This window comes from Cydia strobilella, chromosome 7 (genome assembly GCF_947568885.1).
Source record: "Cydia strobilella chromosome 7, ilCydStro3.1, whole genome shotgun sequence".
NCBI classification, from domain to species: domain Eukaryota; kingdom Metazoa; phylum Arthropoda; class Insecta; order Lepidoptera; family Tortricidae; genus Cydia; species Cydia strobilella.
Genome location: NC_086047.1, coordinates 1,521,466 through 1,652,554, shown reverse-complemented (window position 1 = coordinate 1,652,554; position 131,089 = coordinate 1,521,466). Strand labels below are relative to the sequence as shown.

The 131,089-nt window shown below is 38.0% G+C and overlaps 2 protein-coding genes and 1 long non-coding RNA gene across 3 annotated transcripts; all 3 read right to left on the bottom strand.

Annotated features, from left to right (window-relative positions):
• Window positions 1-10,872: 10,872 nt before the first annotated feature.
• LOC134742914 (neuropeptide FF receptor 1-like) lies at window positions 10,873-37,233 on the bottom strand. Its single transcript, XM_063676123.1, has 5 exons — window positions 37,123-37,233; window positions 36,209-36,306; window positions 15,935-16,103; window positions 14,783-14,904; window positions 10,873-11,178 (listed from the first exon to the last, which is right to left on the bottom strand). The coding sequence occupies exons 1-5, from the start codon at window positions 37,220-37,222 to the stop codon at window positions 11,002-11,004; spliced, it is 666 nt and encodes a 221-aa protein (XP_063532193.1). The 5' UTR covers window positions 37,223-37,233; the 3' UTR covers window positions 10,873-11,001.
• Window positions 37,234-43,818: 6,585 nt separating this feature from the next.
• On the bottom strand, window positions 43,819-44,248 carry LOC134742923 (uncharacterized). Its single transcript, XR_010127978.1, has 2 exons — window positions 44,086-44,248; window positions 43,819-44,019 (listed from the first exon to the last, which is right to left on the bottom strand). It is a non-coding gene; the product is annotated as an uncharacterized LOC134742923 (long non-coding RNA).
• A 126-nt stretch (window positions 44,249-44,374) lies between these two features.
• On the bottom strand, window positions 44,375-93,774 carry LOC134742763 (QRFP-like peptide receptor). Its single transcript, XM_063675950.1, has 4 exons — window positions 93,740-93,774; window positions 55,844-55,986; window positions 44,651-44,877; window positions 44,375-44,392 (listed from the first exon to the last, which is right to left on the bottom strand). The coding sequence occupies exons 1-4, from the start codon at window positions 93,772-93,774 to the stop codon at window positions 44,375-44,377; spliced, it is 423 nt and encodes a 140-aa protein (XP_063532020.1).
• Window positions 93,775-131,089: the final 37,315 nt, after the last annotated feature.

Genomic DNA, 131,089 nt, shown 5'->3' with positions numbered 1-131,089 from the left:
CGGCGGACTGATAATCAGTGGGCCCCTTAAGGGCGATGCTACCGAAAATAATTGCACTTTTTTGAAGTTATTAAGTATATAATTTCGAATTTTACAATAAGTGTTCAGTCACCTGCAATAATACGTTAAAAACGAAAGCCGAAAAATATATGACACGATCTTATTTGTAGCGCGCGATAAGAGCGTCACATATTTTAGCGGCCTTCGTTGTGATTATTGCAGGGGACTGTTGTACAAACAACGCACTGCTCGTTTATAAATATTACGTACAAATAAATCGTGACACCAGGTGTCACGAATTATTATTATTTAAGCTTTATTTATTCCATAATTTTAACAGTTTTATTTATATTATTTGCCATGAATGATATTTTTATATGGACCCCGTTTGGGTAAAAGCCTCCTGCAACCCATGCCATTTTTCTCGGTCTTTGGCTGACTCCATCCAGCTCGCACCTGCGACCTTATGAATATCTTCTGCCCAACGCCTTCGTGGCTTGCCTGGTTTTCTTTTTCCTTGTGTTATAGGCCCTGGCCATGTTGTTGTTTTAAGTGTCCATCTTTTATCATTAAATCTAGCAATGTGACCTGCCCATTTCCATTTGAGTCTCAATGCATGCTGAAGGGAATCTGTGAGTTTGGTTCTCTTTCTTATATCTTCGTTTCTTACTTTGTGTATTTTCCTTAAATGTAATGTGTCACGAGTCACGAATTATTTGTATAAACGAGCAGTGCCCTCTCTAGGAACAGGGAAAATGTTAATAACGGTTAGGAGTGGTACAATAGACGACAATGAGAGGTATTATAGACCTGCGGGCTTAGCACGGTAGCATTTCTATCGCCTGTCACCATGCCTGTCACGTTCTAACAAGTTTGTAAGTGCGAAAGTGACAGGCATAGTGACAGGTGATAAAAATGCTACCGTGCTAAGCCCGCTGTTCATATTTTCCTACGCTTTATATATGACAATATTCTCCAATAATGCAATAATCGACGTCATAAGTACTGACACATTTAAGACATACGTCTTATCCCATTAACCAGGCTCATAAAACATCCCACATTAAATACTGAATAATAATAACCTGTAGTATAAAAGGGCTGTAATTAAATCACTCAACACAGTCTCGAAATACCCTTCCAACGAACATCAACCATGAAGATCCCGGTAGCAATCCGCTTGGTCATCGTATCTATTGTCACTATTGTGGCAGCTGAAGATTCTGCTCAGATATACTGCGGAAGACAACTATCGAGGACCTTAGCGGGGCTTTGTTATGAGAAATACGACAATCAAGAAAAACTATCACCGCACCATGAATTTTATGACTACGGATCACAGTACATTTCACCTTGGCTGGCAGATTCCGCAGCTCAGAGATTGAATGGTGTAAGAAGCAAGAAGTCAGTCGGAATTGTCACGGAGTGCTGCGATAGGCTTACGGTGGAAGAGATGATGACTTACTGCTAGAATTGGCGATGGCTATGGGCAGATGATAGAGAGTTATAAATAGTCTTAACAACTCGTAAAGGAATCGTGAGAGGATTATTGTAGCATACCTGTCCCAATTACCTATAGTGAGCATAATTGATATAGTTCTCGCATGGCAACATAAAGGCCCCCAACCAAATGAACCAATGATCTAGTCAAGTTCGTGGCGAACCGTTGGAAAAAAGCGGTGTTCGACCAGCGGCTGTGAAGATCATCGACCCGGCCTTTATATAACTGTTATTTACTGTTTGCTATAACCTTATGTTATACATGTCATCTGTACACACACACACACACACACACACACACACACACACACACACACACACACACACACACACACACACACACACACACACACACACACACACACACACACACACACACACACACACACACACACACACACACACACACACACACACACACACACACACACACACACACACACACACACACACACACACACACACACACACACACACACACACACACAAACTGTCATTATTGGGTTCAGGCTGTGGTTCAGGTTAGGTGAGCAACACTCTTAACTGTCCATCGGTAAACCTACTGACCTTATTACAAAAGGCCACCGATGGACAGTTACGAGTGTGGGCGGTGGTACTTAATATTAATTAGAACCTTGTAATAAACAAACCTGGTCAAAAACATCATAGAAGGGAAACTTGAAGCAAAGAGGAAGAAGGGAAGACCAAGGAGAGCGTACATGCATCAAATAAAGGAAAAAAAACCGGCCAAGTCCGAGTCGGATTCGCGTTCCAAGGGTTCCGTACATTAGTCCGACTCACGCTTGACTGCACATTTCTAATAGGTTTTCCTATGATTTATAGGTAAAGAACTATTTTGTGTATTTTTTTCAAAATTCTAGACCCAGTATTTTCGGAGATAAAGGAGGGGAATGGTCATTTTTTTGCCTATTTTCTAGAATAACTTCTAAACTGTTTATCCTAAAATTATTTAAAAAAAATATTTGAGATGCTCACAATGAGCTCTTTCATTTGATATGTAACACGATATAGTTAGAAAAACTTCATTTTTTAATTTTCTTATTTACCCCCCAAAAGTGGACCCGATGTTTAAAATTCATTTGTTTACGTTACATGTCCGTCTTTGGGTCACAAACTTACGCATGTGTACCATATTTCAATTAAATTGGTCCAGTAGTTTCGGAGAAAATAGGCTGTGACAGACGGACAGACAGACACACGAGTGATCCTATAAGAGTTCCGTTTTTTCCTTTTGAGGTACGGAACCCTAAAAAATCAACGTCGTGTCATATCAGGCTATCAAAGAGAAGGCAGAGGACCGCCAAACATGGAAATTGATCCACCGACAAGAGTCTTACTCTTAAATATATGATGATGATTATGAATGTAAAGGGGCCCACTGACTATCAGTCCGCCGGACGAATTCGGCCTGTCAGTTGTTCGGAACTGTCAATTTTTTTTTCTAACTGACAGGCTGATATCGTCCGGCGGACTGATAGTCAGTGGGCCCCTTAAAGGTGATCAAAGACAACTCACCAAAGGAAAACAATATAGTTCTATAAATTTGCACTTTATTCTCTTTTTGAATAATTTCTTTAGGTACATCATCAAAGCGTTTTATGTTATGATTCGATACAACATAATGATTAATAAAATACATCCATTAAAATACTATTGACTAGATGCAATGCGCCTACTTAAGTTTAGTTTTGTATACTTAATACTTTAATCACTATTACGTATATTTTTTTCAAACCCGTCTTAAATGTATTTAAACATTCGTTTTTTACAAATTACTTAAAATGTATAAATAAATAAATAGCTTATTTTCTAGATTTAATTGTAATAATTTTATACACCTATATAGTTTTTTTTATATACCTATCTGAGAATCGATAAAATGTAATCCACTATATAATATTAAATAAAATTTAACATTTCATATAGGTAAGTAGTTAACAAAGTTTTTTTTTAACATAATGATCAAGGTATTTAAACGTAGTATTTAAAAAGGTATGTATGGTTGATGGTTAAGGGGCCCACTGACTATCAGTCCGCCGGACGATATCGGCCTGTCAGTTAGAACAAAAATTTGACAGCTCCGAACAACTGACAGGCCGATATCGTCCGGCGGACTGATAGTCTGTGGGCCCCTTTATGGGGATTGATTAAAAAAAACTAACTTACATTACGCCTAATTTATTTACACACTAACTAGAATGTGATTACGATAGGTTATCATCAAGTTATCTTACAATCGCATTGCAATTGTTTTTTATGTAGTACATAAGTATGTACATAGGTATAGGCAAGTATGTACAAAATGTTATAAAAAACATTATGTACTTACATTCAGAAACATCATAATGAAACATTTATACGAAACAAGCGACACGCCCCGGCTTCGCACGGGTAGTTCAACCAATTTACACACAAACCATCATTATACACAGAAACCTTCCTCAAGAATGAAATTATGAAAAACGGATTATATCGCGTATATTGAATACACAATATACGCGATATAATCCGTTTTCATAGTTTTATTTCAAGACTTCCTCAAGAATATTGTCCTATTGATAGGTGGAAACCTCATGAAAATCCGTATAGTAGTTTTTGAGTTTATTGCGAACATACATACACACAGATAGACGCGGTGGGACTTTGTTTTATAAAGTGTAGTGATTACGATACTATAAAACTCCCGTGAGACTCAAACATATTATATTATTTTAAACCGGGTCACTCACGTATTATTAAGTCGAACACGCCGCGCCCTCGACCAGTGAAGACGTGTCGTGCCTCCGTAAAGACGGTCCTCGTAAATTGGACCGAAACATGTCGAGCTATTCGACTTAATAATACGTGAGTGACCCGGTTTAAAATAATCTAATATTACGATACTAGTGCGAAAAATAGGAAATTCGCAAAGAGTGGCGATAAATTAAAACACAACCGATGAGAATTACCTATTCGCATATGTATCGTACAACGTTTTACAGTAACATAAGTCCCTTTATAGTTATTTGTTATACAAGGGTGCAAAGTTGTATTTTACCCGCGAGTGTAGAATCGAAACACAAGCAAGCGAAAGGATTCTATTGTTGAACCACGAGCGAAGCGTGTGGTTCTAAAATAGAATCCTGAGCGTAGCGAGTGTTTCAACACACGAGAAGTTAAATACATTTGCACCAGTGTGTAACACAAAACTTTTCCCCTCACTATAGCGAGGAAAGTGCAACATCCACAGGCGTTCGATCATCTTCTGCACTGGAATCACTCATTTTTGTACGATAATACGATGTTATAACAAAAAACTCTGGAAGTTGTGTATTTTTACGTGTCGGAGTCGGTAAGAAAATTTTTGTTGACAATGTTGACATTTCTGACGATGCGTTTTGTAATTGCATCGACTCAACTTGTGCATTCAGAATTACATTCAACATCATTTAAAAAAAACAAATGTTTCTTATGGAATTTAAGGTTTATGACTTAGAATCATTAAATAAAGCTAAATTTGGTATTTTTTATTACATTTATGATAATAAATATCGAACGAACCATTATTATGTACCACCAGTACGAACTGTGTCCCGCCGTAAATCACCGCTTGTTCAAGCCTTGCACCTGCTAAACTCGCTCCTCGAATCAGCACCAAACTGTGATGTGTTTGCGAGTGGATGGTTGGACGTGTGTTATGAATGCTTGAGGTTCTGCGAGACAAGGAATGAACGGCCTTCTTCTGTTATATGTTAATTTAGATTTGTGTACTATGTGTATGAAATGTCTATTGGTTTCACAGTGCTTTGGATCACTGTTATGCTGTGAAATGTAATGAATAAAAAAAAAATAAAAAAATTATGAGCGTTTTACGTTTTGTTATCTGTCAAAAACTACTTAAACACGCTCCATCCAAGGTCAATTTACTTTCCCCACTAGTGGATAAAATGCGTTTTTCCCCACTTGTTTTAAAGAATAAAAGACAGCTTTCCGAGCTAGTGAGAGGATTTTTTATTGACATAGTTGCGTAATGTGCTAATTATCGCACTAGTGCGGTAATGTAGCACCATAATATGTAACTGTATAATAAGTATTTGCAAGTTATTAACGAATTTTCAGTAGGTAATTTGAGTTCAGGACTTATTTTGAGCTTATGGAATCGGTTGTAAAACCTATACAGGTACATCTATGTTATAAGTTATAAACCCAGGCCATCAGATTCTAGCGAAAACAATATGTAAATTTCAGCAATACTGGAATATAAATGTAAATCATAGTACGTTTCGTGCCTGCCAAAAAAGGTCGGAGGAGGAGGAGATCCTAAATAAATATGTGCAAAGTTTATTAAAGAACATCTATTTCAAGCTCCGTTGATTCCATACGATAGAACGAATTAATACGTTATGAACGCATCAATCATCTTATGACGTGAAACGGCTCATAATATAATACCTATGTGAAATAAAGCCAAAGAAACGAGATAATGAATTAAAACAATAACATAACAATACTCTTATCACCTCACTAGCTCGGAAAGTCCTTTGTTATTCTTTAAAAACAGATAACAAAACTGCATTTTATCCACAAGAGTGCAAAGAATATTTGAAATCCGAACGTGTTATTAGTTACTTTTCTAAACATGTAAAGGTCAGTCCAGACATGACAATTTTCGCCCATCTGATTGAATTGTTTGATCAAATCAGGTGGTGTGGACGCAAAAATAATTTTAAATTGAATAGTTTTCAATTAAAAACATATAGTGCAAACAATTTTATTACATGATTTTACCTTAAAGCACTTAAAATCTTTTATTTTGAACCATCCATTTTAATTATTCTGAACGCACCACATCACCACAAGTAATAGTTTACACTCAAAACGCATGAAATGGAACGCACCCATTTTTTATTCTTCATGGCGTCGGTGTTTCGTGCAAATTTTACAATTTATACGCAAATTCTCGAGTTTTCTGTGTGAATATGAGTGAGTCAAGTGACGAAGAGGAATTACAATTGACGCCAGCTAAATTTCGGCAAGCCTAAAGGGGCCCACTGACTATCAGTCCGCTGGACGATATCGGCCTGTCAGTTAGACCAAAAATTTGACAGTTCCGAACAACTGACAGGCCGATATCGTCCGGCGGACTGATAGTCAGTGAGCCCCTTTACAAACTTCAGAATTACATTTGTTACCCGAAAAATCGCGAGTAAAATACGTCAAACCATTCGATTTATTCAATGAATGGAGGCATATATAATAAAAAAAGGAGCTAAAACGTTCTCCGAAACGGTGTTATTGTCATATTTCCTCGAACTAGCCAATTCTATTTAAAAAGCCAAGTACTCTTTGGAGTACATAGTACATTTTACATGCTGACATCAACTCTTTAAGAAAAATATTGAAATTTGTGTAAGTACTAGTTAAAATAAAGGTTCATTTTACATATTTTAGTTGTTTTTCTTGTACCTACCTATATAGTATATTCCTCGCTTTAGTGAGGTGAAAAGATTTGTGTTACACACGATTGCAGTTATTTTACGTCTCGTGTGTTGTAACACTCGCTACGCTCAGGATTTTTTTGAACCACTCGCTTCGCTCAGAATTCTATTTTCGAACCTTAGAATCCATTCGCCAGCTCGTAGTTCAACCCTAGAATCCATTCTCTAGCTCGTGTTTCGATTCCACACACGGGTAAAATTACAACTTTGCACCCGTGTAGGTAACAATTTTAAGAGAGAGGCGTAGAGTTGACGCGTGACCAGAGGGCTGGGTCATATCTAGCACAGCGGATCAGCATTGCCATGCAACGTGGCAATGCTGCCAGCCTTCTGGGCACGCTGCCAATAGACAGCGATCTAGGGCAAATTTTATATTTATAGTTTATTTTTAAGTTTAGTTTTTAGTTTTAGTTTTAAACTTAGTTTGTAATTTTTATTTTAAGGCCTTTTATTATTTTTCTTTATATTTCTTCTGTTATACTTAATAAAAAAAGTTTACTATTTTACCGTACTTTAATTGCATAAATGTAACATTTCTATATAAATTAATGTGCAAAACTTCCACTTACGTGACAGCTACTCCATACAATCAACTGTCATTACCACCATTGGACGCGAGAGTTGGTTAATCAATTGTGTTGCTCAGATTTGTAAAAGATTGTAAAAATGTTAAAAGTAATTTGTAATTTCCCAGTTATTTACAAAATGTCTTAATGTCTTTTAAGGCAACGGGTGACCCCCGCGTGGGCAGCTTTCTTGCGCAGAGAATTTGCAATCGCAATCAGTGCGGGAACGCTGCTTGCGTGATTGGGCACCCTACCAAGGGCACAACATTTTGATAGGTATTTTTAATTTTTAGCTTTAGTTATTTTGATTGTAGTTAGGTGTAGTTTTATATTCATGTGTTCCTAGAAGATATTATATTATATTATTATTTTATTATTTCTTTGTATGTTAATAACTAATTGCATTAAAAGTTTAGTAAACAAAAAAAATGTCTTAAGCAACATGACTAGAATGCAAATGATTGAGAAACGATTAATTTGTGCTAAAAGAACTTTTAGGTAATAATTCATTTAAATATTGACTGTAACTTATAAGTACTTACCTAACTTAATTTAAAATACCTACCTACACATGTTTCTTAATACTTACAATAAATTAATTATAGATTATAGATTTACATTTATCTTTGGTGGTCGGTAAAGAAGTTGCGCAGTGATTTTCTAGTAGAAGGTATCTGAGTTTTGGAAATACAACAAGTTTATATAATATAATACATTTTTACATATTAAACATAATACAATTCCGCTTCATGCAGCCAAGTCTTCAACTAGGCCGTACCTGACCATAATAACTTCTTACCAACCACCTCATTTTTGACGGTAGACCTAGCACTAAAAACTTATTCTTTCTAGCTGCTTAGGGCGTCCGCTAGCTGGCGCGGGCAACGTTAACTGTCGCGGATGCGTGCGACTGATTTTACCTACAATGGCACCCGCGTGCGTGCGCCCGCTCCGTGTACCCGCGCTAGCTAGCGGACGCCATTAAAACCTTTTGTCTTGTAGATATTTCTTATTCTAAGTCGCACAAGTTCACTACCCTGTCACATGTAGTGATGTGCCGTTACCGTAAATTACGAGAACAAAGAGAATCGTCGGGTAAATTACGCGGTAACGTTCTCCGTACGGGTAATTATCGAGAAAGTTGTCTAAGTTTTAATTTTTTTTAACTTTTTTTTACAGAATTGTTTTTTATTTAGGTAATACAATCTGTACTGAAATTTGCAAAAAAATCTGTCTACAGGAACTAGTTTATTACCAAAATTACCGTAAATTACCGCCGTAAATTACGGGGAATCTTCCCCGCGAATGTTCTCGGGTAATTTTTCTAAGAGAAATTTTAACTTTAATCAATGATATAATTAGATGTTAGAGATGAAATGCACAATAATATTAAATTATTTTAATAAGTTTCATTCGATGTGCGATTTAAAGTGTTTTTAATGAAAGTAGGTGCTTGCCTAACGAAAAATAAAGTGAGTTCTTTATTATTTAAGCCAGCCTAATTGAATAAAATGCATCTCATAATGAATAAATTTATTATTTATCACTATGAGTGTTTTAAAATAGTACAAAAATAATAATAATAATGTATAATTAAAAAAAAACATCAATATTTCAATAAGTCATATGTATGCAAGCATTGATGTTTAAGGTAAAGTTGGATTTGCAATGGCTTTCTAAGCTATTAATGGCTTACTCGGCCATTAATGGCTTGGCTTAAGTATGTTTTAAGATATTTTATTACTTTACATCTCGTGTTTGTTTTAAGTTAGGCTATTATATTGTAAACAGGTAAGCACTTATCAACTGGGTTCGTAATGTATCATTTACTGCAGGTAAAAAATAACACGTGGAAACTGCATTTTTTGTACAGTTTGGTTACTAACGGATTAAAATGGTTCCTGATGGCCCTCAAGATCCTGCATTCACTGCGCTCGACTTTTCTACTCGTATGTCCTGTTACTCGTCTCGATAGCGCAATGAGCATATGGGAGGATCTTTTAGAGTGGTCCCTATTACTGACTAACTATAAGAAGGCTTAGATGGTCCGGCCACATAATGAAACGAGATGATAGTTTGCCAGTTAAATCCGTCTTAAACATCCCTACAAACACCTCAACATATGGTCTAACCTGGGAGCTCGGCACACTATATGCCTGGAAAAGGTTTACGATGACTTTCCAATGCTCAGAGCAGGCACGGATCGGATTCATAAACAAATTATACCTTCGACAAAATGTACAAAATACAATTATATGAGGACAATCACGGAGGACTTAATACTCGTGAGCTCAGAATCTTCACTGATAGGTCCAAAACAGACAGTAGGTCGGGCTCTGGACCTTCTCAGAATAACTCAGTATTCCAAGCTGAGTGCTTGGGCATAAGCAATGCGGCTGCTACCATCCCTGCATGGAAGGTAGATCCTCCATCCACATACTATCCGACAGAAGAGCACTCTTAATGGCCCTAAGCCATATATTACATTAAAACTCATACATGAATGCCATGAACGACTAATGGAGACCTCTATATGGCATACCTGTATGTCATAATAAGAAGCTCACCCATCAATGGATCGAAGGACACAGTGGATCCTGGGGTACCGACGGTGCGGACGAGCTTTCCAAGCAAGGATCAGGTGCGGAGGCGATTGGCCAGGAATCGATTCTCCCGATGCCTTTTAACAATGTACGCTCACTGCTGCTGGAACGTACAAACCACGACACCTGGCACCAATGGAAGACTTACGAAGTCGCTCTTCCAGGATCCAGCAGGTCGCCCTTCCTCTTGAGGGGTTGGGGTGGCAGTCTGGCAGAGGACTAGCCCCCACCCCCCCGTCACGAAAAATAGGCGTCCGTCGTTGAGTTACGAAAACCTGCCCGTGCTACAATACAATATCCTCACAACATTCCTGGAAAGACGAAGGCCTCCCGACACATGGTCGTTCAATGTCAAGAGGGAGGTGAAAGCACTGAAAGCTCAGAACCTTACCCCTATACCCCAGGATAAAGCGCTTTGGCTCCGCCGTACAAGAAAGCCCAGATAGAGCTGGGACTAAGATAAGGAGAAATAAGACTATAAATTATACCAATCAACCACGTGTCAGATAACATTACTACACTTAATAATAATAACGTTAAAAACATTTAAATATTTTAAAATTACAAAACTTGTAAGTAAAATTCAATCTTAATTTAATATACTTCATGGGTAAGTTACCGTAAATTCTCGGTAATTTACGGTAATTTTCACTAATGAGAATTACGGTAAGTGCGTAATTTCACGGTGGCACATCACTAGTCACATGACACCAAATGAGATTCCACCCTGTGCTACATTTAAGGTGCTATTCCAAAGACAGGCATCATGATCTATTTGGCAGTCAAGGAATCGCACCTTAAATGCCTAAAAATTGACGTTTTTCCTGCGCCTTTTTACAGGAACTGTGGTTTCTCGCCTCTCCACCCGTTGTCCTTTAGCGAGGTCGCGCGGGCAACCTTCCCGTACTGAATGCTCGGGGCGCACGGCTTCTGGTGGTTGCTGCTGCGGAACGTGACGGTAGTGCGAGTGCGCACGCTAGACGTGTTGGACTTTTGCCTTAAGCCCTGCATCTGGAATTATATCCGTGTGATTAGAAGCTGGAGAAGCTGGATTTAGAGAGTTGCGTTGGCTTGTACATATGGAACCACCGCACAGACTATACATACACCGCATTTTGAAGTGTTTACAAATGTCAAGTATTGAAATAATCTATGCTTTAGTGTGTCATGTTTTGAAATAATCTATACGTGAGTGTGTTTGACTGCGATACAGTACTTGACTTTTATTTGAATATTTGTATTCCACACATTAAAACCAACGCAACAGAATAAAGGATTCTTCTAAAGTCAGTGTGGAGAAGACCGCCTATAGTCTAAGCTCTTTCGTCGTACACATAATCTACGTACAGAGGAGGTCGGTAGAGCAGAAGGAGTGAAGCTCTTCCTTTCTGAATGTGTCTGAGCGACGTTTTTTTTAATACTACGTCGGTGGCAAAGCATACGGCCTGCCTGATGTTAAGCAGTCTCCGTAGCTTATGTACGCCTGCAACTCCAGAGGAGTTACATGCGCGTTGCCGACCCTAACACTTTACCAACAACCTTACTCACCGGCAGGAACACAACACTGAGTAGGGTCTCGTGTTATTTGGCTGCGGTTATCTGTAAGGTGGAGGTACTTCCCCAGTCGGGCTCTGCTCTAGATCTGGAATGACATCCGCTGTGCTGTGCCCTACCACACAAAGCGAGATGACATTCACAGTGCCTATACCTCTCTTTTGGACTTAGTTTAAGGACAGTTGAGAGTTTTTGCTCTATGATGGTCTTCCTTGCAAGAAATTGTATATGCTTGTCTTCCCCACAAATCCCACAATAACCTTAAGTATAAGTGATATAAGAAGATAAGTAGATAAAACGATTAGAATGATACTACGAATATTTTGGAAAAAATTAACTATAGATTAATTTAAAACATTTAAGAGAAATAAAAATGTCCACTTCAAATATTGCATTTAAAATGTTTTATAATTGCTTTCAGATACAGTTAATTAATGAAATGGCTACCACTCAAGTAATTATGCAAAGCCCGTAATAGACGGCCCCTTCACAGGAAAGTCGCTAATAACTTGCTACTCAAAAAGAAATTAAACATATTATGTTCCTTTATTAAAGGAACAGAACTTTCTGCAAAACAGCATGTTTGTGTTGTGAACACGGAAATCAGTTCGGTATATATTGGATAAGCCCTGAAATCCCACGTAGGGTTACTTCTATTCTTCTTCTATTACTTCACGTTAATATTTTTTTAATTGGAAAGAAAGATTAAAAAAAAATCAAACAAAAGTTATTTCCAATAATCGAGAACAAAAATAAACATACCGTATTAATCATTGTTTTTGACAATTTGTTCGTAAATGTTCGGCAATGATGACATTTGTCAAGTCAGAATTATGGATGGCAGATATAGAAAGGATGCCAATCTCTTATGGCAGAATTGTTGCAAAAGTGACCGCTTTCAGCTTTAAATAATAGTTCCTAATCTCTCCAGTGGCGCTAGTTAGGCTCTGGGACATGAGTATAAGTATAACATGAACCAACAAATAACCCGACCAAATTACGTAGGTTGTTTTTGGTAGTATTTCGGTGTATGGTGGCGCCGCCTAATTACTGTTTTTGATGGACACTTTTCATACATAGAGATTTGGCTCCTTTATATAGTCTCCATGGTCAGAATCTTACTAGTGTCATAAATAAAAAAATAAAAAAGATAACCGAAAAGGTCGAAGAAGGTTTCATACTATTTATTACCTGGAGCTACTAACACATACAGGCTGCTCCAAAGTAAAAAACCGTAATTTGTTAATTTCTTCATAACCGCTACACCGGTTGTTATGATACTTTGTATACCGGTTCTAAATACCCTAATGCATATATATATATTTCGGCTTTGTCCAATGGCTACACACTGTATAGTCGATGATTGAGAGAGTTTTGTTACAATATTGAAGGTGGAGTGCCAGTTCTAAGGAACAAATAGAAATACTCGTTATTGGAAAGTAAATCATGTTTGTGTTCGCGCCATCCACAAAGATCCTCTGAGATCCGTTAAGTGTTGTTACATTTCTTTTTCTTTTTCGCCGTACAGTAATAATATAAAACGAAAGCAAAACGAGAAAGATTAGCCAGTGTGTAGATTTACGTAATCTTTGAAGATTATCTCTTAAACATATCATTTTCCCGAAACAAAAGCTTCTAAGGTTTAATATTTTCAGCCATTATAACGGAGCTGTAATCAAACTTTAACATTTGACCACGATTAAACTGACGTCATAATATTATACCAATGTATGTAAGGATAATATTAAATCAAATAAATATCAGATTTTGAAATTTTGATTGCCGCTTGTACTGCAAAAGTGAAATCTACAACACCAAATACTAATATTTCAGAAAATATTTCTTTGTCGATGTCAGTGTGACTTGAGTGTATGTCAGTGTAATATATTTTGATTTATGACTGTACATATTTTTCTGAAGACTAGGCTCTAGGGCCAGATTTTGTTCTATTTTTATAATTAGGTAATTTTGGTCACCGTAATCACCTCTGGAGAAGAGTGATTGTACACAACGTTCTTTATAATCACTTGAGAGATTTCATACGCCAAATTGGCCAAATTGGCTAGGTGAAAGATTTTCTAAAGGGGCCCACTGACTATCAGTCCGCCGGACGATATCGGCCTGTCAGTTAGAACAAAAATTTGATAGTTCCGAACAACTGACAGGCCGGCATCGTCCGGCTGACTGATAGTCAGTGGGCCCCTTTAGTTATCTCGGTGATTTTTTTGATACTTATTAATTAAAAATGTATAATTATATATTTTTTAATTACAATTAAATGTAATATAAATCAGTCTGAGTAATTCGTAATTAAAATGATTTTACCAAAAATAATAATGTACCTGATATAATTATTCCTGTGAAATGTGACTATATTTTGTGTAAGTAATGTTCCATTTATAAAATAATAATAAAAAAAGCTAAGGTGACAATCGTTTGCGCTACGATAACGAAACTCTTTGTGTCTCTCTATCACTCTTCCATATTAGTGCGACAGTGATAGTTGCGTTTCGTAGGCTACGGAGCGTAAGCGATTGGCATGTTGGCTACGCACCCAGGAGACGTGAGCAGGATCAACACTGCGCATTCAGTAAATTATAAGCATTTTGTACCAGTAATAGTGTGATTAACGTATTTTTTTTACTAGTGAACAAAATAAGTTTTAATTTATTTACTACATTTACACCATACAATTCGAAAATTTCCAATTAATACTGATAATACTAATCAGAGCTAGATTAGTTTTGAAAAATCGTGTCTCACCCAAGTGTGAGATTTTTTTCTTCATTAATCAACGTGCTGCTGTCATGTCAAAGAGATTTTATCTTTATTAATTAGATGTTATAAGGTGACCGTGATTGTAAATTGTGTAACTTGTACTTATTGAAAAAGTTAAATACAGGAAAAAGGTGTTATTGTTTTATTTTAATACGAAACTAACGATAAATTAACATTTACCAGTAGGGTTGGTCCTGCTCACGTCTCATGAATCATCCTGTATATCGATACTGTACCGACAAGTCAGGCAGGGTAAAACAAAAAAGCCGCGTTGTTAACTTACATGGAAATGAGTACTAGAGTGTATGTTACCCGGGTCGTGGCACAGCAGCTTCCGCAGCGACCGCCGGAAGTTGCGCGTCATCAGGCAGTACACTATGGGGTTGATTGCGGAGTTAGCGTGCCCTGTCGAACACCACAATTTAGAAAAGGGTATTCTACAATTTTTTAAAATAAATAAAATAAAATATAAAATGTTTTATTGCCAATACCAGAGAAAAAAATAATATGAAAAACATTGCACAAGAGACAAAACCAAAAAACAATACACTTAAATTTTACAAAAAAAAACATTATAGAAACATGCACAGAAAGAAAAAAAAAGAAAATTAAAAGAACATTGAACAGTAAACTACATTCTAGGTCTGTTTGTGGTATAATAGGCAATGGGTACCAGTCTCAACTTTTGCTAGATATTTATGTGTATATATACCCAGCGCTGATTTTCAGACGGGCCCCTTTTGGTCGGTCGTTACGTTTTTATTTATGGTATCAGTCGATCAGGTTTGTTTTAGGGATCAAATGTGTGTATGGGACCCATTGTCTTAAAGCAATACGAAAGTCACAAATGATGGTCAACAGAACAAAGTGCCGGAATTCTCCTGCATCGCATTCACGTCTATCAGGAGCTGCAGGATTTTGTAGGGTACCCAGGAGTAAACAAAATAGCCAACATAGCTACTCAATCAGCAGTAGTGTGTACGGCATAAGCAGCGCACCAGTCAACATGCACGGCGTACAAATACGTAGTGAGGGCATTCCACAAAAAGGTCTACTTTAATTTTAATAACAAAACTTCCGTGAGTGTGTTTTCGTGTTCCGTAATATGTTTAATAAGGTCTACTTTGTTGGGGAAGTGACGCGTATGGCAGCTACCTTAATAACCTACAGAAATCTGTATAAAGGCGGGATTCCACCAGTCTGCGGCACAGTGCGGCACAAGCATTTTTGTACTGAATATGCTAGTGCCGCACAGCCCCGCACACTGATGGAATCCCGCCTTTATACACCGATGAAATTAAAGCTAAGTTATCATGTCAAAAATCGGCTTCTTATCTTTAACAGAAGTGTTAAAAATTGCGTCACGTATGACACGTACTTTTCTGGAATGCTGTAGTTGCAGTGGTGAACAAAATAACCAATAGAGCTCACTCACCTAGCAGTAGAGTGTACGGCATCAACAAAGCGCCAGAGTCCACCTGCACAGCATTCACGTCGATCAGGAGTTGCAGGATGTTGTAGGGAAGCCAGCAGAGTGCGAACAGGATGGCAAGCAGCAGCAGTATCCAGGCTACGCGCTTGCGCTCGCGCACAAGTCGGAGGCGCTGGAAATTTATGAATCATTTAAACTGAAATAAATGTCATATATAGACAGATACTTTTCTAGAGCGTTCGCGCACGAGTGTGGAGCGGGCGTCGCATATCTACGAAATCGACTCCACACTCGCGTTCGCGGCTTCGCGCCGTGATTACGTAAGTTAGATACCCGAAAGTATGGGAAAGGAATTGGTAGTTTAACGAGAATCATGTTCTAAGAACACCTATTGGTGTCAATATTGATGTACATACTACATATTTCGTTTTTATTTATTTATTATGAACTATGTTGGTAAAGTATTAACATCAACATATCAACATACATTAACATTTTTTATTGTTTAACAGTACAATTTTTACATAAAAGAAATGTCCGGCGGAACCCAAACTAGGCTGAGCCTGTATCATGGGCCCCTGGAGTGCATAGCAAGATACTTACACTTAACAAAAGAGCATTAAGTATACAATTTATAAACTAATACGATAAATAAACGCGCATACAACGTGTGTGTGTGTGTGAACCTGAGGTGAACCTAAACATCAGGCGGGTTGTACGCTTGCTTGCCATTGCCGAGGTATTAAAATCTAAAAGTAGGTAATATTTATGAGTAAGTAGATACATATTCTAAATAGAACCGGCTGCGGACGCCCACGAGCAATCCTGTGGATGGATATTTAGTCTCCAAAGTGCGATTGCGGGCTTCTGTGCAGGACATCGAGCACATCATTCAGTGCTGTCCACTTAGCTAATACGACGGAAACCCTACAGACTTGTTTACCCTCGACAGGGACGTAAGTGATCCAATGGATATAGAACCTTAAAAATATCTTTTCATCACATTGCTAGGCGATTCGGTTCGTAAATCCTAAATTTCGAATGTAATTTACGTATGAAATAAGGCAAAAGTTTTACTTATTTCCCTTTTTTTTCCTCACAAAATATTGTGTTTGCCACGGGCGATAAGTACAGTTGCCATCAGATATATCGGAGCGGCCGAGGTGTTCACGATATCTGAACACGCGCTCTAACGCCCTGACAATAGAGGCGTGTTCAGATATTGTGAGCGTCTGAGCCGCTCCGATATATCTGATGGCGACTGTACAAGTATTACAAACTCGTGTTAATTATTAAATCATTTTACGGTTTAGACTCACTTGTTTTAGTCACTCGCGCGACATGTTTCGGAGAGCCTAGGTCTCCTTTCTCAAGCACTAATAGTGCGAGCAGCGTACAGTACGCAATACACGGTCGTCGTGAACGCTGCTCGCACTATTAGTGCTTGAGAAAGGAGACCTAGGCTCTCCGAAACATGTCGCGCGAGTGACTAAAACAAGTGAGTCTAAACCGTAAAATGATTTAATGTTAGTATGTCTCACAACAGTTTAAATTCGATCGTGTTAATTAATTTGTATATCTGGGGGCACGGCCGTGCCCCCGCCAAGACGAGACAAAGGGCAAAAGGCAGTGCATATCTTTTCTCGGCACGTTTCGCCGTATTTTCGAACTCTCGTAGCTTCGTCTTGGACAATGCTAGAGAGCTGTAATTTTTTGTATACCATGTACTCAGTAGACTTATCAAAAACACCAAGTTTTATTAAGCTACCTATTATACTTAAAATTTTATAGTACCTTAATTTTCACTGTCCGAAACACATGAAATTCGCGTCATAGAAAATACAGACTACTTCCTGAAGTCTTAGAAGGCTGAAATTTGGCATATAGGGATGGGTCTGTATGCAGACACATATGGTGACCAGAAATCTGTAACTTTCGCCCTGCAACCCCTTCAAATGGGGGTACCTAAAAATACCTCTAATCCTGAAAACATTGGTTCCTGAAGTCCTAGAATCGTGAAATTTTGTGTGGTAGCAGTGATCGGAATGCTAATACAAAAACAACAGTAAAAAAAACAAAAAAGTTTTCGAAGTATCGATTTGAACCATGTTCACGTAAACCAGCCAAATAGCGCCCTCTATATTGGCACTGTTTCTTGTCGTAAACTTTTCAAAACCTTACTTCAAACACAAGCACTGGTGGCCTAGCGGTAAGAGCGTGCGACTTTCAATCCGGAGGTCGCGGGTTCAAACCCCGGCCCGGCTTAATGTTAACAGAAGGCTGGTTGAAAAAAGTGATCGTATCTACATACATGTAAAAGCTTATATAGCTAAGTGCAGTGCCACACTATGACACTACGGATTGGTAATGAACTATTACATATAATGACATAGCTAAACTAAGCTCATAGAGTACTTCTGCAAGTACACTAGAGTTTCGGTAGATGTCACCTTAATTAGTTTAATTTTTATTACATAGAATTGAGAAACTTAATCTATCTAGATTAGGTAAGTATTAGGTATTTGCTTTGGTATTTGTATGGTATTTGTTAAGATAGGTTTTAACAGTAGGTTTTAACAGTCGCTTTTCCGGAAAGGAAAACATCGCGAGGAAACGGGACTAATCCTAATAATTGCAGTCGCTTTCGTAAAAAATTGTGCCTTGAGTTGATATTAGTTGCCAGCTTGCCAAGCCGACCCCAGGCTCCCATGAGCCGTGGCGTGGCTAAAAATGCCGGGATAACGCGAGGAAGATGATGAACTTTAAGCGCAAGGGAGGTTCTGTAAGCTGTACAACCTCGTGAACAAAGCCTAAATAAGTGTAGCCTATTAGAAAAAAAAAAAACAAAGCTGTATTGATACTAAAATTATTTTACCGAACTTGATTAGCAGTTAAATTGTCTGAACGCGAAGGCCGATGGCGAGCACTTCGCAAGTAGGTGTTTGTGGAAGTCGCAAGAACCATGCATGCATACAGTTGTAGGTACTACAGTTTTGTGTTTGAACACTACAGAAGCGCGCTTCTCTTGGTCACTTCTGACCTTAATATCTTCGCGGAGCTCGTCCTTCGGCCAAACCGTTCGCCATGAAGATACTTGGAGACGTTGCGGGTAGCGTGTACCTGTCATACGCTCCGGGCATTCGGCCTTCAGTAGCCAAAATGGCAAAAACGGAATCCTTACACTTAAAAACTCGCATGCATGTAGAGATCTCGAAACACCAGAGTAACGCGACCGTAAGATGTATGCATATTCGGAGAGCTCATTTATATACCGGTTTCGTTACCTCTTGACTAGCGTGTGATAAGTGAGCTATTTTAATATTTTTTAAATAAATTCTGCTCACAAAATTTTCCGAAAATAAGTTGAGTAATACGTACGACTTATACAGAAGAACAGCCGGAGACTAGAAAATATTTTTGCCCAACTGTAACGAATACCTACGCTTAGCTCGCACTTCGCACTCGCTAAATTCAAATTTTAATTTAAAAAATACATGTCTGGGGATCAAACTCGAAACGTCGCACTACAAAGCCGCGGTCTTCCAACAGCACTGCGATAGCACGTACGTACCCACACAAAATTCACTAAAATCGGTTGAGTGAGCTGAATCGGAGACCTTAACTAACGCTTAGGTCATTAAAAACAATTCCGATTATGATAATAATGCTTTAAAACTTCTAGAAACTTACAATTTATAATACATAAAATTCCTGACTTATAATTTATATAGGCTCTACATAGATGGCGCTAGCAATACGTAACTTTTATAAAATCTAATGTTAAAATATTTTTGAATTATGCCTGCTTATATATGATCCTGTATTATCGTAGATTCTATAAACGAATAAGTCATTTCTAGCTGGTATATCAACTCTTACAAAAATGAATGAAATCCCACCAAAAACATTTCATGTAAAGTGTTGCCAAGACTAGGCGCATAAAGCTTTTACACTCAAAAGCTATCAGATCCCGTAGTAGGTACCAAGACTTTTACTCTGTAAGTCCTAACTGTATTAGCTCTAACTGTATAAAGCCAACATCTTGGTCAAACGTACAGTACGGCTTGGCCGTTTCGTTGCTGTCAAATAGACAAATTGGACAATCCCTTAATGACACTCAGAATTTGAAAGACTTGTGTAACTACTTTGTACAACAAGTCCACCGAGTGAGTGTTTATGTGACTGCAACGAAACGGCCAAGCCGTACTGTACGTTTGACCAAGATGTTGGCTTTATACAGTTAGAGCTAATACAGTTAGGACTTACAGAGTAAGTCTTGGTACCTACTACGGGATCTGATAGCTTTTGAGTGTAAAAGCTTTATGCGCCTAGTCTTGGCAACACTTTACATGAAATGTTTTTGGTGGGATTCTTATTTACCGCCCTTAACACACAATGTATTATTATGATTATAATATAACTATGATAGCATACAAATAAATAAAGTAGGTAAATAGGTTACATTTAGTAACCAATTCAATTTTATTGCAATTACGTAATTAGCTCGTAAATATAGCGAAATGGGTTTAATGACGGCGTTAATGCGTAGGTTAAGTGGATTTTGGCATACCAGACATTGCGTTCACTTTTCTAATTAAAATACTTAATTAATAATTAGGGAGAGCAAAGCTCGCTCGGAAAACATATAAAAACTCGAAAATGCGTGTTTTTCAGAAATAAGACGTACGTTTCTAGATTGATTTTCGCCGCCGAAAACCCCCCATATAGCATATTTCATCGAAATCGTTAGAGCCGTTTCCGAGATCCCCGAAATATATGAATATATATTATACAAGAATTGCTCGTTTAAGGGTATAAGATTTGAGGTGAATGTGGATCGTTCAGAGGAAATAAGTATTTTCTTGCAAAGATTTTTATAAAACAGAGTAATAATTTTAAGCTTATGTATACAGGTTGGCTAAAAAATAAGTGCATTCCCGTTGCCAGGGAGGTTTTGGGATTATTATACTGAACCACTTTTACTATGGGACCAAAATGTATGAAACACCCAAATTTTTATCGCGATTTCGGGGTTGGTCTCATAGTAAAAGTTGCTCAGTATAATCCCAAAACCTCCCTGGCAACGTTAATGCATTTATTTTATAGCCACCGTGTATATAAAAAGCTTAAAATTCAAATCCGACTTCAAAGTTTCTCGTATAGACTCATTCTGAGTTTGTCACTTTCTGAGTTCGTCACATTCTGAGTACGTCACTTTCTGAGGACGTTCCTTTCTGAGTTCGTCACTTTCTGAGTACGTCAGTTTTTTAGCATAGTAAGATTTAAGCGTATACCTGCATGAACAATGGGTACCAGCAATCATATTATCTACGTCACCTTAAGACAGTTTCCCACTATGGGAATACACCAAACGTGATTCTTTTGCTGTTTTTTTTCCGTAATGGTACGGAACCCTTGGTGCGCGAGTCCGACTCGCACTTGGCCGGTTTTTTGCTCTATTTCTTTGATGCATTACAGTAAATCCTACTTACTCCTCACTACTCGTAAATCCTTATGATTGTAAAAAGTACCTAATTTTAAGGTTTGTTTTGTCAAGCGTTTGAGCTAAGTCCTTAAGTGCCTCACAAGAAAATTTAAACAACGTTCCTTCATTGTTAATTATATACTTATAATTATACTTATACTTATAAATATGTAGGCTTCAACCTCAAATGTCAGACAGAAAAATTTCACAAGTGACATTTTAAGTCAGGCTGACATATTGGTTATAAGAACCATGGAGACTGTATAAATTAGCCAAATCTCTATGTATGAAAAGCGTCCATCAAAAAACCGTAATTAGGCGGCGCCACCATACACCGAAATACTACCAAACACAACCTACGTAATTTGGTCGGGTTATTTGTTGCCTTATATGGTTCATGTTATACTCATGTCCCAGAGCCTAACTAGCGCCACCGGAGAGATTAGGAACTATTATTTAAAGCTTAACGCGGTCACTTTTACAACAATTCTGCCATAAGAGATTGCGATCCTTTCTATACCATCCATAATAAGAACGTATATTTTGTGAAATTAAAACTGAATACCTACCTACTATCTCTTTACTTCATTCTTCGTTCAAAGAAAATGTCGTTTGTTTGTAGTTTTCTATTCTTGAGAATTTCAGATTGAAAATTAACACAAAAATGTTTAATGCCACTTTGTGAAATTAGTGACCTCTATAATAATTAATACCACTGTTCACATAGGGTTAATAAAAAAAAACGAATTTTACCATTTCATTAAACATATTATAAAAGCAAATGTTTAGTTTGATGTCCAAATTTCATGAAAGATGGCGCTGTTACAAACGCAAACTAGGTAACGCTAGTTCATCCTAGAATATTTATATAAAACTGTCAAATCTGTTCAAATCTGTAAATATAGAGAGTTGTATAAGGGTTTTTTACTTCTCTTTTAATGTATATACAAATAATTAGGATTAATCTGTAAATTTAGTTTAATATTAGTATTAGGGAAGCTAATCATAACAATTACTATTTAGGGTAAAGAGAAATAGGGCCGGGAAATTGTCCGGCCGACTCTAATTCCTATGTTAAAAAAAGAAAAGAGAATAAATGATTGGTAACGTAGCAACTTGTATCTTTGTAAACAGCAAATAATTAAAATGTTAATTGGAAAAGAAACCATTCCTAATATAATTGAAAGCGATATTCTAAGGAATTTTAAACACAGCGGGGTGCAAAACAAAGGAGTATGCCTGAGCGTTTCGTCAAAGGGCTGACTTGTATATCGCGGACTAATTTTACGAATCAAAGGTATCTAAAATTGTAATGGAAAGTAGAACGCACAGTTTTGAAAAAACATCGTTTTATTCCTAATTAATTGTACTTCTTTTTTATATGTGTGAATTTTCGACCAAAAAAAATGCTGTATATGCATTTATCCTATCTATAGTGTTATGCCCTACGTATGTTTATTTATAGCACGATAACCGCGGCCCTAATAGGTCCGCTAAAACTCATTTGGCGTTATTATTTTGTCCAGAAAACTAGTTGTCTCCCAGGAGACATGAAAACCGCGTCGAGATGTTATTTATCTTAGCTCTAACTAGTTGTTACGAATTACGATGCACACGGGGATAACGAGGCAATTCAGATAGACAGGATAAATGATTTTCTGTATAGCTAACTAGTCTGAGATTACCACGCGATGCCTCCGTATAACTCGATACCCGCCGGCTTGCCAATTTGAGGAACTGAATAACTTTATCCTACAGGTACAGTCATGCCCCGTGATTGTTGAGCATTTAGGGTTCTAGCTTTTGGACTTTCCATAGCGTAAGTATTGAACAACCATTTTAGCTAGGACCCTAAATGGTGATGATACCTATTGAAGAAAAACCGGACAAGTGCGAGTCGAACTCGCTAACCGAGGGTTCCGTACTTTTTAGTATTCGTTGTTGTAGCGGCAACAGAAATACATCATCTGTGAAATTTCAACTGTCTAGCTATCACGGTTCAAGAGATACAGCCTGGTGACAGACAGACAGTATATTATGTAACTTTGTACCACCAATGTACACAAGATTTGCGACTTCACTCGTGATTCTAAGTTAGAATCTTGAGCGTAGCGAGGGACTCAAATACACGAGATGTAAAATAACTTTGCTCTCGTGCTGCACACATAATTTTTTACCTCTGTAGTGAGAACATATTAAAGGTTAAAATGTGTTTCGAATTACACAGAATAATACAGAGAAACAAAAAAAATGTAATAAAAGTATGAAGTGGCAGTTCATGGCCTTCACTAAATTAAAAGTCGCACTTTCCTCACTCCAGGGAGTGACGAAAGTAGGCTTGTTCGAGCTGCTGAGGTGAAAAGTAGTTTTTTGCCATTTTTACTAGAGTTTGGCGTGACTTGAATATTTAAACAAATAAATAATTAAAACACAGGGATAATTGTAAAATAAAGAAGCGCTGTATATTTCTTTGGGATACCACGATCGTTTTAAATTTGAAAAATCATACAAATACCATGCACATTTACCTGTATTTAAATGGCAGTATGCAAGTCTCTAAATACAGTGTTATTGTTATGTATATTAAAAATCAACAAAGGGGAATAGCTATGGTAGATATTCATCAAATTATGTAAAAACTAGCTTTTGCCCGCGACTTCGTCTGCGTGGACTTAGTAACATCAGCTAAATTAAGTATAGCGCCTGGAAACTATTCTCATAGCAATCATTCAATTTGAGCATACTATGCACACAAATTAGCAGGCACTTCGTTAATTATCTCAATTCCACCCCGCTTTTTACTTTCTTAAGGGATGATTTTCGGGATAAAAACTATCCTATGTCCTTCTCAGGGACTCAACCTATCTCTATGCCAAATTTCATCTAAATCGATTCAGCGGTTTAAGCGTGAAGAGGGAACACACAGACAGAAAGACAGACAGACAGACAGACAGGCTTTCGCATTTATAATATTAGTATGGATATTTTCCATAATGTAAATATCCAGAGAGAAAAATGGGGACTACGTTTGTGTGGTCGTCTCCTTTCCTCTTAACAAAGTATGGTTTCTTCCTATTCTTGACGAACTTGCAGGTGAATACATATACAGGGTGGAAAAAATTAATGGGCCCTGGAGGGAAAGTGCCACATTCTTTTATTTAAAAAAAGAAACAAAACTGCATTCAAAGATATTTTCTTTTTTTCTGGCCCGGCGGGTTGGTCAACGACACCTTCCATGTTTTATTTTCAGACTTTTTTTTTCTCGATTTTGGCCACCGTAGCCTATGGAGGCTAACAGGCAACGCTAAACGGTTTAGTAGTCTATGGATGTAGCTATATTAAGGGTGAACATGCGCGTTTCTGACTTATGAAGCAATTTTTTTCTACTAATATACAACCTAAAATAACTAAATAATTTGAGCTATCGTTTTGTTTCGTCCTCTTGACCGCGGCGAGCTCTGGTCAATTTCATTATAGTTGACTAAACCGTTTCGAAAATTATTATTAAGGTCGTATCAAAATGAGATAAAAACCATATCAATTTGTTTTGTTATATCAGAGCCTGCAGTTTTGCGTTTATTATACGGTTATCCAAGGTGTTTGTTATACCTACCTAATCGACCCCTACTCAACCCTAGTCAGCCTTCAGTATTGACCCAATAAATCATTGATCCGCGGAGCCTATTACAATACCTATTCCACGTTAAACGAAAAATTTATTAATGCGAATTGAACATAATTGCTTTTTTGTATTCGAATCATTCATTCATTCACTTCATCATTCATTCATTGTCTTCAACTAGAAGTGATTAATTCAATCCAGATTAAATTTTCTAAGAATCTACGTTTGCATATTTTTATTAAATACAAATAATTATTCATTTTAATATTTTAAGGTGCGATGAATCGACATTATTTTAATGTTAGGTAGGCATGCGAAATAAAAATAATTAATTTATATATTTTACTATAACATCATCATCTTCCTGGCGTTGTCCCGGCTTATTACCACGGCTAATGGGAGTTCTAAGGAGCTCTTGTCAACTAATTCCAAGAGTTGGCGTAGGCACTAATTTTTACGAAAGTGATTGCCATCTGAGCAATCTATCTGCCTATTAAATATTTACTGGAATTAACCCGGTTTCCTCACGATGTTCTACACCGAAAAGTACTTGGTAAACATTAAATAATATATCTTAAAAAAAGTGTGTGCGTGTAATCTTTACGCGCGATTGAAGTAAAACTTTATCGCCATGTTGGCACTTAGTCGTCTTATTGTGCGCGTGTCACTACTGAGCGTTAGGGCATAGAGTTACTGATACTAGAGCGTTACTGTCATAGTAAATTTTGTAACCCCAGTAAATTCACTGCCATCTGTCGACACACTTTAAAACTAAAAATGAAGATTTATAAAAATACGATAGAATGTATTTAAATATAGATAAATGATTTTTTTTATTTGCATTAATTATTTTTATGATTTTGACCCATGTTCTTTCACTGATATGCGTTAAAATTGTTAAATAACAAACGAAACCGTCAACGCCATCTATACGACTGTAGGCCAAAACTAGTAGCGCCCTCTGAACGAGAATCAAATTTTCTTGATTTTCGAGGCACGTTTTTTCCTTAGACTGTATCCATCTATTACGGAGTTATATCTATCTTTGGTTAGGGTAAACTCGCATTATTTGGTGACACGCCTAATTCGGTGTTACAAGTTTTGAAGCATGACACCGAGGAAAGCTAGTGAATAAGGGCCTTTTAAATGGACTTCACGGCAAAGCCGCCGAAACCGTGAAGCCTCGAGGTCCCATTTAAAAGGCCCTAATTCACTAGTTTTCCTGGGTGTCATGCTTCAAAACTTGTAACACCGAATAAGGCGTGTCACCAAATAATGCAAGTTTACCCTACTTCCGTCAGAAAAAAATCTTGTGTTCCAATGCTTACGTTTTTGCTTACGAAGCAGATGTCCCGGGTTCGAATCCTAGTAAGGGTATTTATTTGTGTTTATCACAAATATTCGTTCCCGAGCGAGTTACCCTCTGGTCGCACCTAAAGAAGTTTTACTTTAATAATATATCTAAGTTCAGAAAACTCATTGGTACAGTCGCCAACAGCTCAAAAATATCTGTTTATTCAGGTATGTGAACACCTTGGCCACTCCGATATCTTAGGGCGACTGTACAAGCCAGGGTGAAAGTCGCACGCCCTTACCGAGGCTACCAAAGCTTAGAATATAATTATATTTATGTATTCCATACAAATAAATTTGTACTATTTAGGTACTCTTCTTTATAATACATGGAAATTGTAACAAGATACTTTCTGACAATAATATTTTAAACCAACCCTTAGGTTAAAATAAGACTCTTTCGGACTGACAAAGCATTTTTGTCGAGCATCAAAATGTTAGCTTTGACTTTCGTACTTGGCTGACAGCTTAGCTTAGTAGACAACTGATTATAATAAATTTAAATTAACAAACTTTATTTTTAATGTAACAAGCGTCAGGGAAAGAGCGGTGTTAATCCTAACCTAGCAACAAAAAGGATGTTACTCAAAACAGTGTTACTAGTAAAACCAACCCTAACCCGTTTAAAACAAGATTCAAATTGTTTCCAGTCAACAATCTTAGAAACATTTTGTTAGCACATGGTGAAATGGCAAAGTGTAGTAAGAGCACTCATAGGCGAGGTGAATGAGTCTCAGCGGGCGGTCTTAAACCGCAAAAAGCTGCGTAGTTGAGATAGGAGAGTATGTCGCGCGTCGCACTGTATTTACGTGACATTAGTGGGGGTTTTCAGAAAAAATGGTACCATTTGCTTTTTTTCGAAAAACCATCAACTTTTAGGTTAATTTAGACTCAGAATCACGAGTACTATTTAATGAGACAAAGAAAGAGTGTCCCCAGTTTTTCATACAAATTTTGGGTGGCATGTAGTTTTGTAACGGTCCATACAAAATGTATGTGAAAATGCGTTACAAAACTGACATGTTTTTGGGGACAAATTTTTTTCTGTTTAAATCAATAGTCCTCGTTATTCTGAGTAGAAATAACCCAAAATATGATGGATTTTCGAAAAAAAGTAAATGGTACACTTTTAAGTGAAAATGCCCTAGTATATTACTACTTACCTAGCCTAGGGCAGTACCTAAAGTAAGAAATGTTTGACCTCGGCCGACAATTCCATGGCATCTCTGAGAGTTTCTTATTTACTGCCCGAGGAGTGTATACATACTATTTTTAATACAGTTGCTCAAAAAGTGCTACTTTACGTAGCTGTTTAGCGTGCGGAAAGTTGGTTTTCGCGAACTAGTGCTTTTTACTTTTCCAATTTTTTTTAATTTATTCTTGGTCCAATTCATGACTACTCGATGAGTGTTAATATTAGTTTCCTTTAAACGTCGTAATCAACATAAAAAAACCTACTGTTAATGTAAGAATACAAAAAATATACATATTTCATATTTTATTACTTACCTCTTCATCATTATAACACGTCAATTTTTTTTAATATTCAATATTGAAAAACCGGTCTTATTAAGTTGTCTGAATGGAACGGAACGCCTGTCAAAGAAGAGGCGTATTTTCTTTTTGCTTTAAGTTTCCAAAGGCAACATTCGATATTGTTTTTATAAATATACGATACACAAATAATCGTAATTAACGATATTTGGGTAATAGTACAATGTTTTATATTTACAATTGTTTCTGTCTTATAGAACATGCATTTAAAAAAAAAACTTTCATTGAAGTGGGTTCAATAATAATAACACCCAGCTAAAAAAACACCTCTTCATAATGTCAATGTCAATGATGTCACAGAATAAAATTAATAATATAAAAGTTTCGAATTCTTTACTTGTTGTTTTTTTTATTTTTTGCAACTGTATTAAAAAACGTAGTTCGATACACGTGCGGAAATGTCATTCTTCACTCGTCCCGAGTCTTAAGATATCTCGGGACTCGTGGAGTAATGACATACTTTCCGCACTAGCATCGAAATGTACTATTTTCTGTTCGACAGATAAGAGCCGGAAAGCGGATACTTGCAGAAAGTTGACGGAGAACAAAATACATCACAGCGAAATTTAGGATTTAAGGGGCCCACTGATTACCAGTCCGCCGGACGATATCGGCCTGTCAGTTGTTTGGAACTGTCAAATTTTTGTTCTAACTGACAGGCTAATATCGTCCGGCGGACTGATAATCAGTGGGCCCCTTTACGAACCACATCGCCGACGTGTAATTACCCTTTATTAGCAAATGCGATGAAAAGTATTGTTATTATTATTACCTACCTTCCCTACCTACATGTAAAAGTGTATGAATTTTTATTCATACAGTTTTTTAAATCCGGACATGCGAAAAAAAAACATATTTTATTATAAGTACGAAAATTTTACTTTTCTCCATTTAGTGCGCTAACGGTTCTTTACACCCGTTTCACACAAGTGATGTAGGTACGATTATATTAATGTTTTGCACTTAATTAAGGAGGGCTTTAGTGCTAAGTTTGGTTCACAGTTTTAATTACATCACCCGCTTGTAATATATCCAAAAGATCGTTAAAATGTAATTATTTTGTAGGTGAATTCTAATTAATTATCTACGGTATGCTTAATTGAAGACTGATGTATGCAGTTATGTGTATGTTTCTTTTTAAAAATAAAAGAATATGTCCTTTAAGTAACATGAGCTAACTTAAGGTTTTAAGGCACTTTCCCTCCAGGGCTCATAAATTTTTTCCACACTAGTTATGGAGGTTTTCGGCTTTTAAGGGATGGGAAAATCATTGTATTTCTTGTTAACGAGGATTTCGTCTTATCGGGGTTCGAGTTATCGAGGTTCCACTGTATTATGCATTTGATTGATTGGATCGTCTAAAATCATTTGAATGTAATGTGTAATGTGGTTTGCTACTTGTATATGTGTCATTCTCAATCAAAAGGGTACTTATTGTCGGTTGTCAATAAGGCGCTATTTCCCTATAGTTATAATTGGAAATCAACCTTATCGACAAGCGACAATGTGGTACCTTTTGGTTGAAAACGTCACATATGTATACAGGTTAGATTTACACAGGAAATGATCCCCCAATAAAATGAAAAAGGGGAGAAAAGGTGATGACATCGGATTTCCATTATGGAGTTTCACGCTCACGCGAACAAATGGCGCGAGCAGTTATTCGTGTGATAAATGGCGTTATCCAAGTGATAAAATGACTGATAAATGTATCCAAGTGATAAAATAAGTCCGTAGAACAGTATAACCGCTTTATTCATAAAACTTCGCAACCTCTTAGAGTCCACCTAAGCTAACTTTGCACCGTCTTCAAAAGTATACATTATAAACGTGATATTGTCATAGAAAGTTGACATTAATGATAACGACTACCGTAGGGTTAAAAGGGCGTAAGGGACAAAATGGCGAAAATGAGTTATGAATGCAGTTATACTCAGATTTTTTTCTCTATCGAATGGTATATTTAACGTCTCGATAACTTGAAAAAAATGTCCGTTACGCCCCACGAAAAAATGGTGGTTGAACTCAATTTTCCAACGCATATTGCAGTATCCACCACTTTAAAAAATTGTCCTAAGACATTTGAGCGTAACTCCCAACTTCGTGTACGATACGCCTTTTTGCATCGGAACTTATATTTATTTATTTATTTATTTAATCTTTATAGCACAAAAGAAAAACCTTACAGTACAAAAGGCGGACTTAATGCCATAAGACATTCTCTACCAGTCAACCTTAAGTCAATATTCAATGTGTGCTATTTTTTTGTACGTTACGCCCATTTGCAATAGATTTTTGAGTGCTCATTGTACGTTACGACCAGAGCTAGTTGTTATTTATACGACTGTTAGAGAAATAAATCGACTACCGTAGGCTCAATGGGCGTAACGGACAAAATGCGATTTTTCAGGAGAGCCAAAAAACTGTTTTGTTTTGAGAAAAAAAATCAATACTTTTGTATTTCATTGAATAAACTGATGCCTGTGTGTGGCTTACGACTGTGGATACGTCAAAGTACGTACAATTTCAAATTTTAAAATAATAATAAGTACTTGCATTCGTTGCTTATTAGTTATTTACTTATAGGGTTACTATGTGAATATTGATTGAACGAATGGGGACCTAGTTTATCAATTTTATAAAATAACAAAACGCCACATTAGTTCGATAACAGATAAAACACTAAAATAAAACACGCGGTTTATAACAAACGTGGAGTTAGTTTGGGGTAGCTTCTATAAAGAATCATAATTAATTATAATTAAATGAGGCGGTTAAGGTGACAAATAATTAATGTAATTGATAACATCTAGTCTTATTAATAATTAGGTCATTTGCAATCTGAAAGCCATTGCCTATTATATTTTAAATAAAAGTAAAAGGGCCTGACCATATGGCTGTTTTACTAATCTGTTATGTCATGAATAATCAAATATTCGTTAATTTTTACAGTAATATAAATAGACGTACGAAATTTCAAAACTACTATTATTTATAATAATATACTATCATATGAAGAAAAAAATAAACAGAAATAACGCTTAAATGTTTATGTTATAATAAAAGCAATTGTTTTTCCATCAATCGATTTCTTCTTATTGATTAAGTTGCCAATATTTTGAAAAATTTTAGTATTATAAACTACTATTTATTTGATATCTAATAAAAAAATATATAGGTGGTAGGGCAACAGTATTTTTTTGAAAGCGATATTAAAAAAATTAAAAAATATGCATGATTACTAATCATTATAATAAATAGTAATTGATTTTGTGGCAAAAAATTCCTCGTCTGAATATCCAAAATAACAAGATTAGGAAAAATAACTAAAAAATTAATAAATACTCTATAAGTTTTTGAAAAAAAAAAGTTTGTACACTTTGTATATATAGTACCCAGAAAAGTGTATCTTGAATGGGACTATCAATATTGTAAGGAAACGGTTGGACTTACGCCAAATGGTACAAAAAAGGTATTATTTTTTGTACATTACGCCCTTAACGCCCTTTTGCTAATAAGGTTAACATTGTAAGAGGGGCGCAAGGGACGCCTTTCTTAAAAAACACTCGTGTTTTTTGGCGTAACGGACATGCTATTTTCGTAAATAAGCATTGTATCGTAAGTTCAACAAAACAGTTTAAAAGAGCTCAGAAAGCTAAGAATAAGCCACAAACAGGCATCAGTTTATTCAAAGAAATACAAAAGTATTGATTTTTTTTCTCAAAATAAAACAGTTTTTTGGCTCTCCTGAAAAATCGCATTTTGTCCGTTACGCCCATTGAGCTTACGGTAGTCGATAACATTGCCACTTTTTACCATTGTTAATGCCATGCATAGTTAGCTAGCATACATAAATGTCAAAATGACAGATAGGGACAAACGATTATCAACGGTGCGTAAAGGGGCCTACTGATTATCAGTCCGCCGGACGATATCAGCCTGTCAGTTAGAACAAACAGTTGACAGTACCGAACAACTGACAGGCGATATCGTCCGCCGGACTGATGATCAGGGGGCCCCTTTAGATTTGTCAGACGTTTATGAATACCGCTATAAGGTTATAAATTAAATTAAATAATCATTTATTTTCAGGCATGGCCCATAGAAGTAATATAATTAGTATATAATTAATTCAAAGATGAGAAATCTTTATAATATTGTCTTTTAGGCCCCATATTTTTTTTGGGTATTATAGGTATTTTAACACTTTACCAGGCTAAGGGATATAAATTTCCCACAAACGGCACTTCAAACATGTGTTCTATTTTCGATGAGTAAGACTGACATTCGATTGACATTTTTTAACTGTCAGCCTGTTCATATCAAGTGCCATTGCCATTTCGTCGTTAATACAGCATCACTACAAGTTCAATTACAAGAAGCCAAAACAAAAACACGTAAATTATACCTCGCACCAAGAATTACATATTGTGTTGTTGATTGCTCCCTACTCTCCCTAAGCGTGGCCGAAAGGAATAAATGATATTGTAGAAGTTTACTTTTCTAACTTTTACGGAAACATCGTTATAACATCAAAGTTGTTTGAATTATGCTGAGAGTTTTTTTGTGAACAGTCTTGAGGGCATTTCAATTGATGACAATTGGACTAAGACGAAAAATAAATAAAATATTGGGATGACTGATGATCAAAAAAAGATTTGGGTTTCTATTTTCGTTTTCTATCAACGATTTTTATCTTGGCTAGGGACCCAAGCATTACATTGTTATATGCATTTGTCATTTTGATAAAAAAATCCAGGAAACGTGACAGTGGCAGTGGCGACTAACTTTACCAGACTCAGAGATAGATATAACTCCATAATAGATGGATACAGTCTAAGGAAAAAACGTGCCTCGAAAATCAAGAAAATTTGATTCTCGATCAGAGGGCGCTACTAGCTTTGGCCTACTGTCGTATAGATGGCGTTGACGGTTTCGTTTGTTATTTAACGCATTTTAACGCATATCAGTGAAAGAACATGGGTCTAAATCATAAAAATAATCAATGCAAATAAAAAAACTCATTTATCCATATTTAAATACATTTTATCGTATTTTTATAAATCTTCATTTTTAGTTTTAAAGTGTGTTGATAGATGGCAGTGAATTTACTGTGGTTACAAAATTTACTATGACAGTACCGCTCTAGTATACGTTACTCTATGCCAGACTACGACAAACTCAAACAAGAGTTATGATTATTAGTTAAGTTTGTATAGTATGTTGCATCTAGTGTTAAAACTAGTCCGATATAGTGAGTTAGGGTGATTCAAACTAGTACTGAAAAAAAATAATTTTACTTTCACCCTCTATAAATGATCATTAGAAAATACTAGATTTTTTTTATTAATTTTTAAATTAATCTAATTCAGCAAAAGTCTTAAATAAAACTCCTCCCCGTTAGGATATACAGAGTGAAATTAAGCAAAACCGAAACAAGTATAACATGCCCGACGAAATCGCGGCCAAAATTGATAAACAGAAACTTAACTTTGTTTGCTTATGGTGAAATGTTTATACAACTCATGCAGACTGCAAACACATACCATTTACTTTTCTCGTATTTCCCCGCGGAACAAGATAACATACTCAAACTCGTGATCCTTCTGACGTATATATTTTGTTTGAAATCCTGAGTGTTTCTCTTGCTCAGCAAGAAAGAAAAAGTGTTGCTTGTTGTTATATCTCTAATTAACTTGGTGCAATTAATTAATACGACCAGATAATATTTCCCTCCATATTGGCGGGAGACTACTTAAGTTGCCAGCTCGTATTATTAATATATAGATACAACACTTGATACTTGTGTTTTGTTTACTTGCTCTTGTTCAAGTAACAAGTAACAAATTTAACAGAAAATAATTATTGATGTGAACATTGATAAACTCAGAAAATGAGCACGATTCTTGTTATGGTTTAGATTTTGTTTTGATACGACCTTGAAAATTGCTCACACTTATTGGCGCATGCGAAATAAAGTGAAAGTTTTGCGTGAGATGCACGCCAATCATCGTCGTGTCAAAACCAGTTCAAATCCGTAACAAACTGAATCGGGCTCCGAAATTGTGAAAATAAATCCTGCAGTGAAGCAATTTCAATTTTAGTTTGATAAGTATTGTAAATGTGTAATTACTAACAATCTTATGGATATTAAAGATGTCTAAATTAAATTAAATTGATTGATTGATTAAATTTTGTAGCTCAGCCAGAAAGGTGTTAATTTTTTCCGCTTGATAATTGTTTCAAGCATACCCGACCTAGAGATGCAACCTTTTGAAAGTAAAATGTACGTTTCATTTTCTTGATAGAACTTACCATTACGGTTTCTTTTAATTAATATTTTATTGCAAAATACCAATTAATTTCGAGCTAAACGAGATGAGGGACTTGCGAAATGAGGATTATCCCTTGTTAATGATTTTTTCACTGAAAATCCTAACAGTTTGCAATTCTAAACATCTTCCAAATATCTTCTAATTGAATTGAATAGGCTTGTAATTGAATAGAAATTGTATCGCCTATCATGCCATACGTCACTTTCGCATTAATAAAAGTGTTAGAAAGTATAGCCACGAAACCACGATGGGTCTTGGATCTTTAAAAGTTTCAAGAAATAAATTATGAAATAAAGTCTATCTATTGGCAGTTGGTTGGTTGGTTGGTCTTCATTTACGCAGCGTACTACGTAGGCGAACAACACGCGAACGCGAAGCGAAGCGATGCGGCTCGGGGTGAACCAATCCTTTGATACCTAAAGATAATATATAGAAATGTCCTACGTGGGCGATGATCTCGATGCGAACGGCGCCTCTTCGTTTCGCGTTCGCGAGTTATTCGTTTACGTAAGACGCCGCGTTACTATCCCTACCAACATCATATCGACATATCTCTTTAAAGGTTTACAAAGAAAGGACGCTTACCACGAGGAATTTCGTACACTGACCCGCCTGGTCATATTTCTATTGCATGTGCATGATTATATAAATTAACGTCCCGGTAGCACAGTGTATTTGACCGCTGGCATCATGGTGATCATGGGCGTGACAGCAATATAAATACGCTCGTTCGTTACCAATCGTCTGAGAAAAGTAGTAGGACATAACGTCTAATCCCTTTATAGTCCTAGACAAGGGAACACACGAATCCCCAGCAAGCTCGGCCGAATTTCACCTTCCCATACAAACGGAGTTTCGTTCTCATTTTAAAACTACATGTTGGATTGTAAGGAAACTTTGCATATACAATAACATGAGGTATATCTAGATCAGTAGGCCTTGCACATGTATGGTGCGACAGTATCTTGCGTCGAGATAGACTACCCGTCTTTTTCTAACTATATTAATTAAATAGGGACGGGCAGTCTATCTCGCCGCGAGATACTGTCGCGCCAATCATGTGCTAGCTCGGCTTAAATTAGTTTATATAGCTCCAGTTTATAAAACAAACGAAATAGAGCAAAAACAAGTTTTGTATGAAAAACTTTAATTCGCTGTATTTTGTTTACTATGGTATCTGAAGCTACATAAACTAATCACAGACCTAGATATATCTTATCTTATTGTAAGTAAAAAGTTTCAGAGCAATCTAGCGAGTCGTTTTAAAATGAGAGCGTAACTACGTTTGTATGGAGAACCGAGCTGGCCGGGGCGGGGACTCTTAAATCAATGTCCTCAGATCAAAGCACTTTTTAACTAAGTATGTAAAGTAAAAGTGATGGGCTACGGGGTACAATATATATAATGGCTTCTTTAAGCGTCGTAAACCGTAATGGACCATTCGGTTTACGAGAGGAACATGCACTTAATAGGAGAGACAAATAAATAATAGACTATCTCCATAAAATGTTATCATCATCTTCTTAGGCTGCTTTTCCACTTAAGCGGAGATGAGAGGACACGTGCGATGTCTAGAATTTATCACAGGCGATTGGCGAAGGCGTTTTTACGAAAACAACTGCCATCAAACATTCCAACCAAACGAAAGAAGGCCTAATAAAACATTCGATTATTATAACAGTGAGGTAGGAAAAATAAATTCCATACACTCCTTAAAGCTCCTTATAAAAATTAAAAAATCTATAAAATCAAACGAAGAGCATACCTAGATGTGATTAATGTGCATGAAATTGCGCAAAATTATTTTGTAGTATGTTAATATCCAGAGGAAAATGAGGACTACTTTTGTATGGAGTCTTCTGCGGTCACGTGACTGTTCCCCCTTTCCTCTGTGTTATAAACGCGAAAGTTTTAAATGTTTTACTAACCTGTTGGCTGTTAGCGCTGCCCTCCGTCTGGTCGAAGGGCGGCATGACGGAGCACAGGCGGCGGCCCATCAGCGCGTACGACACCACCACGATACAGCCTGTGACAAATAACAGACACGATTAACTCGTACAGATGTAGTGCATAATTATTTTCCATCGTATTTTCACTAATAGATGGATGGAGGATGCAGGATGGAATAGATAACTCCGTAATAGATGGATAGTCTAAGGAAAAAACGTGCCTCAAAAATCACGAAAATTTGATTCTCGATCAGATGGCGCCACTACCTTTGGCCTACTCTCGTATAGAGGGCGTTGACGGTATCGTTTGTTATTTAACAATTTTAACGCATATCAGTGAAAGAACATGGGTCAAAATCATAAAAATAATTAATGCAAAAATCATTTATCCATATTTAAATACATTTTATCGTATTTTTATAAATCTTCATTTTTAGTTTTAAAGTGTCTCGATAGATGGCAGTGAATTTAATGTGGTTACAAAATTTACTATGACAGTACCGCTCTATCCTATTATATCCTCTTTGACGGAAACGTATGAACGTGTATGCTATTTCAGTCAATCTCGATACAAAAAGTACTGAGGTAGACTGAAGTAGCATTACAAATACGAACAGTTCCGAGAAAATACGATGGAAAACAATTATGCACTACATCTCTGTAAGCGCCATGAATTTTAAGGTGCTTAAGACGTTTTGATCGCGTGGTTTGACCACGATCCCACCTGATGGTAAGTGGTGATGCGGTCTACGGTGGATCACGCTTACCTATGAGATACCTATTAACTCTTGCCTTGAAGAGCCCCAGATTGTACTCATGCGGAAACACGAAATTGCGACAATTTCATTGTTTGTCATGGCTTCTCTATAGTAAAATAACCCAATGATATTTACCCGGCACGGCGTACACGAGTATAAAGCTGAAGGCGCCATAAAGCTCTTTTCGTATGGAGTCTGGCCATTTCTCCGTGCAGAATTCGATGCTCCGCTCCATTAGTACCTGTAAATTATTCCATTAAGATGTTTTCAACTACAGGGACATTTACCTAAAACTATACGGTACACATCATGGCAGTCAATTTAAAATTATGGCGTCACCATTCGGGGCGCCTGGCCACTTTGTGTGGCTATTATATACTTATTTTACAATAAATGGTATTAGGAGGATAACATTTTGTTGAAGTTGAATCTTCAACACATTCTCTGACCCCTGTTTGTTAATAAAACAACAATATCCTGTGTAACTATTGATTTTCATCAATTCCACCTGGAAGGGAAGGCTGATCTGGCATCCAAAAAACTCGGTGTGCTCAATAAAGCACGGCGATACTTTACTCCGGGGCAAAGTTTGCTGCTATATAAATCGCAAGTCAGACCCCATATGGAGTACTGCTATCACCTTTGGGCAGGAGCACCTGGATGCCAGCTTGGACCCTTCGACTCAGTCCAAAGGCGCGCTGTACGAATCGTCGACGATCCCAAATTCACAAGCGGTATTGAACCTTTAAGTCTAAGGAGAGACTTCGCCTCCTTATGCGTGTTCTACCGCTTGTACAATGGGCTGTGCTCTGAAGAACTGTTTGACATGATGCCAACGGCCGCTTTCTATCACCGCACTGCTCGCCATCGGCAGGGTGTTCATCCTCACACCCTAGCACCTAAATGGTCGCGTACTGTGCGGTTTAAGAGGAATTTCCTCCCGCGTACGCTTCGGCTGTGGAATGAGCTCCCTGCCGAGGTTTTCCCGAGGGGTATGGGGTTCTTCAAAAAAGGAGTGTACAGGTTTTTAAAGGGTCGGCAACGCGCGTGTAATATCTCCGGTGTTGCAGGCGTCCATAGGCTACGGTAACTGCTTACCATCAGGCGGGCCGTATGCTTGATTGCCATCGACGTGGTATAAAAAAATCCAATCCAATTGATCATTTTTTTTACTACAGCAGTTCAATCAGTCAATTACATGACTGACAGTTATATTTACAGTACAGGAAAGGGGGCTGCCGTTTTTCCATACAAACGTAGTCCCCATTTTCCTCTCTGGATATTGACATTATGGAAAATATTTTTTACATAATTTGATATATAATAACCATAGCTTTGCTTGCCCCTACGTTTGATTTTTTTTAGATTTTTTGATTATTGTCAAAATTATAGGAGCGAAAAACAAATTTAATACAAATTTTTAAATGCTCCTAACTCTTGTAATAATCAAATATTCGAAAAACAAAACAAATGTAGGGGCATAGTGTAGGTGGGTGGTATCGTGTATTCTACATATATGTCAAACGAAACACAATTAACGTTCGGTAATTGTCTCTTGCAGGGAGGCGTGGGTTACAGATCACATACACATTGTATGAAGCATGGGATACCTACCGAATAATGTCCATTTTTTTTGTTGCGTAATATGAACTAGAGCCAAGTGGCGGGAAAGAGGGGAGGCCTTTTCCCAGCAGTGGTACACACTAACAGGCTAATAAAAAAAAGTGAACTTGCGGTTTGGTTATAGTACTAGCGAACATGGACGTACAATTTGAACCTATTCACACTTATAAAACTATGTAATTTTGGAAGTTAGCAAGCTTAAGAACCGGGCCGTATAAGTCTACCGTTTAACTGAGTCGGTTGTCAAAAAGTTATTATGTTTACCTACGGACTTGAAGGCTTGGCTGCAGGAAGCTGGTTAAATAAGTAAGAAAGTCAAAATGTACGCCTAAATTCTATGCCATCTAACATTTTCAACAATAAACTAAGGCACCTTCACTAAAACAGGCCCAAAAAATGTACGCCTAAATTCTATGCCATCTAACATTTTCAAAAATAAACTAAGGTACCTTCACTAAAATAGGCCCATCGTTATTGTTATTTTTTATTTTTCTTATGTTCAATGTAAATTTGCAATTTTTTCCAGGGTTAGTTAGGTTAGGTTAGGTTAGCTAGTGCAAAATTTGAACCCATTCATACTTGTAAATGTATGAAAATTTGAAAGTACGAGTAAGCAAGCGTAAGAACCAGGCCATGTTTTGTGAGTTTTGGGACTTGTTTCGACAAGTCCCAAAACTCTACCATCTACTAGAACATCACCGCGCAAATTCTTTAGCAACCGCCTAAGATAAGTGTTAGACCTATAAATGTAAGTTTTGAATGTCTCATAATATATGTTGGGCTATACTTAGTCCCTACGCTGGCCCAAAGCGGGTTGAGAACTTCACCTACATCTTCGAATTTCTTTGCAGAAGTATGCAGGTTTCCTTACGGGTCTTTCCCCCTTCCTTACTAACTAATAGTTCCTCACAAGAAATGTATTCAAAAAAGGCAAAGTAAGTAAAACCAAAAAACACTAGTCAAGATTAGCTCTCTTATCAGTTGTAGTAAGGGCCAATCATTTTCTATAATAAATAGGTCATACATTTAAAACTGCGTGTTTTGTACTTAACACGCGATGTTGGTCGATATGACGTGCATACACTTTTGCTCTCAGAGGCTAACGCATAATAATGAGGCATCTATGGAAGGTAATCGTTGGTATAGGCTGAGGCGACAATGAAAATAAACTCATTTATATGGAAACGGGCGAGAATATTGACTCGCTCAAAATAAACATGAATATTAACGCGATATTTTTTCCGGACTTTTTAATAAGTATTTATGAGTTGCCATTTAATTGCTAAACGATGGGCCTTGTTAGGGTTCCGTACCTCAAAAGGAAAAAACGGAACCCTTATAGGATCACTCGTGCGTCTGTCTGTCTGTCCGTCAGTCACAGCTTATTTTCTCCGAAACTACTGGACCAATTAAGTTGAAATTTGCTACACATACATAAGTTTGTGACCCAAAGACGTACATGTAACGTAAACAAATGAATTTTAAACACGGGGGCCACTTTTGGGGGGTAAATGAGAAAATTAAAAAATAAAGTTTTTGAAACTATATCGTGTTATATATCAAATGAAAGAGCTCATTATGAGAATTTCAAATATATATTTTTTTATAATTTTAGGATCAACACTTTAGAAGTTATTCAAGAAAATAGGAAAAAAATTACCATTCCCCCCCTTTATCTCCGAAACTACTGAGTTAAAAATTTTGAAAAAAATACACAAAATAGATCTTTACCTATAGATCACAGGAAAACCTATTAGAAATGTGCGTTTATAAGGGTATTGCATAAGGCTTAACTCACCATACCCTTTGCCAGACGAAACCCTTTGTTTTGGTTTTAAAAACCCTTATATAAAGCTACCACATTTGAGTAATCGGTAGCCCAAATACCCTTACAAAACCCTTATCATCCGCTCACCAACACCTTGCATATTGCTTATAAGGGTTAGCCTTATAAAGGGCTTCCCTTTTAGCATATAAGCGTGCTAATTTAAGTCGTCTACCTTGTTCATAAAGCACACATTACTTCGAATCCGAGCGATCGTCGGCGGCGACGGCGGCGTTCTTTGACTAGGCACGTATTTTCTTTCCTTTTTATACACTACCGTAGATATATACTAATCCTGTCTCTTTCACGCAAAGGGAAACCTTTATAAAAAGCGCTTAAAGATAAGGGTAACCCTTATTAAGAGCTAGCCTTATTTTTGGTTAGCTTTTCGGTACGGGTTAGTCAAAGGTAAGGGTATGAATGAATGGGCTTGCAGTTCAAAAGGGAAAGTCTTTCAATGTGTTAGCCGTGTTTAAGTTTCGCCCGTTGAAAGGGTTTTATCGCGGAAAGGGTTGTCCGGTCCCTGCCCAAAAGTTACGGGATATTAAGGTTAATTTTCTTATTTAACCCTTATCCATTGTAGATGATGTATTTCTGTTGCCGCTATAACAACAAATACTAAAAAGTACGGAACCCTCGGTGGGCGAGTACGACTCTCACTTGTCCGGTTTTTTATTTCTTCTATTTTACACCTCTTCGATAACTCTTAGCTAAATACGAGTATGTAAATGTATGTAAATACTTTGATCTTAAAAAAGAACATATTCATACTTCTGTCTAGTAAATACAAAAGCAATTGGCTCGGCGCTTGCCGCGCTTGTCAGCTTATCGGAAAATTCCAGATTCTCCAGAAATTGTAGGAACTTATTCTCGATTTTCCTAAAGCATTAAAATAATATCTACAATATCAAAATTCTAAACTAGCTATGTCGAAATTAATAGCGACGCAATGAATTATGCGCATTCCAGCGAAAGCTCTAACATTTATACTAATACTATCCATACTAATATTATAAACGCGAAAGTCTGTCTGTCTGTCTGTCTGTCTGTCTGTCTGTCTGTCTGTCTGTGTGTTCCCTCTTCACGCTTAAACCGCTGAATAGATTTAGATGAAATTTGGCATAGAGATAGGTTGAGTCCCTGAGAAGGACATAGGATAGTTTTTATCCCGAAAATCATCCCTTAAGAAAGTGCAAATCGGGGTGGAATTGAGCTAATTAATGAAGTGCCCGCTAATTTGTGTGCATAATATGCTCAAATTGAATGATTGCTATGAGAATTTTCCAGGCGCTATACTTACTTTAGCTGCTGTTACTAAGTCCACGCAGACGAAGTCGCGGGCAAAAGCTAGTTTACAATAATAGCTTCTTGCTATCAGAATTCCGAGAAAACGGGAAACTAAAAAGGAGCGGGTCCGTGTTGCTCGAAAAAATCGAGCTGTTATTTGTTGAAGTAAACATATTACTTACTAGCTTTTGCCCGCGACTTCGTCTGTGTGGAGTTAGTAATTTGGGTACTTAGCTTATTTTTTATCTAATCTGCTTTTCATCGATTCCCCATACAAACTTCCATCCGCCTTTTCCCCCCCTTAAAGGATGACTTCTGGGATAAAAACTACCCTATGTGTATATATAACTGTTGAAAGCTTCAGCTGTTTTCAAAGATTTTTTAGATCCTTCACTATCTGAGTGTATAGAACCTTTTTGCGAATTTAAGACGAACTTAATTGAATTTTTGTGTCTACAACATGATTTTTCAATTAAATAAGAAACGAATTGACCCATTCTACTCAGATTGCCGCCGTTTACCACGCAATGGCTGCAAGCAATGTAACTTTAAGGATGACTCACGTTAGACCGGGCCGTGTCCGGGCCGGAGCTTCCGGCGCTTCGTTTTCTATGGAAAGCATCACGTGATCACCTGTCATGTCATAGAAAAGTAAGCGCCGGAAGCTCCGGCCCGGTCACGGCCCGGTCTAACGTGAGTCATCCTTTAACCACAATTATCAAACAAAACCACCACTTGATTACTTAATTCAACTTTTGAATCAACAATCACCTAATGTAGATCACTTAGATTGTACCATGTTTTACGGGATAAAAAAACCGGCCAAGTGCGAGTCGGACTCGCGCACCGAGGGTTCCGTACTTTTTAGTATTTGTTGTTATAGCGGCAACAGAAATACATCATCTGTGAAGATTTCAACTGTCTAGCTACCACGGTTCATGAGATACAGCCTGGTGACAGACGGACAGACGGACAGCGGAGTCTTAGTAATAGGGTCCCGTTTTTACCCTTTGGGTACGGAACCCTAAAAACACAAATGTAAGCACGCGAGATATTTATCAGGCATTTTACGTAAAAATATATGTCACGCTCTTATCTATTCAAATAAGATTACGTTTTATATTTTTGCGTGTTTTTTATGCCGGTAACGGTTTACTTTACGAAGTATTATTTGATATTTACAGCTAATTTGGAATTATTCTTTGGAAGAAAACAAAGAAATGTCCTCAAGATCGAAAAGGCAGATGGAAGGAGATGAGCAAGAAGTTTATGACATGAAACTATCCGAGTCTATAATTTTGATACCGAATTGTATATTATCGTATTGTACTTGGCCTAGAGGGCTTACAAGGTCTGTGCAAAGATGTTTATGTAAACATCTTGGCATCTTGACATGGGACTATGACGCATGTTATGGGCATGTGCCTATAACAGGCGTCATAGTCCCATGTCATAATATTTACAAGCAAGCGGGGAGGCTGTAAGCCCTTTCGAGGGCATCTAGGGTTCATCTAACTATTGCTCGGTTTTCAATGCGGCTCTTTTACATATACAAGATTTGTTTTTAAATTAAGCCTAACCAAAAGAGACTTGAATAGAGATCATAGTATACCTACGTACTGTCCGCGCGCGAATCCCGTGCACGGCTGAGGAATTTTAGGAATGTTGGGCGTCATGACAGAGTACTGTCATTTTGTACGTACGGGCGCGGCGCACACCCTCCCACTTCCTCGACCTCCGAATGCACGGAATTGGCGCGCGGACAGTACATAATCAAATTTACATTTGTTTGTATAAATTACCTATTGCGTGGTGATTAAATGCTGGTCCTTCTACATCCACATATTAGTCCTATATTATAATACTAAGCGACCCATTCTTAGTCCTAGATATCATGGGCACCATCTTCCTCTACACCACAGCTACCGCCAGAGGGGCGAAGAGCGATATCAGTCACAATCACGGGAGAATACTGCTTTTTAGGGTTCCGTAGCCAAATGGCAAAAAACGGAACCCTTATGGATTCGTCATGTCTGTCTGTCTGTCTATCTGTCTGTCTGTCTATCTGTCTGTCTGTCTGTCTGTCCGTCCGTATGTCACAGCCACTTTTTTCCGAAACTATAAGAACTATACTGTTGAAACTTGGTAAGTAGATGTATTCTGTGAACCGCATTAAGATTTTCACACAAAAATAGAAAAAAAACAATAAATTTTGGGGGTTCCCCATACTTAGAACTGAAACTCAAAAAAAAATTTTTCATCAAACCCATTCGTGTGGGGTATATCTATGGATAGGTCTTCAAAAATGATATTGAGGTTTCAAATATAATTTTTTTCTAAACTGAATAGTTTGCGCGAGAGACACTTCCAAAGTGGTAAAATGTGTGTCCCCCCCCCCCTGTAACTTCTAAAATAAATAAGAAAATGATAAAACTAAAAAAAAAATTTATGTACATTACCATGCAAACTTCCACCGAAAATTGGTTTGAACGAGATCTAGTAAGTAGTTTTTTTAATACGTCATAAATCGTAAACCGCAATTTACCTTTCACTCACGTTTCACATAAAAAATACATTGTTTAAATTGTGTAATGTACGGAACCCTCGGTGCGCGAGTCCGACTCGCACTTGGCCGGTTTTTTTTTATCATGATTAACTGTTTGGCCTCACCTGGGGCCAATAACAGCTTGAGGTGTGAGTGAGATCAGTGTAGGCCGCGACACTGCCAAGAAGGAAAAGAGTAAGAGAGAGAATGGAAGAGTGAAAGATGATAGAGAAAAGAATAGAGAGAAGTTGGGAGAAGGCTGCACACACCTCAACTTAAGACCATCCAGAGTTCAGCCTATTGACTGTCGAATAAATGCTGATCCTTCTACTGCGGTTCTACATATTTATACCAACATGTTAGTCCTCTATTTTAATACTTACCGATCCATTCTTCGTCCTAGCAAGCATGGGCACCATTTCCCTTTCCACAGCAGCTACCGCCAGCAGCGGGGCGAATATGGCCAGAGATATCAGCCACAAGCAGGCGAGAAGACTGCAAGCTCCTCGTCTCGAGGGCATCCAGGGTTGGCGCAGCGACTGCGTGATGGCCAGGTACCGGTCCACGGACATGGCTGTGATTGTAAACACTGATGACGCTACTGCTACCCCTGCGAAATAAAAAAAAGTATTAGATCTGTGTTACGGATAGGGGCTTCTTGTATGGACAATTGAACTTATTAAAATATTTTGGCATTATTTGCCAGTGACTCGCCTACTCACAAAGTTTTTCCTCCATCTCCAATGAAAGTGCCTAACTGCCTGGCTACCTGCAGTACGGAAATATTTATGAAAGTACCTACCTAATTATCGAGCGTAAGGGCAGCGTCATAAATTCTTTCGACTTGGTAGCTAGCGAGGGCGTGACATTAATGTATGCAGTCTGTTTGTTAAGCAAACTTAGAATCGGAACGTTATTTCAGAAAATGTACTTTGCATACTTAATACGCATTATCGTCGTATTTATTACAAACAAGTACTTCTGAAATGTTGCGTTAAATGACAACAGTATCATCCCAGGGTGTAATTGGCACGAAAGTATTGGAAACATCTGTCGCAAGCCTGACTCGTTTAATGGGTTTCCTATTATTAGAACTAAACTGTGGGTCTTCTAATGATTCGTCTTGTCGCTACTATAATTTGACTCCTATATTTACTATTCTATCGTTTCTTTGGACATGTAACACGTCGAGACGATACATCTGTGGAACGACTTGTAGTGCAAGGAAGGTGAAAGCACAAGGCGCGGCAGGTCACCAATGCGTTGAGAAAAATGCACTCAATGGAGTGGTCCTTTGAGTGCATTTCTGACTGGGCCACGAATGTACACGAAGGGCTACAGTACGGAAAGAATGGCGACGGATAGTGAAGCTCCGGCCCTGATATGATGACCATGACCACTCTGGCAAGAGTGTGACGGCAAAGAAGAAGAAGATTTACTATTCGTAGTAAAAAGGCAACGATTTTTGGATAAAATCTAATCATGGTCAGATTTCAGCCCTTGAGGAAACGCAAGCAGATCCGTGAGTACTGACTTGTTCACGGATATAATAAGTAAATTCGCGTTGATTGACGGGATGGTCAGCTGGCGCATGCAAACGCATTGGACGAGCAATCCAAGGATGTGGATTCTAGTCCCACGTTGACCAGAGTTGATCATCGTTGATTTTTTCATTGTGATTGACATCTGTACACACAATTTATAGATATAATAAGTTTTCCACTCGGATCGTGACTGCAGCAGCGTCATTGCTTCAACGTTACTCTGCAGACCATTGGTATTTGACGTTTCCTGCAGCAATTTAAATTCAATTTCAATTATTTATTTAATTCGAAAGCAGACTGCAAAATTGCTTCACGGTATTGCTGTGGATTTGCATTGTTGTGGAAAATATCGAAATCAATGGCTGATGCCTGGAATATATTGATCCACCAGTTCAATACGATTTAAATTAAATCAGATCGTCGGTGGTACGGACTTTAGACAAGAAGGTATTTATTTATTTAAACTTTATTGCACAAAATATATAATGTACAAATGGCGGACTTAATGCCAAATGGCATTCTCTACCAGTCAACCAAAAATTCTCTACCAGTCGGCCAAACAGAGATACCTACAATTGGTGCAGAGAGAGAAATATATTGAGTGAAATAAAAAAATACCGGCCAAGTGCGAGTCGGACTCGCGCACGAAAGGTTCCGTACCATTACGCAAAAAACGGCAAAGAAATCACGTTTGTTTTATGGGAGCCCCACTTAAATATTTATTTTATTCTGTTTTTAGTATTTGTTGTTATAGCTGCAACAGAAATACATCGTCTGTGAAAATTTCAACTGTCTAGCTATCACGGTTCATGAGATACAGCCTGGTGACAGACGGACAGACAGACAGCGGAGTCTTAATAATAGGGTCCCGTTTTTACCCTAAGAAAGGGAAACGTAAGTACTAGTTTTGAAAACCTTATAATTTGACGCTAAAAATTTTACTGACTGGCAACCGAAGATCAGATTTAAAGTGGACTGGTCTGGCTGTACAGTCAAGGGCATAAATATAAATACAATCCCAGTTCCAAAAATATGTGTACGCTCTTACACCTTAGACAAAGTCGTGTTCACATTTTTTTTTTATATTTTTTTTAGTTTATATTTTATGTTTTGTTTTTCTCTAAACAATTTTAGTACTTCTGTTATTTGTATAGTTTTTATTAGTTTTTTTTTTCTTATGTAATTTAACATTTATATTTATGTAATTGTTTTTTGTAATTTTGGATTAATTTTATTGTTTGTTGACATGTAAAAGTGCCCCTGTGGCCTATTTGCTGAATAAATGTTTGATGTTTGAGCCATTTGTCTGGATCGATATTTGTGCCTTCGACTGTACTGTAGACCTGAAAATAACCGGCTAGCTTATCATGCAGACATTGGAAAGAACGTGATGCTTTGATAACTTTTATCGAAGCGCCGGCGCGGAATACTAATGATATTAATTTGTAACCTGAAAATGTGGTGTGAAGAACCGACAAAATGAAAACCAATGATTGTGAATTGTGATCTCAAGGCACGACGGTTTTTTTGGACTTGGACAGTTGAAAAAGTAAAAAATCTTACTTGATCGAAATCGTTTAATTAGATACTAGCTTTTGCCCGCGACTTCGTCTGCATGGAATCAGTAATCATTCAATTTCACCCTCCTTTTCATTCTCTTTAGGGATAATTTCACACATAAAGACAATTCTATGTCCTTCCCCGGGACTCAAAATATCTCCATGCCAAATTTTAACTAAATCGGTTAAGCGGTTTAAGCGTGAATAGGTAACACACAGACAGACAGACAGACTCGCATTTATAATATTATAAAGTATGGATTAGTATAGATTTAGGTAACCATTACTTACTATACTCTCACTAAAATAAAAAACGTAGGTGCCTAGGAACAGATAGAAATGTTGAATTTGGGCCTTCAACGGGAATAGATATGTACAAAAATTTGAAAGCTATCATATTTCATATAAAGACAGACACTTAATTCATTGAACTATTAAACCTTAACGCAATGACATAAGGTATATTTTTCCCAAATGTGCAGATCTTTGTGAACGCCTTTATTGCTTAGATATGTATGCGAAGAAATTATAACAGCATGCTAATATATTTATGGCATTACAGTAGTTATGATATAATTCATATTTGCACTGTGCATAATTTATTGAAATTTAGTCCTGCTCAGAAATATTTGAACACCTTGGCCGCTACGATATATCTGATGGCGACTGTATTCAACTTACATGCCATCGTGTGACCAATAAATATATAGGTATTATAGAAGAGATGGTCATGCGGAACACTTTAACTCGAATAAAATGAAAACTATTCAATTATACGGAAAAAAAATTATAACCACTATTCTGTGACTATATTTCCTACATCTAGGTACACATAAATAAATAAATAAATATTAGGGGACATCTGACACAGATCAACCTAGCCCCAAACTAAGCAAAGCTTGTACTATGGGTCCTAGGCGATGATATACATACTTATATAGATAAATACACACTTATATACATAGAAAACACCCATGACTCAGGAACAAATAAAAATTAATAACTATGAATCATCGTAATAAACGTAATTATCTCGAAACTCATATTTTAAAATTACATGAGTTACGGGTGACACGGCAGAGTTTTGAATATTACCCAAATCGATTTCCCGTCATTAAAAAAAGGTTGTGACTGCTCATTAAAAGTTTTGATTGGATAATATAAAATTCTACGTTTAATAAATAAACTTTGACGTTGTCAGCATGCGCGCGATACAGTTGAGTCTCTCGGGGCTCAATTCCCGTGGTGTAATTTTTGAGCTGTTTTTGACTGAATAGAACAAGTAAATTCAACTACCTCCCTTCTGGCCCTACGTATCACTTTCCAAATTGTACTCCGTCTCTTCTTGGCCTTACTCTCACGTAGCGAATGCAAACCGGTTTTTATTTGTATGAAATGTCGGTTAATAACCGGTTATAAACCGGTTTTACCATAAAATAAAAAACCGGTTTGCATTCCTTACTCTCATGGCCAGCATCCTGCTGATGCTTTCTTATATCATGAGTATCATGACCTTCTTTCCTATCTTATAAATAAATGTAATGTATTTTATTTTATTTTTATTTGTATGGTATATTGTTTGGTTTTGTGTTTTTTCTTTGCTAGAATTCTTTTGTTGAATCTGAAACACTTACTGACATGACATAAATTTATTAATTTCCGCTACCTAAAGGTTGTCTGGAAGAGATCGCTTTTTAGCGATAAGACTGCCTGTTGTTTATCCTCTTCTTTTATGTAAATATTATTTGTATTGTTTTCTGTAATGAATTGTGCAATAACGAGTATTTATATTGTATTGTACCAACTGAAACAGATTCCGTAATTGCAGTCCAGTGTTCCCTGCTGATATCTTGTTCCAATAGCATTTGAAGCCCGATCCGAGACAGGCTAAATTCACAGAATCCTCTAACTAACCTATAGCCGAACCACACTAGTTACGGATGCAGTACCTACATATAAGTATGTTTTACTTTAGTGATTTGTATATACTTGTTTATGTGAAATAAAGTGATACAATTAATTAGAACACTTACCAAAGTGTAGTAATAAAGCTTGCAAGCAAAATACACAAAAATAAACACAAACATTGTACCTGAATAAGTTGTTTTTGTTACTTTCGCTCCCCGGATAGCCTTGAGAGAGTTATACCATAGAGTAACTTATACTAAAGCGGTACTGTCATAGTAAATTTTGTAACCCCAGTAAATTCACTGCCATCTGTCGACACACTTTAAAACTAAAAATGAAGATTTATAAAAAAACGATAGAATGTATTTAAATATAGATAAATGATTTTTTTTATTTGCATTTATTATTTTTATGATTTTGACCCACGTTCTTTCACTGATATGCGTTAAAATGGTTAAATAACAAACGAAACCGTCAACGCCATCTATTCGACTGTAGGCCAAAACTAGTGGCGCCCTCTGAACGAGAATCAAATTTTCTTGATTTTCGAGGCACGTTTTTTCCTTAGACTGTATCTATCTATTACGGAGTTATATCTATCTTTGGTTATACTCGTAATGGCGGATAATTTCCCCTCCTTAACTGTTGCGGAAGGGATGTATTGAAGTTAAAACCAAACATGTATTTAACTCTAAATACGCCTTCTTTATAAATTAGAATTTACAAGAGCTCGGTTTCTTACCCTAACAACAATTATACATAATTGCCCGTCGAGTCGAGACTGACGGCGCTCCCCAAGTGACTCAATAAACCTATTGTTCTAGTCCAACACTCTGTAAACTTACACTTTGACATGACATTGAGACGCAAATTTATTTATTCAAGGTCACATAATAGATTTGAAAATTATATGATGTTTACATTGTTTACAAGGGTATCGTGTCAAAGAGATTTTTCACCTCAGCAGCTCGAACAAGCCTACTTTCGTCACTCCCTGGAGTGAGGAAAGTGCGACTTTCCTCACTCCAGGGAGTGAAACAATGTAGCTTTTTAATTTAGTGAAGGCCATGAACTACGTACGGCCCGGTCCGGTCCGGTCTCGTCTCGTATCGTATCGTATCGTATCTTATCGTATCGTACATATTATAATACTTTTTTTTTCTGTTTATTCTGTGTAATTCGAAATACATTTTAACCTTTAATAGATACAAGAGGTGAAAAATTATGTGTGCAACACGAGAGCAAAGTTATTTTACATCTCGTGTTTATGAGTCCCTCGCTACGCTCAAGATTCTACCTTAGAATCTTTCGCTTTCTCGGGACTCAAAATAAACACTCGCAAGAAAAACCAACTTTCCTCTCTTGTTGCAGAAATAACTATTGTTTTGCCTGTTTAAAAATGTACAGAAGGTGATAATGTTTATGAAGCTTACGTTACAACATGTACCATCATGAACGAAATCATTCTTTTTTATGGATATATGAAATACGGCAAGTAATGGCTTTTTAAAACGTTTTGAAATACCTAACATCCGTTTGTTTAATTTATTTACGAGAAAATTTAAAATTTTTATATTCGCATAGTTGGCAACGTTCAACATACGCGAAAGTGCCGTGTACAGTCGCCATCAGATATATCGGAGCGGCCAAGGCACTCACAAATATCTGAACACGCCTCTATTGTCAAGGCGTTAGAGTGCTTGTTCAGATATTTGTGAGCACCTTGGCCGCTCCGATATATCTGATGGCGACTGTAATCATGGATGTAAGTAAAGGGAGGTAGATATGGCACCCGGCGCTCGATCGTGAGCCATCAAATATAGGTTCCGGACCCTATATTGAGTAAGTCTTACGGCTGACGCCCATGTGTCAAGATTGTCACATATTTACTAAATCAAAATATCAAAAAAAAAAAAAAAAAATATTTTTATTCGGTAGCTTAAAAAACACAAATTACAATATCTGCGCTGGTGCCTCTTTTTAAGTGAGAAAACACTTGTGCTAAGAGAGCACCGCTCTTCCACGCGGTTAGTTAACAGTTATCTTAGAAGTATATAAAGTATATTTAACTACAATTTTTTTTTTGTTTAACATTAACAAAACAACTAAACATGATTTCAATGTAATTATACTACTATAGGGTACTTAATATAGAAAAGATGTGTGTGTGTGTGTGTGTGTGTGTGTGTGTGTGTGTGTGTGTTTGTTTGGGTCGGTCTGTACTAATGTTCGCTATACTTATTTTGAATTAAGTTTTCTAAATATTGCCTGCATTTTAGTTTTGTCAACTATGAACGTCACGCGTCTATTATTAATAAAAGGTCATTGCGTGTAATCGACAACGGGCAAACTACTGGACATTACACTTTTTAAGGGTGTTTTACCTATAAATACAACACATTTTTATGTAAATCATGCTGCCACGTAATAAATAGTATTTAATCTATTACATTTCATATAAAAAAATGTTGAAATATAGGAAAAATTTACAAAAATAGTGTGCTCACACTATAAATAGTTCCAATATTTTTTTATTTACTTAAAAATATTGCACCGCCTACAAGTTATCTGCTTTGCCCGAAGGTTGACTGGTAGAGAATGCCTTGTAGCATTAAGTCCGCCTTTTGTACATTTGTATTTTCTTTTGTGCAATAAAGATTAAATAAATAAATAAATATTAGTTACTTACGCTACCAGGAAAGTATCGCTATGAAAATATTTGGTGCAGATTTTTTTTCTTGGGATGTCCAGTATAGTGGACGTTATCGATTTAAGGGTAAAATACAATGTGGTACAGTTGCCATCAGATATATCGGAGCCGCCAAGGTTGAAAGCGAACCGACGTGCACGAATGAGGGTAGACGGTCTACACAACTTTGACACCCACCCGCTATCTTCAGTTACGTGAACAAGATGCATGTAACTGCGTCGAAATATCGGGAGCTCGAAAACAATACAAAAGGTAATCACGGTCAATATCCCGGTTAATATAAGTCCAGTAACAAGTTGTTAAATATTGAATCGGATTCTTGGTACTATCTTTAAGTATGATTTTAGGGTTCCGTACCCAAAGGGTAAAAATGGGACCGTATTACTAAGACTCCGCTGTCCGTCTGTCCATCTGTCCGTCTGTCTGTCACCAGGCCGTATCTCATGAACCGTGATAGCTAGACAGTTGAAGTTTTCACAGATGATGTATTTTTGTTGTCGCTATAACAACACCCGACCCGGACCCGGGTATGTCCTTAAACTACGTCCAAAAGAGAGGTATGGGCACTGTGAATGACATCTCGCTTTGTGTGGTAGGGCACAGGACAGCGGATGTCATTCCAGATCTAGAGCAGAGCCCAACTGGGGAAGTACCTCCACCTTACAGAAAACCGCAGCCAAATAACACTAGACCCTACTGTTGTGTTTCTGCCGGTAAGTAAGGTTGCCAGAGCTCAACGAGGGAGAAGAGTGTTAGGGTCGGCAACGCGCGTGTAATATCTCCGGTGTTGCATGCGTCCATAGGCTACGGTAACTGCTTACCATCAGGCGGGCCGTATGCTTGATTGCCACCGACGTGGTATAAAAAAATTACTAAAAAGTACGGAACCCTCGGTGCGCGAGTCCGACTCGCACTTGGCCGGTTTTTTGTTTTACTGTCAATCATAATAATATATTTGCACTGATTAAGGATGGGTGTTGACATTATTTTACATATTTTAACATATAGCATTTTTAGGTGACAATTTTCATGTTTATAAGGTTTGGCATTAATTATCTTGGTATTATTTTTAATTTATTATTAACGATTTTTATAAGTAAAGTGACATGTATATAATTTGTACTGAAATAGTTGTTATAAATTAAATCTAAATCTATAGGTATTTTATAAGCGCATGGTTTGCTAAAGCCTATTTTATTTTATGAGTTTCATAATATTCTTAGTGATAACATAATTTATTAATTAGCGTGACAATTACGACATGATCTCATTTGCCTAATTGCCTAATGTACCTAAGCCCGAATTATCTACTTAATCGCGTATAAGCGCGAAGTGTACTTAAGTATAATTTATAATTTTTCCTTGGACAAGGATGAATAAAATATTATTTAAAAAATTGAAATGTCCCTTTAAGGCCGTTCCATCGGTTTGCCGCTGTCTCTGTCACATTTCGCAAGAAAGAACGGGAAAGACAATGCGCGCCAAGTGTCCATTTTGATCGAATTTTGTCGATTTTTATTTATTTTAAAAACGTTACCGAAATTCGAAATTCGAAAGCTATGAAATTACTATTTAAGTTAAGATTGTTTTTTCTTCTTTTTTTGTTTATAGTATCACATAATAAATAACCAAGTAAAGTTGGATTGAAAGTCCGAGTTAGAGTTTACTTTGGGAATTAATTGTATCGAGCGAAGTATTATAATTCGTGTATCGGAAGCTATGATATTAAAGATAATATAGTCAAGAACTACATATATTTTTTTCACGTCTACGAATATCAACGCCTCTTAGAAAAACATGATAATATAAGGAGATTTTTCGCCTTAAATGTATTAAAAAAAGCTCATTCGCTGAAACATGTAACTTCCTAAATTATTCAACTAAAAATATCCGGTCATGCAAAAAGAATATTAAATTTTTCATTAAACCTATATTTAGATCAAAAGCTATGGGCAAAAATACAACTTTAATAATAAAATGAAACTAATTTTTGAATGTTGAGTTTCGGACCTAACTAATAATATTGCTTTTTTTACCATTATAAATTAATTCAGGTATAAATTTTACATTCTAAAATTATCTTGTGTAAATCCTATATACCACCTGTAGCTATATTGTATTATTATACATAATGCGATCGTAAGAATTATCTAGACATGGTTTGAGGCCGGGGGCAGCTTTGATAGTACAAGGATCGTCTCATTTCTCATTCACTCAAACTCTAGAGGTAAATTCAAGCTTACAAATTAATATACATTAGTCCTATGTTGCCTTCAAATAATACCAACTACAAAATATCTACATAGTTCGCGAAACTTTGTAACAGCGCGAATGTATAGTTTTATCCAGTTAGGTACGCATATTAGGTTAGGTTTCGTGATGCACACTTGATGATCTCTTCTTTTCTTGCTGTTGTTGTCTATACATGTTCGTACTTGTGTTGTGATCGTCACGAATAAATGTCTTTTATCTTTATCTTTATCATATTAACATCCTAAATTAAAATTCTAATTTATGGTAAATATAAATGAGCTTATGATGAGCCCCGTGAACCTAAAAACGGTAACCTCTTCCTAATGGTAGAATCGCCATCAGATATATCTGAGCGGTCAAGGGGCTCACAAATATCTGAACAGGCCTCTATTGTCAAGGCGTTAGAGGGCGTGTTCAGATATTGTGAACACCTTGGCCGTTCCGATATATCTGATGGCGACTGTACGTAGATTTAAGGTTCGATTCCATCACTCAAAGTGGACCTTTCCTTATCTATAATCGATTTTATTTTGTTGCAGCTAAAATTATTTGGTGAAGTTATGTAACTCTGCTCAATGTAACCATGGAGAGGTTAAACTAATTAATTTCTCCGTTCACAGTTTTGTTGACACACGAGTTTCTAAACGTTATTAATTTGTTCTCCGAATTACGTAGCTCCACCGTATTAAAACTCCGTGATTATATGACTAGGAAGATAAAGGTACGTTACACTAATATTATTAAAGTCTTCGGGGTACCTCAACGTATTAAAAGTGTTTCATAAGCCCGCTACTCATCTTAGTTCACGAAATATAATTTGCACCGTTTAGTCATAAAATGTATCTTTACGAAGACAAAAGAACAAAAAAGAAATTAGTCTTAGCAAAGCACTTGCCATCTGTATAATGCGAATAATCAGTTATACTTATGATACTTCGTGTTTCTGGGATATTATACATACAACAAGTAACAAAAGTTTCTATAACTAAGGAATTTTATCACCAAACAGTGATATAGAAGGCCTATAATGGTAACCATTGTGACTGCTTGTACTATAAAGGTTTTTAACAGTGTTTTGGTTCTATAAAATTAAAGAGCATTTAACTTCTATAATTTAGATCTTAGAAAGCTTATGGAACCATACAAAAGAATCTTTAAAGTGCTGCACTGTAATAGATATGCAAAAAGCGATTATGGTACTATTTAATATTATAGACGACTTTACTAACGCTTTATGTACATATTTTGCACTAATAATGCGTCAAAATAACTTTTATAGTACTAGGGTATTGTAGCAGTATCGTAAACACTATTAGAGGATCAATCTGTCCATTAAAAGGACTTTGTACGACCATTACGTAACGTTTTAGCTTTTTAAAAGCTATCTCAATATCGCTATAAGGCTAGAGTTCTGTAAAAATCATGAAAGTTTTTCTATAGTGCTATATAATATAGTCTCATAAAAGTTACCTGGTACGTTGCTAAATAATCCGTTAAAATATGGCTGCTGTTTTCTACCATGATAGCACATTAGCAGCATGGCTGGAGCCTATGTGAACCGGTGACTTTTTCCATTTTTTCTTTAATTTAATAATTCCTTACCTTGTAAAAAGTTGACAGTCTTGCACATGACCTCTCCGAAGTACCAGAGCAGCGTGACGGATTTGGCGATCTGTACAGGCATACAGAACAGCGTCACCAGCAGGTCTGCGACGGACAGGTTCACCAGGAAGATGTTCGTTACACTGTAACAAAATAAATATTGCTTTAATAATTTTAAAAACCAAACGCACTATGGCGGAAAGGGTTAAGGAGCATATCGCGTCTGTTAAAAAATGTCAAATAAATAATCCTGAGGTAGCTGAACATTTGCTACAGTCGGGATGAAACCACTGGATTGAGCTTCATAATCCCAGTCCTCTCCACGGAATGTCTACTACAGCAGGAAAGTACGTGAGGCAATTGAAATCAGAAAACATCGAAATTTCAATCAAAATGAGGGACAGGGGATTTCGTCTTCGTGGAATCCAGTGAATAGCAAATGTAAGGGGAAAAAACATCACATACCATCGGATGCCGTGAGTGTTGTGTGTAGGCAAAGTGACAACCCTATAGCGTACAAGTTAATAATCAAGATCAATTGCGGGTAGTTCGCAAAACCCGCGCAGCAAGTAGATGGTGGTACAATTCCTCGCCAGTCTGCCTGCCTGCTAGACACCAAAATTGGTGTGGGCCGCACGTACTTGTAGCAACGCGACGAAATCGGTTAAAGTTAAGCTATCGGTTAAAGGTGTGTTTTAGGTTAAAGGTGGGTCAGCCGCATTCGAGGGAAGCCAGTGCTGTCAAACTGGTTTCACTTGGCAGATATTCTGAACCATCAATTTATTAAAATGCAGCAATACATTAACTTCAATGTCTTCGGACTATAAAGGTGTGTTTTTATTTAATCCGATATTTAAGAAGTCCTACTAATAGTGTTGTGTTCCTGCCGGTGAGTAAGGTTGCCAGAGCTCGAGGGAGAGGAGTGTTAGGGTCGGCAACGCGCATGTAACTCCTCTGGAGTTGCAGGCGTACATAGGCTACGGAGACTGCTTAACATCAGGCGGGCCGTATGCTTGTTTGCCACCGACGTAGTATAAAAAATAAAAATAAAAAAAAGTAAATTACCTAAGCAACTTACAAACTAACAAGCCCTAAAACCTCTCGCGCCGAATGATAATCCCTAGGACAGTTCTTTCAACTTTTGGTTGGGCTTTATTTAATAAAAAGGTAATAGACGAAATGTGTTTTCACCGTATTTTTATTAGGTACTTACATACTGTAATATTTTCAAATAAATTAATGTGCTAAACTTTTATGTGACAGTTACTCCATATAAAAATGAACTTTCATTCATAGGGACCACATTCGATGCGAGAGTTATAATAAAGTACTTAAAAGCTTTTACCCGCAGGGGCTCCAAACAGATTATCAAATCTATATAATAATAATGAAAGTATTGCATGCTGTTGACGTATTTGAAATTATATAATTATTCAAATTTAATTATTCTATTCATTATTTTAATTGTACGTCTTATTCATGGAATAAAATTATGAAAACGGATTATATTGCGTATATTGGATTTATAATACATCCCAATACACGCGATATAATCCGTTTTATTTCATGAGTAACTATCGCAGAAACCGAAGACAATATTATGTACGTCTTATTATTAATTATATTCTTTCTAAATTACTGTAATTCGATTCAATATTTGGGTAATACTTATGGCTCCATCGATGAATGATGCATGTAACTGCGTCGAAATATCGGGAGCTCGAAAACAATACAAACGGTAATCACGGTTCATATCCCGGTCAATAAAAGTGTAGTGAAACTAACCGTGAATCATTCAAAACTGTCATATCAAATTATTAAACTACATCGGCCTCATGTGCTCGTGAGCCAGGCACAGTCGCACACGTGAGTTTCATTTGGCCCTCTTCCTTGTGGTAAGTTAGTTTAGACTTTTAAAGCCAATAACTGCTACCAACTTTTAGTTTGTTGTTGGGCATAGTATTGGAACCCCAAAACTGCCGGGAAACAGTGGCGTAGGCAGCCCGTACACGTGTGGTACATCAGATGAAAGCAGATTAAATATAAATTTAATTTAATTCATACACTGTGTTACAAAATATACTAAAGTTTATAAGGTACAAAGAAAATGAAAACTGTTAGGTAGTTATTTCGTTATTACGGCTAAAGCAAAAGTCGGACGTTAGCAATGCACTACAATATTAAAGAAGACTTGTCATACAATTTATCTGATCAAAAAGTGGAAATTATGCATTAAATAAAATAGAAGTATTCGGCAAAATTATTGCTTAATAGTAAAAAAATCCAATTTAGTCTTTTTCGCGTTATTAAATGTACGATGATTCATTAATACATGACTTTTTTCAAGATGCTATTGTCCATACGCTACGATTGCCGCTTGCCTTCCGGTTGCCGGCTAACAAACATTCTATAGCAAGGTTTAGACTAGTAAGAACTTGCGTGCAGTTTTCATTACATTGCAGTATCTGATCAAACTTTTGAATGCAGTTCACCTTAATAGCCGGCAATGTAACGTAAATTGCATGCAAGATGTTAGCCAACGTAGAAATACACGCCTGACACAAGCAAGCATATTTTTGTTGTTGGAAACTGAGAGCACTCTAAGTAACTTCTGTTGTGGTACATAAAGTTATGTTCATCGTCTAAAACTCACTTAGGTACCCCGACTTACAAACTTTCTGAAGCACTCAGGTTTACGACTAAATAAGGTTGTTTTTGAACTTATTAAATTACATTCAATAAAATATTACAAAGATTTTCCAGACTTACTGAACTTTGCTAAAAATTACTTCGACGACGAGTTCGAGTTCGAAATGTTCGAATCAAACACGCGTAGTGACACTGTGAGTGTAGTGCTTGGATACACTAAAGGGGCCCACTGAATATGAGTCCGCCGGACGATATCGGCCTGTCAGTTGTTCGGAACTGTCAAATTTTTGTTCTAAATGACAGGCCGATATCGTCCGGCGGGCTAATAGTCAGTGGGCCCCTTAACGAGTGTGAAAGCGAACGCAGCCAACGCGCACGAATGAGGGTAGACCGAGCGCGGTCTACACAACTTTGACACCCAGCCGATTGGACCGCGAGTCAGGCGCAAATTTCGTCAGTCATTGCCTCCCGGGCGAAAACTCGTATAGCGCTTAACGGCTATGTATGATGAACCCTCGTGAACGTCAGCTGCCGCTCCGTTGGTGAGTTGAGGAATGGCATCCACCGAAACGCGTAACACGGTGTTTCCACCGCGATACAACCGGCTGACGATTTGTTTTATTAACAATATCATCTACACTAATATCATCTGACAAAGTATCAAACGGTAGGCGATGACGCCGATGACTGAAAATAATTTTCTTTTTTACATGTTCATGTGACCAGCTGATGGTCTTTCCACAGCGATACAATCGGCTGACGATTTTGTTTATTCACAATAGCACCTAAACTCATCATCTGACAAAGTATCAAGCGGGACGGGAGGCGATGACAAATTTTTTTACAGACTTTATTTGCTCCCATTCCTCAACCCACCAACGGAGCGGCAGCTGACGTTCACGAGGGTTCATCATACATAGCCGTTAACCACTATACGAGTTTTCGCCCGGGAGGCGATTGGTCATGGAAATCTGTTCCTGGCCCACGGTCTATATCTTCAGTTGCCCGTGAACAAGATGCATGTAACTGTGTCGAAATATCGGGAGCTCGAAAACAATACAAAAGGTTATCACGGTCGATATAAGTCTAGTGAAACTAACCGTGAATCATTCTTCTCTTTCACTTTTTTTTGTACATATTTCACAATCACAATCACAATTTATTGCCAGAAAACATTGTTACCAATTTTTTTCACAGTGACTGACACTAGGCTGAGCCTGTCCTGCCGAGTACCACGAGTGTATTTGACAGACATACGGATACAGGAAGCGCGTATCTATAGGAACATTATAAATACTCATGCTAACATTTCTTAAAATATCTTCTGTTTCCAAAACAAATGCATTCACGCAATTTTTTGGTCATTACGAAACGATTTTTTTAATTATTAAGTTTTACAAACTTAAGAGCGATTTCATATTCATAGTCTTGTTTATGCACAAAATGCAAGTTGTTATTGTTAATTTCGATTTTTCCTTCGTTCACCAAATTTGACTTCATAGTTTTGACGCTACAGTTACTTTCGGCACAAACATACATAAGTTTTTAAAATGATAACTCATCCCATAGTCAGTAGAAAAACTATTTTATTATGGCAACTTTACCAAACATATGGAAAATCCGAAATATTTCCCAACTCCTGAACACAAATTCATATATAATGTCAGCATAATTCGTTTCTACAAAGAATTTGCAAAACATAAATTAAAATACTAATTTTGTCTCTGCAACGAGAAAATACTCGTACATAACAGGGTGTAGGATTCAGAATTTATGTAGGTACATAATTTACAGAGCAAACAAGCCAGGGTCTGCGGCTTAAGCTTTAAATGCATGATTTTTTATTTTTGGTTGGGAAAAATGTTTTAACAAATGTCTTTAGCTTTTTTCTGTTGTATCTGTGAGCTGTCCAATGCTTTGTATACATTTGGCAACAATATGCATTTAAGGGTTAAGGGGCCCACTGATTATCAGTCCGCCGGACGATATCAGTCTGTCAGTTAGAACAAAAATTTGACAGGCCGATATCGTACATTTTTTATACCTTAACCCTTGAATGCATGATTTAACTGTCCAATGCTTTATGATTGTTGTTGATTGATTTAAATGTTGATTTAAATGTTAACATTATGGATGGTATAGAAAGGATGCCAATCTCTTATGGCAGAATTGTTGCAAAAGTGACCGCTTTCAGTTTTAAATAATAGTTCCTAATCTCTCCGGTGGCGCTAGGTAGGCTCTGAGACCAAAGAGTATTGTAATTTAAAGAATACTCTATGACATGAACCACAGAGGTATAATAATGTAGAGATGAAATGGGGGAGGGGCAGCAGATAACCCGACCAAATTACGTAGGTTGTTTCTGGTATGTTGTCAGGAATGTTAAAACGTGTTTTTAATTTTGTCGCATTGCGTATGTTCTGTGCCTCACCACGGTCGCACGGGTGCACATCTATATAAAATATTAGGTGTATGGTCTAGGTACTTCAGTGTATGGTGGCGCCGCCTATTTACTGTTTCTTACGGTCACTTTTTGATACATAAAGATTCATTTCCTTACCTCTACCTTCCATAGTTAACATGTTGATACTGTCCAATGCTTTGTATACATTTGGCAACAATATGCATTTAAAGCTTTAAAAAGGTAGTTCAATGTGCAGTCAGCAGCAGAAGTAGCTAAGCGGGCCAGGCGTTCAAAATGATTTTGACGCGACTTTATTTGTTCTTATAGCGGCAACAGATATACATCATCTGTGAAAATTTCAACTGTCTAAGCTATTACGGTTCATGAGATACAGCCTGGTGACAGACAGACAGACAGACGGACAGACGGAGTCATAGTAATAGGGTCAAAGGCAATTTCCATAGGAGTAGTAATTTTATTCAATAACCGGTTAAAGTGACCGAACCATTTTTTATGTAGGTAGTATCACGTGCGGTTTTACTTAACAATAGACAAAGGATAAGCCGTTCGGGGCCAGCTACAAATCGAACGATTATACTAGACAAATTGGTTAGATTTATTGCCTGATTCGAACAATTCTTATGAGATGTCACAGCGATACGATACTGATCTGTCAGTGTCAAAAGTAACGTTCTTGGTTGAAAAAAATATCACTTTTGACACTGACAGATTAGTATCGTATCGCTGTGACATCTTATAAGCATTTTTCGAATCGGGCCGTTAGTCCCGCATCGAACTTTAATTAGGTAAGTACCTATCTGGCTCAACCTTACCTATTTTCATCTGTTGCCTGAGGGACAGGGCAGTAATGAAAGGATTACAGGCTATTACAGGTATTATGCTTAAGAGTCCCCGGCAAGCTCGGCCGAATTGCACCTTTTCATACAAACGGTAGTTCCGCTCTCATTTTAAAACTACGTGTTGGATTGTAATGAAACTTTGCACATACAATGACATGAGGTATAGCTAGGTCCGAAATTAGTTTATACAGCTCCAGTTTATAAAACAAACGAACTAGAGCAAAAACAAGTTTTGTATGAAAAATTTAAATTCGCTGTATTTTTTTAACTATGGTATCTGAAGCTACATAAACTAATTACAGACATAGATATACCTTATCCTATTGTAAGTGCAAAGTTTCAGAGCAATCTAGATAGTCGTTTTAAAATGAGAGCGGAACTACGTTTGCATGGAGAACCGAGCTGGCCGGAGACCCTTAAAACTCACTAAACCCGTAAAAGACCGGCAGAAATTTATTTATTATTTTCATTTTTTTTTTTTTTAATAACCTGTAGTATCCCACTGCTGGGCAAAGGCCTCTCCCTTAGATTTCCATGACTCCCGTTGTTGAGCTGTTTCCGGCCAGTTATTAGTGAAGGTGTCTAAGTCGTCCCGCCATCTCCGCCTGGGCCTGCCACGTCCGCGCTTCTTTTGCGGCATCCACTTGATGGCTATACTAGCCCTTTTTCATTAAGGTATCAAATTATTTTTGTTCGAAGATAAGTAGCTATAAGTAGGCTTTCTTATATTGGCTTATAGCATCAGCCGAAAATATTGAAGAAGCCTTTTAAATTATGAATAGAATAAAATAAAATAAATTATTTGCTAGAATACAGAATACAAAATGACAACAGAAAAGGTTTTACATGTAAGTATCGCAGACACGACATGCAAATAATTGACTTTTTGATAATTTTAACATAAAATAAAAGTACAATATAGAAAAAAATATGACAGAAAATTAAAAGTGTAAGTGGGTAAATTTCTGTTAAAAAAATTCCATCCACTGATAACAATTTGAATATTAAATAATAAAATGTCCAAGAATAAATAAAACTAACATCGATAAACAAGTTAGAGAACAAATCAAATTATTTTATTAAATATTTTGATTTGTTTTTTTTTTAAAGTAGTCACACTATTATATATAAATTAAAAACTGTAATAGATGTCATATATTAAAGAAAAAGTGACGAAGCCCTCCAGTGGTGAAGGCCGGATTCGAACCGGCGTCTTTAGCTATCGCGGCTAACGCCATGAACCCCTAGGCCACCCCGCCACGGCGGTGCCCGTCTGAATTTCTCGACTATATGCCATCTTAGTAAGACTAGGCGTCTTTGACCAGCTCTAAGGGCAAGCAGTGCGCGCTTGCACCTCCTAAACGAACTCCTTACGGATTTACGTTGTAGCGAAAGAGACTGGTGCTGCCATCTATGAACAAGTTTGAGAACAAATCAAATTATTTTATTAAATATTTTGATTTGTGTTTTTCTTTTTTTTCTTTAATATATGACATCTATTACAGTTTTTAACATCGATAAGTTAAATTAAAATATATAAAAAGTCGAATTACAAAATGGATGCCGTGTATAATTTATTTAAGGGTCATTAGGAAAATAATTTAATAATAAGATGTCAAGATATACACGGTGTTTCATGGCCCAATGAAAACCTAAAAACAGTTTGTTCAGAATCGATAGGAGAATCGATCGCGCTATGTTTTAATGGGGGTAATTTTTTTTTTACATGCCCATTCTACATGTTTGTAATGCAACAATATCAATAACTAGCATTTGGCACGTTATTTGACAATGAGCTTAACTGGCCATTGGTAAACCTTATCTCGTTCTCGCAGTAAGGTATGCAAATGGTCTGTTAACAGTATTTTCGATGGTAACTAGCAAGGTGATGTCACTAAAACGACGAAGCATCTTGTGTAGATATACCAGTCGAATAGAATTGTTAAGAAAACTAAAAAACTAATATTTTTTAAATATTTATTGGATTAAAGAATAAATACTCAAGATGAGTTCAAAATTTTAAAAAAACTGTTGGGGTGTCTCAGGTTTTCACTTTCAGTGGCTCAAGTAACACCGTGTATACTTAAAATATCATTCCATTTGCTTTAAAAAAAATTGTGCTCTAAAAACTCACACTATAAAAGCAATTTTCAGACAGCCATTTTCTAATCTTATTGCTAAATTGGTTACTATCGATTTGCTTTAGCTCATCAGGAAGACTGTTGAATATATACACATATTGTATGCATTTCTCTGGTATACAGTAGAATTGTAGTGGAGTGAAGGAGGCTGATATTATATGAATATATTATGATAGGCATTTTGTAATGTAACTAATGATGTGTTGCCTAAATAAACATTATTCTGCTCTGCTGCTGCTTGTATTGCGCTCTCAGATTTCCGGCAAATACATCAAATCTCTTTTTAAAAAGTTCAGGGTGTTTTTTCACAAATAGACATGATTTTTTGATGAACATGCAAGGCAAAGGCAAAACATTACATTTCTTAAACAGTGCTTTACAACTGTCCGTGATCCAAGCGTTGGCTATTGCACGAATGCACTTTTTCTGCCGAACGAACGCTTTTGATAGGCAGTTGTTGAGGCCTGTAAAGATACCGTGTTTTTAAGTTTTCTTAGAGCGTACACAGATAAAGGAAAAGTTTATAAAACAGCAGTGAGACCAGCTATGACGTATGGAGCGGAATGCTGACCCTTGAAGAAACAACAAACCGACAAGCTTCACGTTGCTGAAATGAGAATGCTGAGTTGGTCGTCAGGAGTTACACTTCTTGACAAGGTTCCTAACCGGTATATCCGTGGCAGCTTCAAAATAAGGCCTATACCTGAAAAGCTGGAAGAGACACGACTTCGCTGGTATGGTCATGTCATGAGGAGGCCTGCCGACCACATGACAAGAAAAGTGCTGTAACCGAGACCAGGGTATCGCGGGAGATCTGTTCGAGATTCGTCATAAAGAAAGACCTCAAAAACTCCAACACGGACGCAGGGACGACCCAGAAAAGACCACTCTGGAGACTAAGGATTAGGAGAGCCGACCCCAAATAGAGATGGGAATAAGGCCTGAAGAAAAAGAAGAGCGAACAGAAATCCGTCAAGTTTGGAACAAACAACTTCGATGTGTTGTTTCCTGCTTAGGTTTTTATCAGTAATCCTAAAAATTTCACATTAACTATCACATTTTTCTACTAAGATGTCTTTATATTTGATGTCAAGTTGGTCAGGATTGGTTTGTTATATAATATGAGATTGAGTATACACTGTTTTCGTTAGGTTGATATTGAGGTTGGTATGAGGAATGGCAATTTACTTTGTTTTTTCGGGAAGCGAAATTTTTAATGGTAATATATCAATACGTTTATAACAAACATATTGATTTATCTTTTTTATTGCGGAACGTAAGTACCACATATTACAATTTATAAAGCGAAATCCTCTTTGTAACTAACCAATATTTCTTGTCTACCTGTGTTATAATCACATTCCGCAAAAAGGGGTTTAATTTGTTCATATGGAACTGCTAGCTGTCTTGGACACAGGAGGTATAATGGGCTCTTTTTATTTATGGAATGGCAGACCTTTCTCACACGAGACAACCCAATAATAAATCGTTTTTACCTGCAACGCGGCCAAACAGCTCAATAGTTTTTTTTTTTTCAATATTTTCAATATTCAATAAATGACAGCTCACGCGACGCAACTTATTGAAAACTGGTTTTTATTCTGGCCTCGAGAGAGAATGCCATATAACTGATGTCATTCAGTTATCCTGCATTTCGTTCGTACTTGTCCGTACATGTATTGGCGCGGGCGACACGTACGATACTAAATAATCAAATGTCATTGATCTGATGTCAGAGTGTGTTCGAATTGGCCTGATTGCCATTTTATTAGCACTTGCCTGTGGCCTGTGCATTTCGCTGATTTGGCTTGTTCGTACATGTATTGGCGCAAACGAGACGCGTAGGCGAATAAAATGATATCATTGGGACTATAAAATGTAAGTTCGAAAGGGCCTCCAGGAGGAACAATTCGAGAAATAAATGCACGAACAAGTGAGAGCGAAAACAAACCAGCAATATTAGTAGCCAAGCTAAGCCCCATTAGTCTGTGGAAATGGCACTGACCTATTTTTACCAAATAAGAGCCACGGGCTCAGCTAGTTAAGAACAAATCATCTTACCAAATATTATCGCTGCGAAAGGATGATTGGATCCCTTGGGCCTATTTGGAGTTTCGAGATATTTATTACGGAATAAAACATTTGTTTCAATTGTAATGACTATACATACCTATAAACTGCAAGGTGGATAGTTTTGTAAAAATAGGTTTCCTACCATTAAACTATGTTAACAATATTAAAAAAAAAAAAACTTTCGGACTATTTAAACAGTTATAGTGAACTATAGTGATTTAGCGGTGATTCTATGTTTCGAGTCTAAAAATAACTCGGTTCGTTTTGACCAGACTACGCTAAAAAAACTTCCGAGTTTTAAAAAGTCCTAAGGCGAGTACTATATATTGAGTATTTTTTAAGTGCAACTCCAAAGAAGAGCCTCCGAATGAAGACTTTTTCAACAATTTTGTAGGTTTTATCTAAATATTAGTAGCAGTTAAGAAAATAAACGCTTTTGTATGGTGTACCTAACCCATGAATTTTACATGAAGACAATGCATTTTGATTTTTTTGTAAAAAAAATAGAGCTCTCAACTCTCAAGTCTATACAAAAGACGCGGTTCTTAACAAGATAAAAAAAAAATTTTTTACTCATTTATACGAGTGCAAGACACCGTCGAGTCTTACAGCCACCTAGCATCTCCCGAGCGTCGGCGGCTAGTCAAGTCCATGGCTGCTACTTGACGCAACGTTGGCGCAACCGCGCGGCGACGCCATTTTCCATAGCTGTGACTAGGCGTCGACGCTCAAAAGACACTAGTGTGGGATGACCATTAAAGAACTCGGGACGTATTAACTAACACTAAGTGCCAGTTGCGCTATCCGCACTTGACAGACTGATCAACGTCACCCGGCGCGCCGCGGCGGTTTACTATGAAACTTTCCATACAATAAATTTTTGCGAATTCTTTAACGATGATAAACATTTTGGTGAAACTGACCCTAACTCTACCGTACCATATAAAAAGCCCCACCCAATAAAATAGGACACATATTTTCATAAAAAAATTTAAGATTCAGATTTTGATTAATTTATTACAAGACAATATAATTGCAGTACAAATTAACTACATTTATTTTAATTTTTTATAAATATTATAGGACATTCTTACAGATTGACTAAGTTCCACGGTAAGCCCAAGGAGGCTTGTGTTATGGGTACTCAGATAACGATATAGATAATATATAAATACTTAAATACATAGAAAACACCCATGACTTAGGAACAAATAGCTATGCTCCTCACACAAATAAATGCCCTTAACGGGATTCGAACCCAGGACCATCGGCTTCATAGGTATGGCACAGATTAATAAATAGTTATGGGTAGAGTTCCCACTAGGCCAGACCAGGTCGTCATTTTATAAGAACTACTTATTGTGGTTATATAAATAAAACAATAATATTTTATATATTGTTTTATTTACGACGATCACAATAAGTCAATAAATATATGCTTTTGTGATGTCCAGAATTATCCAGTATTTAATAAAGTGGGTGCCAAAAAACTCGCCTCATAATATCCCATTCATAAATCCAAGTTGCTACGTGAATTATTTTGCGGGCCGTCAAATTACGTGTTAATTTCGGCTGAATGATCAAATTCAATGCCGATCGAAGCCAATTGAAATGAGATGAGGAATATAAATTCGGTTCGTGATTTTGCTTCAAGATGGGGGCCTAGTCAAGATGGCAATTGATGATAGGAAAAGGAAACGCCAATCGAAACTAATACAGGGTGGCTAAAAAATAAGTGCATTCCCGTTGCCAGGGAGGTTTTGGGATTATACTGAGCAATTTTTACTATAGGACCAACCCCGAAATCGCGATAAAAAAAAAATGTTTCATACATTTTAGGTGGTCTATTTTCTATGGGAGGGGTAATTTGCGATTGCGAACGAGATCACCCACGCACACTTCTATAAGGATTGATTCACCCCGCGCCGTATCGCTTCGCTTCGCGTTCGCGTGTTGTTCGCCTACGTAGTACGCTGCGTATAGTAACAGCGGAAGCAAAAGAATCAGCAACATCATCGTATAAAACTACCATACAGGCAAGACATCAATAGACGTATTTTAGATTCTTGACACAGAGAGTCAATTTAATGACTGTATTTGACTTTACTTGCTTACTTTACTTATATCTTAAACTACTAGTGTACCGGCTAGAGTTAGACCAAGATAAGTCTGCAACGAGTTTGATGGGACACGCAGTGCATGTAGTGGCCTTAAACTACGTCCAAAAGGACCCGGGTATGTCCTTAAACTACGTCCAAAAGAGAGGTATGGGCATTGTGAAGGACATCTCGCTTTGTGTGGAAGGGCACAGGACAGCGGATGTCATTCCAGATCTAGAGCAGAGCCCAACTAGGGAGGACCTCCACCTTACAGAAAACCGCAGCCAAATAACACTAGACCCTACTAATAGTTTTGTGTTCCTGCCGGTGACTAAGGTTGCCAGAGCTCGAGGGAGAGGAGTGTTAGGGTCGGCAACGCGCATGTAACTCCTCTGGAGTTGCAGGCGTACATAGGCTATGGAGACTGCTTAACATCAGGCGGGCCGTATGCTTGTTTGCCACCGACGTAGTATAAAAAGTGTTATTTTAAACGTCAAACTTCTATAAAATTATGACTCGTAAATAACACTTGCACTGCGTGTTCTCAAAATCGCTGCAGACTTACCTCGGTCTAGCTCTAACTGGCTGCTACAACATCTGTAAGAAATTGAAGTAATCTTCTCAACCATGGAGACTGTATAAAGGAGCCAAATCTCTATCTATGAAAAGTGTCCATCAAAAAACAATAATTAGGCGGCGCCACCATACACCGAAATACTACCAAAAACAACCTACGTAATTTGGTCGGGTTATTTGTTGCCTTATATGGTTCGTGTTATACTCATGTCCCAGAGCCTAACTAGCGCCACCGGAGAGATTAGGAACTATTATTTAAGGCTTAACGCGGTCACTTTTATAACAATTCTGCCATAAGAGATTGCGATCCTTTCTATACCATCCATATTCTCAACTTTTGTGATTCAAAGCTGTCAAAAATTATATGAAATAGCTGCCTCTTTTAATAAATCCGATGGCGGGGTACCTGCCATAAAGAAATTTGTATTCGACGTAGAGCCTAATCAGTTCCATTGTTAAACTTTCAATATAAAATAATATCTTAGGTACGGTTGCCATTTGAGAGCCGTAACAATTTCATCGTATAAAGAAAGGACGCTTAAGAGCCCATCAACGTGCTTACTAGCGCCACTGCTAAATAATTGTGATTATTTAAATTTAACGATAGATATTTATAAAAGGAGGCCGTTATGTACTGTATTTGTATTTAAGTACCTTTTGAATACATTATAATAGTTTTTACGTGCTGGATTCGTCATTCTATACGTTTTGAGTTCATAGATCGACGAATTCAGCAACATTCAAAAGGTACATAAATTTAAAGGTAAAGGTAAATACAGTAGGTACGTAGCGGCCCCCTTTTTTAAATATCCATCGTTAAATTTAAATAATCACAATTATTTAGCAGTGGCGATAGTGAGCAAGTTGATGGGCTGTTAACACGAGGAAAATTGTAGATAATTATTGAGGGCGCCACTTCCTTCGTAACTGTCACATTTTGGATGGTTTCTAGGCAAGGCTGCGCAAGCGCTGCGTCGCGACACTCCGAAGGGTGCGGGACAGCCGCCACAGTCTCCTGGCCGTCGTGGCAGGGAGATGGGACAGTGCACTTATTAGGCACTGGACCTCCCAACATCTTAGTTAAGGTACTAACAGTAATTTAAGTATATTTGTAAATAACAAAATATGGATTGTATCGTCCGAAATAAATATTTAATATTTTTATTTTATTTTTGACGTAAAATGCTTAAACATGGCAACAATTTCGTATCGAAAATTTTAGTTCCGTTTTATTTAATTTCTACTATTTTATGTCGCACTATAAGTACATTAATTATTTCTGAGAGTTTGTTGTTATAGTAAAAAAAAATTTATTGTAGGTACACAAAAATATTTACAGGGTTGTTAAGATTTAATTAAATTAAACACAGTTGACAAATGTACCTGGCATAGAAAAATACAGTCAGGTTACTCTGGTTCCTACACTAGGCTTAGCCTGTCTCGTAGGTAACCCAGACTCGAATGAGTTTATACAATTATTTAACATAACTTAAAGCCTATAAGAAGAGGAGATAGAAAACAGAATTAATTTCACATTTTTTTACAATAAATTATTAAGAAACAAGCATTCTAAAACTATCTTAAATTCTAATATTCTATTGATTCTAACTAAATTAAATTAAATTAATTAATTTTCTAAAATAAAATAAATATAGAAAACAGAACCCTAAAAATATAACAAAGTACATAAATAGCGATACAGAATGTATGTGTTAACGTAAAACGATGTAAAAAACACGATAAACTTATTTAAATCTCATAATAGTCATAATGTTACAGAATAATAAACACATCGCAAAGAAAAATGATTGAGTGCCAACTGTGCCAAGTTGTTCGTATCTTTCGTCTATTTTAATTCGCTTTAAGTTATATTAACCTCAACTTGTGAAATATAAAGAAACTTTTAATAAGCGAATTAAACTCGAAGTTGCTAAAAGTTGTAACTTGTCACCAATTGTATACATTATTATTAAGTATACTTACTCAGAAACTTTTATGCGAAGTATCTCTGAGCGCTAAAAGTTATGACAACTGTAAAGTTTATAATGTTGACGTAATTTACATTAAAAAAATGTTTATTATAAATTATTAGGAAAATAACAATTACACTTATTCAAACTTTAATTTTTACTCATTATTATTCACAACGACGGGACTTAATCGCGTAAAATAAGTTTTATATTTACCTCCGACGTGAGGACGGCGTTGTCCCCGTGGTCTCTGAGAAGACAGAAGGTATCAGCAGTATGTATGTAGTATAAGCTCCATTTGACGATTTTTTGGTATACCTATACCCCTTTTGCGTAGCATGCCAGTATAGTCAAGGTATTAAAATATCAACACGGACAAAGTGCCAATACAGATACACCACCTTATTGCCCATACATTATGTTAGTGTGTACCAGGGCTCGGAACCGGTATTTTTTAAAAACCCCGAAATAGCCCAATATTTTGAATTTTATATGCTCATTACGTAGGACTGAATCATGTATTTAGGAAACAATTTTGCATTATTAAAACGTCACATTAAAAATCAAATTATAAACAAAAGAACGAAAAAGAACGTAATAATACCGGTATTTTTGTATGGAGCAAATACCGGTTTCCGACCCCTGGTGTGTACATATTTTTGGCACTTTGTCCGTATCGATATTTAATGTTAACTGTACAGTAGCGTCGTATTTCACTGCCATGTGCCTATGCAAAAATCTAGGATATTCTCCGTAGTAATTTATTTAGTGTACACTACTTGGAGCCCAAATGGTCGCGCACGGTACGAGTACAATACGAGCAACACAGAATTACTTTTTGCAAACGCTTGTACTGCGAAATCCCTTCAGAGTTTTCCCAAGAGGCAAATATGGGTTCCATCGAGAAGTGAATAGCCATTTAAAGGGTAGCGCCTGAAGTACAAAGTCTACAAAGGCAACAGGAGCCAGATTCAAACTTTGAAAATTTTTACTTGTCTTGATATTGGTTTGGATATTCCTCGATTTTTATCCCTGATTGTTACACAAATTTGTTTTTTGTATTAAGCGAGAAATTAATTTTGTATTAAAACATCTGCAAACGATACCACAATGTGTAGAAACAAAGGAAAGGTGTTGGGGGCGATACAGTGAAGTGCGTATATACCGGGTTTTTCCTGTAACAGGAGCATTAAATTAAGCTGTAGGCTGTACTCCTCAAACTGACCAACATTTGTTCAGAAAATAAAACTATGAAAACGGATTATATCGCGTATATTGAATTTATAATACATCCCGACGTTTCGAACTCTTTACAGCGTTCGTGGTCAACGGGTGACTGAGGAAAAATTACAAAATGCAAAAATACCCACATACTAAAATAATGAACAATCATAGACTACAAACTTTAAGGCTGGTTGTACATGCAAAATCGGTTCATAAGGCTAGTTATACACTATAATTGTTTTTCAAGTAAAGATATATATATATACGCGATAAAAATAAACTATGCCGGCTCCAACCCTACACCACGGACCCGAGAAGATTTAATTCCCTCCTAAATTGTAGGAGGGTATCCCAATATGGGACCGGCAACAAACTCGGCGGGACACATCTTTTCAAAACATCAGAATGTCCAGCATCATCCAACACTACGGTCTCACAGTCTATGTCTCGCTTGCTCCTTTATCAGGTGGACTACAGGATCCCAAGCTGGTGGTAGAGAAAAGCCATCTTCCCTATTAAAGTTTGGATATTTCTTAATCTCAATGGCCTCGCGCAGCATTCTGGGTATGTAACGCTTCTCCTTGGCAAGAACCAGAGGCTTATCAAACTTGATTGAGTGATTGGCTTTATCCATGACATGCTCACAGACAGCAGACCTAGGTCGACGGTGCTTGACATCAGCTATGTGTTCCTTCACCCGAGTGGAAATGCTCCGTTTCGTCTGCCCGACATATGATAGGCCACACTCACAGTCCAGCCTGTACACTCCTGCAGTCTGTAGAGGGGTATTGCATTTTACAGGCCTCAGGAATTGTGACATCTTCTTCATTGGCTTGAAATATGTTTTTATAGAAGCACGCTTCAAGATGTGGCTGATCCTGTCCGTGACCCCCCTGACAAAAGGCAGAATGGCAGGCCTGCGCTCGACTGTGGGGATCTTAATGTGGGACCTCTGGTTGACCCGCGGTATCCTGAGCTCGTTTGCCTGGAGCGCGCGCCTGGCATGCTGGAGCTCCGCGGCCAGATGCTGGTCATCACATATCCTCTGGGCTCTCTGAAACAAAGATTTGCCTACTGTAACAAGTTGACTGGGATGGTGATGCGATTTGCCATTTAAGTACCTATCAGTATGAGTAGGTTTCCTATACACAGTGCGACCTAGGGTGTTATCAGGATTTCTTTTTACCAATACATCTAAGAAGGGGAGAGAACAGTCTTTTTCCAACTCCATAGTAAATTTTATTTTGCTATGGATGGAATTTAGGTGATCCAAGAAAGTTGAAACACTACTTTTTGGAAGTATAGTAAAAGTGTCATCTACGTATCTTTTAAATATCTTCGGTCGCACAGGAGCCAATGAGAGTGCCCTCTCCTCGAAGTCCTCCATAAAGATGTCAGCGACTACTGGAGACACCGGAGACCCCATGGCCACGCCGTCGACTTGAAGATAGAATTCACCATTCCATAGCAAGTACCCAGATGTAAGGCAATGTTCCAACAGCTTAGCATATTCCTCTGACATGTTCTGCTCACATAACCTCTTCTTGACAATTTCAATGCAGTCTTGTACCGGTAGGCTTGTAAATAGCGACTGGACGTCAAAACTGACCATGATCTCATCATCAGTCACTGATGACATCACAAGACTGCATTGAAATTGTCAAGAAGAGGTTATGTGAGCAGAACATGTCAGAGGAATATGCTGAGCTGTTGGAACATTGCCTTACATCTGGCTACTTGCTATGGAATGGTGAATTCTATCTTCAAGTCGACGGCGTGGCCATGGGGTCTCCGGTGTCTCCAGTAGTCGCTGACATCTTTATGGAGGACTTCGAGGAGAGGGCACTCTCATTGGCTCCTGTGCGACCGAAGATATTTAAAAGATACGTAGATGACACTTTTACTATACTTCCAAAAAGTAATGTTTCAACTTTCTTGGATCACCTAAATTCCATCCATAGCAAAATAAAATTTACTATGGAGTTGGAAAAAGACTGTTCTCTCCCCTTCTTAGATGTATTGGTAAAAAGAAATCCTGATAACACCCTAGGTCGCACTGTGTATAGGAAACCTACTCATACTGATAGGTACTTAAATGGCAAATCGCATCACCATCCCAGTCAACTTGTTACAGTAGGCAAATCTTTGTTTCAGAGAGCCCAGAGGATATGTGATGACCAGCATCTGGCCGCGGAGCTCCAGCATGCCAGGCGCGCGCTCCAGGCAAACGAGCTCAGGATACCGCGGGTCAACCAGAGGTCCCACATTAAGATCCCCACAGTCGAGCGCAGGCCTGCCATTCTGCCTTTTGTCAGGGGGGTCACGGACAGGATCAGCCACATCTTGAAGCGTGCTTCTATAAAAACATATTTCAAGCCAATGAAGAAGATGTCACAATTCCTGAGGCCTGTAAAATGCAATACCCCTCTACAGACTGCAGGAGTGTACAGGCTGGACTGTGAGTGTGGCCTATCATATGTCGGGCAGACGAAACGGAGCATTTCCACTCGGGTGAAGGAACACATAGCTGATGTCAAGCACCGTCGACCTAGGTCTGCTGTCTGTGAGCATGTCATGGATAAAGCCAATCACTCAATCAAGTTTGATAAGCCTCTGGTTCTTGCCAAGGAGAAGCGTTACATACCCAGAATGCTGCGCGAGGCCATTGAGATTAAGAAATATCCAAACTTTAATAGGGAAGATGGCTTTTCTCTACCACCAGCTTGGGATCCTGTAGTCCACCTGATAAAGGAGCAAGCGAGACATAGACTGTGAGACCGTAGTGTTGGATGATGCTGGACATTCTGATGTTTTGAAAAGATGTGTCCCGCCGAGTTTGTTGCCGGTCCCATATTGGGATACCCTCCTACAATTTAGGAGGGAATTAAATCTTCTCGGGTCCGTGGTGTAGGGTTGGAGCCGGCATAGTTTATTTTTATCGCGTATATATATATATATCTTTACTTGAAAAACAATTATAGTGTATAACTAGCCTTATGAACCGATTTTGCATGTACAACCAGCCTTAAAGTTTGTAGTCTATGATTGTTCATTATTTTAGTATGTGGGTATTTTTGCATTTTGTAATTTTTCCTCAGTCACCCGTTGACCACGAACGCTGTAAAGAGTTCGAAACGTCGGGATGTATTATAAATTCAATATACGCGATATAATCCGTTTTCATAGTTTTATTTCATGAGTAACTATCGCGGTAACCGAAGACAATATTTGTTCAGAAACTTTTAAAAATAACTTGTGTTTTGATTTTCATTACGATTAAAGTTTATTCTAAGACGCAATGTAGACGTAGAAGTAGACGCAAACTTTGCATTGTTATGTTTAAAGGGTGACAAGCAACGTCAAACACACAGATGGCAGCGTACATTGAAAATAATATTTAATTAGTATGAAAAATTTATAATCTAAAAATTTCATAATTTTAAAAAGTTGCTGAACAAATGTTGATCGGTTTGAGACGTACAGCCTCCAGTTTAATTTATTGCTCCACAGGAAACACCGTGTATAAAGGCGCTAATTTATTTTGTGTCTGTTGTTGAGATTTATCTTCTCTCAAACATTCGTGTTGCGTCTCTTTCCTGAATTTGGCAAACCAGTAACATAACCACACTAAATGAGATAAAGATTTACAGTGTCTTCAAATTTTACAGCTCGCGGTTTGCGTCAAGTCATGTTACTGACATAATTGAATGTCTTTTAAAGCTGACATTTGTATAGGTGGGGAGCCGGCGATGCGAAATGCGTAGCTACTCGAGCGTCGTAGACCTATTGGAATCGAAAGATTAGATGATAAGAAGAAAAAAGGTTACTTATATAAAGTTTTCTTTTCCAGCGAGCAGGAAAGCGACTACAGATTTTTTTTAATTGCAGGGGGTTGGTGGAGGGTTAAAAAATCGTTCAGTAGATTGTGGAATCGGTCACTTTGGTACAAGTCTATGCCGTAATTTTTCTATAACTGAATAGACACCTATTTGTATGCATTTCCTTAATCTGACGACCACAAGTTCGACGCCCTATTTTCACATTGTAACCGTCAGATTAAGGAAATGCGTATAAATAATCGTTCGATTTAGTAATAGCACAATTATAGCATTAATTTGGACTAAAATGACCAAATCCACAATGAACCCCCCACGAACCAACTGCTCAACATAGACGGCGAAAAGTGGTAAAGGTAGACTCCACGGGGTACCAAGATATTACGCGCTCGAGTAACTACAAAAATCCGCTCTTGGGCTCCCCGACCAGTATATCAACTGCAGCGTCCACAGCGACATTACAGATGCGGCGTTGATGTCGCCGCTGTACCTATCTGTCAATTCCCTTGATAAAATTAATGACATCGGCCGTCGCTTAAATGCCGTGATTGTCTATCAATACGTCACTCATTTTATCAAGGAAATTTATAGGTCAGCGGCGGCATATAAACTGCCACAGTAATTGATTCGGTCAAATTGTAATTGTGTTTTTTGAAAAACAAATTATAGCCAGCTTGGCAGTATGATAGTATGCAGAGAAAGATGCCCGCAATTTGCAAACTTGAATTTTCGCGGTTATAGCATAGCCCAGTTAGCGTTGCTCATACTACTCACTCGCTCCGTGCAACCCCGCCAGCTAGCGAACGGTTAATTTACTTGGTATTATATTTCTCTCTTTCTTCTTCTTCATTTCCTGTTACCCCCTGCCGGGGTGTAGGGCTCGAATCTTGTTCTTCCATTGACTTTCGGTCTTGGGCAGCTTGGGTAACCTCCTCCCACCCCATCCTAATACATCCAGCTCTTGCTCCACAGAACGACGCCAATTAGATTGCGACCATGTTTCCGCTTGCCGGGCATCTTCCAGGTCATTATATTTACGTACCGAAAATAGAGTTAGACCAAGAATGGTCAGCAGAGATTTTGAGAGCACACGCAGTGCAGGTGTTATTTTAAACCTCAAACTTCTATGAAATTATGACGTATAAATAACACTGGCACCGCGCGTGCTGTCAAATTCTCTGCAGACTTTTCTTGGTCTAACTCTATAAAATTAATTTAAAAGCACTTTAAAGTAACAAGTAAATGTAAGTGACATTAAAGGGTGTAAATTGATGTAATTTGTGAAATTTTCAGCTTAAAGTTCTTCCATTTGCCGAAAATTGTCAATTACTTGAAATCTATTAACGTCGTCGTCGTCGAATTAGAACAAATTATCGAATTGAAATTAATTTTGGAACTATGAAATTACGAAATAAAATCTAAACTATATTTTTTAAGGGCGCCAAAAATTTCGCGATTTCGGAATTGGCCCCATAGGAAAAGTTGTCCCCTCAACGTAATTCCACCATGTATAAATTAATAACTTTCGATTAGCGTTTTCGACCAGAATCCGAGCACATGGCAGACCCAATTTAGCTACGGATAACTGTCCGTTCCACTGTTTACTAAGTACTAGGTAAAAGGTAACAATGTGTGTAGATTTAGGCCTTCACAAATAAGTGTCACTTGTTAATTAGACTGTGAGTAGAGTACCTTTACGTCAACTATGTAATATGTTGTAAATTGATGATTCCTAATTCTAACCAGCCCTAGCTAGTTAGAACTAGGAATTATCCCTATACCTTACCACCCATTAGAGTTAGAACTAAGTGTAAGAGGGGTTGTTAAACTAGTAAGGTTTACGCCCGTACGTATAAATATGCATGTTACAGTACCGGGTTTTTGTATGAGCTTGTATAGAGTAAACAATATAGGTTAGTTTGTAGATTAGAGTTTTGAATGATTCACGGTTAGTTTCACTAGACTTATATTGACCGGGATATAGACCGTGATTACCTTTTGTACAAATACAAAAATTTTAATCGTGAAGATGGGTTTAAACTGTCAAATGTGTGGAATCCTGTGATTTGTTTGTGTAAAAAACCAGTGATATCCGAATCAAACACGCGTAGTGACACCGTGAGTGTAGTGTGTTTGGACAGACCAACGAGTGTGAACGCGACCGGACCAACAAGTGTGAATGCGACCGTTGGTAACGTTGAAAGTGAACGCAGCCGACGCGCAAGAATGAGGGTAGACAGAGCGCTGTCTACACAACTTTGACACCCACCCGCTATCTTCAGTCACCCGTGAACATGATGCATGTAACTGCGTCGAAATATCGGGAGCTCACAAATAATACAAAAGGTAATCACGGTCTATATCCCGGTCAATATAAGTCTAGTTTGTAGATTGCATATTTTACTAGTCATTTTATACAAATATATGACGAATATTGCAATGAAATAGTGTGAATAATAAGATACTCAGCATAATTATTACTAAAAAGCCTCTAGTAAAAAAATGAAGTTAACCATACATTTAAAAAAAAACCTCTATGAAAAAACCATAAACATGAGACCAATTTTTCTCATCGCCCGTACAAAGGAATACTACTAGACTACCTAAAGCAGTGAGGTGGAAGTCACTCACAAAAAAAAGTTATAGCGTAAAAACATGGTGATATATTATTGGCCGGTACCTACGTAGGTATGTGGTAATTGGCGCCCGAACTGATTAACAGATTTTTGAGGGTTCCGTACCCAAAAGGGTAAAAACGGAACCCTATGACTAAGACTCCGTTGTCTGTCTGTCTGTCCGTCTGTCACCATGCTGTATCTCATGAACCGTGATAGCTGCTAGCTAGACAGTTGAAATTTTCACAGATGATGTATTTCTGTTGCCGCTATAACAACAAATACTATAAACAGAATAAAATAAATATTTAACTGGGGCTCGAATACAACAAACGTGAGTTTTTTCCTGTTTTCTGCGTAATGGTACGGAACCCTTCGTGCGCGAGTCCGACTCGCACTTGGCCGGTTTTTTAGAATTTGGTTTGAAAAGAGTTTTTAAAGAATAAAGAATAAAGATCATTTATTTTCAGCTAAAGGTTACAGACATTCCAGGGGTCTCCGCACTAGGCAGTGCCTGTATCGCGGGGAACCAATTATAATTTAAATATCAGACTTTGTTACAATTAAAAACTATCATTTAGTAAGAAACTACTAACTACAAACTAAGGCTTAATCTAGACACAATATTGAAACTAAATTTTGTTAAATATGGCTTCTGTCTCGGCATAATTTTGTGAGTGCAGCAGTTTGAAAAGCAGTTTTTTTCGCTTCCATTTGTGTGCAATCCCTGAGATTACATAGTTTATTTATAGCATTGTATGTAGACGCCCTGATGCGTTCCCCAAATCTTTTTTTTAAACTATTTTTGCAAGAAATATAATATACGTGATTTTTCACGGGTAGTTACCTAATGGCGGTAGGCGTTTACGTCGCTTTAGTACCTCATTAGTATTCGTATTAGTATTGAATTGTAGTTAATAACACCGTAAGTGCCGACTGCTATACATATGTTAGCTTAAACGTAACTCATTACGTGTCCACTACGCAAGCAATGTGACATTTCCCATATAATGCCGTAGATTACAACCAATGTAACGACGTGTACTGTGTCTTCGCAGGCCTGGGTGCCTAGCCAAGATGCCAATCGTTTACGCTCCGTTGCTAATGAAACGCCAATATCTCTGTCGCACTAATATGAAAGTAAAAGTAATAGAGAGAGATGACCGTATCGTTCACTGTTACCCGGTGTGTATCAGCCATTTCAATTTAAGTTACATGTAAATATGTTGGCGTATTCTATAAGCTTTTGTTACGAAAATTAATACAATGCGATACAATTATTAAATGTACACAGCAGTTTCTTCTTAACTGTCAAACTTTTCACATTTGAAATGAGAATGCGCCCTTGGCGTGTATTCTGTCCCTGAGGCCAATTCAAACTTACATTGTGACATCAGAATGATATCTAAATGATTTCAGTCGCCCGTGCGTCTCGCTTACGCCAATACGTAATACGAGTACGATCGCAAATCGCGACTGACATCATTTAGGTATCATTTTGATGTCAGAATGTAAGTTTGAATTGGCCTCCCTGCTCTTTATAACAGCTGCGGTTGTACAAAATTTCTAATTGTTTAAAATGGGTGTTGTAAACTTTGTGCACAATGTAACTGGTTCACTTATTACGTGTAGAGTTAAGGCGGTTCCCTGAGCCAGAAGGCGAAAAATCTCCTTATAATTATGATCCTGTTTTTCTAAGAGGCGTTGATATTCGTAGACGTGGAAAAAATATTTATGTAGTTCTTGACTATATTATCTTTAATATCATAGCTTCCGATACACGAATTATGACACTTCGCTCGATACAATTAATTCCCAAAGTAACCTCTAACTCGAACTTTTAATCCAACTTTACTCGGTTATTTATTATGTGATACTATAAATAAAAAAAGAAGAAAAAGCAATCTTAACTTAAATAATAATTTCATAGCTTTCGAATTTCGATATTGTAGGGTAACGTTTTTAAAATGAATAAAAATCGACAAAATTCGATCAAAAGTGACACTTGGCGCGCATGGTTTTTCCCGTTCTTTCTTGCGAAATGTGACAGAGACAGCGGCAAACCGACGGAACGGCCTTAAGAGTTATGTTTTAAATGTAAATACGAGTAGAATTTTGTTCAAATTAATTGTTTTAAGCGTGAAGATGTAACACACAGACAGACAGACATGCAGACTTTCGCATTTATAATATTAGTATGGATAGTATCCATACTAATCCATAGTTATGTCTCACAACAGTTTAAATTCGATTATCCCTCCCTACTTCTTGCGACGTTACAGCCAAAAAGATAGTGACTAATACGAATTTGATTGCATTATTAAGCTACCGTTTTTAGGGTTCCGTACCCAAAGGGTAAAAACGGGACCCTATTACTAAGACTCCGCTGTCCGTCTGTCACCAGGTTATATCTCATGGACCGTGATAGCTAGACAGTTGAAATTTTCACAGATGATATATTTCTGTTGCCGCTATAACAACAAAAGTACGGAACCCTCGGTGCGCGAGTCCGACTCGCACTTGGCCGGTTTTTTTTTGTATCATTGACTGAGAACCATTGTCAAACAAGTACTTGAATGGTATCTTTAGCTTCGTATAATTTGCGCCGGGATAGGGACTCGGAATTTTCAGACCCTCGACAAATTATACAAAGCCTCATTAGTCTTTAATGTAATCGACACAGAACAAAGGCAAATCATCGGACTGTATTGGGTGGGATAGACCGTTGCTTTAAATTGGATTATTTTAACTATTGAGCGAGTCGATCTTACGCCTGTATTCAGAATTTATCCTTTGGTGTCCTAGGGGCCTAAATCTTCTAGCCAAAAATTTACTTTCTTGAAGTTTGATTTTCATTTAAATAAATAAATATGTGGTATTTTCTATAAAAAGGGACCTTATTGTCGATGGCGCTTACGTCATTATAAACGATCCACCTATATAAATACAATGCCGCGCGACGCTATACGGCGTAAGCGCCATCGACAATAAGGTCCCTTTTCATAGAAATTGCCCCATATTATATCTTACATAAATCGATGTAATGCCACAGTTGTGGGTAAAAGAAGACGATATAATATAATAGATACTTGAATACATAGAAAACAACCATACCTTAAAGTTCGTATCTTAAAATTAGAATCAGAGCGTTTTCACATTGTCCGCTCCGCGTAGTCAGGCCGCGGGGGCGCGCCGGGCGCCGTCTTTAACGGTCGCGCACAATACAACAAGCATTATGTCTACACATACGCACACAAACAAATATTATCGCTCCAACAGCTGACGGGGAGCTCCGACATGGCTGAATTTATCGTAAGCGCCTTTCCGATATCGGATGTCGGAAGGCGCCTATGACAAAAACATCTGCAGGAGAGATGCAATTGGCATTGTCCGCTTTTTTTGCGTTATTTATCGTTTTTTAATAATAATGTTTTATTAAATACATAAATACAGAGAAACACATTATATCTTACATTTTACTTCCTTCCGACATCCGATATCGGATCGGCCGAATGGACCACTAACATGTAAAGTATCTTTAATAGTAGTAGTAGTAAAACTCTTCATTGTACAAAAAGAAACATAAAACAAGAGAAAAACGCATCATTTGTACAAAGGCGAACTTATCCCTTTCAGGGATCTCTTCCAGTTAACCTTCACTTTGCTGTGTGTTGGGTCGGTAGACTTGAAGAGCCGCAATTGTACCTCCAAAGAGCCGCATGATGCTCGAGAGCCGGTGCGATTTTCAAGACTTTTGAAATGAATATAATCCGCTGCTAATGTCTATTGTTATTATATCATTGTACCTTTTAACGACGAACATTCTCAAAAGGCACTCTAATATTAGGACGTGGCATAATTTATTCAATTTGGCCCTTAGTTATTGTTTCCAAAAATAGGCCACTACGTTTGTAAGGAGCCTGATCTCTCGAGAAATATTGTTCATATTGTATTTTCACATAAGCCTCGATCTGCTGTAATTGTGTGTTTACTTATAACTAACAGAAAAACTGCACGCATTTGTATTCTTAACTCTGTAAATACGAATTTTATATTAGTTTTAACTCTGTAACTTTAAAGTTGAATAAAAACCTTTTAACGTTTCGCTTGAGATACTTGCTATCGAGGTTCCACTGTAAATACAGTAAATACATATGTAATAATTAGAGTGTGAAGCTACTTTTACACGTAAACTTTATATGCATTCCAGCTTTATATCTGTACATCCTGTAGTCGTTAAACTATTAGGAGGTAGCATTTATTTTTGGTGTGTTTTTTATTTATTTATTATAAACTGATCGGCGATTGGCCCTAGTCACACCTGATGGAAAGTGAAGACAGGGCCTAAGATGGAGCTCACCGGTTCAGTAACAGCCTATTCACTCTTGTATCCGCTACTGTTTGATAATGACGAAGTAGCTCGGTTCGAATTTCTTGCAGTGCAGCTAGACTGTAATGATAATGTGAATATTTTGACAAACTTTGGTCAGGGTGTTGGATAAAGTTTTAATTAGTTTCCAGTCAGCGGTTAACGAGTAAACTGCTTTTTGACTAATACGGGACCAATCTGTATGTTATGTATATACTTAATCAAGAAAATAATTTTCATAATCGGTCCAGAAATGGTGAAGATATATGGAGTAACAAACATTACAAAAAAAATACAGCCGAATTGATAACCTCCTCCTTTTGAAATTTGGAAGTCGGTTAAAAAAACTTAGATTCATATCCATATACATATATATGTAAATGTATATAAATACTTAGATTTTAAATTGTAAGTACTTGCACTACTAAGACTACCATATTTCATTTGTAAGAATGTATGCAAGAAAAAAAGGTTTTTATTATATTTTATTCGTACATCTTTAAAGGAGTAACGGCCCAATTCGAACAACGATCTAGATATCCATTAGATATGAATCAGAAACGATAAAGAGATATTTAAGATCGTCATGTCAAATTTGACATTTCCGCGATTCCGAATGTCCTCTCGAACGATTTCTTTAAGATTTTCTTAAGATATTACTTAGACATCCAATGGATATCCCAAATATTCATTGGATGTCTAAGTAATATCTGGATGAATGGATATGGATGAATGGATATCCCAAAATGTCACAATAATTGTAGCGTATAATGACAATTGGTTTCTCGAATCGAACTGCAAAAGATAACTAGTTGAGAATTAAACTATAACGTATCTATTAGATCTCGTATTGTTATCGTATCTAGTAATTATCACGTTGTTCGAATTGACCAGTGACGCCCTCATGATACTCGGCAATAAGTTACATTTTACTAGAAAACACACTCATGCATGAAATGTTATAACTTGAAACATGCTCGGCGAAGCGTGCGCCTGTAATTTGATCAATTTCAATGAGATCAAAGCAATGAAGTGAGGAAATTGGACCCATTTAGAAATAAATTCGGTTTGATATTCAGGTATTTACCTCTCTTCATTTTCCTTAATATATCATAATTTATATGATATAATACAAAAAATGACGGTTTTTGATTATTTAGGTACTAGGGAACATTTTTTAAAAATTGACACCCTTATCATTTATGTAATTAAGTATATGTCATTTCTCCTCATAATTACGAGCTCTTTCTACCCCAAATAAAAAGTGTCTCAATAGTTTTAAGACGTTTCTGAAACAAAAGAATGAATTTCTGAAAAAGACACAAAACATTATTTTATTGAACAGAGAAAAAAAGCCTTTTATTTCTTGATTTTAAATTTGTTCGTATTTGATTTCTGTTTTTTTTTTTAATAATTTTTTTAAGAACCCCGTGTTCGCAGGTGAAGGATAAATTTAAATAAAAACTATTTAGTGACTGTGAGCTGTAGACATTTAGAAAAATTTGCTAAACCAGTAGACCGAGCACATGATTGGCGCGACAGTATCTCGCCGCGCGATAGACTATCCGTCTTTTACTAACTGTATGAATTAAAGAGGGACGGGTAGTCTATGTCGCGGCGAGATACTCTCGCGCCAATCATAGGCTAGCCCGGCTGAAGCGACAAAAAATCTATTTAACTATTGAAGCACACAATTTCCAGAGACTCAGATGAGAATTGCGACCTGTAGAGGAGAACATCCCCGGACATATTTAAGAACGCATTTAGGTCCAAGCTGAAACGTAAACCTTCGCTAACGCTTGGTCAATAATTATTTTTATAATTAATGGCAGAAATTAACTTTATGACTATAAAAAGAAAAATAATTAATTAAAAACGTTGTTTTTTCACTAAATAATAAAAGAGCTAAAGGACAATTTGCGCCGAACAATGAAGAAACAATAACGAAGTCAACAAGTAAATATTTCGACAAGGAATTATTTCAAGCTCCAATTCCATTCCCTTTGACAATTCTAAACAACAAAACCAATAATTATGCCCTTGAACAAATATTGGTAACTATGGAATATAATAAATAAGGACTAGATAGTAAAGTTTAAATTACTTTAACGTTGTTAACTTCCATAAGGAAAAATTTAAACAACATATTTTGCTTGACTTTTTTTTTCAATAACTTTGACATACTTTTTTATTAAAATAAGATACCAAAACATATTAATAAACAATACAAAAAATAACATAAAATTATATTTAATCTAAATACAAACGATACAAAAATAAAAACTATATTAAAGTAAACTAAATCTAAAAAATCGGCCAAGAGCATGTCATTATTTATTTTATTATATTTTTTTTTTTCATATTTTTTTGGATCCATGGTTCAAAAGTTAGGGGGACATTTTTTTTTCCTTTTTTCTTTTATTTTCAAAAATATTAATTTTATGAAAAAATGGTTGTTGGCAACCCGTTTTCGTTTGGAAAGACCTATCCACCGATACCCCACACTATTTAGTTTAAGCAAAAAATAATAAAATAGACATTTTGTGTTCAGCCCTAAAATATTTTTTTTTTCTTGTAAATAGGTTTTATTTTACCGTTCTGTTGCCATGCATGATTTATGTTATGTATCAATGCCAAATTTCAGCTTTCTAGCACTAACGATCACGGAGCAGAGCCGCGGGCGGAGGGACAGACTGACAAGGAAAAACTATAAAGGTTCCTAGTGGACTACGGAACCCTAAAAAGGCCCCTGCGACAAGGTCCCGAAGATGCTGGCTGCGTTACCCCGATGAACTAAAAGTTTTAATCTTGTTGACTTTGCCCCATCTGCCTCTTCGGCTAGGCTATTCACAAACGAAATCTTCAAGAAAAAGAGTACTCCTATAGCTTAAAGGCCGGCATTACAACCCCTCTAGCTCTAGTGTTGCGGATGTCCATGACCGACGGTAATCGCTTACCATCGGGCGATTTGTCTGTTCGTCTGCCTCCTATATCATAAAAAACTTTATAAAGTTCACCAGGTCCAGAGGACCTAGCCAAAGATGACAATTTGTACATCGGAGAAAAAAAATGTATCAGGATGGCAGATGCTACGAAAAGTCACGTGACTATTCCATATTTCCATGACTAGGCCCCCAGGTATAAGCTCCTGCTAGACTATAAGCAGGCTGCACCATGACCATCTGCACAATCAACTTAATAATATGGTGATACCAGCCAACATCCCACAGAAAACATCAAATAAAAAAACTGGGCGACCGCTTTTTCGTAAATTTTTACACAAATTGATGTTTATTAAACCTCATTAAACATTTAATTTTTCATTTATTATAATAATTAGGAGCAAACAATTGTGAACATATCTACGGAAACTCCTACGAACGAACGCTATACAGCGGTTAAAAATTTTAAAACATATGGCGGCGTCATCGTCAGCATAGAGCGTGCGTAAGATTGACTGATTTTTGAATGCTAGCGTGACATTTCATAAAGTACCCGAAAGTTATGCTGTCCAGTTCAGACCGTGTACCTACCTAATATAATAAACCATGTTACGAACTCATTTTCCCTGTCATTTTTCATGCGCACACGCGTTGATTGATGGCTTTGGGAGTAAACACTTTTTTAGCGTGCAATTTACTTGTCAGTTATTAAATAAAAATAACGACTAGACTCCTTGAAGAACTTGACCGTGCATTGAACTCGGTAACTGAGCGCACGAAGTACCTACCCATAAATAGTGTTGTTGGCTATAGTCAGGTCATAAGTTGTGTCACAAAGAGTTTTGACTGATAAAAAACCGGCCAAGTGCGAGTCGGACTTGCGTTCCAAGGGGTCCGTATATTATACAATGTTTAACAATGTATTTTTCATTACTTTTTTATTGAAGGCTTTGTATTACATTTTATCAGTCAAAACCTTTGTGACAGAATTTATGACCTGACTATATAGATACTGGAATGAAATTTCACAGCGGTCACAAATAAATTTTACGGAAAATTACAGAACAAAACAAGCTAAGACATTATATTATATTAAAATATTGTATTATATTTGTATGTCTTTCCTATCACGGAACAATGGTGTTCCGGACCTTTGGAAGGGGGGCGCGGAGCCAAAGCCAACACGTAGAGGCCCTTATGACACTTTAGTCAAATATAAGGGGTATGATTGGTAAGAGGTGGGGACTCAACCCAAAAATTACTCTCTGGCTCTATAAGACAATAATCCGCCCCTTACTCTGTTACGGTGCTCTGGTTTGGTGGCCAAGAACAAACCTAGGCAACGTACGAGACAAGCTACAAAGACTCCAAAGGCTCGCATGCGCGGCCACCACTGGCTGTACGAGGTCCACACCGACTGCAGCCATGGAGGTCATGTTAAGCCTTCCACCGCTGCACCTACACATACAATAAGAGGCCAGTCTCTCAGCGGTACGGCTGCGAGCCCTTAATATATGGTCCAACATCATAGGAGCTCTTCACACAACTTGCCTGGCTAAGGTATATGACGAATTTCCAGTGCTCAATTCGGGCACGGATCGGATTCATAAACAAGCTATCTTCGACAAAAGGTACAAAATACAGTTATACGAGGACGACAATTACGAAGGACTCAATCCTCGGGAGCTCAGAATCTTCACTGATGGGTCCAAAACAGACAGCGGATCGGGCTCTGGAACCTTCTCAGAAGACCTGAACATGTCAATTACCACTCCGCTAGGAGCCCATAACTCGGTATTCCAGGCTGAGTGCATGGGCATCATAAACGCGGCGGCTGCCATCACTGCAAGGAAGGTAGTAGGATCCTCCATCCGCATACTCTCCGACAGTAGAGCAGTCTTGATGGCTCTAAAAAGCCATATAGTCACATCCAAACTTATACACGAATGCCACGAACGACTAATGGAGGTATGTCATAACAATAAGATCACCCTACAATGGATCAAAGGACACAGCGGATCCCGGGGTAACGATGCTGCGGACGAGCTTGCCAGGCAAGGATCGAGTGCGGGAGCGATTGGCCCAGAACCGATCCTCCCGATACCGTTTAGCAAGGTACGCTCAATGCTGCTGGCACGTACAGGGAAACTACACACAGAACATTGGCTAAACCAGACTGGATGCAGACAGGCCAAACAAGCCATGCCTGGCATCAGCGGAAAGCTCACAAGGGTGCTCCTTCAATTAGGAAAGACCCGACTGAGCATGGTGACCAGTGTCATAACAGGTCATGGACTATTTAACAAACATCTTTTTATAACAGGTGTCACAGACAGTCCCCTATGCAGAGGATGCATGGAGACAGAAGAAACAGCCTCTCACGTGGTGCTGGAGTGCAGCAGAGTGGCCCCATACAGGGCAAAACATCTCGGATCCCCGAGAGACCTCCCCAAGGTCCTACTCAACATCAAAGGTTTGATAGGTTTCCTCGAGGAGCTGGGCTGGCAGGACTAGCCCACCCCTATGTCACGCAAAATAGGCGCCAGTCGTCGAGTTGCGGAAAATCGCCCGAACTACAATACAATACAATACAATACAAGGGGTACACCGAGCAAATGCTGCCCTTGTCCGCAGCACGCAGAGGCAGCACCCGCCAGGGTGTAAGGACTATTGAGAGTTGATGGAATCTAAAATGAAGTAGGTTATTGGGTGAAAGCGATGGACTAAGTACTGAGCTATGGGATAAAAAAAACCGGCCAAGTGCGAGTCGAACTCGCGTTCCAAGGGTTCCGTACATTACACAATTTAAACAATGTATTTTTATGTCAAATGTCTTTACAAAACCCGTAGGGGTCGGATCAAAAACTAAGTAATTAAGTCCGACTCACGCTTGACTGCACATTTATAATAGGTTTTCCGGTGATCTATAGGTAAAGATCTATTTTGTGTATTTTTTTTCAAAATTTTTGACCCAGTAGTTTCGGAGATAAAGGGGGAATGGTCATTTTTTGCCTATTTTCTTGAATAACTTCTAAACTATTTATCTTAAAATTATAAAAGAAATATATTTGAGATTCTAACAATGAGCTCTTTCATATGATATATAACACGATATAGTTTGACAAACTTAATTTTTTAACTTTCTCATTTACCCTCCAAAAGTGGCCCCCGTGGGTAAAATTAATTTGTTTCCGTTACATGTCCATCTTTGGGTCACAAACTTACATATGAGTACCAAATTTTAACTTAATTGGTCCAGTAGTTTCGGAGAAAATAGGCTGTGACAGACGGACAGACAGACAGACAGACGCACGAGTGGTTCTATAAGGGTTCCGTTTTTTCCTTTTGAGGTACGGAACCCTAAAAACTGGACGCCTGCCTAATAAAACGTTATGCAATTTTATTTCCGGCAGACGGTGACGCCCTCACAAGATGGGGCCCCACAAAAAGCGACATCCACACAGCTTCAACATCGGTGTGAGCGGCTGTGGAGCGGCTCAGGGGTGTCGAGAGGTGTGCGCCGCTTTTTACCCAGTGGCTGTTCCAACTCGCGTCTATATTATATTATTATTAATATTTGAGGTATTTTTTAGGGTTCCGTACCCAAAGGGTAAAAACGGGACCCTATTACTAAGACTTCGCTGTCCGTCTGTCCGTCTGTCTGTATGTCACCAGGCTGTATCTCATGAACCGTGATAGCTAGACAGTTGAAATTTTCACAGATGATGTACCTATTTCTGTTGCCGCTATAACAACAAATACTAAAAAAGTACGGAACCCTCGGTGCGCGAGTCCGACTCGCACTTGGCCGGTTTATTAGATTAGACAACAAAATAAAGAACGGCCCGGATAATATTTTGAAACTATTCTTTTTCTCTGCAGCTGAATGCACGTGGCACACCTGTGCATTACTCGTGTGTAGGCTTCATCAATATTTATATGTACCTTTTAATTGCGTAAGTGCTGGAAGATTGATGACTACTTCCAAGAGTACCTAATGGTGCGCATCCAAGAGGCCTTTAATATATTATTTTAGGCCCAAGTCATTAATAAAGTATAAGGCGACGCGTGATGTTGAATTTAGCTTTGGCTCTAAATTCAACATCACTATTTGGACTAATAAACAATTTAGAAGAAATTGGATGTTAGTCCTTAGTAAAGGGGAAGGGAACATTCTTAAAATCACTACCTTTACTTTAAATACAGTTACGGAATTTGCAAAGCGTCCTTATATAGCAAGCGACAAAGTGGGACTTTTTGCTTGGAAACATAATTATGTTGTCGACTCAGATCATAGATCTTATATATATGGTTGTCGAAGACCCCAGCTACCGTACAAATTAAATTAAACAAGTAATAATACGTCATTCAACAATGAAGCCATGTAACGTGTAACGCAGACATTGTGTGCTACAAACAATATGAAACTTTTGGGGTAGCTGTAGGTACCTTTATTGTATTTCATTACTAAAACTTCTAACAACTATTTACCTATACATAATTGTACATGATATGAGTATGTATTTTAACTGCGAAGCCTTTAATCGACGGGCATGAGGCTGTTATGTTTACTAGCGTGTTTTAAGGTACAGCAGGCTCAGAGAACGGAGTTTTTGAAGTTTGAAGTCGTAGAGCTAATCGAATTTAAACTACCGTGAGATATAACTTACTTAGCTAACTTTGCGGTTTCACTCACGTACTCTTAGTCACTAACTCACGCACTGTTAGTGCTTGAAAATGGAGACCTAGGCTTTCCGAAACATGTCGCGCGAGTGACTAAAAATACGTGAGTGAAACCGCAAAGTTAGCTAAGTCGCAGCGCTTTTTAGATCACAATACGATTGCCAAAAATGTAATTAACAATCTTGAGGCCTTTCGCTAGGAATGTCAGGTATTCAAATACTGATTTTATGACTTTCGCTCGATAGAAAAAAGTCAGTGTCATAGGTGTAGGTCTAAAATGCACTTTAAAAAATTATAATTTTTGCACAGAAACTAAAAATGTCAAAATTAGTTCTAACGGCCCGGCCACGACATCGCGCGGCGGCGGCAGCGGCGAGCGGCGGCTATAGGTTGGAGCGAGACACAGCGATCGGACCTTTGGTTCCCACCTATGGCCGCCGCCGCGCGATGTCGTTCGTGGCTGGGCCGTAAAAATGAGCGATATTATGCTTAAGCGAACTCAGCGATTACTTTTTTGTTATAATTGCAAATTATTGCGGTGCTATACGACGTAAGCGCCATCCAATATTAATTGAAGCAGCGTTAATAATATCGTAAGCGCCAACCGCCATAAGGTTTACTATTTCATATCTAGTGAATCTCTAATTCATTTCCCGAACCGCGCCGTAAGTCTCATGAAACTAAAATGACTATAAGGGATTCACCCTAATCCACCCTTCTCTCGAAATAAACCTGTATCTCGATGCGACTTTAACATATAGGCTTGGGAGTCAAGTATGCGTACAGTTTAAGTCGGCGTTAACCAGAGACCAACAAGTAACAAAGGCTGAATATTTCCATATACTTAAAAATGTTATTTTGTTCAACATAGGGAACGAATAAAATTATGTTAATAAATATTTTCTCATTTGAGTTTTTTAAGTTTTTTTAAGTAAACTGAAACAGATGTAATGGTAGATTGTACACCAAGGGGATAAAGCACTGTTTTATGTCACGGGCGCGACACTGAGTCCTGAGTGCAGTGAGGGATTCAAGCGCCCAAGACAAAAACAGTTTTATTCCCGAGGTATATACTCTACTTTTCTCACCTTATGCGAGACAATAAAAAACAGGCTTAGTTCGCAACTTGTTTCTGCCGGCGTGGCCTACTTGATTTAACAAATGAAGATCTTGCGAATCTAGTAGGCCGCGGCTTCGGTTTTCGAATATCGAGGGTGGGTGCAACACATTTTGCTTAACGAAATTAGACTTTATCGTCATAGCAATAAGGATTATGAAAAGTGAAAATTACGTTATTGACCGGCGGGTTATAATGAAATTCGCGGTAATAATGATGGTCGCGTACTGTGCGGTTTAAGAGGAATTTCCTCCCGTGTACGCTTCGGCTGTGGAATGAGCTCCCTGCCAAGGGGCTACAGTACGGGGTTCTCTAAAAAATGAGTGTACAGGTTTTTAAGGGGTCTAATATCTCCGGTGTTGCAGGCGTCCATAGGCTACGGTAACTGCTTACCATCAGGCGGGCCGTATGCTTGATTGCCACCGACGTGGTATTAAAAAAAATCCATACAACATTATAACCCGGCTAAAGCCAAGGGATATAATGTCTTGCTTTCGGTGAGGTTTATATGATATATAATCCGGCTTTGTCGAGCATGTGGTGTAAAAAATAAATTAGCTAGTTCTTTATATAGTATTTTCTTTAAATTATGACATCGATTGTTGTAAATTGAACGATTACGAGTCACTAGGCAATCTGAGACAGTAGGTAATAACTTGGTGATCGTTTAAATTGCCTTTTAATACATTTCAGTGGAATGCGTGCCCGTAATAGGAGGGTGTAGCGAGATGGCAAAGGGGTGCGGAAACCGGAAACCATTCAGTTTTTGACCTTTTACCTGCGTTAAAGAAAAGGAAGAAGGCCGCAGAATTTTTTATCTCACTATTTTTTTATGAAGTAGAAACGTCGGCGAGAGTTACTCCAAATTTTTAAATTAAAGGAAAAATGGATGGATGGATGGATGGTCGCAGGTTCGAGTCCTGCCGGAGGTGTAATTTTTTTTTTTTTTTAATTAACAAAAAAGAATCGACACAAATAAGGTTGGGATCCCCTTATCTGCATAATAGTAATGTAAAATGCTCCATAATTCGAAATTTAATTTAAAACTTACAATTTTTGTATTGTGGTAGGTATGTGGTAGGTACGATTTAAAGAAGACCATCACAACTCTTTTTTATAAACCTACTTTGGTGTCCCACTGCTGGGCAAAGGCCATCCCTCGTTTCCTCCACTCGACCCTGTCATTTGCATTTTCCCACCATTTGGGGTAGAATGCGTCCAAGTCGTCCCGCCATCTCCTTTTCGGTGTGCCTGAACCCCGGCCTGCGTCTATGGTGTTCCGTGGGTCCCACTCAGTAACCATTATGGCCCACCACTACCATCATGTTTTAACACTTACCTAAATGAGTTTAATTTATAAAAACTGTTCAAGCACAGCACTTACCCAGTGGGGACCAAAGTACTGTCCGCGCGCCAATTCCGTGCATTCGGAGGTCGAGGAAGTGGGGGGTGTGCGCCGCGCCCGTACGTACAAAAAGACACCAGTCACCATCACTTTGTCATGACGACCAACATTCCTAACATTCCTCAGCCGTGCACGGAATTCGCTCGCATACAGTAGGTACATTTTAGGGGAACGAAAGCAATTTTGAGCAATGTTAGTATGACTCACAACAGTTTAAATTCGATAAAAGCATTTTTTTATTATTATAAGCTGACCGGCGACTGACTTTAGTCACACCTGATGGAAAGAAGTGAAGACAGAGCCTAAGATGAAGCTCACCGGTTCAGTAATAGCCTATTCACTCTTGCTTTAAAGTTTAAAGATACCGAGGTCATATTCGTCAGGGAATACAGATGACGGGAGCTTTTACAGAGATTACCAGACTTTATTAAGTACTTGTCTCTACTTTAGTCGACAACTGGCATTCGAGTAATCTGCCATAAATTTCCGTATGTCTGTTTCTGCGTTATGATGTAAGACATTATGTTTTATTGAGCAGTCCGTTTGGCGGGTTTATGTGATCGTAAAAGATAATGTGTTTCGTTCAAAATTTCTTCAAACAGTGTGGGCTTGATAATATGTTTTATGGTTGCAGAACTCGACGCATCCATATTAGCCTTCACTGTCACGACAAAAAATCAAGCATACCTTCAGTAAAGTAAAACCCGTTTAAGAAGATTCTGAAGGGACCATTTTTAAAAACGCATCTTACGCTGCGTCTTAGGCGAACACTCACGCGCGGCGAGGCGTTCGCGTTCGCAACGAGTTCGCCCACGTCACTTCTATAGGCATCAAAGGATTGTTTCATCCCGCGCCGCGCCGCTTCGCGTTCGCGTGTTGTTCGCCTACGTAGTACGCTGCGTTAAGTGGAAAAGCGTAAAGATTCACACGAACCTAACCGCCGCCATATACTTGATGTTTTCCCTCATTTTGCCCTGAAAACCGAAATTAATAAAACATCGGCCAAGTGCGAGTTGGACTCGCGCACGAAGGGTTCCGTACCATTACGGAAAAAACAGCAAAAAAAATCACGTTTATTGTATGGGAGCCCCATTTAAATATTTATATTATTATGTTTTTAGCTTTTGTTGTTATAGCGGCAACAGAAATACATCATCTGTGAAAATTTCAACTGTCTAGCTATCATGGTTCATGAGATACAGCCTGGTGACAGACAGACGGATGGACAGACGGACAGCGGAGTCTTAGTACGGAACCCTAAAAATGCGGCTTTTGTTATATTTTAAAATCTGGCTGTAGATATTTGTGTAACAAAAATTGAATTTCGACTCTAACAGTGAAGTGAAACGGAATTATGATTTCGAAGTCAATCACGGGTTGAAATGCCGTTGAATATTATTTTCTGAATGTTCAAATTCTGTAAATTTTTCATTTGTTAGGAATACTTACTGATTTTTTGCTGAGATTTTCAAATTTTAAAATCTCTTATGATTTTAATATTGTTGCCGATACGGATTTCAAACGTACACTTAGACATCATCATTATATCTAAGTAAATGAATTTCTTTTTCGCTTTGTTATTGTTCGCGCGTGGATTCGTGGAGGTATTAGCGCGAGCGAGACGCATGGGCGAATGAGAACAAAATTACATCATTTAGATATCATATTGATGTCAAAATGTAAGTTTGAATTGGCCTCACGATCGCTCGCGCTTATCGGTGAGCGTAAATTTACGGTCCACGCTATGTAATTACATAGGCAAAGGTGTTGGTCCAGATTCTTCGCTATGAGACCGTTCGCTAAAAAGAGTATTGAGACAGCTAATGCATTGTTTAATTACAAAATTAATGGAAAAACGTTCAAATGATTAAGCTTTCCAATCATTTTCGCAACAGCACTTAAAACGCGTGGGAGACTACTAATGAACGTAAATAATTTGGGTTGTAGCTGGCATATTATTGCAAACGACTGCCAAGAGTAGGCGAGCTTAAGGCAACGTCCATGTATAATGCTGTTCTCTGCATCATGCCCTTGGCAAAAAAGTTAACCGTTTACTCTAAAGCAGTTATTCCATTTCCATTTCCATTCCATTTCCATTTCTTCATAGAAATTCAGTTCTTGGAGACCCTTTACATCTCTAAGGTATCAAATTATATTGATAATAGTGTTTATTATATTAATTAGTGAGTTTTGGTTGTCACCTGACAATATTTACTCTTACAGGTTCAATGACACTGGTTTTCACGAGAACGTGACTCGCCCGCGCTAGCCACTATCGAAACAAACAGCCTGTAATATTCGTTTAATGAAAATGAAACCAATTTAAATTTTGCTGGCGAGTAGCCAACTTTGAAATGTTATTGTTGCTGCTACACTAACACTAGCATATGACGTCACAATCAAATTACCTACTCTTTATAGTTAAAATAGACATTGTGTCTAAAAATAACTGCTGTCTACTATTTTCTATTAATTTTCTGGTGTTTTATTTCATGCAATGTGATTTATTTAAAATACAGTCAAATACCCTATTTATTTACAAAAAAGTGACAGTATAAATACAATTTTTGTGACAAGTCAACTATGTTTCGCCTTTAAATAGTTCAATTTTATTTTATTTCTACAATTGTATGTACCACTATACCATTTAAGTCGCCAAAAACCTGTGTTTTATTCGCGATCGCGGTAATAATAAACAAAACAAGAGATTTCTAACTCGTAAATACCTACGTGTGTAGTAGGTACGTGTTTAGTTTATTTATTTGTATTGTTGAACGCTGTAAAGAGTTCGAAACGTCGGGATGTATTATAAATTCAATATACGCGATATAATCCGTTTTCATAGTTTTATTTCATTAGTAACTATCGCGGTAACCGAAGACGTTATTTATATTGTTATTGAATTTTAAAATCCCTATGTAAGATGGGCTCAAATTTGCCCTAATAAACTTTTACTACTAGTTTTATATCAGCCTGGCCCATCATACAGTTTTGGCATCATCCTTCATTGTTGTGCTCATGCATTCTCCTATTTCACCTTTTTTGTGCTATCAAACTCTTTAAGGATTCCCCGTAAAACATAAACGAAAAGGGTTGCCAACTTTGGAGATTTAAATTCCTTGTATTTTATTTTATTATCGCTTTTTAGCGATAAGACCGCCTGTTGTTACCTGGTTCTATTTTTTCTTTAAATATTTCTTTGTAGTTTTACATGTATGTAAAATGTATAATTTTGGTGCAATAAAGAATATTTACTTACTTACTTACTTACTTACTTATTAAAAAAACATTGTTACGTAACGCCTTGTTCCGAGCCCCCCTCCCGCCCCTGTAACCCATCGTAACGTTTTACATAACCCCCTCCCCCAAATTACATTGCAAGAAAAGGAGTATTTGGCTTAGTCCCTTAACCAAGTTTCAACACAACTACCATCTTCATCTAAAAGCCATTTAGATACTTCATATATATTATTTAGATTAAATCTTGTGCCTGAGATGAACACGTAACATTCCAAATTTCGGCAAACATCAGAAACTAGAATTTGATTTAGATTCAATCTTAATCGTATTTTCCAGAGTATTCGTGACCCAGTTGCTCAAGTCGTAATACTTATTAGGCACATTTATCTGCCTCAAATTTGGGAGTTAAATCAGTCGTAAATCAAGTTATAAGTAAATTTATGTTTCAGCTCTCATTTCCAATTTCAAACTGTTCAGAGTATCAATTTCGTAGCAATAACGATAAACACTCAAAGCTCTACACAGATGACACTGGCTAAAATCGTTTTAAAACATGAGGTGAATTCTGATTGTTATAACAGCTTATAAATTTGATGTAGATTTGTTATTGGTCATCAAAAATCAATAAAGGATTTGCCGCATTGGAAGCGTTCTGCGGTCAGCGGTCAGGTCAAACCCGCATTGACAACATTGACAACAACCTTTGAAGTTGAAGTTTGACCGACCGCTGCCCGCAGAACGCATCCAGTGTGGCAAATCCTTTAAGCCTAAGGTATGCTAATTGGAAACATTATAATCTGTGGGTTTTTAAACCTGCTTTGTTCGTAATCCGGTCTTAAGGTGCAGTGGATTCACCAGCAGTGTTTTTGAAAAATCGTAGCGGTTTTTAAGATCATACGGTTGCCGGTTGCAAGAAAATATGATCTCTGGTAACTTCACCGATTCTAGACCTGTATAAAAAACTTTTTGCTTGATAGAAAAAAATCGCCAACATACAACATAGGTCTAAAACGCACCAATAAAAATTTGTTACTGTTTTTGCACAAAAGCTTTAAATATAAGTCGACTTATTATTGATCAAACTCATTGAATACTTTTTTTGTTACCGGGTAGGGTAGACTAGGGACAATTGAAACACGTTATGATTGCAACAAGTCAAATTTCTTGAAAGCTACAATAACTACGCATATAACACAATACTCAGGTCACGCGGTCAGCCAAATTTGAATCCTGGGCCAATAATGCTCAAGCACGCAAGCAACGCCAGTTGTTGAGAAGCCATCCTACTTGGTTTTTTTTTTTGGGGTTTTGGATGGGAATCATGGAATATTTTATCTGCCATTAAACAGCGATGGAGTGGTGGATGGTGGATGGTGTGGGTTTCTAAATAATATTTGACCTTGAAGTTAAACTTGCGATGTGGGGACGGTAGAAACAACGCACTTGGGGACGATTGAAGCGCTCCCTGTGTTTTAATCGTCCCCACATATAACCGACTAAAAGTATGGTAGTATTTGTATACTATAGTATTTGTAATGGTTATGATTGAAAAATTGCTACAATTTAAACAAGCTTTAGTATGAAACACAAGTATGCATTTCTATTAAAATGATTTATCGTCATATCATATTGTTGCATTACAACTAGTTTGATTAATCTATATTATGTTGTTACAAACGTCCTCACATAGTGTTTTAATTAACACACCTATGAGGTCAATTGAACCACTCTCCTACATTTTCTTTGATTCCCTATCATGATATAACCATGGGCTTTCAAATAATCTTTGTTTAAGAACAAAATAAATGAGGTTTAGTAGTGTAAGTATACTACTAAACTTTTCTAACAGTAAAAATAAAATAGTTACAGGCCATCAAACATATATTGTTTCAATTGTCCCCAGTCTACCCTACGAAATAACCTCTGTGGCTTGTGCTCAGAAAGCTGCGTTCCTGCGACCTGAACTCACTGCACTTTAATTGATTGATCTATGTAAAAAGCTGCACTCCTTACAAAGGCCTGTAATAGTCACTCTTATCACATGTGACGAGATAATTATCACGCCCGTATTTCGATTTATTATATCATGGCACGTTCAATAAGTTCGACCATAACATGTCTGATCTTTACACTCAGTTACCAATAGGTAATACCTACTTGTGTAAAAATGTTCTCTGTTTTTTCTTATTTTTCACAAAACCTTTAACCCTTTAATCAATCTTAGTGATAGCTTTTAAACATTTACCGAAACCTCATTCCAGACAGGCTTAGAGAGGAAATCGGATTTTTACCTGGTGATTTATCACTTCTCCCTAGTGCTCCTTATTGAATTTTGTCAGGAATTTTATCAGGAATTTTACCAGGGAATTATTAATTTAGTATCTTAAGGAAATATACTCGTACCCAGGCAGACTTGTGGGATTTTAGATTTTTTTTTAAGGAGCGGACTTTGAATTTAAACACTGGAAAATGAATGAATGTGAATTGGATTGATTGTTTAAATTGCTTAAGCTGCATTGCTGAGTGGAGACCATTTCGGCTTCACATCTCTATTTCTACTGTTTCGTTTATCTTTGTCTTGTATTTGCTATATATGTGTTGTATTGATGTATTGTCTGAATAAATGATTTCTATTCTATTCTATTCTAAATTGTTTAACTGTTAGTATTATTATTATTATTTGTATCTCCTTGGATATCACGGGCCTATAAATCCCGGTCTTTTGATAGGCTTGCGTGGGGATATAGATCCAACACGTAGAGGCCCCTTGGAGAGCTTTAATGTCATGTAGAATGCCTGCTGGAACCCGTTCACAGGTGCAACAATAGACACCCATGAACCGGTCGCAGCAGGCATTGGGACTATTGTAGAAAAAGTGAACAGTATACCGGTTTATGGATTGAAGTTTGGCTGGTCAAAAGATTAGGCTATTGCTGAGAGGTCCGGACACCTGCCATAACAATGTCTGTACACTAAAAAATATCCGGCCTTCACCACTGGAGGGCTTCGTCACTTTTTCTTTAATATATGCTATTACAGTTTTTAATTTATATATAGTAGTGTGACTACTTTAAAAAAAACACAAATCAAAATATTTAATAAAATAATTTGATTTGTTCTCAAACTTGTTCAATGTCTGTACACGTTATCAAGGCAGGCGGTGACTCGCCGCTGACTAGATGGGCCCCTGAAACTGCCGTCGTAAAGACGACCAGGAGCAACACCGGTGTGAGCGGCTCAGGGGTGTCGAGAGGTGTGCGCCGCTTTCTACCCAGTGGCTGTTACCAGCCACTGTGCCAACTCGCGTCTTATGCATCTTTCACTTCCACCCCTGGAGCATATAGCTCTTACGACTCCCCTCTGGACGGCCAATGAAGGCAAGCCAGAGCTGAGAGTCCTGCGGGTCCCCTTGGGGTCCACTCCGACCGACGGAGACACGCCGGAGACGGAGACCCTGAACGACTCTCTGGAGCACTCGGGTCCGTGGGGTCGTCACTCCCCAACAGCTCGCCACAAGCTGCCCTGCGGGCTTATTATTATTTATTATTAATTTATTTATTATAATCAAATGTTTAAAAATACAATTTAACAAAGCTCCACAAAACTGTAATTAGTTTGACTGTGGAGTCAAGTATCAATCTCTTTTTAGCTTTTTACACTGAGTTATTAAGTAGGTAACATATAGCACAATTTGGAGTTACTTAATCTAATAGATACATGAAAATATAGATAAGTAAGTTTGCTATCACTAGAATTAAATGTAAATACTATAGCTTTCGAATGGACACTGTTTATCTTAGAGCGTAGGCAATGTTCTTGAACAAAAAATTAAAATAACATGTAATATTTTGTGACATAATTATATCGGAGTGGCCGAGGTGCTTAAGAATATCAGACAATACAGGCCTGTTCAGATATTTGTGAGCACCTTGGCCGCTCTGATATATTTATTTTATATCTGCGCGAAAGCATTAAGAACACAACCTTGACTGTGACTTTGCACTACGCGACGTGCTGAGCCCAACAACCGTATGCACATTTTAAAGCTCATCGCATTGTATACCTTATTTCCGTGGACTAAAGTGCCTACAAATTCGGTATAGTTTTCAAATTACAGACTGTATCGTTCAGTGTAGCGTGTCTCGGTACACAGGCGGTGTTGGTTCAGTTAAGATGTTACAGTGTCCTCTGTTTGCTAAAACGCGTTTGCAAACAATCCGCAGGTTGTATATCATCACTATCGTGCATTATACTTAAGCGTTCACTATAATTATGCCGCATACAACATCTATTAGAAGATCGGAATATAATCAACTAGCTTTTGCCCGCGACTTCATTTTCGTGGAGTTAGTAATTTGCGTGTCTCATTTTTTACCTAATCCGCTTTTTATCGATTCCCCATAAAAACTTCCACCCTCCTTTTCACCTTAAATGATGATTTAAAGAATAAATACTACTATGTCCTTCCCCGGGACTCAAACTATCTCTATACCAAATTTCAACTAAATCGGTTCTGCGGTTTAAGCGTGAAGAGGTAACACACATACATACAGACAGACAGACGCATTTGTAATATTATAGTATGGATTATACATTACGATACAAGTGCGGAAAGTAGGAAATTCCCAACAAGTGGCGATAAAAAAAGGCGAAAAAAAAGCGAAAGAGGTGTGTATCGACCTGAGGAAACTATAGAGTGTAGTAAGTAAAGTTAGGTAACTAGGTTAGGTACTTAAAAAACACAAATCAAAATATTTAATAAAATAATTTGATTTGTTCCCAAACTTGTTTAAAGTTAGGTAAGTTAAGAAGGGTAGAAAGGTTGGAAGCATTTTGTTTTCGCTTGTGTGTTACGGTACTTAAGGTATACCATATCTATACCTATTTCTTATATAATTGACCGGGATTCTGGGCTAGCTCTTAGTGTAATACATCCGGCGTGTTTATTGCATGAATCCTATGTTTGAGCGCTCGTTCCCGAGAGAGTCACTTATGTTTCCGCGAGGGATTGTTAGGGTTCCATACCCAAAGGATAAAAACAGGACCCTATTTACTACGACTCCACTGTCCGTCTGTCTGTCACCAGCGGGCTCAGCACGGTCGCATTTTTATCGCCTGTCACTATGCCTGTCACGTTCTAACAAATATCTTCTTTGTCCTACCCTTATCCCAGTTTATCTGGGGTCGGGTCTTCCCGTACATTTGCGCCAAAGAATTCTATTTCGGGTTGTCTGTGGGTTAATGTTCTGCTTCTGGACCTCTCTTTGCACGTTAGACCACCATGTAGAAGGTGGCCTGCCTTGTCCCTTCGGCTGTTCTGGGAGATTAAGGACCCGTTTTATGGGATGAGTTTCTTCACGCCTCATTACGTGCCCGTACCAACGTAATCGTCCTTCTTTCACCTTGGCATCTATAGGAGCTACTTTGAACGACCCTCGCACATACTCATTGCGGACTTTGTCTAAACGAGTTACTCCGCCTGCCCACGTTCTAACAAATATGCAAGTGCGAAAGTAACAGGCATAGTGACAGGTGATAAAAATGCAACCATGCTGCCACCGCAGGCTGTATTTCATGAACCGTGATAGCTAGAGAGTTGAAAATTTCACAGATGATGTATTTCTGTTGCCGCTATAACAAATACTAAAAAGTACGGAACTCTCGATGGGTGAGTCCGACTCGCACTTGTTTTTTTTTGTTACAAATAGGAAGCTGTGATAAAACCCCGGAACCCCTCTCGAAGTAAGCGCCGCAATTTGGGGCAGCTGGGCTTAGGTATTTTAGATTTATTACCGACATTTGTATAAAAATGAAAAGTAAAAAAAGATAAATAAAAATATATTATAACGACGGTGATGAAAAAAAGCCGGACAAGTGCGAGTCGGACTCGCCCACCGAGGGTTCCGTACTTTTTAATGTATTTGTTTGTTTATTTGTAATTTCAACTGTCTAGCTATCACGGTTCATGAGATACAGCCTCGTGACAGACAGACGGACAGATGGACAGAGGAGTCTTAGTAATAGGGTCCCGTTTTTACCCTTTGGGTGACCTTGTTATATGTATTACTTAGAATAAATAGAAATTGTAAGCCATAACTGTTACATGCATGCCGTGGTTGCCTGTAATTGGGTGAATACTAAAGCAATCTTATTTTATAACTTGTATTTTTGTATTCGACCTGTTGGCAAACCTAAATAAATAAATAAAATATAAAACGCTTTATTTAACTTGTTAATAGTGTTATGTTTCTGAAAACGCGGCGGTATCGGTATACAGATACACGTTGTTTCCGGTGTGTAATTATGCTATTCGGGATATAGTGTTTGTGTTTTGTGACTGTGAAGTGTATGTGTGTCTAGTGGGAAGTAATCTTGAAAAGGAAGAGATTGAGAAATGAAGGAATGAACAGATGAGTAATTTCGTGTTAAGTGCCGTTGAAAGATTTTAAATTGTTAACAATATATTCTATGACTCCACAGTCCTCATGGCTCTCCACACCGCCAAAGACAGAAGCAGATTGAGAAAGATCATAAGAGAGGAAGTGATACAAAAGGCAGGTCACCCTCAATACTAAGGAATACGACGCAAGGAGGATTCTATGAAATCGTTGAAGCATAGATCGTTTATGGTAGATTATTCTGTTAGTATCCTTGTAAGTTATATGGGTTGATAATGTTGACATTAAGGTTTACCTATACATCCGGCCTCGAACATAATTAATGGTGCTGCTTACATCGGCGGTAGCTATTCACTGCAAATGTATCGTCCTTCGTCCCATATATTATTAAAAATACATAAGAAATATCTCATCAATAAGGCAAGAACGCAGGTGTATAATGGACATAAATAGATTACCTACATCCATCACTGAAATTCCCAACACGTACTTACTGTTAAAAATATCATAACATTAAAGAAACTGATGATAGAATATAGCTTGGTCTTGGCCGGGACCAAAAAAGGCTTATTATTTTTGGGCATCTAAAATATGGAACACCAGCATTTATTAGGCATACAATAACATTATTTTGACTGCATATTATTTTTTTATGTGACTGCTAGATAATTTAAGGCATAGGCTTATATGAGAGGCGTTGATATTCGTAGACGTGGAAAAAATATATGTAGTTCTTGACTATATTATCTTTAACAACATAGCTTCCGATACACGAATTATGACACTTCGCTCGATACAATTAATTCCTAAAGTAACCTCTAACTCGGACTTTAAATCCTACTTTACTCGGTTATTTATTATGTGATACTATAAACAAAAAAATAAGAAAAAACAATCTTAACGTAAATAGTAATTTCATAGCTTTAGAATTTCGATATTGTAAGGTAACGTTTTTAAAATAAATAAAAACCGACAAAATTCGATCAAAATTGACACTTGGCGAGTATGTTCTTTCCCGTTCTTTCTTGCGAAATGTGACAAAGACAGCGGCAAACCGATGGAACGGCCTTAAAATACGAGTGGGGGTTTTATGAAACGAATGAAATTAGTTTTAAAAGGATTACACGAGTGTTAGAATGCCTAATTATGTACAGCTCTCTATTACATATTATATATATTCAGGAACCGCATATTACGGCCGGCCTTCGGGCATAGTTGCTCTCTCGCGGAACTCGCGGAATGAGGTGGCGTCTCCGAAATATCTTTATCGCTCAGTTAACACTATTTTTTTGCTATAGTTAGTTTATAAACAACAAAACAAACTAATTTTATACTTACCAACTAATTTAAAGATAATCTGAACCTCCAATGGCGGTAAATGAAAACTTTTTCACGCAGTAGCTTTTTTTTTTAATTCAGACAAACTAGAATTGGGGGCCGTTTGCCATATCATTCGATATCAAGTAACATGCGAGATTTGTCAAAATTGTTTGCAATTGACATTTTGTATTTTAGTTTTGCTGGGCATATTCCGCAACTCGACATCCAATGTGCCTATTTTGCGTGAAACGAGGTAGCGCTACTCTAACCACCCCAGCTCCTCCACGAAGCCTAGCAAAGTCGTCAGGTGACATTTTGTATTTTTCGTATTTGTATTTATTTATTGCGTATGGTAATTGGTTACAATAGCAGCCGGGCTAGCACATGATTGGCGCGACAGTATCTCGCCGCGAAATAGACTACCCGTCCCTCTTTAATTAATACAGTTAGAAAAGGACGGGTAGTCTATCTCGCGGCGAGATACTGTCGCGACAATCATGTGCTTGGCCTACAGGTAGTAGGTAGGTAGGTTTCATTTCAAATAAGACGTCATCTTGACTGAAGGTCAAATCAAATTGTTTTGTTTCTCAGAGGTGTTCTAAATTTGAATGTAATTAAAATATCGGTTATCGATACAGAACCACCACAGATTCTTAATATATGCCGTTAGCTTATCGCTTTTGAAGATATTATAGGGAGGTTATGATATATTATGGATGTAGATAAAACATAGAATAGATTGTGACAACATAAAATGAAAAAAAAAACAACGACAATTTTTACACAATTAAATAAAAATGAATACAGGGAGGTAATGATATGGATGTAGATAAAGTATATAATAAATTAAGTTTTTTAGACAATATAAAAATAACTTTAATAGACAAATAATTTACGTACTACCTACCATTTAGAAGATTCCACGACAAAACTTTTTAATTTGTATAAGTTTTGTACTGTTTTTGTTGTTATTTATTTCGTATTGTAATTAGGGGAATTTAGTAGTATTCTGCTATGCCCTAACAGGGTAGAGTTAGACGAAAAAATGTCTGCAACGATAGTGTTGGATACGCAGTGCGTGTTATTTTAAACGTCAAACTTCAGTTATATAACAATTCAAGTCTCGGAGACCCTTTACATCTCTGGATAATTTGATGATCTTTTTTATTATTATATACATTTTATCTCTGACACCTAGAGACTTTTACATCTCTAAACAATTTTAGTATTTCTGTTGTTTGTATTTTTTTATTAGCTTTTTGTGTAATTTGAAATTTATATTTATGTAATTGTTTTTTTTTTGTAATTTTGGGTTAATTTTATTGTTTGTAAAAATTGACATGTAAAAGTACCCCTGTGGTTTGCTGAATAAATGTTTGATGTTTAATGTTTGATTCTATGAAATTATGACGTAGGTATAAGTGACACTTGCACTGCATGTACTATCAAAATTGTTGCAGACTTATCTTGGTCTAACTATATCATGTGACGTGTATATTTAACTTAAGAGGCCGGTGTCGATTTTAGTCGCAAAAATGTAAAATTGATAGATTTTGTCTGTGAAATTGTACACCTTTTGTTACCTAATTGAAATAACAAGTACTGGTTTCTATTAGCACGTCTTCTTATCTTGCCTTTTATCAGATATTTTTTTTGAAAACAGACTTACAAAATTAGTAATGATTTTTTTTCTGATGGACGTTTAGGTAAACGCGCGTAAAGCACTGATTTTGTCGCTCTTATTTGTAAATTTCTTAAAGTTTGGACTGGTAAAAATGGTAAATTTGTATTACACATATTCTGTACTTGACCTTTATCAGATTACATTTTTGTTATATGACTAACAGTTCGAGGGAATGAAAGTTAAACGAATTCAATTTTCTCCAGAAATTACCTCAAAACAAGTGACAATTTCTCCTAAAATCAATTTCGTTTCGACATAATTTTGATACTTAAAAAATCTATAGCTGAAACTATTCTTAGACATCAATTTGTATAATTTACCACCATCATTTTATGATGATTTTTTTAAAAACTACCCCTTCTCTTCATATATTACCGGCGACGCACGCTCGCGACCTCATTATTATAAGGCAAGATGAGAAGACATGCTAATAGAAACCAATAGTTGTTATTTAGATATTACGTAACAAAACGTGTATAATTTCAACGACTAAATCTATCAATTTTACATTTTTGCTCCAAAATCGACACCGGCATCTTAATAATAGCATTAGCACTTGTATTAGCAGAGCTTTACATACATGGTACAAATCAAAGTGACAAGAACTAAGCATTACCCACTAATCTCATGTAAACCCAGTACTAAATAACCCGTCTGTTAGCAAATCCTATTCGCATCTCCACAAATTTGGTATCATTGAAACGTCTCAACAAATCAATTCACGTTATGATTTATTAGTTAGGTTTATACGTTTTTTATCAACAAAGACTGGAATGATTGAGCGTGTGGATAATACGGAGGGATAAGATTAAAGATATGGTGCGCCGCCTCGCTCGCGCCAATACATGTACGGCCAAGTACGAGCGAAATGCACGATAGCTGAATGAAATTATTTAGGTATCATTTTGATGTGTGTGCGGCCGCGGCTGTGTGTGGAGTGAGTGTGACGCTATATTGTGAAATTGTTATTTGTATTAGCGATACGTTTTTTACCCCATATTGGGATATTCTCCTCCAATTGAGGGGGAATTTAAATGTTCTCAAGGCAGAGGTGTAGGGTTAGAGCGGGCGTAGCTTTATTTGACGTTCATAAGCGCATTGTAATATGCCTACCTGAGTAATAAACTATCTTTTCACTTCTCATGCTCGTAAAGTTCTCCTTTGTGCTAGATGTAGGCTGCACAAAATGCTACTTTTATGCTCTAGTGCATAAAGTAATATTTTTTTAAAGACTAAGACAATCAAATCACTGCTATAGTACACAATAAAACATAATCGGATAATATTGTTATTCCACATTTGGCCCGTTTTTTTAATAATCCGTGTTTTATATATTACAAAATCATTAAAATCTTACAATACAGCATAGTTATTATAGAAATAAACTACAAAATGTAGTTATAATTTGGCAGTATGAATAAAGACTTAAAGCCCCTCCACACGAATTGCGGCGCGAAGCCGTGAACGCCAGTGTGGACAGTTCGCTAATCAGTGAAATCGACCACACTCGCGTTCGCGGCTTTGCGCCGCGATTCGCGCACGAGTGTGCAGTGGGCTTAAGGTAAATATCACGTGTTAAATATTAAAAAGAAAAAAAGAAAAAAAGAATATTGGCGGGAAGCTCTTGTTGCGGCTTTTCAATTTGTTGCTGTTTTACGATTGTTATTTTTAATAATGTCGTCGAGTGAGGAGGAAATTACAGTTTCGCCTAATACTATAATGGAAAGGAAAGCGAAAAAAAATGTTATTGAGCAGTTATTGCCGCAGAAATCCAAACAAAAATATCTTACTGTATACGAAAATTTCATGAGTAGGAGAGCCGAAAAACTAGTCGATACTTTCTCGGAAGGTGTTTTCTTAACATATTTCGACGAATTGTCCAAGAAATTGAAGCCGCCTACATTATGGAGTGTGTACTCTATGCTTAAGAGTACGTTGCAGGTGAAAAACGACGTGAATATATTAAAACCCTATGTGAAACTTACATGTTTTTTGAAAAGACTTTCTAATGGGCACAAAACCAAAAAATCAAAGGTTCTCACGGCAAACCATGTGGAAACATTTTTAAACACCGCTCCCGATGCTCAATATTTGGCTACAAAAGTAAGTAATCTTCTAATTGTTCAAATTACACATTAAAATTTAATTAAATGTATTTTATTTGTTTGCCATTGTTTTATTTTACTCACAATCGAAGTTCAGCAGTGTGTATAACTCAGGCAAAAACGCCTATTTTTATCCTCGGCTATATTGGTCCTCGCTGCCCCTCTGACCAATAAATTGCCTCGTATAGAAATGTATCGCTTTGTGCCCTTGTTGTACAATCTACTATTATCTTATCTTTATCTTCTTCGCAAATGTGAGTAAGAACATTAATCTCCACTTTACACAATGTGCTATTCTTATCTGAAAACTTATTCCCAACCCAACGGAGCCAACATGAAAAAAAGAAATAGTTCATCGCCAGAACAAAGCAAATAAATTGAAACAACGCAATCTAACAAATAACTTATGAAGATAATGTATCAATCCCTCTAACAAGAAGGTGAACCGCAATTAGGTTCAGAATAAGGCTGAATGTATGGGATTGTGGGCTTAAGAGTCCCCGGCAAGCTCGGCCGATTTTAAAACTACGTGTTGGATTGTAATGAAACTTTGCACATACAATGATATGAGGTATATATAGGTATGTAATCCATACTAATATTATAAATGCGAAAGTCTGTCTGTCTGTCTGTCTGTCTGTGTGTTCCCTCTTAACGCTTAAACCGCTGAATCGATTTAGATGAAATTTTGCATAGAGATAGGTTGAGTTCCTGAGAAGGACATAGGATAGTTTTTATCCCGAAAATCATCCCTTAAGAAAGTAAAAAGCGGGGTGGAGTTGAGATAATTAACGAAGTGCCTGCTAATTTGTGTGCATAATATGCTTAAATTTAGATTGCTATGTAATTTTTTCCAGGCGCTATTCTTACTCTAGCTGCGGTTACTAAGTCCACGCAAACGAAGTCGCGGGCAAAAGCTAGTTATTTTATATAGCTCCAGATATAAACAAACGAAATAGAGCGAAAACAAATTTTGTATGAAAAACAAATTCGCTGTATTTTTTTAACTATGGTATCTGGAGCTGCATAAACTTATTACAGACATAGATATACCTTATTCTATTGTAAGTACCATAGAGTAACTTATACTAGAGCGGTACTGTCGTAGTAAATTTTGTAACTACAGTAAATTCACTGCCATCTATCGACACACTTTAAAACTAAAAATGAAGATTTATAAAAATACGATAAAATGTATTTAAACATGGATAAATGATTTTTTTTATTTGCATTAATTATTTTTATGATTTTAACCCATGTTCTTTCACTGATATGCGTAAAAATTGTTAAATAACAAACGAAACCGTCAACGCCATCTATACGACAGTAGGCCAAAGCTAGTAGCGCCCTCTGATCGAGAGTCAAATTTTCTTGATTTTCGAGGTACGTTTTTTCCTTAGACTGTATCCATCTATTACGGAGTTATATCTTTGTAAGTACAAAGTTAATTTGGATTTGTATGGAAAACCGAGCTTGCCGGGGACCCTTAATAACATAAATAATCCGACTGTGTTGCGAACTTATACTCTCGTGTTAGGATGATATCAATACTATAATAATTTTACGGCTTTACTCGTTCTAAAACGTATTAAGTAAGCACTACATATTTCGAAGAATTAAAAGAATCAGGCGTTACCTTACGGAAATCCTTATTCATAATCATAAAGATAGATATAACTCCGTAATAGATGGATACAGTCTAAGGAAAAAACGTGCCTCGAAAATCACGAAAATTTGATTCTCGATCAGATGGCGCCACTAGTTTTGGCCCTACTCTCGTATAGAGGGCGTTGAACATGGGTCAAAATCATATAAAAATAATTAATGCAAATAAAAAAATCATTTATCCATATTTAAATACATTTTATCGTATTTTTATAAATATTTATTTTTAGTTTTAAAGTGTGTCGACAGATGGCAGTGAATTTACTGGGGTTACAAAATTTACTATGACAGTACCGCTCTAGTATAAGTTACTCTATGATAATCATAATCATTTATTTAACTCCAGACAACAATGGTCCACAATAATACAAATTTAAAATTACAATTAAATTAAAATAGGTTTAAATTAAATTACAACAGGTTATAAATTAAATTAAAATTACATAAATTAAAAAATTACACTAAATTATAAACAATCATTTACTTGCTGGAGCCCGTACATGAACACTTACACAGTGACTCATATACGGGCAATCCAGCCGGTCTGCGATTATGGCCACAATTTATTATATATATTACTTAAAACAAAAATATTACTTTCCTGATGCGCGAAATATAAACGTGCTAGACAATCAGTGCTAAACCGACTTGCATATTTTCGAGGGCGTAGCTAGAGGATATGGCGCCCGGGGCAGTCAACAAACTTGCGCCCCCTGACGACTGACAAAAGCTTCCCTGCTGCTGCCTTTTGCCCATTTTGGCGCCCCCCTTGGATGGCGCCCGGGGCACTTGCCCCCTCTGCCCCCCCCCCCCCCCCCACCCCCCTAGTTACGCCACTGCGAATTTTTATATGCAGTTCCGAACTCATTCCTTTGCCGGACGTCAGACCAACATTTCCAACATCTAAATGATGCCTCGTAGAGGCGAAACATGTGTCGAGTTTTATACTTTTGGTGGTGATATGTTATATTAATTTGAGTATTTATTTTCCCGGTGGGATGAACATTAATTGCATGTTAAAATACGGAAGGGTTAACACTAACTGATGACAAGCACCTTAGAGCGCGCACTTTTATATTTTGTGGATTAGCAATATTTTTGTTTTAAGTTTCGAAGAGTTTAGATCTCCCATTTCAAACATTAAAGAATCCTGAGACCCGTCCGTGGCACGTCGTCCACTCTTACTATAGTTTCACCAAATTTAACCTATTTTTCTCTTTTTCATAATTAGAAGGACACGTTTTCAAAAGATATTACCTTGCAGATAAAGGGAACGGTTTTAAAAAAGCTTTTTGATACAAGCAGCACGACGAAGTTCCTTAATTGGTACAGTCAATGACACAAAATGTATCTTTGTCCTTTAACTCCTGGAGATAGGGCTCAAAAATGTATACATATTTGTGACGCAGTTTTACCAGTACATATATAGTACCAAAGATAGATATAACTCCGTAATAATGGATACAGTCTAAGGAAAAAACGTGCCTCGAAAATCAAGAAAATTTGATTCTCGTTCAAAGGGCGCTACTAGTTTTTGCCTACAGTCGTATAGATGGCGTTGACGGTTTCGTTTGTTATTTAACAATTTTAACGCATATCAGTGAAAGAACATGGGTCAAAATCATAAAAATAATTAATGCAAATAAAAAAAAAAACATTTATCTATATTTAAATACATTCTATCGTATTTTTATAAATCTTCATATTTAGTTTTAAAGTGTGTCGACAGATGGCAGTGAATTTACTGGGGTTACAAAATTTACTATGACAGTACCGCTCTAGTATAAGTTACTCTATGATAGTACCTACATTCATTCAGTTTGCAATGTCAAAGGCCAATGAATGCCAATAATCATAGATGGCGGTCTTTTACTTTCCGTGGCCCATACACATAAATGATATTATAACTATAGATAGGTTATACGTTATACTCATACATAAGGAATACAAAAAATACTTCACTATTTATTTCTATACCTACGAAGAATATGTTATTTTTGATTAATTTTCGCATTCTATTCATCTTTGTCATACTCGTTAAACATGAGCTTGTCTCTTTCTCTTTCGGTGAGCGGGAGCTCGTTAGCACGTGCACATTTCTCGCTTGCCCAGGTGCGACTAAAGGCAACTTGTACAATTTGTCACAAGGTGAGCGCTTCAATTTTGGAACGTGTATAACATATCTTGAGTTATAATAAATCATTGAAACACATACACAAATGTTGCTTGTTTCTATATTTACATAGTTGGGAATGTCATTTTGACAGTTTGCCTCCCGATTTGTCAAAACTAGGACGCGTTTGTATTCTGAGTATTTAGTGCCCATAATTATGCTACATTTTAATAGGTAAGCTGTTTTTTATATACCAGAATTTCACAGCTAATACTAAAATAACTGCTCGTTATGTTTATTTATTTAAGTACTACCCAATTATCCTATTTTTGGCCTAATTTGCAACTGACATTTAATTTCGAATAAAACGTCGTCTCGACTCATACCAGAAAATCAAATCAAATTGCTTTATTTTTCAGGTGTTCGAAATTTGAATGTCATTATTAAATCGATATCGACGTTATTAAATTAAATTAGAGGTACTTATTAGAGGTTGTATAAAAAACCAAGTTAACAATTTCTGTTATTTTACAGAATCCATATCCATACTAATATTATAAATGCGAAAGTCTGTCTGTCTGTCTGTCTGTCTGTGTGTTCCCTCTTCACGCTTAAACCGCTGAATCGATTTAGATGAAATTTGGCATAGAGATAGGTTGAGTCCCTGAGAAGGACATAGGATAGTTTTTATCCCGAAAATCATCCCTTAAGAAAGTAAAAAGCGGGGTGGAATTGAGATAATTAATGAAGTGTCTGCTAATTTGTGTGCATAATATGCTCAAATTTAGATTGCTATGAGATTTTTTCCAGGCGCTATTCTTACTCTAGCTGCGGTTACTAAGTCCACGCAGACGAAGTCGCGGGCAAAAGCTAGTATCATTATAAAATCCAAGTAGGATTGGCTCAAAAGCCTAGACTATAGGATAAACCAGTCTGGAGACTCATCCTTCTATTATCGTTTTATCTCACAATTCAGTGAATCTAAATTAGGCTTAAAGTCGGTAAAGTAAAACAAAGAAACTAATAAAACAAGATACTACAGAACAAAGGCATGAAACCTGTAACAACTGTCTTTAAGTTATTTGCAATTTCATTAAGTTCTATTGTTGCTTAAAACGGAAAACGATATCCGGTGTGTGGGCACAGAAATAAAATAAATCAGAGTAACAATTTCGTACAAGTGTACTGTGAACATTGAAAAACGTTAAAGAGGGGGTGTAAAGCCAGGAAATTAGAAAGGAACAAAAGATATCGCGCGCTGCGCAAAACTTGCGATGGAAGGTTTGGCGATTGCGCGGGTTTTAAGGTTACCTCAATAACTCTGAAAGTACGCGGTCTGAAAGTAACGTGCTAGTCAATCAGTGCTAACCCGTTATACTAACTTGCGTATTTTGACATGTAATTAATATTCCCACACTCCCAGTCCTTCCACCGCAAAAATAAATACGCAAATAAATATAACTAACCACCACCAAAAGTACAAAACTCGACACGTGTTTCGTCTCTCTACGAGGCATCCTCAAATCATCTTCCTCGCGTTGTCCCGGCATTTTGGCCACGGCTCATGGGAGCCTGGGGTCCGCTTGGCAACTAATCCCAAGAATTGGCGTAGGCACTAGTTTTTGCGAAAGCGACTGCCATCTGACCTTCCAACCCAGAGGGGTAACTAGGCCTTGCTGGAATTAGTCCGGTTTTCTCACGATGTTTTCCTTCACCGAAAAGCGACTGGTAATATCAAATGATATTTCGTACATTCCGAAAAACTCATTGGTGCGAGCCGGGGTTTGAACCCGCGACCTCCGGATTGCAAGTCGCACGCTCTTACAATTGACAATAAATGAAAATTATACATGTATCCGGGAAAAGGAAAAAAAGGAACCCTTATCCCTAGTCACTTTGTTGTCCGTCCGTCCGTCTTGTCTGTCAAGACCCTTTATCTCGGGAATGCGTGAAGATATAGAGTTGAAATGAAGACCATATTATGCTTAGATGGTCCATTGAAGCTGTGAAAAAATTAAACTTCTAAGTTAACGTAAGAAAAGGTTACGGACGTTTATGCCGCAAAAAACGTATATTTCGACACTCAAGGGAATAAAAATTTATAGGGTACTTACTTCCCATTGACCTATATAACTATGAAATTTGGCAAGTAATATCATCATACACTACATACAAAAAAATCTCAAAACTAAAAAAAAGAAATTTGTACGGAACCCTCGGTGGGCGAGTCCGGTTTTCTTGCACTTATCCGGTTTTTTTCTATCGAGCCAACTTTAACCTTTTAGAATTGGCTTAGAGTTTGCCCTCGCAAATGTATTGTGGTCTAGTTTCCCTGTTAATTTGTGGCATTTTCTCTGAATAATAAAATCTTAACACGACCTCAAAATCTTAGCAATATAAAAAAATATCTTCAAAATCGCCCCCGTTGTTCGTTAAAATTTGAGCTGGCTATCTCTTAGTTCTTTTCCCAGACAGACCAATTTGGATTTAACAAACGTTTTGTAAGACCTTTGTATGCGTAGGTTTATAGATTGATTGGTTCATAAGAGCTGGCTGCCTCGCTTAACCGTGTACTAACGTTAACGAGCGAGCGGCCAGAGCAAACGGAATTGTCCAACCACATGACAAGTGCCGAGAGCTTGTAGTAGACTCGTCGTATGTCAAATTGTTGACCAATTGTTTAGGTGCGCTTGGCTCCCAGCTGCCCCGAACAGTAATTAAGGCACAGTAGGGAGCGAGCGTAAAAACGTGAGGCCAGCTCAAACTTACATTATATTGGACATCAAAATGATAATGTAAATAATGTCAGTCGCGCGTGCATTTCGCACTTGTATATGGTTTACTGTTGTTTCGGCGAAAATTACTTGACAAACCTTCAGTTCCCAAACTATTTATCCCATATTTTTAGTTAGGCGAAATTTCATTTCGCAAATTTACATAATCCAACCTAACCTTTTTTTTTTTTTTTTGTTAGGAGGGAAAAATGCATTACGCATACCACCCGGGTGCGGGGGGTGACCCGAGTGGTTATGTGGGACTCCCGTCTAGGCTAATGAGGCCCACGGTGTACCCACTAAAAAACCCCCCATATGCCGCCTCGCCGCCCTATTCGTGGGGTTACAGGAACGCTTGCGCTTGTCATCTGCGACCCCACCGGCGGCAGCCGCCCACGAGCGCGGCTCCTTCGCGGATGCCCGAAGGCCCTTCACGCTAGGCGCGCCAGATGGTAAGACGCGCCTTCCTCCTCGGCTTCCATTCTGTATTGTAGCGGACCCCCCCGAGCCCGCCACAAGGAAGCCACGGGCGCCAGGAATTTCCCCGGCGCCCGGCGACAGATCAGGTCTATGGTTCTGCCGCAAAACCACAACTCGGCTGCAGAGGACAGGGAGAACGGCACAACGTAACACCGACACTCCTCTTCCTCTGCAGCCCCACCAACGCCGCTATAGCGGAACGGCCCCGCCAAGTTCGCAGGGGATAGGGAGAGTGGCGCATCGAAATACCATCACTCCTCTTCCCCTGCGATCCCACCTCGGCCGCCGAAGATAGGGAGAACGGCTTACCGCAATACCGACACTCCTCTTCCTCGACGGTCCACCTTCGGCGCATCACAAGCGGGCTTAACCAGCCCACTTGGAGCGTCCTCCTCGGGCCAGCCCGCGACCCAAACAGGCCGGCCCTGGTTGCCTCTTCGCTTCACCGTGGGTGACCAAGCCACGGTTACTAAGCCCCTCCACCACGACAAGGTGAGCAACCCGCGGGGGGAATCCAACCTTTTTTTTTTTTTTTTTTTTCGTTGGAAAAATGCTTTATGCATACCCACACCCTCGGGGGAGAAAGTGCGGGTTATGTGGGACTCGGCAAAAGGCACCACTACCCACTAAAAAACCAACGGTATGCCTGCGCGCCGCCAATGGGGCGTGGCCACGGGTTCTCTTAAGTACGCAACCGTGACCACGCCGGCGCCGCCCGCCACTACCACATGCAGCGGGCCCTTCTCTGGGGGGGGCTAGGGAGTAACTTCTAGCCCTGCCTCCTCAGAAGGCGCGTGGGCACACCACGCGCGCCTTCTCTGCGAGGCCTATGTAATGGGCAGCGACGCCCCCGCGCCGCTGCCCAGACCTCGCTAGGTGGGGGGGAGGAGATGGGCATACGCCCTCCTCCGAGCCCCTGCGCGCTTGCGGCGGATCGGGTGCGAGGCTGGGTCGGCCTCCCGTTCCCTCTCCGCTGCCTCCTTCTGCGACATTACATCCTCGCAGAAGGAGAGGACCGCTTTCCACGACCTCTCGTCGGCGACCATAGCCTTAACTACGGCCGGCAAGGAGAGGTCGTCCCCCACCACTGCCATGAGGTCACGGCGCTGCCCCGCCCAGGCTGGGCATTCCTCCAGGGTATGCTGCGCCGTGTCCTCGCCGCAGCTGCACTGGTGATACTCGGCCGTCACCTCCCGTCTTGCGAACCGGTGCAGGTAGCTCCCGAAGCAGCCATGACCCGTGAGCACCTGCACCAACCGGAAGGTTAGCGAGCCCCGCTCTCTTTCCAGCCAGTCTTGTAGGACCGGCCGGACCGCCTCGACAGTCCTGTGTCCTCCCTCGCGCCCAGCTAGTTCTTCCTCCCATTGGAGGACGATGGACTGCCGGACGAGGAGCCTCTGCGCCTCTACTTCCCTGGGCGCAGGATGGTACTCCTGGAGCCGGAGGTCCCTGCGCCACTCGTACAGGGCCGCTTGGGCCTCCGCCTCCAGATCCCAAGGAGGCGTTCCCGCTAATAGGCACGCCGCATCATATGAGGTGGTGCGGTACCCGCGTACGACGCTGATGGCCATCGCCCTCTGAGCCTTCCTCAGCAGGGCGACATTTCGGGCCACCAGAGTCACCGCCCAGATCGGCGCCCCGTACAGGGCCATCGATCGCACCACCCCCATATACAGACGGCGGCTCGCAACCTCCGGCCCCCCGATGTTGGGCATCAGCCTCATCAGTGCGGCCGATGCTGCCATTAGTCGGGGGGTCAGGCGGGCAAAGTGCTCGCGGAAGCTCCAGCGGGAGTCGAGGACAAGTCCAAGATATTTCGGGGGGGGGGGGGGAATCCAACCTAACCTAACCCAACCTAGTACGTCATTTTCATTTCGCAAGTATGGGGTTGGGGGGAAATGAAATGGTTGCGAAGTAAAGTTATGCCAACGATTGGTTTGCCAAATTAAACTTTGGCGAAAAGTTGGTTGCCAAGTAAAATTAAGGAAGTACACCCTTGTATATACATGTATTGGCGCGAGGGAGATACACAGGCGCCTCACATCGTTTAAGTAGATATCATTTTGATGTCATGAAAGCATGAATTGGCCTCTTGCTCCGAGAAGTAGTTCAGACAGTTTAGAGAGCGAGAATGAAAATCTGTCATTCGTTAGGGAGCGACATGATTTGTGAACATCGCTTTTGTTAGATTATCTATTCTGTAGTCGTATTCGAACTTTTATAGCACGGTTGTATGAAGCCGTTACTCTGGCTTCGTTTCTTTACTCAATGATTTGGCCTCAGACATAGCATTCGTTAGGTAAATGAGCTGGAGAAAGAGGATTCTAGGTAATAAATGGTAATATCAGATTTTCTACGTAATTGAATTAAATGGAGACAAGGAGAAATAAATACGTTTAATACTGAAAGCAGTCATCATCTTCCTCGCGTTGTCCCGGCATTTTTTGCCACGGCTCATGGGAGCCTGGGGTCCGCTTGGCAACTAATCCCAAGAATTGGCGTAGGCACTAGTTTTTACGAAAGCCACTGCCATCTGACCTTCCAACCCAGAGGGGAAACTAGGCCTTGTTGGGATTAGTCCGGTTCCCTCACGATGTTTTTCCTTCACCGAAAAGCGACTGGTAGTAAATATCAAATGATATTTCGTACATAAGTTTCGAAAAACTCATTGGTACGAGCCGGGGTTTGAACCCGCGACCTCCGGATTGTAAGTCGCAGTCTTATTTTTAAATAAATAAAATGATAAAACACCGTTCTTTCCAAATTTCGTTTTTTTTAATAGGCCGTTTAGTAGTTAGATTAATAACGAACCGGAAAAATGAGCATTACATTTACGTACGTATACGTTAACTAGGTTAACGTCCTCCAAAATTCACTAAAAAGCAAAGTAAACGGATCACTCTTTATGGACATTTATTTAAAATATGTTCCAATATGATTGCTCTTAAGTAGGGTTAGGATGAACCCAAGACGAACCCTACTTTCCTTATTTCTTTGGTAAATGATTTGAAATAAGTATAGTTCTAAAAATATTTTGTACGAAGTCACCTAATTCTACTTATTAAACAAAAAATTAAATTCTTAAGCTATAGTTGGTCAAACCAAATTGTCAGTAAATAAAAATATTCAGTATTGTAAACTCAGGTAACTATAGTCCTATAGTACAACTATGGACCAATTTTTAACGTTGAATTTTAACGAGCCTTTTTGATTTGTACTCGTTACATTTATTTTGGAGCTTAGTTATACTAGGTAAAATAAAATTAGGCTAGATCACCCAGGTCCGATCCCGGTGGAAGGGTTCCCATTCCCATAAAGGATGACTCACGTTAGACCGGGCCGTGACCGGGCCGGAGCTTCCGGCGCTTACTTTTCTATGACATGACAGGTGATCACGTGATGCTTTCCATAGAAAACGAAGCGCCGGAAGCTCCGGACCGGTCACGGCCCGGTCTAACGTGAGTCATCCTTAAGGCGTTCCCCATTTGCATGGCTATGCCGATCCGTTGGGCGAGGAAGGATATTGTGTTATAGGCGTTATAGCAGATATAAAAGTCAGAACGCTCTCAACAAATGCTGTTTATCAAAATTATTGCACAATAAAGCACTTTTCCGTAAATTTTGTTTATTTTTGAGGAAAATGATGTTCAATGCGAGCTTGCTTCGCTATTTTAGGCTGCGCAAGAACGAAAAGTCGTCGTTCGGCTCGGCTCACATCGGCCGACGCCTGCTAACACGTCGACGGCTTTTTCGCTCTTATTGCGCAGACATAAAGGTTTTTTCCATCGGGTTTTGCCGATTCCGCGTCGATATATCTGGGGAGACCCTTAACCCTCTTTTTGCATTTTTTTCTTAATCAGAATCATTGATACTATTGAGCGCCGAGAAGGTTTGAATTCACGAACTTCCGTGTATTCTATCGATTTAGGCCGCTTTCCCACTGACGTTCAGTGTTTTCTGTAGTATGCGTGCAGTATCCCGGAAACAGAATGCTCGTGTGAACGTTACTATTATCACTTATACTATTAAAACCGAATCCTGCAGAAAACCGTTCCTGCAAAAAACTGGACGTCAGTGGGCAAGAGCTCTTAAGGGTTTAAAATTAATTAATCTAAATAAGTAATCTTACCTTCTCATATACTGGAATTTGATAACAATAAAGATGAGCAGTGTGTTGGCGGAGAGCGAGGCCGTGAGCACGGCCACGTAGAGCGCGATGATCACCACGTCGGGGCGGTAGAACACGTCAAGGTCCATCGGTGGAGCCCATATCTCACTAGAGTTCAAGGGAAACGACGCATTGAATGTCCGCAATGACATTTTTAAGCTTCAGTTTAACACTTGATTGACACAACTCACTTTCACACTCACTTATTTCATGTCTTTTATTATGTTATCACCTTTTACACATTTCTTATAATTATTCCTCTCCCGTTGGCCACGAACGCTGTAAGGAAATAAAAAGTTGAGATGTATTTAAATTCATTATACGCTATATAACCAAATGGTGGGAAAGAGGGGAGGCCTTTGCCCAGCAGTGGCACACTCTAATAGGCTTAACCCATATATGCCCATTGGGTCGGTTTTGACCCACTGAAAAAAACTGAATGAATTTATTTTTGGTTTGGTTAATATGTTTGTATATAATTAGGTATTCTTTGTGTGTATCTTTGTAATGTTATAATATGTATCTTTGTGTGTTATCTGTCGTGGCATCACCGAATGGGCCCTACGGAAGACCAGCGCTGACTTTATAGCTAGCATTATGATGAGTTGGGTCCATTTCATGATGCACACTTGATGATTTCTTCTTTTCTTGCTGTTGTTGTCTGTACATGTTCGTACTTGTGTTGTGATCGTCACGAATATATAAATGTCTTTTATCTTTATCTTTAAAACTGGCTCCTACGCATTAAAATTAGTAGGAGTAGTGAGCCTGGAACCTCAAGGAGTCCAGACCAAATACTAGTTATGGGCATATATGGGTAAATAAAAAAAGTACGCTTTATAATCCGTTTCTGTAGTTTTATTTCATGAGTAACTACCTTAAGCGCCACTTGCACCATCCCACCAACCCGGGGTTAAGCGGTTAAACCGTTAACCCAGTGTCAAATTGAAATTGTAACCATGGTTACCCCGGGTTAGTGGGATGGTGCTAGTGGCGCTAAACGAGCAATTCTTGTATATATTATATATTTCGGAGATTTCTGAAACGGCTCTAACTATTTCGATGAAATTTGCTAAATGGGGCTTTTCGGGGGCGAAAAATCGATCTAGCTAGGTCTTATCTCTGGGAAAAGGCGTACTTTTGAGTTTTTGTGTTTTCCGAGTACCTAAAGCTCGGTCTCTCGGGTACTAGAAGATACCTTCTGTGACTTTTAAAACAGTAATTTGCAAAACTAAATATACTAGAATTATTTATATCGATTTGTTTACAAAGAAAACATAAGTTCATATTGCCAAACATTTCTTTAAGAACCTGTATTATATTTTCTGTTAACATTACATAAAATAAAGTTATATTTGGAAAGTTATAAAAACTTCAGAAAACGTTGATTGACCTAAGTTAATGTGAGGTATTTTCCATAATAAGGGACCTTATTGTCGATGGCGATTACGCCATTATAAACGATGCTCCGATATAAATACAATGCCGCGCGACGCTGTGCGGCGTAAGTGCCATCGACAATAAGGTCCCTTTTCGTAGAAAATGCCCATTTTTTTTAGGTTTTAGTTTATTAAGTCCTTTACTTATATCGGTTCATTTGTATCATCACTCATTTTTGAGATAGGATATCGCCCACAGCTTTATCTATTATTGACGTATTTGCAATGTTGACGATTCCACATAATACGTATAAGCTGAAATAAATGTTATACTTATATATTTACTGAAAAAAAAGTGATCAAGCACTCCGGTGGCTGAGGCCGGAATCGAACCGGCGCAGGGGCATTCCACAAGAATGTCACTTACGAAATGTTTTACCTTGTATGGCAGCTACCTCAATCGCTTTCTCAGCATTTTTAGAAGTACTAAAAGAATGGCATGTCGTAAGCGATATTCTAGTGGAATGCCTCCGCGGCGTCTTCATCTTAGGGTCTCCTACATATGTCGAAGCGGAATCGGAAAAAGCCGATAGAAATACCTTTATGTCTGCGCAATGAGAGCGAAAGAGGCGTTGGCAGGTGTCGGCCGATGCGAGCCGAGCCGAATGACGAATTGCGCAGACATAAAGGCTTTTACTATCGGCTTTTGCCGATTCCCTGTCGACATATGTAGGGAGACCCTTACTCGCGGTCGCGATCGGGTGGTCTAGTGGTCAGAGGGCCCACCACGCAGTGTTGGCCGAAACGTTACCAGTATAAATTGAACCGTATTAACAACCATCCATGATAAGTTTATGGTTCAATTTGTACTGGTTAATGGTTAATCCACACACACCAAACCCGCTGCCTAAACAGCAATGCATAAATGCAATAGACGCAAAGGCCTGTGATGATGATGGAATGGTTAATTGCAATTAACGTTCGGCCAACACTGCTACCACGAACACCGAAGTTCGCAAATGTCGGGATTCTTTCTCTTTTACCCCAATTAAAGCGTTATTAGAGTAACAGAGATAGCTGCTCGAAATTTACGATATTCGATTTTTGCGGTGCCCAGGTTTCCGGCCTCAGCCAGCGGAGGGCTTGGTCACTTTTTCCTTATTATATGACATATGACATCTATATCAGTTTATAATTTATGTGACTACTTAAAAAAACAAATCAAAAACATTTAATAAATTCGTATGATTTGTTCCCTAGGATGCACACATAATGTGTGAAACTTACCACTTACCGCAAAGATAATAAAAATGCCGAACGTATAAATTTCGACCATTTGTTTATTTAGTAGAGTAAAACATTTTTATAAATGTAAATTTTGATCTTTACGACAGTGTGGAATACCACACACGAATTGAGACTTAAATAAAATAATGAAGTAGAAATATTGTTAGTAAAACTTGCCTCTGATTTTTACAACATAACATAATGTAGGCCTGTGCACACGGCGAAAGAAAGGGGGCCTTTTGTTATATTGTAGCATTTGCTTTTAATGTTAAATATGCTCTACTTTATCATTATAAAATCCATAAACCGAAAAATACGAGTAAGTCTTTATTCATCGGTTTTAGAAAATAAAAATTCCCGTACTTTTAAACCAATCCGTTACCACAAGCACTCAAATTATTTTTATAATATTTATACGGATTCATTGTGGCTATGGAACCCCTAAAAAGCTTATTATTATTATTATTTAGAGCCCACTGTGTCCCACTGCTGGGCAAAGGCCTCCCTCCTCTTTTTCCACTCGTCTCTGTTTAATGCTATATCCGGCCAGCCTGTCAAGAAGGAGTCCAAGTTATCCCGCCATCGCCGACGAGGTCTGCCGGATCCCCGGTTAGACTCGTGGGGCTCCCACTCCGTGGTTAACTTGGCCCACAAGTCATCCGGCATTCGCCAGACATGACCAGCCCAGTCCCATTTCAACTTGGCCGCTTTCCGAGCTACGTCTATTATTTGAGTCTTAGAGCGCAGCGTGGTGTTTCGGACTCGATCTCTTAATTTTACACCTAATATGCTGCGCTCCATAGCTCTTTGGCAAACTCCGAGTTTGGACTTCTGAGCTTCCGTCAAGGACCAGGTCTGAGCACCGTAGGTGAGAACTGGAAGTACGCACATGTCCATAAGCCTACGCTTGAGTGACAGAGGTAGGTCTCCCTTCATCAGGTGTTTCATTGACCAAACCTAAAAAGCTTATAGTTATACATTAAAAATCTACATAATTATTGATAACCCCGAATAAACAAATCCTTGCAACATATTTGTGTATATGTGTGCGTGTTGAGCGTAAAACATCATGAGCGTCGTACGCACACAACGATCGTGTTTCGGCTTTTATTTTTGTCATATAGGTAAGCCGTATGGGACTAATCCGTCTATACGTAATAATTTTAATAACAAAACTTCCGTGAGATACAGACATATTAAATATATTAATAACGGGTCACGGGTTTTTTATACGTAATAATAATAGGTATTGTAGCCAATAAGCCTGACATCGTGATAATAGATCGATCGCAACGCCGAGCGATAGTCCGATCGTTCCTCTCTCTGCGGCCCTGACCACTGGCCAGCTTGGGGCCCTGCCCCGCTGCTGGCGGCACCATAGGTTAGGTTTTTTATGTGTTTTTTATGATGTAAAATTATGTACAAACTGTGTGCGGTTCAGCAGGACAAAAGGGTCACGGCTCAGTGATACGCTTCGCTCTTTGGAGCAAAGCACTGATTTTCTGCCGGAACCCAGGTCACAACAGATAATATATGTATATACGATGTACTTACGTAAGCGGAATGAAATGTACTGAAATGTAATGTACTGAATAAAAGGAATATGTCAATGTCCAAATGCATCAAATAAAGTACTTATCAGGATTAAATTGGAAACGTGTCTCAAAGCTCAAAGCCAAAGGTATGAGAGCTCTGCTCTCTGCCATTTCGATTGAAATTGAACTACGTACGCTACGGGCCTACAAAACTGTAGTTCCAACAGGATTTAATATTTATTTGACTATATTCTAAGTGCATCTCGCTCGTCTTTAACCTACAAACCAAATCTTATGACCAATTAAATTTTGAATTATCAAATAAAAATGGAATTGAACACCTTTTAAGGGTTCCGTAGGCAACTAGAAACCCTTATAATATCGCCATGTCCGTCTGTCCGTCAGTCCTCAGCTTTGCTCCGTGATCGTTAGTGGTAGAAAGCTGAAATTTGGCATGGATACAATATAAATCATGCATGGCGAGGGAACGGTAATAAAAAGTAATCAAATCAAATTGTGTTTTAAAGATAGAATGCGGCTCCTTATCACTGAATGGAGGCTTGCAACTAATACTACAATATCTTTATTGCTCACCAAAACAGAACTATAACATAAATCTTAAAGTTACGAGCAGAGATAAAATAATAACTAGGCAAGGCAATCATATCGCTAAAGAGTAATCTTTCTTTGTGATGTGATTTCATATCAGAATGCCTAGTTTTCTTTTGCTATCGCGAAATAAGTAAAAGTAAGAAACGCGAATTGGGCTACGTCACAGCGCTATAGAACACGCCCCAAAGCGATCAACAAGGCGGTAAAGCTTTACTACGTCGTTCGCTCAAACGACGCTCTTGTTCCCAACTAATCGAGTTTCACTTCTCATGCGAGCCAGGAAGTCAAATATATTTATTTATTTAAGCATTATTTCCTAGGTACCGCTGGAGAGACGAAGTGGAGAAAGACCTCAGCGAACTCGGCGCCGTCGACTGGACAGAAACGGCTTTGGACAGAGTAGCATGGCGGCACAGGGCGGACACGCTATACATCAAAAATCACTTGCGTTTCTATGTGTGAACGGCACGTCTGTACACGCGTCATGTGTCATAGTGTGAGTAAGTTGCTTAAAAATAGTACTGAGCGGCCGGCAAACGGCCGTCAATCTGGTGTCGTGGGACGAGGTAATTCGAATTGGGGCGGGGCGGTGCGTGGCCGTTCTGTATGATAATACTATTACTTATTCTGTGATGTCGGTCTTTGGTGTCGGAGGCCAAGATCCACTTCGGGTCGTCGCGCCACAGCAGTAAGTAAGTAAGTAAGCATTATTTTTTTCACCTCAGCAGCTCGAACAAGCCTACTTTCGTCACTCCCTGGAGTGAGGAAAGTGCGACTTTCCTCACTCCAGGGAGTGAAACAATGTAGTTTTTTTATTTAGTGAAGGCCATGAACTTCATACTTTTATTACATTTTTTTATGGTACGGTACGGTACGGTCCGGTCCGGTCCGGTCCGGTGCGGTGCGGTGCGGTCCGGTCCGGTCCGGTGCGGTGCGGTGCGGTGCGGTACGGTCCGGTCCGGTCCCGTCCCGTATCGTATCGTATCGTATCGTACATATTATAATACTTTATTTTTCTGTTTATTCTGTGTAATTCGAAATACATTTTAACCTTTAATATGTTCTCACTACTGAGGTGAAAAATTATGTGTGCAACACGAGAGCAAAGTTATTTTACATCTCGTGTTTTTGAGTCCCTCGCTACGCTCAAGATTCTACCTTAGAATCACTCGCTTCGCTCGTGATTCAATTATAGAATCTTTCGCTTTCTCGGGACTCAAAATAAACACTCGCAAGAAAAACCAACTTTCCTCTCTTGTTGCACAAATAACTATTGTACATCCGTTATAAAATTGACTTCTTTTGTTATATTTTCACGATGTAAAAGGGTAAAAGCCTCCTGTATCTTTTTCCATTTCTCTTTGTCTGCGGAATTATTCTCCCAAATCTTTCCTGCAATTTCTATGATGTCATCATCCCATCTTTTTCTTTGTCTCCCTGAGTTCCGTTTCGCCGTGGACCTTTCCATTTGGTTGTTTGTATAGTCCACCTCATGTCTTTGTATCTAGTCAAATGTCCAGCCCATCTCCATTTTTGTCAAATATATACCTATAATATTAGTATATTTTATTGCAAGTGTACAAAGAGTGTAATTATTTACGAACCCCGAGATTTCTTTTATGAGCCGTAGGCGAAGGCGAACAAAAGAAAGCAGAACAGAAAATAAATCTTAAAGGTAGAGGAAAAAATATATCAATCATATATCGCAAACGAGCGTGTTTTCTTTATGATGTGGAACGGTGCAGATTCTGATTTAGCAATTCGTTATGGTTTTGATCTTGATACGAGTCACAGTGCATTTCATGCTAACAAATAAGCGCGAGCGGGATGTCTGATGACATGACTTCCAGATTTTCGTTCGCATTATTAAGAGGCAACAGGAGTGGTAATTTCATCGTACAAACGTACTCGACAGTTTCCTCTGTGGTTTTTGGAGGTAGAGCGATGGTTTTTTCAACATAGATTATTATTATTAATATGTCTGTCGGACAGTTTTGCTTTTATATTTGTTTTTTAAGGCGCTAGAGCACTTCAAATATTCGCTAAAATCGCTTAATTTACTAGGCCGCAAAGAGAAGCATGGTATAAAACTGACATCAATTAGCCTCAAAATTTCATTATCATTAAGATCTCGAAATTTCGTTAAATTTGGGTAAGTTTTGGAGGAGGAACCAGTCGAGTACGAAACCTCATTTTTTGAGATTTTCACGCAGGATTTTTTTCTTAACCTGTCGTTATCCTTATCGCACTAGTTTTAGGAGCCGCTTTTTTTTAGCGAGACGGAAATATTCATCTAAAATATTTAAAACTCAGCTCCACGTGTATCCTCTTAAATTCAGCATTATACTAGTTCACCTAGAACCACCGCCTATAGAAGCGTCGTAGGAATACCATCCAAGATTATCCAGACTATTCAAAGACACCAATCAAGTAGGGAAACTAGGACACAGCTCAGAGCGCATATATTATTTCTTTGAATATGCTGTAATTATTTGATGAAAAGGTTTAGTATGCGACGAGAAGGTCGAGAAATGTCTGCTACGAAATAACAGTATTTTAAAACCGCTTCTTCATATAGGTGGTTGTCTCGTTGCGAGACGCGGAGCAACGGACTCGCATGCGGAGACAACGCACCAACGTCCGAGTTTTCTCCGCATCTCCGTCCGGAGCTGCGATGCGCGACGTCCCGCGTTACTTCCGTCTCGCGTTAATTTCACATTCGAAAAACTTCTAAAATATCTCCATTTCCTCTCTAGATTAGTCTGGATATTGATATTTAAAAAAAACGCTATTTCATGTACTTACAGAATAGACGTAGTGCATAATTGTTTTCATTTCTCATGCTCTGAAAGAGGGTCATTGTTGTTCTAAAAGGTGTGCAGAAAATGATACGTGCCTGCAATAGAGCATTTTACGTTCGAAGTACGATTTTTTTTTTTACGATAAGCAATTGAAATTTGAGTTTAAATGGATTTGTTATACAATTTCCATTCTGATATTTGGCTCTCCATTCCATAAATTACGACAATTTGCCTAAATTGTTAACTGAAAGTACCCTTAAAAATACTGTCAAACTTTATACTTGGTCATATAAAAAAAACATGCATTTTACTTTCCTCGTATTCGAAATGAAAAGTAGAGTGTTTAACTCGGGTGAAAGGCATCATTTCATCCCTTGATGGTTAACAATCTATTATTATCGTTTTGTTGATTGGTGCGTTTTAGACCTATGTTCGTGATTTTTTAGTTCTATCGAGCGAAAGTTGTTTAATCAGCTTTCGAATCAATGAAGTTACTAGAGAAAGGCCTCAAGATTGATATACATATTTTTGCCAGTTCGTATTTGTTATGCTACTTCTGTCAACCTCAGTACCTACTTATTGTTCTGAGACTGACAATTATGCACTACATCTGTACATATATTAACACAGCTATGCCCCGTCGTTTTTTTTATTATTATTATTATAAATGTTAGTAGCTTTAAAAAAATTATATGGAATTTGTTTTTCGCTTCTAGTTCTCACAATAATAAAAAAGTTGAAAAAAAGTTAAACAAATTTCAAAGTGGAAAAATTACTGCCTTGGGTGAGACTTGAACTCACGGCCTCTGGATCGATACTCCAGCGCTCTGCCAACTGAGCCACCAAGACCTCATCCATAGTCAGCAAATCTTCCCACTATATGGATTCCAGCTTAATAGCATCGATCGCAGACGTTTCTGCTTGTTAAAAATTAATTTTAAGTTAAACAAGTTGATATACAATAGATTATGGAAAAATATTTTCCACGATATCAATATCTAAGAAGGAAAATGGGGACAAAGATTGTATGGAAAATCGGTCCACTATCCTCTTAAATAAGGTAAAAAAAATATTAAATCAACTACATGGACCGGGCGGAAATTGATCCAGCAAATCCAGCAATCTTGGTTTTAAAGCTAATCCTCTTTAACCAATTATTAAGATAACCGGCCACCAAATATTTTTCTATTCCTTCACTTTATTTATGATCGGTACATATACAGTGTGAAAAGTATGAATGGGCCCTGGATGGAAAGTACCTCAAAACCTTAAGTTAGCTCATTTTACTTAAAGGAAACATTATTTTATTTTAAAAAATAAACAAAACTGCATTATTTTTTTGCTTGTCTAAAAATATTCTTGAAAAGTAAATATTCGATTTTATGGATATTTTGTACGACAGATACTCTTCGTCGTAAGGCCTAATGTTTCTTGAAGAAATGTTAGCATTAACTTTATCGAATAGTAGAATAAAATAGCGTGTTTATTCTTTTTTAATTCCCTAATTTCAAAAAAATCTTTGAATGCCGTTTTGTTTCTTTACAGTATATATGATGCTACTTTCTCGCACTAGTGCGTAAAAGAGCACTTTTCGTGCATATGTCGAAAGATTTAAGGGCCATTTGTACTGTAAAACGTTGTACGATACACGTGCGAATAGATAATTCGCAACTCGTGTCGATTAAAAACACTCCCTCTGCCGTGTCAGACGTATCTCTGCTATCTTTAGATAGCAGAGATACGCCTAACCAGTGCAAAATGAAACTAGACACTATGCTTTACATAATACTTAAACAAAATTTCAAAAAATGTCTTTAGTTACTGAGATATTTCATGTTTTAAGATAGACGTTTTCGAATTTTTGGACATTGAGTTATGCGTATCTCTTCTAACTCAAGTTAGAATAATTATGCGTAACTCTTCGCAGTTTTTTTACGGCAAACTGGATATCTACTATCTCGAGTTATCATAGTTTCGCGTAACCACACTCAGGTAGTACGGCGATAGGCGGCTCGCGGTGAGGCGGGGCGCGGAGGGAGCGGCTTGTCGCTCCTTGCCACGTGTATTTGTTTATTTGTGTCGTTTTCAAGCAAAAGGTACCACATTGTCGCTTATCATAAGGACATTCTTACAGGTTTTTCGTATAAAGATACAAGCAATTTTCGTCCTTATGGTAAGCGACAATGTGGTACCTTCTGATTGAAAACGTCACATTTACATTTCATTACGTACGTAATATTGACCCGGTTAAGTTAGCGTTCCGGTGTTTTTTTATGTTGTTTGTTCAAAATATGATAAGTCTTTAAAATGAGTTCTTTACGAAGTAGCCTTATTACGAATGTGTAGTGATAGAAATGTCGTAGAAAACAAAACAAAGGTTGTGCGACTAATTATCTTAGCTAATTTTACTTTGTAATCATTGCTGAAAACCCTGTGAAAAACTAAACTATTTCGTTTTTTTTTTGAAATCTTAAGATAACCTACATAGGTACTGAACTGTTTATCGTCGTCCGCTGTCTGTCATGAACTAGTCGTCAACTGGTCTTGTGATTGTCATGTCATCAAGGCGTGTCGGATGACCAAAACAGCGTTTGCCTACGTTGCACCAAACCTGAGTTCCACTATTAGGTACAGCTCTCCCAAGTGCTCATCAAGGCGTGTCGGATGACCAAAACAGCGTTTGCCTACGTTGCACCAAACCTGAGTTCCACTAGGTACAGCCAGGGTTCAGCATCAGCTCTATCTTGGGTACTGCTCTCCCAAGTGCTCATCAAGGCGTGTCGGATGACCAAAACAGCGTTTGCCTACGTTGTACCAAACCTGAGTTCCACTAGGTACAGCCAGGGTTCAGCATCAGCTCTATCTTGGGTACTGCTCTCCCAAGTGCTCATCAAGGCGTGTCGGATGACCAAAACAGCGTTTGCCTACGTTGCACCAAACCTGAGTTCCACTAGGTACAGCCGGGGTTCAGCATCAGCTCTATTTTGGGTACTGCTCTCCCAAGTGCTCATCAAGGCGTGTCGGATGACCAAAACAGCGTTGCCTACGTTGTACCAAACCTGAGTTCCACTAGGTACAGCCAGGGTTCAGCATCAGCTTTATCTTGGATACTGCTCCCCCAAGTGCTCATTAAGACGTGTTGGATGACCAAAACAGCGTGTGCCTATGTTGCACCAAACCTGAGTTCCACTAGGTACAGCCAGGGTTCAGCATCAGCTCAGCTATATGTATACTAAAACCTTCTCCAGAATGTAACAAACACTTTTCTGAAAACCGCATCAAAATCGGTTCAGCGAGATAATCGCGGACAAACATACGGGTCAAACTGAGAAACTTTTTTTAAGGCGGTAAATTTTGGAGTAACTGACCTTCTGCCGTTAATTCCGCCTTTTACACTTACTGGGATTAAATATTAAATACAAAAAAACACACACATACATACATATATACATACACACATACATACATACACATACATGCAAAACATGCATACGCTATTTTAAACATAAGGCTCTTTCCACCAATCGATTGATCTACTTTATAACCAATGATGTAAGGACTGATGGAAATCGGGCTCCTTGTATGTAATGTGAGTTAGCACATTATAAAATGGATTGTCTTGTGTAGTCTGGTTACGCGTTTTACTAGGAGCACTAATACAACGAACTCTTACAACTTAAGATAAAAGAACTACGCGTGACTACCTCAATATTCCCCATGCCCTGGTTATACGTTTTACTAGAAGTTGATACAATATAGTCTTCTAACTTTAGATAAACGAAAACCTCAATAAGCCCGCGAGCCGTGGCCACGCGAAATAGTATGAGCGCTCATACAACGAACTCGTCTATCTTTAAGTTAACATAGTTACGCGCAACCACCAAATGTATGAAACAGTGGTTACGCCAAACTATGTTTATGCGTTTATTTCAAAAACTATGTACTTTTACAAAAGAAAAATAAAGATATATTATTCTTCACGTATATTGAAACACAAAACGCATATTAAAAATGACTTAACTCAATAAACTCACGAAATATATGAGTTTATTAGTTTTCACGCTCACCAAAAACTTTAAAGTCGATTTACTCAAAACTGTGTTTTTTGAGATAGCAGAGATACGTCTGACACGGCAGCCCTGCGGTCGTGTTTTAATTTATCGCCACTCGTTTCGAATTTCCTCTTTTCCGCACTTGTATTGTAAATAACTATTTTAAAATAAAACTATGAAAACGGATTATATCGCGTATATTGAATTTATAATACATCCCGACGTTTCAACGTTTCGACGTCCCATATTGGGATACCCTCCTACAATTTAGGAGGGAATTAAATCTTCTCGGGTCCGTGGTGTAGGGTTGGAGCCGGCGTAGTTTTTATCGCGTATATATATATATATATCTCTACTTGAAAATAATTGTAGTGTATAACTAGCCTTATGAACCGATTTTGCATGTACAACCAGCCTTAAAGTTTGTAGTCTATGATTGTTCATTATTTTAGTATGTGGGTATTTTTGCACTTTGTAATTTTTCCTCAGTCACCCGTTGACCACGAACGCTGTAAAGGGTTCGAAACGTCGGGATGTATTATAAATTCAATATACGCGATATAATCCGTTTTCATAGTTTTATTTCATGAGTAACTATCGCGGTAACCGAAGACAATATTAACTATTTTAAAACTAAAAGAATGTTTCCTTTGAGAAAAATAGGGAAGCT

Bases quoted from the DNA above. Each gene is read 5' to 3' on its own strand.
- LOC134742914 (XM_063676123.1), bottom strand. From the start codon at position 37,222: ATGGAGCGGAGCATCGAATTCTGCACGGAGAAATGGCCAGACTCCATA. The intron at 16,104-36,208 runs GTTAGTAAAACA...ATAAATTTCCAG, and splicing joins GCAGCGCTAACAGCCAACAG to CGCCTCCGACTTGTGCGCGA. The intron at 11,179-14,782 runs GTAAGTTAACAA...ATATAATTCCAG, and splicing joins ACTCTAGTACTCATTTCCAT to ATGCAGGGCTTAAGGCAAAA.
- LOC134742763 (XM_063675950.1), bottom strand. From the start codon at position 93,774: ATGAGGGAAAACATCAAGTATATGGCGGCGGTTAG. The intron at 55,987-93,739 runs GTTCGTGTGAAT...ATTTTGTTACAG, and splicing joins AAGTATATGGCGGCGGTTAG to TGTAACGAACATCTTCCTGG. The intron at 44,878-55,843 runs GTAAGGAATTAT...TTTATTTCGCAG, and splicing joins GACTGTCAACTTTTTACAAG to GGGTAGCAGTAGCGTCATCA.